The 110,358-nt window shown below is 37.3% G+C and overlaps 6 protein-coding genes across 7 annotated transcripts; 5 read left to right on the top strand and 1 right to left on the bottom strand.

Annotated features, from left to right (window-relative positions):
• The first annotated feature begins 5,087 nt into the window (after positions 1–5,087).
• tcf7l1a (transcription factor 7 like 1a) lies at positions 5,088–34,834 on the top strand. The gene is made up of 12 exons (XM_084104802.1): positions 5,088–5,797; positions 5,914–5,986; positions 6,078–6,202; positions 23,715–23,798; positions 29,583–29,718; positions 29,989–30,091; positions 30,265–30,348; positions 31,925–32,068; positions 32,159–32,318; positions 32,741–32,848; positions 32,980–33,031; positions 33,888–34,834. The coding sequence occupies exons 1-12, from the start codon at positions 5,612–5,614 to the stop codon at positions 34,337–34,339; spliced, it is 1,707 nt and encodes a 568-aa protein (XP_083960928.1). The 5' UTR covers positions 5,088–5,611; the 3' UTR covers positions 34,340–34,834.
• A 13,929-nt stretch (positions 34,835–48,763) lies between these two features.
• On the bottom strand, positions 48,764–56,914 carry LOC311076929 (uncharacterized protein; the record flags this gene model as incomplete). The annotated part of the gene is made up of 8 exons (XM_084105436.1): positions 48,764–49,074; positions 49,173–49,305; positions 50,854–51,017; positions 51,588–51,821; positions 55,030–55,335; positions 55,434–55,566; positions 56,119–56,282; positions 56,695–56,914. 8 exons carry the CDS (start codon positions 56,912–56,914, stop codon positions 48,764–48,766), a joined length of 1,665 nt encoding a protein of 554 aa, XP_083961562.1.
• A 4,482-nt stretch (positions 56,915–61,396) lies between these two features.
• dusp11 (dual specificity phosphatase 11 (RNA/RNP complex 1-interacting)) lies at positions 61,397–69,976 on the top strand. 2 transcript variants are annotated; one of them, XR_014604698.1, is made up of 12 exons: positions 61,398–61,472; positions 62,020–62,087; positions 62,878–62,953; positions 63,041–63,172; positions 63,344–63,467; positions 64,108–64,168; positions 64,289–64,335; positions 64,403–64,478; positions 64,581–64,742; positions 65,096–65,251; positions 67,225–67,374; positions 69,047–69,976. XR_014604698.1 is itself a non-coding variant. In XM_084105182.1 (11 exons), exons 2-11 carry the CDS (start codon positions 62,053–62,055, stop codon positions 69,318–69,320), a joined length of 1,137 nt encoding a protein of 378 aa, XP_083961308.1. In that variant the 5' UTR covers positions 61,397–61,472; positions 62,020–62,052; the 3' UTR covers positions 69,321–69,976. The 2 variants fall into 2 exon arrangements, 1 of the variants encoding a protein (XP_083961308.1); XM_084105182.1 differs by lacking the exon at positions 65,096–65,251 and having other exon boundaries at positions 61,397–61,472.
• A 631-nt stretch (positions 69,977–70,607) lies between these two features.
• stambpa (STAM binding protein a) lies at positions 70,608–80,121 on the top strand. The gene is made up of 10 exons (XM_084105051.1): positions 70,608–70,761; positions 71,306–71,520; positions 72,359–72,434; positions 72,518–72,613; positions 73,761–74,124; positions 74,238–74,362; positions 75,500–75,637; positions 75,728–75,840; positions 75,932–76,031; positions 77,894–80,121. Exons 2-10 carry the CDS (start codon positions 71,318–71,320, stop codon positions 77,948–77,950), a joined length of 1,272 nt encoding a protein of 423 aa, XP_083961177.1. The 5' UTR covers positions 70,608–70,761; positions 71,306–71,317; the 3' UTR covers positions 77,951–80,121.
• A 275-nt stretch (positions 80,122–80,396) lies between these two features.
• On the top strand, positions 80,397–90,854 carry ess2 (ess-2 splicing factor homolog). Its single transcript, XM_084104897.1, has 10 exons — positions 80,397–80,799; positions 81,092–81,260; positions 81,352–81,441; positions 86,368–86,519; positions 86,614–86,731; positions 87,252–87,382; positions 87,489–87,591; positions 87,769–87,878; positions 88,062–88,177; positions 90,181–90,854. Exons 1-10 carry the CDS (start codon positions 80,674–80,676, stop codon positions 90,461–90,463), a joined length of 1,398 nt encoding a protein of 465 aa, XP_083961023.1. The 5' UTR covers positions 80,397–80,673; the 3' UTR covers positions 90,464–90,854.
• A 1,260-nt stretch (positions 90,855–92,114) lies between these two features.
• Positions 92,115–106,334, top strand: dgcr2 (DiGeorge syndrome critical region gene 2). The gene is made up of 11 exons (XM_084103737.1): positions 92,115–92,503; positions 95,460–95,492; positions 95,740–95,862; positions 100,045–100,131; positions 101,427–101,637; positions 101,723–101,799; positions 102,411–102,593; positions 102,706–102,909; positions 103,885–104,037; positions 104,115–104,351; positions 105,322–106,334. Exons 1-11 carry the CDS (start codon positions 92,428–92,430, stop codon positions 105,558–105,560), a joined length of 1,623 nt encoding a protein of 540 aa, XP_083959863.1. The 5' UTR covers positions 92,115–92,427; the 3' UTR covers positions 105,561–106,334.
• Positions 106,335–110,358: the final 4,024 nt, after the last annotated feature.

Raw genomic sequence — 110,358 nt, 5'->3', positions numbered from 1 at the left:
GATCTGTACTTTCAATAGTAGGGATCAATGGCCAGTAACAGCAGAAAAGCTAAGTAGAATACAAAACAGCAATGCACAACAAAAGTGTGACTTCAGTGTGATCCACAGACAACGATTCACATTAATCAAACAGTGAATCTGAGAGCTTTTCAGACTTACCTGATACAAAAAGGCGAAAAGTAGCATATAAATAAAGGTAAGAATTTCTGATTGCATGAATGTCACACTAGGATCAGTGTTTGCCTTCTTTATCTTAATCTTGATTAATTAGATTATGCTTTAGGGTCACATTTCAAGGTTTAATGCACTTAATAATATTATGTTCATGAAAACAGATTTTTTACATTTTCTGTAGAAAATGTGGATGTTATTTGCCCCATGCAAGATTAGAATAGCAAAACCCCTCAAACACTCCTTTTTAATTATATATTAAAATATTTTGAATATAATTTACATTTAAATTATTATTTTTTAAATCAGTATATATAATATGATTTATTCTTTTTGATATTTTTATAGCTACTATATATATATACATATATATTTTAATTAAATTAATTTATTATTTTTGCTAAAATTATACAGTATTTAAATAAGTATATAAATGTTATCACATATATTTAAATATAATGTTAAAATTGTATTATGTATGATAGTATTTATTATTTGTAATATTTTTATAATATATATATTATTACAAATAATCAAAAACAGTATTAAACAATATATATGGCAAATAAGTATATAGATGGGTGAAGTTAATTATATATTTAAATATAATATAGTTTTTAAAATGTATAATATTTTTTATATTTTAAATATACATATATATTTTAAATATATAAATATATATTTCAAATATATTCTAAATATTTATAGTATTTTTGCTTTTAGTATTTAAAAAAAATATGTTTTGGACAATATATATATATATATATATACACCCACATCTATAATAGCATATGTATAAATATATAAATGAATAAATATAAGAAAAAAAATATGTCAATATGTTATAAAATCTGTATTAGCAATGTATTTTTGGGTTATTTTTATATATGAAAATGATGTGGAGGATTACATGATTTTTTTAATACTTGGAATTTTGAGGTATGTTCAAATCATTAACTCTTAGCTTGAGCAATAGCACATGTCTTAGCATAATCATACAACTGTATATCATGTGACAGTTCATCTGAAACTGTAAAAGTTGATTATGTATTGTCATAAGGCCGGGTCACAGATGAAAGCAGAAGAAGCCAGTGGTGAACCCTGGATTGACCTCTCACATTTGCAGAATGAGGGAAAGCTTTGTTTCAGGTTGTCTTAAAATAGGAACTAGTTCCTCATTTTTCTCTTGGATTATTCAAAATATAACAGTCAACAATTTGCTGGTGGGAAACAAATTTTGTTGGCCCTACGAAACCGAGAACCATCTCACGTTTTTGGTTATTTTCATACAGCTCTGATTCGGCTCATCACTTCTCATTTGGCTTTGATTACACAACAAAAGGAAAGAAATACACATTCAGGCAGAAGGTGTTAAAACATGAAAGCACCCGAATTTTGTGGCACAAAAAAGTAGGGTAGGATGAGAGAGAGAAGAAATGGCAGGTAATGCAATATTCATGCGCACGAGGCAGATTTCCCTTTAGTTCTCATGATTAGAGGGGGAGAATCTGAGCCCAGCCCATCATCTTAGTTCTCAGGGAAGAGGATGGATGCATTAATGGCAAGTTGTTGTTGTGTTTTTGTACTTTGAGGGAAGAGAGAAGATGTGGCTTAATCAAGGAGATGCACTTCTCCTTTCCCTGCTCTTTGATGTTGTGAAAAGACGTCCACGGTTAACCCTGAGTGTGCAGCCGCTGTGTCCTTCTCTTTCAAACCTGAGATGATGAAAGTGGTGGCGCTGTATCGGGGGAGTCCAGCTTCTCTTGAAAAAGAGATGTGACCCTGATTGAAATGAGGAACATATTTGATCTTGAAATGAAGTGCTTCCTTGCTTTGCACTAATGCACTCATCTTTGATCATCAAAAGTAATTGATATAACCACATTGCCTTTAAAGCTTATTGAACGACAACCAAGCATATTGTCCGGAGAATATTGGTGTCATTGGCGGAAGGATGCACATTTTGTAGGCCATTTTCAGATGAGCTCAGTAAAATGAAATGAATGTAAATGCTATGTAAAAATTAAATTCTATGTATTGAATAAAATAAAGATTATTGGAGTATGTTTTAAAAGAAAATGTTATTTCAGACTTTACAAATTTTATTTGCCATTTCATTGTAGCTAATTATTTATGAAATTTACTAGCCTTTTCTGAGTGAAAATAGTTTCAAAATAAATCATAAACCAATTTTTTTTCAGCGTGTGTATATAAAATAATGGTAACAATCAAACAGTCCTATTGTTTAACATTAATTAACGTACTAAGAATGAACAATACTTGCAGCACTTATTGATTCATTTCTACATTTACTAAGTTGTATCTTTAATAGTTGTATCTGTTAATGTTAGTTGTTAGTTAATGCATTGAACTAACATAAACAAACAATGAACAGTTGTATTTGTATTAACCAAGGGTACGTTAACACGAGAACAATGAATTGAAAATGAATTGCATAATTGAAAATCCGCGTAAAGACGACAAATTGATCCCAATTCACATGGATCTACGAAAATGATAAGAAACGCTGTATTCTGCCGCCAGGCCAGTAGTTGGCGATATCACTTTGTAAAGAAACACTACGCACCTATAGACTGAACACGTACTACACATGCGCATGACGTCAACGTTTTTACAAATTTGAAAAAAGTTTTCAAAAGTTTGCATTTTCAGGCCCCCAAAACGCTGTTGTTATGTAAATGAACGGTCAAAACCATAATGTTTTCCCCATTTTTAGTTGAAAAGAGTGTGTAATCAGCCTTTCATTTACACGGCAATGGCATTTTGGGGGAGTGAAAACTGTTTTCGAAGTGTATGTTTTTGAAAACGATACATTATTGTTTCCATGTAAACTACAAAAACGCAACTTTGTGAAAACGGTGATGTCATGCATGTATTACGTGTTCAGTCTAGACACATAGTGTTTCTTTACAAGGAGACATCGCCAACTACTGGCCTGGCAGCAGAATACAGCATTTTAAATCCCGTGTGAACTGGGATCGCTTTGACTACGTTGACGTCTGCATGCCAAAAATGAAAAAAATTTCTGTTTTAGTACATCGTTGTCATGTAAACGTGCCCGAAATTGCTCATAGTTATAGTTCATGTTAACTAATGCATTAACTAATGTTAACAAATGAGACCTTATGGTAAAGTGTTACCAAACTAATAATTTATGTCTTGTTTTTTCAGGAGCTGGTATATTAAATTCAGTTTAATATTGCCAGTCATTCAACTGTTTAACACGCACATGTTCACTGTGCTCGTTTTTATTAACCCCTTTCATTTTATTTATTTGGTTTCAAATCTATTCATATTTTTTGGGCTTGATGCAGAAATGGGGCTGAAGGTGTGTTATTTATCCTTGGTCAACAGAGAGAAAATCTGAGCGTGAAAATTCCCATGTCACCGATAACCACAAAGTCAACATGTCAATAATTCATTGCTCATATGATTTAATATATCAGCATTTGAATTATTTATTTTCTCTCTCTCTCTCTCTACCTGACAATCTACATCCGAGTCTCTCAGTACTTTCATATTCATTTCAATCGGATTGCCGCTGAATGATTTATGGGTGGCTGACTTGGCCATGCACTACATGTAAAAGGCCATCCGTGTTGATGGAAAAAACAAACATGGACACAGTCTGGAGTATTTGAGCTGCTCTCACCGGCGGCCCCTGAAGAGGAGCTTGGGAGCCAATGAACACTAGATGTGCAGGAGGATATAGAAAACCACACAGGGGAGTCAAAATTTCATACATGGCTAAATAGAGTTAAATCAGAGACAAACATGCATAGATTGTGGATTGCATGCATGCATGGACAGATAAAGCAAGGTTTAGCTCACAATATAGTCTTAAGCCACCTGTGGGAGACAAAACCCCCGCAAGTTGATCGAAGAACGGACCGCCCGAAGGGTGGGGGTGGGGGCGCTTCCTCTATATATTAACAACTTGCACAGTCTGTTCAAAACTGGATACGACTAAAAGAGAATGTTAAATAAAGACAGAATATGGACTTCTGCAAACCAAATAAATTTGACAGCCACTGAAGTATGTGCAGGTAAACAAAGCAGCTTGACCAGTTGCAAATCAGATCAAGCATTGTAAAACTGTTTGTTTCTATATAAAGTTTTGTTGTGTATTTTGATCAACCACCTCCTCCCCTATTTATCTGCCAACATGGAAAACGTCCCGTATAGCCTAAACCCGCACAAAACAAGACGTGGGCTGAGGTGGCCTTGGAGTTCCTGCAACATCTGAACAGACTGCATCGAAGATCATCTCCCGATTAGAAATGTTTTAAAATAATATACATTTAAACAGTTAAAATATGATTATGATTAATGCGTCTCTCAATTGATATATATTGAATATTACAGACAGATAGATAGACGGGTGGAGGAAAGGATAGATAGATAGATAGATAGATAGATAGATAGATAGATAGATAGATAGATAGATAGATAGATAGATAGATAGATAGATAGATAAACAGACAGATAGACAGACAGACAGACAGACAGACAGACGACAGATAGACAGACGACAGATAGACAGATAGATAGATAGATAGATAGATAGACAGACAGACGACAGATAGATAGACAGATAGACAGATAGACAGATAGATAGATAGATAGATTAAGCTTATTTTTTCAATTAATATATTTAATATTATTATTTATGATCATTATTACATAGAGGTATTATTATTAATAGTAGTAGTAGTAGTAGTTGTTGTATGTGGTTGCTGTAGTTGTAATGAATCTTATTATTTGTTTCAGTCCAGTGGGTCTTTCTTTCAGAAGTGTTGACTGTCTCTTTAAGGGGATCGTCTCTGGTTACACCTCAGACTCCTCCTCCTTCAGTCAAGTGAGGGTGTTTCTTCCTTCTGCCCCGCTCCGCTTCTATCATCCAGGGATACAAATGTTTCTTGATCCACATTCGAGTCTGTCATCGGAGCTGAATTATAAATATTAAACACACAGTCGGGGAGTTCGTGCGCCTTCAATCAAACCATGGGATTGACACACTGACACACGGAGAGATTTGGAAGAGAAACTCTGAAGCAACTGGACTGGCTGAAACTTTGAATCCACACCTTTGTTTCGCGAAACTTTTTTTTTTTTTTTTTTTTTTGGGTGCATGACTTTTCGTCCTGTGCAGGAGTATCGGAAGATTCCAGCAGCCGCGCGAATGGATATTAAATGATGGACTGTTTTGGGGGGTTATTTCAGTGTGGTTTAGTAGGAAGAAAACCCCAATCCCCAACCCACAGGCTTTTGATCTGATCATGGGAAAACTGGGAATGTCTTGTTTTTTCTAGCCTCGGCACATTCGCGCTTCTAAGATTTGGGGTTAGTTCGGATTACAGGTCTTACCAAGAGAAGAAAATTTCGTTTTAATCAGACTTTTGGGTTTTTAAGTGCCAACATGCCTCAACTAAACGGAGGAGGAGGTGATGACCTGGGAGCAAATGATGAACTTATTTCCTTCAAAGATGAGGGTGAGCAAGAGGAGAAAATATCCGAGAATGTGTCGTCGGAGAGAGATCTGGACGATGTGAAATCTTCTCTAGTGAACGAGTCCGAGAACAACAGCAGCTCATCAGACTCCGAAGTAAGCAAAACAGTTCTGTTACTTATCATTTCAGTGCACTCGGCATCTAATGCATGCGTTTAAGTGTTCATTGGTAGTGCTAAAACTAAACCGATGCTTTATTTCCCAAATGCAAGCAAACAGACAGGCGTCCTCGACCCAGACCAGAACTAGAAAGTTATGAGAAACAGAGAGAACACTTTGCGGAAGGTAAAAACATTTCGAGACGTATTCCATGTGTTTTCTGTGAGTGTTTTATGCACCGTAATGACAATTTATTCGTTTGCTTTCGCCCCTAAAGCTTTGAGACGACAACAAGATGGAGGATTTTTCAAGGGACCCCATTATGGTTATCCATTTCTTATGATCCCAGATATTACGAATCCATACCTCTCCAACGGATCGCTATCTCCCAGCACACGAACGGTAACGTGCCATTTCGCTTTAAACGCAACTATCACCTTCATGACGTCACGCTGCACTCTGTATTATTTTCTGTTGTGCAAAAGTCGCCTTTCAGTGCGCCATATTCGCTTTCAGAAACCCCAGCATTTCCTTTGTTTGCGTTTAGAATCCCCTTTAATACTTCACAACTGGTAAATACCCAAGCAAGCTTCATGTTTCAAAAGTTTACCGTAGTTTCCCCCCTGTTACCACTTGTTGAGTCTGGAGCATGCATGTATTAGGAGGCCATTCTGGTGCATTGCACAATAAGTCATTTACTTGGGCTCACCCGAGCACAAAAGAAGTCTTTATTTGCCGCCTCCAATGGCACGAAAATGGACTTTTCGCAGTGAAATGTCTGCACAATTAATTTTGCATTATCATAACAGGGGACAAACTGGAGGCAAGCCCAGGCAGATAGGATTCATCCAGCTTTTGGTGTCAGGAATGTGTCTTTACTCCCTTTGTTGTTGTGTGATGGGAAGTTGCTTGGTTAGAGAGTTAAATTTATGACTGGGCGCATAGATTTTGATTGCATGTTTTTGTGGCTTATGTCATAAAGACCTTTGACTTCATTTGAGCCATATCAAGATTTTCTAGATAACTGCCATATAAGTTCTTCCCCATCAGTGAAACTGTCTTTCAATTACAGGGCAGTTAGGCAACTATTGTTATCATTAGTTACCGCTTGACGGCCCTGTCGGAGGTCTCTACTGGATGCCCATTATCTTAATGACATCTTCACCTAGGGGGGTGGTTTGGCTACCTGAACAGCAAGCCCCCACCGAGGTGTTTGAATCGCAGGCAAATTGCTGCATATGTTTGCCTTCCTCCATTTAGCTTCATTGAAGGATATCTGGAGTGTTTTTTTGCGCAGTGTTTGCCTGTTGCTCACTAAAGCAGCCATGCCAATGTATAAGTGATTAGGCGTGCGAACGTAGGCTAACATGCCATTGTGGAAAAATTTCATCGAGCCTCTGGCGATAAACATTTGTTCATTGTGTTCATTGTGCTGCTTACTCGTGAGAATGCTTGAATTTGTTGATCATGCACTTGGATATTAGATGTTGCATTAGGTTTGCTTGTTTGCAGCACAATGGTTTTTTCAACTCGTCAAATAGCATTATAGCCTGAGAATGGTTGCTGTCGCATGAGTGGTTTGACTAAGGAAAACAGGTTAGCTTTAACAGCTGTAACAAAGAGCGACTGTGATTCTAGTTGATAAGATGGATAATAACATCTGACTTCTGGCCTGCTCGTGTGTATTTGTGTGTGTGTGTGTGTGTGTGTGAGCCTGAAGGCAACTGAGTCAACCATGTCTTCCTCAGTGTACAATAGCAAGGTTGTGTATAGTTTTGGAGTACAAAAGTTAGTGAAGCGCCACTCAGTCTATGAGGGAAAAAAAACATGTAATGTTACTGAACCGAAGCTGAAAATTGTTTACAGTAACTGTTGGCACTGGGTTTCGAACGTAAACACAACCTGCTATGTGAAGATTTTTCGAGGAACTTTATTTTCTCTCAGCAGTTTTGTTTTGTTTTAGCTTGTACGATGGAAAAACAGTAAGGGTTTCTTGTAGAGGAGTTAGCTTCTCTCTTCCAGTTATAAAGGACCTTCATATACTTGTTCTTAACTGAGTTAGTAGGCTTTAACAAGGTTTGCTTTGACCCCAGGTTGAAGTTTCTTAATGATTTATCTTCCACAATGTCCTCTTTTCATAAATGCTAATTCAGCACTTTTGTAGTTTTCAACATCCCCATCAGTTTAACAGCATTGCTCTTTGTTTGCTAATTATCACTTCCTTATTTAATAATGTTTCTTAATTGATTCAATTATATTCTAGTGAGTGCAAATGGCAGGGTAAAAGTCCAATGCTTTTGTGTGCAGATTAGTCAGTAAATTGTTGTTAGCGTTGTGAAGCTAATCTTGTTAGATTTTCTTATTTGGTTCTGTTGTGACTACTGTTTTGTTTAATTTGGTGTGCTAAAGTTTGTTAGATGCTAACATATTTTATGCTATCTTAAATACTCCTAGGCTGTGTGAAATCGCCCACTATATCCTCGTTCACTATCCCCTACATTATTCCACTAATATAGTTCACTTGAAGGAGTGAATGAAAACAAGTGATTGAATTCGGACACTGTGCGCCCTGGAAGGGCTGCCGCTTTTGCCTAGTTTGTGCTTGCGGTTTAATAATTTGAAACCTAGCAAACTTGCAGCTCCAGTGGTAATGTAAAGGATTATCTTGAACTCTGTCATGGATGGAATATAAACCTTAATTCAACAGTTTAATAATCAATCAAAAAGCAATGGATGGATGATTTAGCTGCGGGCTTCCGGCGAGAATTCGTTGGGTGTAACGGTCACACTGCATTATGGGTATTCTCTAGCCATTGAGTGTGGTTGAGTGTACATCGGTTGTGCACTTGTTATTGCATTGCATTATGGGATTGGATGAGTGCACTTGATTGGTTTCGGACACCACTACAAATCGCTGTCCCCTATCTAAGGGTATAGCAAGCAAATGAACAATTTTAAAGCAAATGCATTGTTTTGGAAGCACTTCCCACTTGTGTATCCACTTCTGTAGAGTGTCGAGCCACACTATCCCACAATATTAATTAAACTAAAGTGCACTTATTGCACAAAGTAGTACTAGCGAGTAAGTGGCAAGCCCTTGATCGCATAACTGCGCTGTCAGAGCACGTCAGCCCTTCATGACTGGCGTTCTCTTCCCGTCCATCTTTCTTCCACTCTTTAAACTCTCTACTCTACAATGGTATTTTAAGACCTAGAAGACAATATAAAGTAAACAGAGGAATTGTCCTGCGTACAAGAGGGCCTCATTTTACATAAACAAACAGTGCTCAGGAGAGCGGCCCTGTCAACAGCCCAAGCCTTTTCCACACACTCAGCACTCAGAGACGGGGTGGGGGTAGATGGCGAGAGAGAAACCAGGCACCCCCCTCCAGCCCGTCCCACCTCCTCGTCTTCAGCTACAGAGGGGACATTGTCCAGGCCTTTAAGTTAAGACAGCATTCCTGTAGTGCAAGACGGTTCAGGAAAGCTGAAAACCGGTGTACGAATGTTTGCACAAATGACCAAATAAACAAAGATTTATAATTTTATCCCGAGTTAATGTGTTATAGGGTAGGATGTTTTTTTTTTTCCTCCTGTAAGGATAAACTAAACAAATCCAAATTAATTTAGAAATATTTCAGTCTCTCTTTTGCTGTTTAGAAGAAGTGTGCACTATGAATGCCGTGTCTTGTTAGGAGGCCAGGAATTACGTGAGACATAAACCAATTCTGCTTTTCCCCCTTTTAATGTTACTGCTTCTTCAAGAGGCGACCGTTTAAAAACGTTCCTGCCGTTGGACGCGTTCCACCGAAGACCCTCTCTGGTAACTTGATTATTGACTGAGATTAAAACCAGACAGTTCCTTAAAAAAAGAAATGTCAAGCCAAACATTATTTTCCTCCTCTGGTTCTCCACACAAGCTTGGCGTCGCTCTAGACGTCTGATTTTTTTTTAGAACCAGGCAAAATAAAGACCTAATATACAAACGTTCCTCCTTAAAGGAGAGTGGTTTATGGATCTGTATGTGAGGGCAAACCACAGGGGCTGAAGAAATGCAACAGGAAGTAGATAAAGGAATGCAGGGAGCTGTTCCCAAGGCCAGAGTCGTAACGCAGATCTCTTTCCTGTTGATCATATCACGTCCTGCGCTGGTCGAATGGAATCATTCAGAATTTGCTGTATTTTTGTGATTGCTTTATCTCTTTGGCCAATTATCTTCGTATGGCCCAGTGTTTACGATATAGTGTAGATAGCAAAAGCACCGTCGTTACACTGCAGTTTTAATCTGTTTGTGTTTTAGTTGTAATGAAGCAGAACTGTAGCTCCATCTAAAGCATCTGCAATTTATTTTATTATTATTTTAACTCTCTGCCAATAATTTCCTGTTTCACGTACAGTCCTGGAAAAAGCTAATTTTATGAATAAATGATATACTTTTTATAATATATTGTGTATATATTTGTGTTTTTTTAAATAAAAATATAGTTAATTGTTGAATAATTTAAACTGTTCATACCAATTTTTCGCTATTTCTTTTTATGCCGACTGCCGAGAAAACTGTACGTACGCCATTTGTAAGTTAGTGAAAAGTGTAAACACTGTGGCGCTATCAAAACATCGACTATTTGTTAAACATTTCTACCTGTCCGGCATAGCAACATAGTTTCAGCCAATGGTGTGAGTTTGGGGCGGGGCTATTTGTTTGAATGACCAATGGCAGAATGGGGGTAGAGTCATTTATTTGCTACAGAAATCACCTTTTAGAAACTTCTTTTTATTTGTCTCAAGAAAAGAAAGTATTATTGTATAACTAGTATAGTATTAGTATTAGTGTATAATAGTAGGCTTTATTTATTCATACTTTGAAAGACTTGGCATTATACAGTCTTTTTTTAATACAATCTGTTTGTAACTTTCACCTCGATATTCAGGTGTGTGTTTACATTCTTCATTGTAAAGTAATCTGCCATCACATTGATTTGTCCTTGTGGGACTTTAACTATTCAGGAAACTGTGGGCCGTGAATCAGAATGATTACCAGTGTCCGAAGACATATCAGGAATCTAAAATGAATGCAGTTAGTGTGATCTTTTAGGGACGTCCTCCACTGGGAGGAATATAACAGTATTTTTTTTTTTCGAGGCAGAATGGATTGGAGTTTCTCTGTTGGTTTAGTGAGTGTGTGTGAGCTGCTGATGTCATTCTCCATTGATAAGATTGCGCTGGCAGTGGTCAGCGCTCATCAAAACTCACTTCATGTTCGGTTGCATGTCCTGTTGCACAGTGAATTTCACAGACCCCCCACCTCCCTTTCAGTCGCAAAAAACAGCGAGCTCTCACTCAGAGCTGCGTACTGACTTCATGCATCACTCCATGCTAATAAAACTTGATTGTGCCGGGGATAAAGTTTAAGGGGGTGGGGGGGCTTCAGGCTTCATCAGTCTGGTATTTTTAACAGCTGTTTTCAGTTATTACCTCGCAGTCAGAGCTTCCTGGGGCCTCGGGAGGGGGAGGGAGGGAGCGGGGTGCAGGGGGGTAGTTAGGGGTAAAGCATTATGGGAAAAAAACGAAGCAAGCTGTGGGGATGAGGGTGCCAGGTGGGTGAGAAAGTGGGCATGCAGCCAGGAAGCTTGTATGTGTATGTGTGTGTGCGTCCTGTTGGCTTGGTTGAAGCACGTGAACGCTGCGATAACTTATCTCATCGCAGCCCTCTTCGGTCTCACATGGCCTTGTTGTGCCCGCTGCTTCATGCCAGGCTGAAAAGGCCTAGGGGAGATCTGATATCAGCAGCCTCCGGATTTTCTCGTAGGGTGAGGTGTACTAAGCTAGAATGTAAGCTAATTCCTTGTGTGATCAGTTGCTTGTGATATGGTTATTGTGCTGTGCTTTTAATTACTGCTGTCTTTCCACCCCTAATGTTACCTTTAGTACAAGGAATGCTTGTTGTCTGACATACAAAACCTGATAAATAAGTGATTGGCTGATATGGATTTTTTTAAGGGCCGATTCCATCATTGTTGTCATTATATTTATATATAATCTTCAACAAATCTCAAAATTAATATGCATTTTACATAATAATTAATATCCATTGTACCATGATTCCTAAACTCGATATAATTTAAGTAGTGATTTTAGTTTTAGTAACACCAGAAACATTTTTTGAATTTCTGTCTTGTATTATGTTGAGATGTCTTATATAGTTTTGAAAGTTGTAAGTCTTGTATCATTTACCTCATTGCTGACATGGCATTAAAAAGCCAATAAACATACAAACAATCAATTTAATTTATTTAGACGAAATAGAATACGATTTTAATATCTGCCATCTAACATTAAATCTGTTCATTATATAAAGCGATCGAGTTTCATCAGAATATTTGGAGTAAGCCGCTCAATTCATATGGATTAGTTTTACGATTTCTTCATGAACTTTTTGAAGCATCAAAGTGTCAGTTGCGTAGCTGTCAACGGAGGAACAGAAAGCTCTCGGATATAATCAAAAATATCTCCATTTGTGTTCCGATGGTGAACGTAAGTCTTACGGGTTTGGAACCACATGAGGGTGAGTAATTAATGACAGAAGTTCTTCTTTAAGCCCACAAATAATTGTCCAAACATTGAAGGGAGTTGCTAGCATTAGCAATGAGTGTATGTATTATTGTAATGGTGTCAGCCGCAAGCTTCGCCCATATTGAGCGCCTTTCCTTGTCTTAAGGAGTCATCGGTGGAGAAGCTCTTTGTGGGCAGGGGCTTGGGGGTGGGCAGGCAGCCCTGATTCTCGTGTGAAATGAGGGATGTTCTATAGTGACTCTTGGCCGAGGCGCAGGGAGTGTATGGGAGCTTTTATGAATAGGGGCCTTTCAGTCGTTCAGTATGGCACTGAAAGGCTGAACAAAAGCCTAGAGGGTGGCGACTGAGAGCTACACGGTAGATCCACAAAACACTTCACTTTGCTGCGGCGTAGTCGTAATCCCTAAGACATCAGCCATTCCAACTGCATGCATTCAAGAAATGTCACGTAAACAAAGTGGACGGCTGACAAATCTTCGAGAAGTTTAACACCATAATTGGCGTTCAATTGACTAGGCTTATGGTTGTCAAAATGCTGGATTGGTTGTAGGTCTGGGAATCTTATTCAAACACTATGGCTGCTGATATTTTGTGGGAAGTTGTTTGGGAAGCTGTACACTAGATTGAATTGGGTCGTTTTTCCATGCGTTTGACAGTGAGATGCATCTTCACATTGTTTCAGTTAGGGGTGAGAGGTCAAGGTTCACAGCCTGTTGACGTGACTCACAGTTGAGTGGGCACCAAAGTTCCCAGATTCCAGCAGGGGGGTCGTCGTTGCGCTCCAGGGCTGGGAGCTTTCTCCCGCCTCTTTCCCTTCTAAACTCTCCATTCGGATTTGCTCGGAGCTGTCAGACAACGTGTAGCGTAAAAAACAGCGGAGGCCTCACACACACACCCTGCCGCTCACTTCCTCTCAAAAACGATGGTCCGTGGCGTGATGATTAATTAGAAAAGAAGAACAAAACAAAACCTTTGCTTCAGTTCTTTTGGCTCCAGACATTCATTGGCCCGCCACAGTCTGGATCATTCAGATTGGTGGAGTGGAAGTGACATAACTGCTGGCACAAAAGGGCAGCCGTGTGATTGGAGGAGAATGCGCATTGTGTACCGTTGGGGGGTCCGCCACAGACGCAGCGCTTCTACTGCTCTCACCCTGACCACAAGGTTGAGAGCGGCTCCATTGTCACATGACATGTTCACACTGGACCACAAGCTTTTGTGTGTGTGTGTGTGTTTTTTGTTCGTACGTGAGAGTGTATGTCTTATCCAGCTGGGCCTTGTCGGTCAGGGCATGGGCCGCCCCTCCCCGCGCACAGCTGCAGTTTGGGCCCAGAGGCGCAGTTGAGGGCTTGTGAAAACCCCCTGAGCCTTCCTCATTTCTCCAGATGAGTACCTCATTGTAATCGACTGAACAGGAGTGCACTGATTTTTTTTTAATGTTCTGAACTTTTTACTTTTGTGTTACTTATAAACTTGTCTAACAGTTACATCCTTTACCATTGTTGATGTTGTAATCAATCAAAACTCGTGCACCATTTTAGGTTTCTTAGAAACTTGCTGAAGTGGTCACCTTTCCAAACATCCCTTAAAAGGATAGTTCACTCAAAAGTGAAAATTCTGTCATTAATTATTCTCCCTCATGTCGTTCCAAACCCATACGACTTTTGTTAATCTTCGGCACACAAATGAAGATCTTTTTGATGAAATCTAAGAGCTTTTTATCCCTCCATAGACAGCTACACAACTGAGACTAAATTCAATCTGTTCATCATCATATAACGTGATCGAGTCTCTTCAGAAAATTTGGACTGCACCACTCAATTCATATGGATTAGTTTTACAGTCTCTTTATCAACTTTTTGAAGCGTCAAAGTGTCAGTTGCGCAACTGTCAATGGAGGGATAGAAAGCTGATTTGATTTCATCAAAAAGATCTTCATTTGTGTTCCAAAGATGAACGAAAGTCTTGCGGGTTTGGACGACATGAGGGTGAGTAATTAATGACAGAATTTTCATTTTTGGGTGAACTATCCCTTTAACTTTGCTGACATTAGTTCTTAATTTCAGTTTTTCTTATAAACTTAAAGAAGGTGATAACCATTTCAGTAGTTGCATGTCCTAATGAGATTTGTTTGACAACATTGTTAAAAAAGTTAAGGGATGTAACCATTTAAAAGTTTAGGGGGTGAGTTCTTATAGATTGTCGAAAGTAGTTATCTTTCCAACAGTTACGTCCTCTACCTTTGTTGACGTCGTCGTCAACCAATACTTCACTTATAAACTTGTTTCTTATAAACTTGCTGAAATTGGTGACGCAGCAATTGTAATGGTTACCAGGTGCTCCCAGTTTGGGTCTGGTAAAATGTTGGAAAATGTAGGGGTTGTAACTGTTTCCAGCAGTTAGTACGTTTTCTAACTTTGTTGACTATATTGTCAACCAAAACTCATTAGGAGACGTAACAGTTGGAACGTTAATCACTTTTGACAAGTTTATATGAAACCCAAAATGGAGAATGTTTTTGTTGACGGCAATGTCACCAAAGTTAGGTGATGTAACTGCTTGAAAGTTTATAGAATGAAACTGAAGAAAATGTTTCCAACAACTTTTTCCAACCCTTCACTTTTCCAGCAGTTATGTCTCCTAAACTTTGTTAATGCGGCAACCAACCATACCGTGTACACCATTTTAGTTTTCTTATAGATTTGTTGAAAGTGGTAACTTTTCTAACAGTTATGTCCTCTACCTTACCTTAGTCGATGTGAAATTAGTGACGTGGTCAACGTTGACAAGATCAACCATTTTTAAAGAAACTGACAGGGATGGATTAACGCAATGGCCTACCTGGCACGTGCCCAGGGCGCTAGACCAGACGGGGGGCCTGTTGGGGCACCCAAAGGAACGTGAAATCAACCGAGGGGAACCCTCTACATCAACCGGGGTGGGGACCCCCTGGAGCGCGATTTCGACCAAGGGGGGCCTTGCCTAGGACATTGCCTCGTCATAATCCGTCCCTTGAAACAGAATCATGGATAAAGAGTTTTGTTTGATGTAAAATGTTGGAGAAGCTGGAGGACGTAGCTCTGTTGACATTGTCGACATTGTCATCAACCACAACTCTTCCTCCAGTTGGTGACATTAAGTATGACGTTCATGATCAATATTCATGTTGTTTTTTTTTATTGTGCGACCCAGGCGCCAGTTGTTTAGGTTTTATACTGTTTGCCTGCGATTGTAAACAATTCCTAGCATCGCATCTCGCCCTCTCTGAAACACTCCCACACTTTGTCATGGCCAATGTCGATGGTGCGTTCTCCTAGCCGCCCGGCTCCTAGACCCAACCTCGTGAAAAACCACACAAACACGCTGTGTGTACTTTAGAGCAAGTTACAGCTGCGAGCAGTGAAGTCTGGATTGTGTTAGCCCATGCACTGTGATTTATAAATTGTTTCTCAGGCCATAAATTTCCACTATAATTGCACTCCAAGCCCCCTTCCACTCTCCTCACTCTTTCTCTCCCCCCTTCTTTCCCTCTCCATCTTTCACTTCTTCGCCTCCTGCCCTTCCAGACGCACACACACACACGCTCCGGAGGTACGTGGTCCGGCACTAATTGTTTGCAGGAGGGAACTGGTTTGACAAGGCAGAAAGTTTTTGAAATTAGGCTGGGCGGTCACCATTGTGAGTCAGGGCTGTACGTCGCAGGTATGTTGTGTCATGCCTCCATATCGCCCCCCTTGGACTATTATTGCACAATAGCAGTTGTAAACGGTCTAAAGATAACGCTTCAGTCATTTAGTGCAATTTCACAAAAATCTGCATGATTTCCTCTCCTGCATTTAATTGCAGGGGGATTTTTTTTTTTCTTCTCCCGAATGTGAAATTCGCTCCCTCGGGCCTCTCTGTGGTAGATTCAAGTTTTATCCTTCGCAGCCAACAGGTTATAAAAAATATCCCTGTTTATTTGTTGTGCCTCGAGTTAGGTCTCCATATGGAGGAAAGCTTATCAACAAATCCGCTTTAAACGAGCAAAACTGCAGTGGCTGCTGTGTGAAAGTTTTCCAGTTCTGTTGCAATCGGGTGACATGATTATATATATTTTTTTTACTCTTTTGACGCTGGTTGGACTGGTTGTGTTTTAGCAGGAGGGGTATATTGGGGTGAAGTTTGAGTTAGTGTGTGCGTGTGTGTGCTGGGGGGAGGTAGTCTACCAAGAGGACACAATAAGCCCTTTGTCTTCATTATGCACTTAGCATTTGAGAAAGACAAGAAGGTTTCTCTATTTTACTTTATCTTCAACTGTCTTTAATGCATGTGCATCTCGATTTTTGTAGAAATGTGTCATTTAGTCTTATTCAAATACTTAAAGTCTGCATTGTTTCAGTCAAATTATATTATTATTGCAAAATATAGTTATTATGATAAGTTGGATGCCTACAAAGTTGTAGATTACTATAGCGAGCACTTTTGGGTTATAAAATGTCTTTGTTATCCCTCTTGGCTGCTTGTGGGTTAACAAGCCCAGGCTGTTCATCGTAAACCTGGGTATAGTAGTTTGGACTGCAGTGTTGTAACCAGATACCGAAATACTGGAAACCGCATAACTGTCTTGTAATTGACTTTAAGAAGGGTGGCTGCATTTTGCCTTTGCAGAAACAGAACTCTCAACAGACAGCTTATTACTTTCTCGTGGTCGTAATTATGTGTTAGGTTTTATTTGACCTACTGTTTTGTCTTGCGCCACAATAACGCTCTTATTCCTTATGTTGTCAAGGTTTGTTTGTGCTTATCTGGTGAAATAGTAAAAGTGTATTTCACATTTTAATTATAAAAAATTAAATCGCACTAATATGTTTTCGTTTGAAAACGCATCTTTTTCTCTCCGTTTCGGCCTTCCGTCCGCACTGAGACGGCATTTTTGATTTTGCGAAAACTAAGCTTTTTGAAAACGCTTTCCCAAGTGGATGAATTTGAAAACGCAGTGTAGTGTGGACTGTGAAACAAAACGGAGGTGTTTGAAAACGATGATGCATGTTTTGTCATGTGACGCATATTAAACTGATAGATATGTATGCTTATACCGCTGTTGTGCCTGTTATGTAAGTCTGGTCGATTTTTACGATTAATTCGAATTTAATATTTTGCCACGATTTTATTATTTTTAAATCACGAAATCGTGGTTTTGAATAAAATGTTAGCAAACGTAACAATTAGACATGTTGACAATTCAGCAGTGATAACAGTTAAGACAAGATAAGTTTGTACAATATTTCATGCATATTCTGTTTTACATTTACACCATGTTGATCACTTAATGCGTGGTGCACTTGGGATATCACTTTTTTTTACCAGATGGTTAATAAAGAGTATGTTACTTGAATCATATTGTAGTTAAGTTTTTAAGTTGACTAGTTAAACAATAAAAAAAATTGAATCTTGAAAAAATCGAGATGTTATTTTTTTTTGCCGTATCTCCCAGCCATACTGTTATGTGCTATTCACTTTCACTCTGTTGCTAAAGATGTTACTTTGTACACTCTTCATATCGCAGTCCTGCAGAGATGACAGAAAATTTACTGGCATTTGCTATCCTGCGGCAAAACATGAGAGCGGTTGCATTTTAGACCAAACATATAATGGTGAGTGAGAGTGACCTGGACGCATCAGTGAATGCTGAGATATCTTGCTAAATAAAATGATTCTGCCAGAAGAATAGCTTGAGAACTTGATTATGTCTGTTCCGTCTATAATCTCAGTGAGCTTTTATGAGGTTTAACCATGCGCAGTAAGGTGAATTTAGCGTTTTCCGATGTTTCAGCGTGTTATAAAACGAAAATGCCGTTTTCAAAATGATCCGGATTAATCTAGACATAGCCTAAAGTGTTTTTTTGTGATCAGAAACTGAAGGTGTCTCCCAAAGGTAGTTCCTTTTTTTTTCTTCTGCAACCGGACGGTTGATGAATGCAAACTTGGTCTCTGTTGCAGTCCCTAAATGGGCCACATTGCCATGGAAACCCCTGGTCTCCGGATGGCTGACCTCTGAACCAGTTCTTTAAGTAGGCAGTGAATGGAGGGAGTAGTGTTATCAGTGAGGTCACAATAGTATCCATGGGAACTCGGAGAGCAACTGTCAGTCATGAGTCTTTCCTGTTGAGGCTGAAGCCCAGTTCTGTGTGGAAGCCACTGGCTTGATGAAAAGAAGCACTTTAACGCATCTAATGTAGGCAGGTCAGTCAGCGCCACTGAACTACTGGAACAAACCACAAACATGTGCTCTGTTGCATTAGGATTATTTGCGCTGTGATTGGTTTTTTGGATTTGTAAGTGAAGGTTTTTTATTTTTTTAAGTAGTAGTATGGATGCACTGAATTTCCACCTGAGTTGCCAATAGCAGAAAATGTTGTGTTTTGAATGATATTATTAATGGTGTAGAAAAATAGTATACTATTTAAACACAATTTAGGAGTTGATATTTAATTAAATATAGATGAATATTGTATTGACAGTTTTAAAAAATCACAATTTACAAGAGTATGTAAAATATTTTAGTACTTTTGAAATCTAACTATACTGTCCAAATGAGACTAATAAATAATTATTTTATATAAATATATATAATTTATTCTCCTTTCTTCAGTTATGCATCTCTTATTTAAATAAAAATAAAAAGTACATTATCTGCTTCAAAAATTGGCCTAATTAAACCGATTTTGATGATTAATAATAATAATCTTGGCCTATACCAAATTATATTGTGCATCCCTAATAAATAAAAATGACTTATTTGCCCTAAAATGACATTGCAGATTATTTTGATCAAAGTAATATTTTATTTCAACGAAATTGTATTATTTGGGCTATTTTATGCTGTGGGCATTTATATGCACACAGGTTTGGATCCAGCATCTGCTGATCCCTTGTACATGAAAGTTCCCAGAACTTTGTTGAATTACTTCCTAATGTGATCGGTGGATGAATAGGTGATTTGTTGGTTAAATTACTCCAGTCCATCCGATTAATGTTTCTGTAATAAGATAAGTCTGCTTTAATGAGCTTCTCCTCCTCCTCTGAGTTCAATCTCTGAACTCAGACTTCATAATTACATAATTTTGCTTATTAATGTTGTTTTTGTTGTTCAAAATTGTTTTTCTCCTTCCCATCAACAGAAAGGCTCAGATCTCTAATTCATATTTGGAGGCGGTCAAGAATTCCTCTCCTTTCCCTGCAAATTAATTTCCAATTAGCACAGATAGGGGTGTCGTTTGCCTATGAATTGTTTACTTAATTATCGGAAACTCTTGCAGCTCTTAAACAAACAATAGGCCTGAATGCCAACCTGCGGTGAGGGAGGGCTGGAAACCGCCGCCTCTATTGTCTTTCCCTCTGGCAGCAGTGAAAAGAGCAGCAAGAGGTGTCGCTCGCATAAATAAATGAGTCAGGTGATGTCAGACCCCTCTGGCCGCATCAGGGCACTGCCCTATAGGCATACATGCATGTAATCCAGAGCCTTTTGTCTGGCTTAACTGTTCTGATGCTGAGATGTAATGGATTCCTTTGTGCTCCACCAGCGTCCTGCTCCATTCTAGTGGAGGGTGTGTGTGGAATGGGTGAAAACATCGGGGAGAAATGTAGGCCATGCTTTGAATGATTGACATGACCTACTTGGCTCCGCCCCCCCCCCCCCCCCTCCCCTCCCCCCTCCCCTCCCCTCCCCTCCCAAGAACGTTGTGCTATTCTGTGGAAGCTGTTGCGGTTTGAGGTACAGCGTTTAAAATCCCCGGTATCCTAAACAAAGCCTGCGGTTGCAGCAACACATGTTGAGGCTTCCAGATATCCCTTTAAAGAGGTGTCTTCTTCTCGGGTTTGACAAAAGGCTTCATTTCATCCAGCATATGACTGTCAAGAGTATATTTGTGAAGTTTCAAGTTGTCATAATCCTGTTAAAGATCCACGTCATCTTCGCTCAGCGGTGCAGAAAGTATTTAAGCAGCATTTCAATCTTTCTCTGTGACCTCTTGACATCAAGTAGAGAGCTACAAACCCACTCCAGGTGTATTTATGAAATTAAACCACATGAACCTGGTTAGAAGTATGTCTTCGGACTTAGCCTGCCTAGGGCAATGAGTGACATTGATTTTTTTTTTTTTTTATATATATATAATTCAGTATCTTTTTTCAGAATTAAGTATATTTTTAATATTCAGTATGCATATTCAAGATTTATTTTTTATGTTTTATTTATTTATTTATTTTAAATATCAGCCAGACAGATTATTCTGTGGATATTTGGCCATTTTGAGAGCAACAGTTTTTTTTAATGCATTTATAAATATAAAATAAATTTAAATATAGATAGAATTTTAAAAATATAAAAAATAATCTAATTTGCTGTAAATTAAATTGTATCATGCATGTCAGCCACCTTGTTCTGGTAATGGTGGTATCAGCCTGTATTGAAACCTTTACTGGTTGACCACATATTTTTGACCACAGTTTGCAAGTATAGAATGTATTTTACAAAAGTAAGTTAAAAAAAAGAACACATTGCTTTTCATATAGTGATCAGGTTTTCTTACATGGTATTTGTTTGTGTTGTTTTTCTTAGTGAGGCTTTGATTGATTATGTTGCTCAGCAGGTTGTTGCTGCATTTGACATGCATTTTGAGAGGTTCATGTCTGCGCACCATTTCTTTTCTCTTCTCAACAAGAAGTCAATGTTGCATATTGCTAAGCATCTGCTCCTGGAATTATGGCTTTCAAATACAAATCCCCAGACCCCATGATTGTTTACTTTGGCCGATCTCCCTTTGTGTCTCCAGAAAAGCAGGGCACAGGTCCCTGCAGCCCAGTAGGCTGTGTGTTTGTGTGGGAAGGCAAAACTGAGATTGTATTTCAAGATAGTATGTTAAGTTTTCAGTCAAGTGATGGCGGTTATGATGGGGAAGGTAGATTGTATTATTTCAGTCATCCGTCCACTTTAACTGCAGCTGCAAATACCAGAAACATGGTAAGGCCTCCGACAAGAACTAGATGTTTCTCAAAGTGGTTCCTCTCAAGAACCATTCACAGATGCCTGCTGAAAGCAGGCCACAGACTTAAAGGGATAGCTCACCTTAAAATGTAAATTCTGTCATCATTTACTCACCCTAATTTCAAAACTGCATTACTTTTTTTCTGTGGAACTTGAAAAAGATGTTGTTTGGACCCCAAAATTCTTCAAAATATCATCTTTTATGTTCCACAGAAGACAGGTTATACAGGTTGGGAACAAAACATGAGGGTGAGTTCATTTTTGGGTCAACTGTCCCTTTAAGGACATTAATTTTGACTGTCTGGCCAAATTAGAAGTTGAACTTACAGCTGTCATTTTTTAATTATACTACAGACAAGGGAAGGTGAAAGTGAAACAAACAGCTTTAATAAACAAGCCACAAGGTCTCGATTCACCCTGCAAGCTGTAAGGAAACTGTACCAGTCCCTGCTCATGAACTACTTTTGTTTTCCGCACCAACTAACTAACCCTGCAACTCCGTCCACCGGACCATAATGTCTTTTCCATTTTTAGCCCACAGTCTTCACCAAACTTCCTCACAACAATTCCACTTGTGATGAATGAAGTTTAAAGGGAGAAACAAAGACTTATTAACCCCTGATGTACCACGATGGTTGGTTGTAGGACATGTTTGGGTTGTTTACTGTGAGATCTTATTGTTTTAACGATGGAATCTGCTGGAGTTTTGGTGTTGCAATGTTGGATAATTTCCAATGTATGCCTATATGAGAGATTACACTGTTTTGGGATTGCCATTTAGTGTTGACTATGGTTTACTGCGTATATCATTGACTATTTTACATTGACTTGAAACTTTTGTGAAGCAGTTGCTGCCAAGCGTTTTAGATTTTTTTAATGATTAATCAACTTATAGTTTGCATTCATTTAAGTAAAAAAAAATCCAAATTTACTGGATTATTCAAATGTTAGCATTACTGCATGGTTATTTTAAAATATAATCTATTTTATTCATTGCATTTCAGGCAAAAATAACTTTGACTGTGATACAAGATTTTGATCTTATAGCCCACCCCTAGTATATATGCTTAGATGTCGATGTATAAGGATTTGTCTACATTTATGGTGTCCCTTAAGTAGAACTATAAATTGGAAAGAGTTTTTGAGGTATATATGTTCACTATAACCCCAGATGCTTTTAGTCCCTAGACTCAAGAGCTTAGATACAGGAATGATGACTCCACAGGAACATCTGATATGGTTTGACTTCTACACAAACCAGATGACCGAGCCAGGCGGGGAAGCTCCGTGAAGGGTTGAAAAACTCGGTTTTATAAATTGCTCCTGAAAATCATAAGCGCTGGATGCGAGGGGCCCCAGAAAAGCTGAAAGGCATCAAACTTTGACACACGCACTGAGCAACAAGGGCTTTCACAATAAATGTCTCCCTCTGTATAGGAAGTCCAGTCATTCATCACTGTGTGTCTCCTCCCTGCTCCTTCTCTCATTCCATACCTCACTCACCCTAGCAGCATCGCTTTTGCATTCTTCATACGCTCTCATTGATTTATAGAGGGGTAAAATTAGAGAAAGGCAGATCTCCGATTCTGCTCTATGCATTCTGTAAGGCCCCTTCCTATTCTCCCAGTGCGTTATGGGACTTCCTCCCAGCTGTTCCTCATACTAACATACACCCATATTATCCATCCAGCTGGGCATTAACTATGCTGGGACCTGCAGTCCAAATCATGTTTAACTTTCCCCTCCCCTGGGCCGGACTGCTCTTGTCTCGGCCCTCCAGACTGTTCCAGCTAATGCTCCCAGGTGCTAAACAGCACTCGAAGTTCATCTCTACAGCTTTCAAATGAATTAAGACAAAGAACAGCTGGACTGCTAGAACCCGTTGATGACTCAGTGGTCCATTCAGTTGATTTCTTCCATTGAATCTCCTTACCAGACTAATTCCATTTTAAAGGAATATTCCAGGTTAAAAACAGATCTGTGTTTGTGTATAGAAATACGAGTCTATATGCTACACTTAATAGTCAATTGTACCTTCGTGCATAAATTGAAGGTGTCAGATTGAATTATTTCCTGTGGTAAATATATACCCTGGTTTATTCCTTAACGCAGTACAAAAACTTGACTTTTTCAACCCACCCGTTGAAGGTGGAAACTCCAAAAACTGGTTTTGGCGACTTTTTTAAATCAAGACAGGCATTCACTATATCCATTTGGAGTAATTGGAGTATTTTTGGTTATGCAGTGACATGTAGACCACCTTTCAAATGTGTTAATGATTGTGTGTGATTTTCTCTTCTGTTTACTCTGCAGTATCTACAAATGAAATGGCCTCTTCTTGACATTCCTGGGGCTGCAGCCCTCAAAGACTCCAGATCACCCACACCAGGGCACTTAGTAAGTCCACCAGCAACTTCATATTCTGTATAGTTCACAATGCAATCAAAAAAGGTCTTAAGATAAGTTGGGTGTAGAGTAACCTTTTTGAAAATAGTCCATTCTTATCTTGTGCTCTTGCCTGATATATGTACTTTGGAAACAAATGCTTTGAAAGGCAACATTTTAAATCTAAAACCATTAAAAGAACACTAAAATTTTGTAATATACTGATATTTAATTCACTAGGTTTGTTTAACTAGGTTTCAGAGCAAAGGTACATTGGTAACTTCTTTCACAGTGAACAACCGGAAATATGTTTGCCCACACAAGCACGACTAGCTTTTAGCCGAAGCCTGGCTAAGGCCAAGGGCTTAAGCTTGTCGTACTAAGTGTCAACAAGCAAAAGACTTATTTTCCTGCCATTCCACCCCCTCCGGCCACTCATGCGACCCAACTTTTGACCTGCTTTGCCCTTTCCAGACACCACGGCGGAGAACCTCAGGAATGCTCGCTCCAAATGGCAGCTAATCCATTCCGGAGACACGTTTTTTTTTTTCACCCTCCAAACATGGAGGTAGTCAGCTCAGAACGAATGAGGTTTTGCCACGGTGACAAAGTGATCACTGACTGTGGTCCTAACTGGAAGATTAGAGCGTTTGCCCAAGAGATTCCCAAACAGACCTTTGGGTCAGTTCTGTCTAAATGAGAATCCAATTTAAAGTTCTCAGGCCAAAGATTATGATGACCTGATAATAGGACCGGTACACTGGGCCTGTTGTGTCTGCCGTCTTGTCTTTATTTACTTAGCATGTGTTTCATAAACCTATTATCATGCTTGGGGACTCCAGACAGACTGCAAATATGCAGCGGGGGAATTTCAATCCAATTATACGGAGATGAGTTGACCATTGAAGCCTGTTGATGCTGACTTTGCTTTAACACTCAGTATTGTGTTGTCCTAACAGAACGAAGAAACACTGAATGCTACTGTTCTCCCGCCAGGAAAACAGACTTTGCTTCCTCATTAGATGTTGGCATTTGGGATTAATTTCTGGCATGTAGATCTTGGGGAATCTCTTGTGATTGGAGGATTAATTGGAGTCAGTAAATAATTAGGTTACATGCGGGAGGGTTTATTGTGTTTCTAACGAATGGCATGGGCTGCTGAATTCACACCAGGCTGCAGAGAGTGTGTGAGTGACCTGTGGAAACTGTGGCTGCACAGATTGGGTCCAGAAGGCACACATGCTAATAGGGTGAGCCAGAGTTGTCCAAAAGGCTCAATTATTCAGGAACCGGGTTTGTTTAGCATTCCATTGGCATCCCTCTGAGCGTGTGTGAGTTTGATATTGCAGCACCAAGCCCACCTCTTCACATTGCCTGCCATACAATGCATCTGGACCCAGGCTACATGAATAATACATCAAACCAGAACAGAGGGACAGGTGATGTGTGAGGCATTGTGGGAACTTCAGCTTTGTGAACTCATCTGTAAACTGTGTGCGAGATTTTTTTTGTTGTTGTTGTTGGTCAAATTCACACTAAAAATCCTGTGGCATTACCATAGTTCTTGTATCAAATAGTAATACAGTAGTAGTTTGAAGTATACCATGGTACAATTTGATTTGCATATTCATATATACCATAGTATTCTAAAGTCCAAAAAACATGATATTAGCATGATGTTTTCACACGGTGTCTGTTATGGTAATACAATGGTACTTTTCTTTAGAAAACCCCCAGACTCCTAAAGTGTCTCTTTGAGTAGTTTAACTAAATGAGTTTTAGCATTTCTGGTTTCTCAAACCTTAGACACAGTAAAAACAATGTGTTGTAAGCTCAGTTTTGTATCTGATCTTTTCCGAATTCATGAAAATCTTCTTAAGAAATAAGTTCTTATTTCGTAAATCTTCTGAAGAAAGAAGAAAATTCGAAAAAGTATGTAAAATTGTGCAATTCTTTAAAAATTCTTTAGAAGTTCTCAAATATTTTCTTAAGAAAAAAATGACAGGCGTTGGTGTTATTTGGTTGAGAGGTGGGTATTGCTTAAGACTCGCTGAATGAAAACACTCAAAGCCTGTCTTTTTGCTTTTTGCCTGCAGATTATACCAGAGTTATCATAAGCGTGCAGAGTATTTTAGTTGCGACTGGCTTGATGGGAGTTATTGCTCAGCATTGTTTTTAATGTGCTGTGCCAACTTGCCAAGTTAAAATATTCTAGTGATCACTGTTTTCATGATCGATCTGTTTCACTTAAGAGTAAGTCTTATTCTTAAGAATGTTTTGTGAATCCGGCCCCTGGTTCTTAAAACCCAGGTTCAGTCACTGTGTTTAGCAAACACTTATATTAGCAACAGTCGACACAGCAATCGCACTTGTCTAGCCCCCACCTTAGCCGTTGTCTGTCTCAAAGGCATTTGGCCTAGTCAAGAAATTGTGGTTTAAATACTTTATTATAAACGAATAAAGTTTATTAGTCATGAGTCCACCAGCCATTTTCAAATCGTTTTCAAAAATCGGATTACAAATGGAAATTCCATTCAAATTGCCTGCTAATGACATTGACAATTGATGTCTTAGTGAAGGCATGATGTTTTTGCTGATGGGAAGTGTTACGTGTTCATGCAAAAACCAGATGGATGCGTCATATGATCATATTTTAGTTTCTCTTTTAAAGCTTTTGTGTCCTCCATTTAAAATGCCTGGTAAAGTATGAGTATGTGAAACACGATGCAGATCGCTAAAATACAGAAAATAGTTCTTAATGGAGATGCTAAAATGTAATTCAAAGCCATGTTGTACCCCTTAGACGCTAGATGGTGATTATTATAAATTGTGCCCCATTGTTAGGGATCACACCGTTTGGCTTATACTGCTAGTTTTGGCTTGTCCTCTCCTCTGCACTATTTTATTATCCTTCATTTGAATCTGCGTTTAGCCTCTCATTCTTCCAGCGCTAAAGCGGTTCATTGTGTCTTGATCCCTCTTGCTCAAACGCCTGTTTGCTCAGTAACTCAAGTCAGAGATGGAGGAGGTGAAGCCAAAAGAAAAAAAAACAGGCCACATTTGCTTCTTATGCCACAATGTGCTTGTTTTAGCAGAGCTCCAGTTTTAACAGCTCCATGTGGTGGCACCAGAAGTCGTCTTTGGGCGGGTTCCTTCGGTAGCAGGCGGAGAAAAGCAACAGATTAATCAGCAGGTGTAGAGCGCTGACCCTGCACTGTTGCAATTTTTGACATTTTCAAATGGCTGCAACACCTTGTGGAGAGTCACTCCAAATAACTCTTAAGATAACATTGTACATCTTTGAACTGTGTCGCTAACATTGTTTTTACTTTAGTTCTAAGCGTCTCATAAAATAATGGCCGTTAAATGAAAGACTGACCTAGCACAATTGGTAAATATGTGCTTGAGAACTCTAGAGTCAATGTAATTTAACTGTGTGATACAAAAGGTGGAACGATGTTTACACAATGACGCACTTTTTCTGTTTGGAGAGGTGTTTTGTCAGCTGTTTTTCACTGTTTTGCTGGTCAGGCGTCTTCTCCTCCTACAGACCAACTTACTAAAGTGGATTTAGGAAGATTTATCAGGCTTTGCCCTTGATGAACTGCAGGACTTGTTTGGACAAAAGGTTTAAAAAAAAGCCAGGTACCTGTTGACAGATCACATTTGAAGAAGATCCCAATTCTGCCATCTAAAGGTTGATTCCGGCATATTGCAACCAGAATGGTTTGCTGAGAAAGTGCTATTGTTGCTGTATCATTGTCCTTATGTTACCAAACCCAGTGACTCAGCTTGCATATGTTTTCAATGCTCACCATACTGTGGTCACACTGTGTTTTCCCCCAGTTCCTCATTTAAGACTTAAATTGGGTTAATCTGGTGGATAATTCCATTCCGCTAGCTGGAAAGCACCCACTTAAACAACAAATAGGAGTACTCTGACCAGGTGTTGATATGGATCCTTGGGATGCTTGGAGTCGGCCAGTCCCATCCAGTCCATTTTTAAGGGAGGCGAGGGGCCCAGTCTGGCGGCATTCTATGCTTGGGATGGTGGTGTTGGAGGCAAAACGGCTGGCGTGTTGACACAGCAGGGATTCTTGGCAGAAGGATAGTGAGAAAGAGAGACCATTAGCTTCACCAGCTAATATCATAGTGCAGTGGACAAACACCATCTTAAAGGATAAGTGGAAGTTGTCCTATTCCTTTCTTTCTCAGTCAACCTACTGACAGATCTTTAAAACAATCCTTTGATGGACCTTGCAGGGTTTCCAGAAGTCAGGCTCAGCTTGTCTCTGCAAATGCAATGCTAAATTATGTACAAACACAGAGACAGACAGTCAGACAGAAAGATGGAACGAGAAAGGCAAGGAATAGAGAGGCAACCCAGAGATCTGGATGTGTTTGGACTGTGGGAAATGAGAGCTAGTCTTGTCTCAATGCAAGCCTTGTTCATGTTCACAGAGTGCTGGTTGGAGCAGAGGTCAAACCCACTGCCTACATAGAGGTGGGGGGAAGGTTAGCATGGAGGAAACAAGACGGCATTCTCCACTCTCGCTCCCTTGTGACGTCCTGAGCCAACAAGTACCCCATTCAGTCTACAGCTCACCACCTTGCATTGGCTTATGTACACATCACAGCAGTGCTGCTTCTGATATTATTATAGTGCTATACTGCTATATTTATGTAGTTGGGGTGTTGGTAGTAAATTATATGCTAATATAAGTTCCTAAGTATTGTGGAGGGGGTGGGTAATACCTTTAATTGACTTGTGTACTTAAAATTGGTGAGTTGAAGTCAGACTAACTTTAACTACTTTTTTCAGCAAGATTCTCTTCAAACTGTTGGTATGCCATGACAGTAATTTACCTGAAAGAGAAAACTGACTAGACAGTTTATGCTAATGCAGCAAGCATTAGCATAGCGCACCCTTGGCTGGAATTCTTAGAATGTGAAACATGAAATTGAGCTTGCTTAGCTTAGCATTTGTGTTCATGTGCTTGCATAGAGTATATTTTCCAGGGCTTAACATATGGGTATGTGTAATAAAAAGCTGAAATAGCCGTTATGATTGGTTTTGGCTAGAATATAGGGAACTTTTTAGGCAACACTCCTCAGAAAGTCATTAGGTTTTAACTCAAAGGTTACATATCTATTTAGCAATCACATTATCCTGGCGCAGGGGTAGCCAACCCTACTCCTGGAGGGCTACCTTCCTGCAGACTTCACTTGTATTCTTGCTCCAACATACCTGCCTCTTATTTCCAAGTAATCCTGAAGACCCTGATTAGCTGGTTATGGTGTATTTGATTTGGTTTTGCTACCCCTGGCCTAGCAGATGTAGTCCTGATTTGCCACCTTGCCAAGAGAAGCATTGAAGGATTTGTTACAACAGGTGCCTCTTGATCCCTAAGAGTGTAGTGACTGCCACTTCCCTTCAAATGCCAGGCCTGTCCTAGCGTCAATTATGGCGAGTGGCAGCTGGAATCATCTCTCTTGTCGCTAGTGTGCTAAACGAGAGAAACGCTGCCTGCTAGGGGTGTAAGGTGCTATTTCTCCCACCCTCCATACAGCCGGTCAAATGCCCAACTGGTGTTTATTTTCCTTTGGGAGAAGTAGGGAAAAGTAAACCCTGCTGCCGAGACCCATTGTTCTTTAAAACACTCTGGCGCCGCTCACGAGTAATGAGGTCTAATGTCTATTTTCTTCTTTTCGCTTGCCTTTTTGGTTGTTTAAACATGCACGCTCATCTCATTCCCCCCTCCCTCACTTCTTTTGTGTTCTCATTTTGTTTTTCAGTCCAATAAGGTGCCAGTGGTACAACACCCTCATCACGTTCATCCCCTCACACCGCTGATCACCTACAGCAATGAACACTTTTCCCCGGGGACACCTCCCTCTCACCTCTCTCCGGAGATTCTCGACCCAAAGACAGGTAAGCGCCACCAACTGGTTCAGCAATCTGAGATGCATTCATCAAAGCTTTGAGTACAGTCTAGAAATGTAGAGTACTTTGTTGTTTTGATGGGGTTTATTGGATGTTTGATGGGGTTTATTGGGTTTATTGAACCTCTAAAGACAGTCACTACATTTACAATTCATTTAGGTGCCAAAAGCAGCGCAGAAGTTACACACTTCACCCTTAAATTGACTTATGTTTATATTTGTCGTCTTCAGTTTTCGTAATCAACCATTATTTCTTCAGGCATACCAAGGACCCCTCACCCTTCAGAGCTGTCCCCATATTACCCTCTCTCTCCTGGGGCAGTTGGACAGATCCCTCACCCTCTAGGATGGTTGGTTCCTCAGTAAGTCTGAATTCTGTGGCCTTAAAATACATAACATCAACCTTATTTTACCCATGCAGATGGCATAATCAAGTTTGTAGATATTTTTTTGTAAGTTCTCCTTGGAAAAGAGCATCTGTTTGCCCTTGATTTTGCCGTAGCAAGTTGTTTGAGTGCTGCTCTTCTATCTTCAGGCAAGGCCAGCATATGTATTCCATCCCTCCTGGGGGCTTCAGACACCCCTACCCTGCACTCGCCATGAACGCCTCCATGTCTAGGTATGTAACAGAGGGCAGAACCCTCCTTCTGCACCATGTTGATTTAAAGTTAAACTCGCATCTATTGTTAGACATGAGAAGCAGACAGCACGATTCCTCCCTGGAGCCTCAGAGAAGAGTTAGTACAGGAAACTGGTGAAAGGGTTTTAGCATGGCATTTATAAATCTAAGTTATTGGCATTTGTATAGGGTAATTTTAAAAATACCATGCTATTACCATGGTGCTTATCTGATAAACATAGAACTTTTTGGATCTGCTGAAGAATACTTGTAATATTATGCAAATGTCACATGGAAAAACTTCCAACTTCCAAAACTCCCCCCCCCCCCCACCATTTTACTGTAGATATGCTAACCATTATATAAAAAGTAGCACATCATAAAACTCATGCTGAATAGAAACTTCTCTAATGCATGATTTTATCATATTCTTTCCATTCAGATAATGCTTAAAATTAAATAAGATTGCTGGATGAGTTCAGTTGTCGCACGTCAGCCTGAAATTTCCATGGCTTTTAATCTCCCACTATTGCTTTCATGGTTGTCTCATGACTGTGCACCTTTTGTCGTTCTGTAGCAAGAGAGAGATCTTTTTCTGCTTGCGTTCATTTTGTGGCACGGTGAAGTGCTGAAGTCCAATGGAAATATGTGTTTAACAAGAGTGTGCAAATCACAGATTTGAACATTTTTTTTTTTCTCAACTGTGAAAATGACAATGCTGCTATTGTATTAGCTGTTATGAATTTGGAAACCCAGAGTGCACAGTTTTCCAGATGCAGCTGCAAGGATAGTTGCTCCCGGTGTTATCTATCTATCTATTGTTCTGTCTGTCTTTCTGATAGAGAGACATCTGTAAATCTGTCTATTTGTCTGTCTGTCATTTTGTCCATCCCTCTATCCATCCATTCGTCTGGCCGTCTGTCTGTCATTTTTTCCATCCATCTATCGTTCTGTCTTTCTGACAGACAGACATCTGTTGATCTGTCTATCTCTCTGTCTGTCTGTCTTTCTGTCTGTTCTTTTTGTCCATCTATCTATCCATTTATCATTCTGTCTTTCTGACAGACATCTATCTATCAATCTATTTGTCTGTCGGTCATTTTGTCTATCCATCCATCTTTTTTATCTTATCATTGTCTGCTGTTTTATCCATCCATCGCTCCGTCTGTCCGTCCCTCTATCTATCTGTCTGTCTATCCGTCTATCTATCCGTCTGTCATTTGTTCCATCCATCTATTGTTATGTCTGTCTGTCTGTCTTCTTTCTTTTTGTCATCTGTTGGTCTGTCTGTCATTTTATCTATCCATTTATTCATCCATCCATCTGTTTATAGTATCTATTTATCTGTTATTTTTTCCATCCATCGTTCTGTCTGTCTTTCTGTCAGACAGACTTCTGTCTATCTCTCTGTCATTTTGTCTATCCATCATCTATCTATCTGTCTGTCTGTCTTTCTGTCTGTTGTCTTGTCATCCATCTATTCATCTGTTTTCCATCTTATCGTTCTGTCTGCAGTTGCTGACTGTGAATATCTCTCTCTCTCTCTCTCTCTCTCTCTCTCTCTCTCTCTCTCTAGTCTGGTATCCAGTCGTTTCTCTCCTCACATGGTGCCTCATCCTTCTCATGGCCTGCACCAGACGGGCATCCCTCACCCCGCCATTGTGTCGCCTGCCATCAAACAGGAGCCCAGCGGCGACAACGCCAGCAACTCGACACACGGGTGAGTCTCTCTCCTCCATTACTCTCTCCCAGACATTCCTCTGCTCTTCTGAGACTGACATCATCTTTACATTCATCTCTGTCCGTACAGAAAGTCCTCGATGCATGTGAAGAAAGAGGAAGAGAAGAAGCCTCACATCAAGAAGCCCCTAAATGCCTTCATGCTCTACATGAAGGAAATGAGGGCCAAAGTAGTGGCCGAATGCACCCTGAAAGAGAGCGCAGCCATCAACCAGATCCTGGGCAGGAGGGTGAGTGCTTACAACTCCCATTATGAGAGGAGCTGAGATGCATTAGTGTGCTTCTCTTCATCTTGTCTTAAAGGAACGGATCATCTAAAAATGAAAATTGGTGTCATTTACTCACACTCATGTCATTCCAAACCTGAAAGAAGCACAAAAGGAGATATTCTGAAGATTCTGCTGGTCGCTCTATTCCGTGCAATTACAACGAATGTGCATTAAAGCTTTCAAATGTAAAAAAAGGACACAAATACATCATAAAAGTGGTTCGCGTGACTTGCGTGCTTCTAAAATTTGTTCTTTTGTGCACAAGAAATAAACTCATATGGGTTTGGAATGACATGAGTGAAATTGTAAATATCTTTGTGAACTGTCCTTTTAAGGAATGAAGAAAGGAGGGAAATTTGACCACATGTTCTTTTATTCCGCAGTGGCACTCTCTTTCACGTGAGGAACAGGCCAAATATTACGAACTCGCCAGGAAAGAACGGCAGCTGCACTCTCAGCTTTATCCGGGCTGGTCTGCGCGAGACAACTATGTAAGTAAGCCCAGAATGCAGAGTTTAGCGCAAATCATCTGGGGTTCGGATTCCTCCATTGTTTTTGGCAGCCAGGGGAGTTTTTCTTAATCAAACACATCTAATTTGCTCCAAATCATGTCTCTCCACAGGGAAAGAGGAAGAAACGGAAGAGAGACAATAAACCTGATTCCCCACAAGAGTGTAAGTGTCACTGGCCATCTGTATTTCTTTCTCACTTTCTTTCGCTGAACTAGAACAGATTTTTTCCCCAGCATCGCTGTTGGTCCGATCACTCCGCTCATAGATCATGTTCAGTTCAATTCTGACTAGATGATGAACGGTTTGGGTTTTTGTTTTTCTTTGTATATTGGATTTTTTTTTTTAAGTAAAAATTCATTTATTCATGCTCACATTGTTTCTTCTAAACAAAACAAGATGTTTTGTTTTTGTGTGTTAATTTATGAGCATTTGGCAGTAATGTTTAGTTTTTGTATTTATATGAAAATATCCTTTAAATTTAGTCGCTATTTCTACATCATAATCATTCATTTGTAATTTTTTAAATAAACAATTTAAATTAAGTCAATTAAAAAAAATGTATGCAAAATAAAATAATTCAATTAAATATTCAAACATTTTATATGTTAGTGAATATATTAGTATTTTGAGCTAGCTTTTATTTTTATATTTTCTGTTCTGTTCCATTTTTAAGTTTTAGTAATTTGTGCTACTGTCATTTTTATTAGTTTTAGTTTTTTATATATATTTATATTTACCTTTAATTTCTATTTGTTTTAGTTTTAGTAATTTTATAAATTAAAAAATTACCTTGACAACTAACTGAAATAAATTAAGTTTTTCATGTAATATTTATATTTTATTTTTATTTCAGCTTTATTTCAATCAACGAAAATGGAACAGTTTTAGTTGGCAATAACAACACCAATTATTAAAAAAAAAATGTTTTACTGAAACTAGTTTAATTTTGCATCCAAATCACATTTTGGTTGACACAATTTGGGTGTATTTTTAACCCTTTCCCTCCCTCTATCTGCAGGTAACTTCTCACCCCAGCCCAAGAAGCAGTGTATCCCGTACCTGCCGTCCGAGAAAATGTGCGACAGCCCGACCTCCTCGCACGGTAGCATGCTGGACTCGCCCGCCACGCCATCGGCCGCCCTGGCATCGCCAGCGGCCCCCGCGGCCACTCACTCGGAGCAGGCGCAGCCCCTGTCCCTCACCACCAAACCGGAGGGGAGATCCCACCATTCACACTTCCCCCTGCCAGGGAAAGCCTCGGGCTCCACCTCCTCCTCGTCCTCCTCCTCTCATCCGAACATCTCTCTCCACAGCCAGTCGGCGAGCCTCCTTTCCCGTCCCATCCCGTTCGCCACCCTGCCTCCCTCCCTACTCTCCCCATCCTCACCCTACCACCAGGCAGCCATACATTCCCATCATGCCTTGCTGCAGACACAACCTCTCTCCCTGGTCACCAAATCAGTGGACTGAAAAAATGATGATAAAAAAAAAAACTTTTTACACCTGTATATTGCTTTGTTTTTACATTTTTATAGATATTAGACCAAGTTTTTAAGATAGAATGAAAAGGAATGATTATTGGTCAATATTTGACCACCCCTCTATTTTGCTTTTCTCTTTTAAACAAAAATGTATTTTTTTGTAAATTGCCTTTTTTCAGTGTGATTCTCCAATGTTGCTACTTGTATAAAAGACAAATGTATAAAGGTTCCTCTTTTTTTAAAGCCGTACTTGACAAAATACAATTTGTAGTTTTAGTTCAATTCAATCTAATGGTAGTTAGGAGTTTGATTTTTTTTTTTTTTTTTTTTTCTTCTTCTCCATTACTGCTTTCTTTTCTTCTCTCTTGTTTTTTATTTTTATTTTTCGACTTCTTTCTTTTGGTACCACCTCATCCTGTTCCTAACCCTGTTTGTGTGACTCTCCTAAGACTCCATAGCTAATAAACCTCAAGTTATTTCTAAAGGCTGCATTGTGTTTTTTGGTGGGTGAGGACGCTGCATGTGATGACTGGCTGAATAATGCGATGGAGATCTTCTGAATAGAGCCAGTATCACACACGCTGACAGTGTTCATTTATCTAATTAGGGCTCGTGAAGTGGTGTGTGTGAAATGCTGGCACTCATGATGTGCACAAACTAAATTATATAATTCACTGTTGCGTAAAAGTCAGCCTCTTAAAGACAGATGTAGACTCTTTTGTTAAACACTATGACATTATCCTGGTAAAAGCTCTCTGGGAGAATTGTTTTTCAAAAAATACACATTGAGGTCAATCCGAGGTCTTATACTATATCATATTTGATATGCAGATTTCTAAGGCCTCTAAACCATAATGAAAACTGCTAAAGACTTGCACAAAGTCTGCATTTTTAGTATAATTGTAAATATGCAAAAATGCTTTTTTCTGATTTTTATAAAGAAAATGTAAGAATAACTTGTCGGTTATATGTCAAGATGAACACTTATACTGGACTGAAGTAACTTAGGTTTACTTGACACATTTTTAGAGGGAAAAAAACATGGTGAAATGTGACTATCAAATATGGCACGTCAGGCTTTTGAGGAATGTTTATTTGTCCCATCTCTTAATCATTATATTGTGTTGCATTTTATGTTTCTAAGACTTGTTGACCGGAGAGTTGAACCCGATTTCACCAAGTACAACATGTTCCTGGATCCTGGAACAACATTCCAATCAACCAATCAGATTTGAGGGACAAGTTTACAGTTTATGCCAAGTTCAGGCTTAAAACCAGGGTTAAGTGCTTCAACATCAGCGCTATTCACCTATCATTTCCCTCTGATTTTAGGGATTCGTTATGGGTATGGTTATGACTAAATTTTCGGACAGGAATGTTGTTCCAGGATCAACAAAATAATGTTGATCCAGGAACATGTCTTAGGCAAAATCACGGTGCTGCTGGGAGATTATTGTGTAGTATGCTACTCATAACTGTGGGATATTATGATTATGACTGTTCTCACGTAAGTCTCAGAATAGTTTGTGTGTGGCTTAGAAACTTTTCTTTCTGAAATGCATACTGTGGTTTATATACTATGTGTTTATCTGAACAAACATTATTTGATTTCATTGTGGTTTGCTTTATTGACAGACTTGTGAGGTAGAAAAGTAACCAAAGCCATAAAGTGAGCTTTGTGTGATGATGAGGACGCGGGAACATATTGTTTTCAGGCGGCTGTGAATAATTAAGATTGCAAACTCGGTCACAAAAATGGTAGGCTAAAAGCTGTGTCCAGAACTGAAATATTTCCACACGTTTACAGCACTATTATACATGTTTTGACACCCTGCCACTGTTTTTTAACGAAGAGGCTTGGAAAGTTGGTCCTCTGAGATCTCATTAGCTATTTCAATTAGCAAACGGCATGGAAGGCAGGTTACGGGATTCGGTGGCCCCTGGGATGCCGATGGCTGCCAGGAAGGAGCAATTAGGTTTCACGGAGGAGACGGAGTGACCCGACTTCACACACATATGTGTTCGACAGACAGCAAATGTGAAGAAACGGAGATCCGTGTGTGTTGGCCGTGCAGATGCTAACGTCGCTTTCCACCATCCTGATATCTGGAGACAGTTTGCAGAATCTTCTCAATTCCTCTATCTATCTTAAAGTGTGTCCAGCAAGTGAACTTCTCAATGTAGTGAAACATTCTTCAGTGAAATTATAGGTATTAAAATGTGGCTTGCAAGTTAACACTTGAGTTCTTTGGTGAAATCATCCTCGCTTGACAAGTAGACCTTTTGGCGTCCTGTATTGATATGACCTTGATGTCTCTAGTGCCAAAAAATTTACACTTTAAATGTGGCACATAAGCGCTTCTAAAGTGCCAGTAAGTGACTGTTTAATGCTACTCAGAGGTGGCATGAATGCCTATGCACAGCAAGTTTAATACTTTTATTGGGTTCTGTGGTCAGAGAAGGCCTGGCTTTTATGCTGTAGAACATCTATATAGGCCTACCAAATTTTGAGCAGGTACAGAGAGAGCAGCCTTAACTCCAAAGATGCCTTTGCATTGCTCTTTTTGGTTTGCTCTCAAGGAAACTGTTGAAGCAGTCGCACTCATAGACTGTCAAAAAAGGTCGCACCCATAATTACGAGATGACCAGGACAGTTCATTTGTGGTGCTATGGTCAGTAAAATTCCAGACTAAAGGGACAGTCGACCACGAAACACTTAAGGTGCTAAGAATGGCTAGAAGCAGTATTCAGTCACTTGTGAAGTGTTCTATGTAATGAAATTGTCTCCCTGATTTTGTTTCGTGGGTATATTTATGTGATAAATCTTTTAAAACTTTGACACGGTCATCAGATGGTAAAAACATGGCATTTTGATATATAGCCTACCATGGTACCTAATGATGTTTATGTGTTTACTTCCAGTGGCAGTACCACAGTACTTTTTGATATTTTTAACAAAAAAAGTGATTTTTTTTACATTTTATTTTATGAATGTAAGCAAAGTCTGCAATCATTATGTAACGTAGCCTAATATGTCATATGAGAAAATGTTATATTTTTCATTGTCATTCATTTTCATTGATTTGACTGATAACAAATCAGTCAATCAATCAATCAATCAATCAATCAATCAATCCGTCTTTTTGGGGATCCAACAAGAAAGTTCTAACTAGTTAATTTTGAACAATGTGGTTTCTTAACATGAAGCAGAAAATTAATAGCATATTGGTGCACCTCGTCTAGTAGAAAATAAATCAATAACAAATATTTATTTATTTATTCCTACCAGAAAACCAGTTACATTTTCAACAATGTGGTCTTGTAACATGACAAATTAATATTTGTGTGCTACGACACCGCCCTCTAGTTGCAGACTATTGGTGTCCGTCAGTAGAGTTAACGCATTCCGCCACCAGATGGAGATGTTGTCTTAAAATAACCGGGGCTAGTTGTCACCACACAAACTCCCCACGGTCAGGGCCAGATTTTTGCATAATGCATTCTAGGCACGTGCCCTTGCTCGCGCGTCCGGATTTTATGAGGTAAAACAGATGTTGTGTAATATTAGTTCCTGTGAAAAACTGTTCCAGTGGGTGGACTATATGAATGAATGAATGAATGAATGAATGAATGATATAGCGCTTTCATATGTACTAGGCTACTGTACACGGACTCCTATCACAATAAAAGACAAACAAATATATTCTTTAAACTGATGCAAGTTAAGCTCCATCCACACACAAAATAGAATCAGCATTTTTAAGCCATTACATCAACACCTCTCATAATGGGAGTGGGGGAACGAATTCCGACAGCTGTTTTTTTTTTTTGCCGTCGGATTCTGTTCCCCCTATGTTTCTTACACAATGAGGGTCTAATAATTATCAAATTGCATTACATCACAATCCTCAATAGCCTAGTGGTCAGTGCTCAAACATTTTTTTTTCTTTTAGCTTATTGCGACACGAGTTCGAGTCCAGGGTCGTCGAACTTTCTTGATACTATACTTTCCTATCATAATAAAAGGCAAAAAAATTAGGTCTGTCAAAAGATTAATTGCGATTAATCGCATCCAAAATAAAAGTTTGTGTTTAAATAATATATGTGAGTGTACTGTGTATAATTAAATTTGTATCTAGAAATACACACACATGCATGTATATATTTAAGAAAAATGTGTTATTTATATATAAAAAAAATTATATTTATATATAATATAAATTATATATAAATATATACAGTATATGTATGCAAATATTTCTTAAATATATACATGCATGTGTGTGTATTTATATATACAAAATAATTATACACAGTACACACACATATATTATTTAACCATTTCACGCATAGTGGTCACTACAGTGGACAGCTATTAAAAAAGCATTTTCTTGAATTTGCACGGGTTTTTATGGCAAAGTTGCACATCAGCCTCTTCATTGGACCCTGGTGCATCATCCTATAAATTGCAACCAAGTGGCAAGCCTTTGTGTTTCGATTTTTCCCCCTCCAAACCAAGATGGCCAAGGGTCAGTCAGACATGCCAAGTTGCTCCGGAATATCCACCCATTCCTTCTATCCTAGGAGACTCTTGTAGGTAAAAAAAATATTGCAGCATCAAGCAATATCTAATGAGTCATATCACAGTAAAATTTTCCAAGTTTTGATTTTAGATTGAGAGAAAACTCTGATTAATCACATGTCCACTGTAGTGGACGTCATGCATCAATTGCTATATTTCAGCTACAATTCATAATTATAATGTGAATATTGTTTTTGAAATGTAAAACTTAAAAACTTAAAAACTTAATCTGCAGTGACTTTTTTTACTGTAAATAAATGTACTTGTATTATTAGAATGTAATTTTCATTGACATCGAAAAAAGTCATGTGATTACATAATGTATGACACTTGTAATGCATTACTTTACTTGTTAGATCAAAAAGTAATCTGATTTCGTAATGCATGTTATTGTAATGCGTTTCTTTACTCATAACATCAAAAAGTAATCTGATTACGTAATGCATGTTACTTGTAATGCGTTTCCTTACTCATAACATCAAAAAGTAATCTGATTATGTAATGTGCGTTATTGTAATGCGTTTCTTTACTCATAACATCACAAAGTAATCTGATTACGTAATGCATGTTACTTGTAATGCGTTTCTTTACTCGTTACATCAAAAAGTAATCTGATTAGGTAATGCACATTACTTCTAGTTAATTACTTGTTAGATCAAAAAGTAATCTGATTAGGTAATGCATGTTACTTGTAACACATTACTTTACTTGTAACATCAAAAAAGTAATCTGAATGCGTTATGCATGTTACTTGTAATGCATTACCCCCAACACTGATCATTTCAGATGAGATTGAAAAAAAGTATCGCTAGGTTTTCTCAGAGGAGGGCTATGATAGAAATGTGCATGTCCATCTTGAACATAATCAGAATTATCAGCTAATAAGGGTAAATCTCCATACTCTGGTGCACTGGAGGGAGCATCTGAGTGGTTTCCACAGTTGTACCTTGACAGACTGTAGAAAATTCTGATGGAATCACGTCCCCATGTTCTGATACGCGAAGTGCAACTTGTATGAAGTTGTATGAAGCCTTTGCAATATTTTGCATTTATATTTTTTGTATATATTTTATAGTTTTCACATGATTTGATATAATTGTATTGATTAGTTTGTTAAATTCACATACTTTATGTGTTTGATTATTGTCTTATATTTAATATATTATATCTTAAGTTTAAACCAACCGCATGCTGTCCACTCAAGTGGACATCTGAAGATCTCTTTGAAAAATTTGTAAAAAAAATAAAATAAAAATCAATTCTTGTTTTTCATGCCCTAAGAGCAATAAAAACACATAGGAAAAAAATCCTGACTGAGGTTATCATAATTCATGCATGAAAGGGTTAAACACAAACTTTTATTTTGGATGTGATTAATCGCGATTAATCTTTTGACAGCCCTAAAAAAAATATATTCTTTAAAATGATGCAAGTTAAGCTCCATCCACACACAGAATAGAATCAGCATTTTTTAAGCCATTACATCAACACCTCTCATAATGGGAGTGGGGGAACGGATTCCGACAGCTGTTTTTTTTGCCGTCGGATTCTGTTCCCCCTATGTTTCTTACACAATGAGGTTCTAATATTTATCAAATTGCAGCACACTTCTAGCCTCAATAGCCTAGTGGTCAATATCCTGACAAGATTTTTTTTTTAGCTTTGCTTTTTTTTTGCTTTGCTTTTTTAGCTTTGGCCCGAGTTCAAGTCCTGGGTTGTCGAACTTTCTTGATACTACACTAACACGGTGTACAGTAGTACATATGAAAGTGCTATATATGTACGGTACACCCAAAGCGCTTTACAATTGTATCGGTCCTCAACCACCACCAGTTTACATGACTACACTTTGTGGGCGTGGCCTTGTGGCCAACGCGCAAAATGAATGGAACTGAACATTTTAGTGCACTCTTTTCAAATTGCAACTCGTTTAATGGATTTTTTTTTCCGAAATGGTAATGAAGATTCATTGTTAAGCATTAACTGAAACAGTTCACATTTTCAAACAATGAACAGTTTGTTGGCATGCGGTCACTACAGTGGCCTACAGCAGTGTTTACAACAATGCCTGAAATAAACCTCTACAAATGTATCTGTGCCATAATAAAATGTAGCTATATAAGCTAGGCTGGTGTGAGTATTTGTGTAATTCTTAATTTATTTGGTAGCCAAGGCTATAGCTATATAGCCAGTGTTTACCAGCCTGTAAGTCTCAATTTCCCTTTATCAACACCAAAAGTGTTCCTGTTTTCTCATATTATACTGGATATTATGCAAAACTATAATTAAAGTAACACAAGTAAATGCACATTTACTTGTATCTGTCACTTTTTTTTAAAGCTTTAACAAAGCAACCTCAAAATCTTTCCACATAGGCTACATCTATTTGGGAATCACTAGTCTCCTAGTACTAATAGATTATAATAGATTAAAGGTATAATCCATCCAAAACTGAAAATTCTGTCATCATTTGCTCACCCGTTCAAAACCAGTATGACTTCTTTTCCTCTGTGAAGAAAATATTCTGAAGAACATTGGGAACACATTTTTCAAAATATGTCCCACGAAAGATTGAGTCATACAACTTTGAAATAAGATGAGGGCATCAGAATTTTTATTTTTGAACGAACTATCCCTTTAAAATTGACTCTCAAAGAGTTCATAACATTTCTCTTAATTGTATTTAGGTAACAGTCAAATGTTTAGAGAATCTAAGATAAATAACTACTAATAATATATATATATATATATATATATATATATATATATACAGTGAACTATTTTCAGATGGATCCTGACATTAGCATTCTTGATCAACAGGCGTGTGCACTGATGAAATCCTGCATGCCTGGATCTGCTGTCTTTTTATATTTATTCATGTGCAATATCCTGTACACACCTTAAACTACAGTAAATATAGCAGAGGCAAAGTACATGTGACCACGATTACTTAATCTGAGTCACAGACATCTAAACATTTGTTTCAGTTTTATTTTGAACACAGACAGCTTATCAAAATGATCACATTCACATTCGTTTTCAGCAATTCTATAAAATGGCTGTTGAATCAGACTTTATGTAAACTTATGTTTTTAAAACCAAACAAAATTGCTTGATATTATTATTATTATTTAGGTAAATTATGTCTAGAATGTATTTGCACTTCCATATTTTGCCATATTTAACAAATAGATGAATTTTATTATCATTATCATACAGATTTTTTATACATTAACACTAGCAAAACTTTGTCAATAATAAACTTAAATTACACTTTAATTACTCTTTGCTTGGGGTCAGTACATTAAGGACATTTATAATGCTACAAAATATTTCTGTTTCAAAGCTGTTCTTTCAACCTTTCAAGAATCCTAAAAAAATGCATCACCGTTTCCACAAAAATATTAAGCAGGACACATTAATAATAAGAAGAAATCTTTATTGAGCAAATCAGCATATTCGAATGATTTCTGAAAGATCATGTGACACTGAAGACAATGATGCTGAAAATTCAGCTTCTCATCACAGGAATCAATTATATTTGAAAACATTTTTAAAAATTAAAAATAAATTTTAGATTGTAATAATATTTCACAAGATTACTGTAGGCTATTTTTGATCGAATAATTGCAGCCTTGGTGAGCATGAGATACTTCTTTCAAAAACTTTTAAAAATCTTACCGACCCCAAACTTTCAAACGTTAGTGTATATACATAATACATAGAATATATATATATGGAGGTAAACCTCATGACCCAAATGGAGCACTAAGAAAGCAGGTCACATCTGGGAACTTTCCCGACCCGCTCACTTCCTTCTGGAGATGAAACTTTACGTGACATGACGTCGCTGGCTTCATTCAGACTCCAGTCAGATACTTTGAGAGATGTTATATAAAGGATTATCTGAGAAAGTAGTTTCCCCATCAGATTTTTTACAGTCAGTCTCTGTTATATGATCTATCCCTTTAAAATTGACCCAGTGACTTCAGCTCTTACATCCAGTCTGAAACAGACAGTAACTTTACATGATGATGAATATGTGCATCACAAAAGCAAAATTAAGCCAATTATGACATTAGTGGTGATGACATGCGTATAAGTTTTTCCTATCTTAATTTAAATGTAGTAACTGCTGGCCTATGTCCAAGAAGACTGGGCAATCAGAACAATGCTTTAAGGTTTATGCACGGTATTATATAATCAAGTACAAATGGCAATGTTTTTTTACAAGATCAATAAATCATTTTCCTTAGTAGAGTTTATGTATAGTTAACAGAAACATGACTATCAAGAAGTTAAAGATGACTTACAACAGGCAAGCTTATAAACATTTTATTAGGGCACAAATGATTAATAATAAACCGTAGCCGAGCATATGTTATTCGCTCATTGTTTGCTCTGCAGTGTCCTTCCCTATTTATCTGAACGCCTGTAATCAATCAGGCAAAACAGCTCAGACGATTTATCTTATAACACAAACTATTCATTGTTTTGAATATATAAACTGTTTCAGTTAATGTTTAACATTGAAACTTAATTACCTTTTCAAAATAATCCGTTAAGTGATTTGAGGAGAGTGCACTAATATTTTCAGTTCCATTCATTTTTCGCGTTGTTTCAAGGCCACTCCCACAATATGGGAATCTCATGAATATTCATGTATAGGCCTACACTATGGAGCTATTCTTGTGCCAATAAAAATGAACGTAGCTTTTCAAGAAACTAATGAAAATATAAATTGAAACTAAATAAATTATCTCTAAAACTGAAAAAGAATAAATCGCAGGCAAATTTTTTGACTTCGTTTTTAATACACTGCATGTTTTGCTAACTATTTCTCATATTTCAATCGCTGATCTGAACTTACAAATGCGCTTCCAGAGTTTTCATTTACGCTTCTGAAGTTTTCGTTTACGTTCCCAGAGTTTTCGTTCGCCGTTCTGACACATTTCTCTCGTGGGGGCGGGGCTAGTAGCAGTGTGTTCTCATTGGTTACTGAGCTTTTGATTGATCGCTTCGTGACCTGGAAGTGAAGACGTCAGTGTTTATGTGTGGATGTGAGCGTCTGTAATCGCAGCTTTCTATTTCATTTTAGTGATATTAAGTTTATATCTGTATTTATTTGCTGCTACACTATATTGTTGAGATGATCTCTTATAGAAGGAATAGTACAGACGAATGATATTTATCATTAGTCATCGTCGCTATATCAGGAGGATACTGGATAACGTTAGCCTACTCGTGGTAAGTCTGATTTTTGTTTTGTTTTTAATACTATACTAATACTATTTATAATACAGTACTGGCTTTTTTCAGGTGGAGAGGCATTTTAGAGCTCAGTGAGAGCCCATAACATTATACAGCTGTGTTGTCTTGATTTAACTGTTAGCCCAATCATTACATGACTTGTTTATCTACATTCGGTTACAGTCTTCGATTAGATCATATTTCCCCACAGCCACCCCAAACAACATTGAGCTAGAGTACTGTACAGTAGCCTATCTGTACTGTATCAGTCAATGACTGATGCCATAGGACGAGAGCGCTGTCAATCACTGCCTGATTCAACTTTGGCAATGTAAAGCCTTTTTTACCATGCCAATAAAGCTATTTAAACCTGAATTTCTCAATTGCTGATTAATTTGCGATGCAAAGTTTTTGAAAGAGGACAGACAAGACTTGACCACAGAACTCTGTTCGTAATATGTAAACACTCAATTATTTTGAAGTATCGCCCTGGTTGCAATATTTATTCTGATTACTTTTGTGTGATAAAGATGACTGATAAAGCTATTATATGTATCTAGTATGAGTAGCAAATTGCTTTTTCTGTGTCCATATTTGACTAATAATAATGAAAAAAGTGCACTTCAAATGAACATTTCTTTGACAAATGTTAAATCTTTAATAGTATTTAATAATAAATATATGTCCAAATTAAAAACTTAATATATGCAAGTAATTATGACTGAAAACATCCAGCAACTAGGGAATACGCATCCATATGTTTATATATAGGGCAATACAGCCATCTACTGGTTACACAACAGTATTACAGATGATAAATGCTGCTTGACTCCGAGGTAAATATTTAGTACTGTAAAATCCCTTAAATATAAATATAATAAATATTTTAAGTCTGCAACGTGTTACTGTATGGGGAATTCAAAGCAGTTTGTATTGTTAGATTATTTCCTCTCTCATTTTCCAGGGAGTGGAGCAACATTTCCATAAACAAAATTCTGATGCTGACACAGAGGATGGAGTGATAGTACCAGAGATCCACTGTCCCTTTCAGACAATAATCTTACTCTGCTCAGACACATCGCCTTTGAATGACTGGGATCTTGATCTTCAGACACCTGATTTATTTTAATATAAACTAGCAAATATTTCAATTTCCTCTAGATTAAAACAAACACAGTACACAAGAGGTTTCACTTTATTCTTATTAATCTATGATGATCTTGGATTAGCATACCAATAGCATATGAATGTTGAGGGGATAGTTCACCCAAAAATACAATTCTCTCTTATTTTACTCACCCTCAAGCTGTCCCAGATGCATTTTACTTTCTTTCTACTAATAAACACAAATTAAGATTGTAAGGAAAGTAATCCATCTCTGCGAGTCCTAAAGACGCTTTAAACCACACACAGTGAGTGTGACGGTAATCCATGCGACCTCAGTGGATGAGTCAATGCCTTCTGAAGTAAAACAATAGGCTAGATAAAAGAAATACTAATAATGTGACTGTTTTAACTAGTAAAAATCTTACGTACATGGGTTACAATCCACTTGTATTATGGACTCACAGAGATGGATTATTTCCTTAAATATCTTTGTCTATGTTTATGTCAAGAAGAAAGTCATAGGAACTACAACAGGAACTGCTCAAAGAATCATTGCAACATTTAAAATGTATATGAATTTTTTAAAATGTATTCTGTATTTGTAATTGTGCATTTTGTATAGTAATGTATATCATGAGAATACTGTGCATTACATGTATATTATGCAGTTAATGTTTTGTGGATTCTGGTCTTTCCTGTCACAACATAATTGCATCCAAGACCTTCACTCTGATACTTGTGTATATGCTTTAGTGACAATAAAGAATGTAAATTTATTTGAATTCATATTTTCAATTACATTAATTTAACTGGTTGTATAAGTCACGATTGAAACGGTTGATGATTGTTAAAATATATTTACAATTTTAAATGTTAGCAGATAGTGTTAATTAAATAAAATAACTAAATACAATTATCAATTTAAAAAAAATGGCAACAAGAACATTCTTTGTGTGACATATGTAATGCAATGCCCTTTGAGGTCTGTATCTGACAGCAGGCCACGACTGTAATTTTCATTTTGTTTAAATTCCTCTTATTTAAGTGATCATTAATTTTGATGGTGTAAACGTAGGCTATATCATGCTAACAATGAGTAGTGTGATGGCCATGGTTGCCAACCTTGATTACTTGGTTGAAGTTTGACTTTCTTGACGGCTGAATATATCACACACGTTTGCTAGTATTCTCTTTAAATTGTAACAGCTGAACCTAATCAGAGCCTAACATGCAAAATAATCATCAGGAATAAACAAATATTCTCCGAAAACATTGGACACTACAATATTTTAAGTATTATATACAGTACTTTAATGTGCAATTACACCTGAATAGACTGAATAGATCTCTTGTGCTCCTAAAAAGCTTATGCCAACTAAGTAGTAGCAGCAGGTAAATACAGATAAAATTAAAAAACATAACTTAATAATCACTAAAATGAAATAGAAAGCTGCGATTACAGACGCTCACATCCACACATAAACACACCACTGACGTCTTCACTTCCAGGTCACGAAGCTATCAATCAAAAGCTCAGTAACCAATGAGAACACACTGCTACTAGCCCCGCCCCCACGAGAGAAATGTGTCAGAACGGCGAACGAAAACTCTGGGAACGTAAACGAAAACTTCAGAAGCGTAAATGAAAACTCTGGAAGCGCATTTGTAAGTTCAAATCAGCGATTGAAATATGAGAAATAGTTAGCAAAACATGCAGTGTATTAAAAACGAAGTCAAAAAATTTGCCTGCGATTTATTCTTTTTCAGTTTTAGAGATAATTTATTTAGTTTCAATTTAAATTTTCATTAGTTTCTTGAAAAGCTACGTTCATTTTTATTGGCACAAGAATATCTCCATACTACTCCACCCACTGGAAGAATTTTTCACAGGAATTGAATATTACGCAACAACGTCCCTGGTTACGGTAAGTTTGTTTTGTGAATTTCGGTTTCTGTATGGAAACCTGTATGGAAGCTGTTGAACATTTCCATCGTTGTTGGCTTGTTGCCCAAAAAAAAAAGAAAAAAAAAAGGATACGGTTACGATTACTTTTTGTGAGCGTGTTGTAACCGTAAATTGTCACAATAGGCACTTACAGCAGTCAGTTCAGGTTTATATTGTATACATTTAAAATAAAACATTAAGCCAGAATATATATTGACTTTTGTTGCAATAATCATAATAAAAAATAAAAAATAAAGTTATCTCCTGAAGCATAAAACCTGATCATCTGTGTTCATTCAAATGAGCATTAAAAAACCCTCAACGCTGCAGCTTTTGAGTGAACTATTTTCAGATGGATCCTGACATTAGCATTCTTGATCAACAGGCATGTGCACTGATGGAATCCTGCATGCCTGGATCTGCTGTCTTTTTATATTTATTCATGTGCAATATCCTGTATACACACCTTAAACTACAGTAAATATAGCAGAGCCAAAGTACATGTGACCACGATTACTTAATCTGAGTCACAGACATCTAAACATTTGTTTCAGTTTTATTTTGAACACAGACAGCATATGATCAAAATGATCACATTCACATTTGTTTTCAGCAATTCTATAAAATGGCTGTTGAATCAGACTTTATGTAAACTTATGTTTTTAAAACCAAACAAAATTGCTTGATATTATTATTATTTAGTTCAATTATGTCTAAGTATTTGCATTTCCATATTTTGCCATATTTTGCCATATTTAACAAATGGATGAATTTTATTATCATACAGATTTTTATACACTAACACTAGCAACACTTTGTGAATAATAAACTTAAATTACACTTTAATTACTGCTTGTGGTCAGAACATTGAGGACATTTATAATGCTACAAAAGATTTCTGTTTCAAAGCTGTTCTTTTAACCTTTCTTGAATCCTGAAAAAATGCATCACCGTTTCCACAAAAAATATTAAGCAGGACACATTAATAATAAGAAGAAATCTTTATTGAGCAAATCAGCATATTAGATTCATTTCTGAAAGATCATGTGACACTGAAGACAATGATGCTGAAAATTCAGCTTCTCATCACAGGAATCAATTATAATTATTTGAAAACATTTAAAAAAAGAAAAAAGTACTTTTAGATTGTAATAATATTTCACGAGATTACTGTATTTTTGATCGAATAATTGCAGCCTTGGTGAGCATGAGATACTTCTTTAAAAAACTTTTACAAATCTTACCGACCCCAAACTTTCAAACGTTAGTGTATATACATAATACACAGAAGATATATATATGGAGGTAAACCTCATGACCCAAATGGAGCACTAAGAAAGCAGGTCACATCTGGGAACTTTCCCGACCCGCTCACTTCCTTCTGGAGATGAAACTTTACGTGACATGACGTCGCTGGCTTCATTATCAGACTCCTTTCAGATACTTTGAGAGATGTTATATAAAGGATTATCTGAGATAAAGTAGTTTCCCCATCAGATTTTTTACAGTCAGTCTCTGTTAAATGATCTTCAGCTGATGGAGCTCTTCCGTAACCCTCTGGGTTCATCGATGAGTTCTGTGGCAGCAAAGGTCAAGCTCAAATCTTCTGCTGCCGTCCTGCTGAACGGGAACACTTCTCTGGTAAAGCGCGTCGCGAAGCACGGCATCTGCTTTTTACCGCCCAACTTTTGCCCTCTCGCTTGGAAGTTGTAGGCCACCTGGTAGTTCAGTCGAGTCAGAAGTTTTGTGATCTCCAGATCTGGACCTCCTTCGTTTTCCAGCAAATCACAGAGAGTCTGAATCAACACTGCGCCTGTAGGATGCATGAACGCAGCGTAACCTTTAAAACAAAAGAGACACATGAACGTGAGTGAGGAAGTGAAGCGTTTGGGACTTTATGATCTATGCAAACAATGTTTTGGAGTTAATAAACCATACCTGGTGGTGTGGCGTACATAACTGCGGTGTCCATAGGAATGGAAAAAAGCTCAGACATGCCGTCCTCTTCCTCTGAGGATGAAGAGTCTGTCTCCACCTCCACACCTCCATCCAACCCATGACCTCGACAAGCCTGCAGCAGAAAGACATGAGAATCGCAAACATTCAATTAAAATCTTTAACAAGTCACAAGCTTTAGGAGAATATCCAACTCAAAATCAATATTTCATGACTACATTTTTTTTGTGCCAATATCTGTAAGATTTCAACTGCTGTGGGAGAAAACTCCCAAGAATTGCTCTATATTTTCGTACTTCCAATTAATTTCCTATGGTCCATTTGGGCATGAACAGTAAAAGTGGGACTTTTTTAAAGACTTTTTAGCCTTTCCGAATCATGATTCGCAATATAGGATTAATTCACCCGAAAATAAAACTTATCCCATAATGTACTCACATTTAAACCATCCTAGGATTTTCTTTTTTAAGCCGAACACAATTTGAGTTATATTAAATAACATCCTGGCTCTTCCCAGCTTTATAATGGCATTAAATAAATAGTGTTTTGAAGCGCCAAAAAGCGTCGGGTCAGAGGTCACTGTTCCAACTCTCTTGTGAACGTGCATACAACCGTTGCCAGAAGCCAGTGATTATAGATTATAAAGTTTTTAAATATGGATATTTTTCTTACAAAAACCCATTGCTTCGCTTCAGAAGGCATTTATTAACCCACTGGAGTCGCATGGATAAATTGTTTTGATGGATGCTATATCGGCTACCATATCGGTATCAGCCGATATATGTTCATTTTTAATGTTATAGTTATCAGGCCTTTAAGAAAATTTGGGCAATATATTAAAGCCGATAAATTTCCTTCAGCAGAGACACTTCAGATGCACACTGTTCACCATTATGGTTCTGAACTGCTAGAAATATGATTGGAAACACTTCAAAAAGGAAAATACAGTTAAGTGCAACATGCAACGCAAGTCTGTCTCATATAGGCTACATAAAATTATGAGAACATTATAATTGAATGCTTGGGACGCTTTTCACGGTGAGACTTTTGCTTTTGTAATCAGGCTCTCAAACATTATGTAAGAATTTGGATTTAGATTTATTGACCAATATATTGGCTTTCAAATATAAAGAATTATCGGTTATCGGTATCGGACAAAATATAATATCGGATCATCCCTAATGGATGCGCTTTTTGGAGCTTCAAAAATGAGCTTGAGGGTGAGTAAATTATGGGATCATTTTCATTTTTGGGTGAACTATTCATTTAAGAATTCATTCCCTTGTTTTAGTTAAATCATGGGGACGCAATTAAGAATTTGTTCCCTCGTTTTAGTAAATCGTGGCCTAAAACAAGGGAACAAATTATTACAATGTGACCATGATTTAGTAAAACGAGGGAATGAATTCTTAATCCATGGCCACAATCTATATATATATATGTATGTTTGTCCCGTATGTCACGTGTAGGGCTCTCTATAAAGATTTTTTTTTACAATTTTTCAAAATGCTAAAAACAAAAAGTATAGATTTCAAAAGAATTCAAGTGAAAGAATTCAAAACTGCAATGTAATGTCAACAGCCAACGATACTTATAACACAGATGCAGAGAACATGAAAGGTCACAAGAGTTTGCCTGTGAGGACGTTTTTCAGGAATTGTACCTGGATCAGGAAGAGTTTGCTCTTGTCCGCCATTGACGGGCCTCCGAAGTAGCTGTAGATCTCGGACAGTTTCACGGCATGTCCGTCAGCACCAAACACAACACCCTCCTCACCATGAGTGGATATGATGCCCATAAAACAGTCTTTGACCGGCTTCTCGCTCTCTGAGGATGGAGGACAGCGTTAAAAAACCAGTGATGTGTAACCAAATAAAACGAACAGATTCTGCATGTGTTCTTTTTTTAGCTTGTTTATTCCTATTGAAAAATTATTAGATATCTTCAGGCTAAACTCATATGCTGTCATTGTTTACGAGGCTAAGGACTGATTAACAATGACTCAATCTCCTCCGTTCATATCATATCATATATGTTCAGATTCCAGTCTGCGTGACTTTTAGTCATTGACTAGTAGTTGTATTGCTCATATGATTCATTCATTCATTTTTAAACGATAGCAACTTCAAATTGTCATTCAACCCCCCCAAAACAATCCTTTTTCTATTAAAATCAAATTGTATTTCAACAAAAATGTACAAGTTTAAACCGAGTTTGTGCCAATCTGTGTTTGCTGATTGAGGGCAACAGCCTATTATTAACAAACATGGACTTTGGCACCAATAAATGACCTTATGTAATGTGTTTTTAGATGGGTTCTTAAGAAACACAAAAGCAAGCACAGCAGATTTGAAACATGAATTCTGCTTGGAGGAAAAAACTAAACAATATCATTACCTGCTTTAAATGCTTCATAGATCTCTTCTGCTTGAATGTCTATTTTGATTTCCACAGAGAAGCCGAGTTTGGATAGGATTTTGTGAAGCCTTTGAGTGTCTTTCTTCACGCCGCCTCTCCTGCTCAGATCTTCACCTGGATTGAAGTTCTCCACAGACACTATTAACGCCCTGTTCTTCATCCTCTTGTTTGTTGTAAAAGGATATCTACAAAGAGACATGATTCTGTCAAACGCTGAGGTGTAATGCAGTCAAAAACTGTGTGAGAATAAGGAGAGTCTGTCTCGACATCATAAAACAGGTGAGTCCTGCTATTTGCAGTCTATCAGGCCATATATGGAGCGTTTCCTTCAGGCTATAACAGTGTCATGAGTCTGATCTACGCAACACTGGCACTTCCAGACAAATCAGAAGCTTTAGCTCATAAAAAGATGATTTACTACCTTTACAGATGCTTTTATTAATCTTCCAATTTACCTGCAATGGTTTGTTGATAACTCAAATTGAAATAATATTCCTAATGTATAGTATATAATTACATAAAATGTTTTTACTTGTTTTACACATTAAGTTGAACCATATAGAATAGTAAAACAAAGTAAACAGAAAAGCATATCACCCTGTTTTCTGCTAATTTCCACTGTGTCCGTTACCCTTTCTTATATTTTTATTAGCTATGTTCATGTTCATACCTGCTGAAATACAAAACTCCAGTGGAAAGTACATCAATAGTAATGATGCTGCCTGTCTACTGTGTTCATATCCACCCGTTCTCAGCGCAAATAAAGATGTGCTGCCATCCCAAAGGCTTAAATGTAAATCGTTGTTTAAGACTTCTGCAGAAGTAGCACATAACTTGTCACGTAGTGAGATATATCTGCAGCGCCACATACGTTTCAGGACACGCAACCCAGGCCACGCGTGAAGGCGAACCATATATGGTATGAACGAAAAAAAAAAAATACTATGGAAGTCAGAGGGGACCAGAAACGGTTTGATAACCAACATTCTTCAAAAAAATCTTCTTTTGTAACCAACAGAACAAAGACACATACAGGTTTAGTCAGAACTTGAGGGTTAGAAAATTATGACACAATTTTCGAGGGAACTATCCCTTTAACACGAACTAACAATGAGCGAAACCTCTATAGCATTTATTAATCTAGTTCATTGTTAGTTCATGTTAGTTAATGCATTAACACATTTTAAAGTGTAAGACATTTCAACAACGAATAATAGAACTAAAAGTAATTGTAACATATAATAATACAAATAAAAAGGAAATGTATACACTTAACACTTTTGTTAAGAATAGTTTACTTTTCAGTCCCATTATTTAATTCTTAAAAAAGATTCCATGTCTTCCCTAAATGGAAACAAAACGTAAAAGGATCTTTGGAATCTTCCAATTGTTCCTGAGATTTTGGAGGGCCATTTCCTCGTCCTCCTCTTCCATTTTGAGGAAAAGAAGCTCCTGAAAATGTCTGTTGGAATGTATCCATTTCACAGCCAATTTCGTGTATCTGATTATTGGGAATTCCTTCTTTAGAAAATGTCAAAGAATAATTACATTGTAATGTTTAATTTAATATTAATATATATTTAATTATAATATAACTTATATGATGAAAACCTTGCTGCTGCTGTTGGATGTGGCTTGTTCTTCACGTCTCCTTTGTTAAAGCTTGTTGGTGGTGTGTTTTGGAGGTTTTCTGTCATTTTTTGGTTGTTTTAGTATTGGGATAGGGTGTGTAAGCTGGAGGAACATGAAGAGATACCTTTCACAGAGAAAACTCCTAAATTAGAGAATTAGTGGCCACCATCTCCTTATATTTGGAAAGTCATGCTTTAAGACAGAAATATAGAGAAAACTTTAAATATCAACTGCAACAACAGCATGAAATCCATGCAATTATAAGGTTTCATTTGTTAACATTAGTTAATGTGTTAACTAATATGAAATAACCATGAGCAATACATTTGTTACTGTATTTGTTCACATAAAATGTGAAATACATGCACATAATCTGTATTTAGAAAAATAAACACCTAACTTAATATATAAATAAATTGTTAACCACGTAATGAAAGATACAGTCCTCTCCGCGATATTCACACCAGAGACACACACACATTCTCTCCGCGACATTCACACCAGAGATCATTCTCCGTCCCTTCGCTTCCGGCCTGAGACGTGTGGCCTGGCTTGTGTGTCCTGAAACGTTGTGGGGCTGCTGCTGGGAAGTCACAAGACAATGACAACATGGCAAATGTAGTACATCCGGATTACATTCATGCTACACACATCCATACATACTTTTGTTAGAACTCGCAAAGTAAGTACTTAGTCAAAAAGTGTACACACTCAACAGAGTATGCGATTTCGGACGCAGCCTTGGCCTTTGTATTTATGCTTCAAAACCCATAAAAGTCATTACTTTATGAAGATTTGAGGATGAATTCATTTAATTCTTATTTCTAAATTATTATAATAATAAATAATTATGTATAGACCTAATTTATAGCTGTTTTTTTTAACTATCAGCAATAAGTGATATGACACAATGAACTGTGTGAGCCTGTTGGTGTCTATCAGTACCTGCTTTTCCTCTATGGCTGTAAAACTGTAAGTACGCTTCTGTGGATAAGTACAGATTGCTTCTTATCTTTGATGTCTGTTTCTCTTGATAAAGCACTTTTGGAACAGTGTGTTCTGATCCTTCAAGTCGAGAATTCCCACAACACACGATGATGCACCTCTGCAGTCTCAGATGCTCATAGATAAATAGCATAGATAACACACTCGCATTCCATATGTTCATTTAATGTTTAACATGACAGAGAAATAATAGTCATCACTCAGTATGTTTAAATGGAACATGGCATTAGTGTTTGTGACTAACAGGCCGTGTTGAAATCCTGCGTTTCTGGATTGGCTGTCAACTCCCCTCACATGACTTGAAAGTACAGAGCGTGCAATAAACAGTTCACATCTTGAAGTACAGTTAATAATATAGCAGCGATAAAGAATGACTATGACATAACTGGGCGTAACATTTGTTTCAAACACGGTCAGTGTTTCCCAGAATCAGTATTTCATTCAAATGTTGTTGAACCAGAGATCATTGTAGGTTTTATTTGCATATCACATATAATAGATTAATATTTAATAACACAAAATAAATAACAGAATATTCACATTATTGTTTTAATAAAACAATCTAATTTAATAAACATAAATAAAAGTAGTAGCAAAAGTAGTAGTCCAAGACTTCAGAGGAACACATAGATCACGTCCTGCACGTTTCCCATCAGCTGACTTCCTGCTGCCGATGCAACTTTATGCAAAGTTATGTTATCTCATGCAATGAGATAATATAGATAACAAGAAGCCGTTTTTCCACATATTTTTTACAGTCAGTCTCTGTTAAATGATCTTCAGCTGATGGAGCTCTTCCGTAACCTTCTGGGTTCATCGATGAGTTCTGTGGCAGCAAAGGTCAAGCTCAAATCTTCTGCTGCCGTCCTGCTGAACGGGAACACTTCTCTGGTAAAGCGCGTCGCGAAGCACGGCATCTGCTTTTTACTGCCCAACTTTTGCCCTCTCGCTTGGAAGTTGTAGGCCACCTGGTAGTTCAGTCGAGTCAGAAGTTTTGTGATCTCCAGATCTGGACCTCCTTCCTTTTCCAGCAAATTACAGAGAGTCTGAATCAACACTGCGCCTGTAGGATGCATGAACGCAGCGTAACCTTTAAAACAAAAGAGACACATGAACGTGAGTGAGGAAGTGAAGCGTTTGGGACTTTATGATCTATGCAAACAATGTTTTGGAGTTAATAAACCATACCTGGTGGTGTGGCGTACATAACTGCGGTGTCCATAGGAATGGAAAAAAGCTCAGACATGCCGTCCTCTTCCTCTGAGGATGAAGAGTCTGTCTCCACCTCCACACCTCCATCCAACCCATGACCTCGACAAGCCTGCAGCAGAAAGATTTCAGAATTATATTATTACATATATAATTACATTCAACTATAAAGGCACAAGCCTTAGAATATCCAACTCAAAATCAATATTTCATGTCTACATATTTTTATTTGGTGTAGCCATGCCATAAGCAAATAAGATTTCAACAGCTGTGGGAGAAAACCCCCAACATTGCTCTTTATTTTCGTATTTCCCATTCATTTCCTATAGTGGTCATTTTTGACCGTGAACAGTCAAAAGTGTGATTTTTTTTTTTTAAAGACCATTTAACCTTTTTTAATCATGTCCATGTTTTTGCATCTGTGTGTGTGTTCACATAGCAAGTGTCACAAAAGACACCAAGTTTAGTACAATTCAGATGAGGCAAAAAAGTTAAACAATTCAAAATGCAAACATGTTCTGTTTAAAATGCCAGTATAGATGGTTAAAGGATTTATAAAATGGAATGCAATATCAACACGTCCCTCTTGAGGCACAGACTCTTATGCAGAGAACATGAAAGGTCACAAGAGTTTGCCTGTGAGGACGTTTTTCAGGAATTGTACCTGGATCAGGAAGAGTTTGCTCTTGTCCGCCATTGACGGGCCTCCAAAGTAGCTGAATATCTCAGACAGTTTCACGGCACATCCGTCAGCACCAAACACAACACCCTCCTCACCATGAGTGGATATGATGCCCATAAAACAGTCTTTGACCGGCTTCTCGCTCTCTGAGGATGGAGGATAGCGTTAAAAAACCAGTGATGTGTAACCAAATAAAACAAACAGATATCATATCATATATGTTCAGATTCCAGTCTGCGTGACTTTTAGTCATTGACTAGTAGTTGTATTGCTCATATGATTGATTCATTCATTTTTAAACGATAGCAACTTCAAATTGTCATTCAACAGGACATTCAAGAGGACAGAGTTAATGAGTATCTGGAATGGATAGTTAGTTTATCTATTAAAAGTCTGATTATCTGCAGTCAAATTCGTAATGGCATACAAACCCATTGACTCGTCCACACAATATATATGGAACAATTTCACTTCTTTATATAAATAAAAGAATCAAAATGTGGTGTAAGAAGTCATTTTAGAAAGTAAACATCAATACATTATGCTGGCTCACATTACCTGCTTTAAATGCTTCATAGATCTCTTCTGCTTGAATGTCTATTTTGATTTCCACAGAGAAGCCGAGTTTGGATAGGATTTTATGAAGCCTTCGGGTGTCTTTCTTCACGCCGCTCCTCCTGCTCAGATCTTCACCTGGATAGAAGTTCTCCACAGACACTATTAACGCCCTGTTCCTCACAGTCTTGCTAGCTGTGAAAGGATATCTAAAAAAAGACATGATTCTCTCTTCTGTCAAACGCTGAATTACAATGCAATCAAAGTGTTTCAGAGTAAGTTGCCTTAGTTCTCAGAAGATCTGCCTTTATAGTAGGCTATGAGCCCTGCCCCTTTTCAAAAGTCACTTTGAGGAATGTTTCTGGGCAAAACCTTTGTGTCATCACTTCTGATTACACAACTTCATATCTTGCTGTCTGCAAACTTTAAAGGGAATAAAACTTGTAGGTGTTTTTATGCATTTACACTGCATAAATGCAAAGATTTGTGAGGAAGCAGGAAGCAACATTTCAACTGAAGTCAGGGATAGAAAATAAGGGGAGATCCAATTAATATTTGTATATAGTTTATTATTATAATTACTGAAGGTTAATCTCTGTTTATAGGCACATACACAGTAAAAAACAAACAAAAAAAAAACACGGATTACTGAAGAAAAATGCTATTTCAGTCTTTCGACTTCAAATTGGCTTGTTTAATTCAATGTGTTGCTTGCTTTTTTGTTGCAATTATTTGGGAACCTTACTAGCAATTAGATTTCTGAGTGAACATAGTTTCAAAGTGAATCCTACACCAAATTTTATTCAGTGTAACGTGGAAACAAACAAGCTACTGAGTTCATTTATTGACATAAGCATGTTGTCATACTATATGGTAAACTGTCACAATGGGAATCTTGATTATTGACAGAAGCATGTTGTCATTTAACATGGTCAACTCAACTGTCACAAGGGAACCTGCATTAAATAGCCAATGATGTTATTTTCCAACTAATTTTCTAATTTAAATACTGTTATAAAAGAACACTTTTTCCCCCCTTTTTTTGCCAACATAGAGAATGTACAACACATAAAACACGTGACAACTTCTCTCAAGTAAAATGTGACTGAAAAACTTTCAAACTCTAATTGGAGAGAATTCACACACACACACATTCTAATTTAAAGCAACCAACATTCAACATTGTGAAAACATGCATTTGTGTCCAAATCAATTCTGACTGAAAATTTTGCAACAAAGATTTTTTTTATCCAAAGAATATGTATGGATATGAATATAATTCCAAATGTTGTAAGCACATTTTTAAAATATTAAATTCAGTTTAATTGAAAGACAGCATCAGGAGTTCACAACCGGTGACGTTTTGCTCCAGGGCATTCCCGTCTCCAGAGGAACATTCTATTTTCACACAGATTCCCCTCGTCTCACATACTTCCTGCAAAGGTAATTCTCTGTAAATCTGTCTGTCTACTCTTTCCTGATTTCTTCAGCATTCTCACAGTATTTTAAAGTTACTCAAAATAATGATCAGAACAATTTTTTTGTAATCACCAATTATTGTAAAAGTTAACATTCAGAATAATAAAGCATTGTTTTTGCTAACAGATGTTATAGGCTAATGAATAAAGTGAATTGTTCAAAACAATCAAATTGATTGAAACCAAAGTCAAATTGGACTTTGGATTCAAAACCTCATTGCCCTTCCTTGTGTGACAACTATCCACAGTCTCCACTATGAATATGCATAGCCTAGAATAGGCCTATAATTTAGATGAGAAATAAATTATTTAAAAAAAAAAAAATATATATATATATATATATATATATATTATTATTTTTTTTTATTTTTTTTTTCTGCAGGCACATTGTGACTGCAGATAGTCACGCATGCATTCACAGGTGTAATGCATGTCTAGACTAGAGAAACATTCCTTTTGATTACGTTTTTAATTGCGGCTTTTCCTCGTCTGCCAAAATTCCCTAAAAAGTCACTGTGTAAGATGTCTGTCTAAGTAGGCTATAGTAGCTACACCCAAGTTAGCTCTCTAAAACATGTGAAAGTAAATTTAACAATGACTAAAAATAGAGATTAAATGTATAAACTTCCATAAATATAGGTAACAATTAATTATTCATTTATTCCACAAATGAAAGTATCCAACAGGCTAATTGTGTGGCCACCGAGATAAAGTGAGCAGTTGAATAACTGATAACTGAATCTCATAGGCCCTATACACTCAAAAAAATAATTTTTGCCTTTTGTTAAATTTAATGAATTAAAATAAGCTAAAGTAACACGATTGTTTAATATTTTGTCACAACTTAATTTAATTGTGTTCAATCAACCTAATATATTTAAAACTGAAGTTTACTTAATAAATTTGTGTGAAAACATTAATCATTTTTGTTGACAACTAACTGGGCAGTAGATCTGTAGTTCCCAGCATGCTTTGCAAGGGACTGCATTAGGAGGGTAAATTTAGTGATTAAAGTGTTATTCTATGTGTTTTCTGTAAATGGAAAGATGTTGTTTGTTAATGTTAGTGTTTAATATTCACTAATGTTAGAAACTTAGAGAACTTTCTGTAATGTTTTTGAATTTTTGTGGTTACCATTATGCAGAAGAGTGGCAACTGTGTTTAGTTTAGGGCTGTGGGCACTAAGTATATACACTATACATGCATTAAACCTCATTCGCAGACCTGCATAAGTAATATTCAATATTACTCTGTAAAAAGTATTAAATTGAACACTAGTAGCTTCTATCATTGGAAATAACTGTAGAGTCAGTCAAATTAGCTAAAATTATAATGTTGGCGATTTTAGGCAGGGCAAAAATTAAATGTAGTCAACCTGACAAAACTTTATCTAGCAGGAATGACTAAATGAATTGAAGTTTATACAACAAGATTACAACAAATCATTTCAAACAAATTAGATTTTGTTGGAAAAATGTAATTCATTTTCGTGGAAAAGTTTTCCTCAAGTTCGAAACATTTGTTTTTTTTTACGGATAAGCCACACAACGATAGCCTATTTAGTATTATCATAACTGTACTAGCATCCATACTTCTGTTAGCGCTGCAGTTTAGTTGTCTGTCACTTTCAATATTCAAGTTTTTGATTGCCAATTTAATTATTTTTTATTGTTCATCAGTTAGGAAAAACGTTCTGAAAGTGATTTCAACTTTATAAATCCTGTGTCGCACTGATTAAATTAGAACATTAAGGCCCAGTTTCACAGACAAGGCTTAAGCCAGGCTCAGGCTTTAGTTCAATTAGGACATTTAAGAAGCTTTTATAAATGTGCCTTAAAAAACATTACTGGACATATTTTAAGATATGTCAGAGCAAGTTTCTTTCAGTTAAGACAGCTTTGCACTTTTTGCATGATGCAATCCATAAAATAAAATGTTTTGATAGACTTCTGTAGTCTGTACTGAATCCATTGTGCGGCCAGCCACCTTCTTGCTAGCTAAGACAGCTCAAACATGCATTTTAGTCTAGGCTTAAGCCTTGTCTGTGAAACCGGCCATTATTAAAACTTAGGTGTGAACACTCTTAACACTTTTTTATACCATGGTCTGGGTGAATACTCGATTCTGATTGGCTGCATGGTGTCCATTAAAAAGTAATAGAGGACACCTAGTAAATAAACCGTAAAGGCTGATTTATACTTCTGCGTCGGACCTACGCCGGAGCCTCTACGCTGTAGGCAACGTGTTGGTTTTAATTTATACTTCTGCGTCGTTGTCCGCGTTGACGCGCACCTAGGGAGCATGTGAAACCCCGAGGGAGGGGTTCTGGCAGACCAATCACAGCGCTTGCGTCCGCGTAGAATTGACGCGTTGTTACATTTTTGGAGAGGTGCACGTCAGGGAACGCCGTAGGGTACGCGCGCTACACACAGCCTACGACGTAGCTACGGCGGTAGTTCGACGCAGAAGTATAAATAGGCCTTACGTTCGACGCAGAAGTATAAATTGGGCTTAAAGGCTGATTTATACTTCTGCGTCGGACCTACGCCGGAGCCTCTACGCTGTAGGCAACGCGTTGGTTTTCATTTATACTTCTGCGTCGTTGTCCGCGTTGACGCGCGCAGAGGGAGCGTGTGAAACCCGAGGGAGCGGTCCTAGCAGACCAATCACAGCGCTTGCGTCCGCGTAGAGTTGACGCGTTGTTACATTTTTGGAGAGGTGCACGTCAGGGTACGCCGAAGGGTACGCGCGCTACACACAGCCTACGACGTAGCTACGGCGTGAGTTCGACGCAGAAGTATAAATTGGGCTTAAGGCGTAACCTTTTACAGTCTATGGGCGTAACCAGGGAAACCAAGTTATTGTTTGTAAAAACTTTAGATTTCGATTGTAAAACTAATTAAAATATAAACTAATGTTTTAAAAATGTGTTATTTGGCAAGTGACCATGGTATAAGCGGGTTAATGCCCTTCTAGGTGTCCATTGTCAAGTATTAATGGACTTCGGCGGAGGCAACTGACAATGGACACCTCGTCGGGCATTAACCCTTACATAAACGATTCCCAAAGACAACGGTAATTTTATATAGTTAAGGGTTGTTGTTATACAAAAAAAATTCGACTTGAAGTGTTTTAGTTGTGACTCTGTCGGCTCCGGGACGGCTCGCATTCAGTTGTGGTTGAGATGCAGTTTAACCTCCCGGCCTTAGAGCGGCAGCAGCGCCTGCAGTCACGAGCAGAAGAATGACGTCAGAGGGGTTGGCCACGCGAGTCGGTAACGTGGAAGAAGAATATATCACTGAGGTAAACGGGCTATTTTTCAGTAAACATATTTTATTCTTTATTGTATTTAAGTATAAAAGCTGTCATGACGCTTTACCGAGCTCGAACACAACACTTACTTGGTAGTTTAAAAAAAGACAGTTGAGGCCTGAATATTAAATTAAGTTTGTTTTAGTAATAGCTTAAAGTGAAACCAGGTCTGATATTGATAATTTTGACTGACGCAATTACCCCCGGTTTCACAGACAAGGCTTAAGCTAGTCCCAGACTAAAATGCATATTTGAGCTATTTTAACTGAAAGCAACTTGCACGGGCATCATTTAAAATGTGTCAGTGCCATTGTTTCTTTTTTCGAAGGCATGTTTATAAAAGCTACTTAAATGCTCTAATTGAACTATGGCCTAGGCTAGCTTAATCTAAGCCCTGTCTGTGAAACCAGGCTTTGGTCTAACTAATTCATAAATATTTCAGAATTTAGTGTTTAGTAAAGGTATATGAGTTTGAGTTCTGCTTGCTGTAATAAAATTCACGTATAGATGTAATCAAACATATCTGTGTTTTGAAAAGTGTATGGCATTGTAAAGCAGCTGCTGTGAAGACATGCATTCAAAGGGGAAAAATGGCATTCCTGATAGGTGAGTTTTTATTGACTTATTTCATGAGGTTGCTTAAAGTGATAGTTCACCCAAAAATGAAACTTCTGTCATTAATTACTCACCCTCATGTCGTTTCAAATTCGTAAGACTTTCGTTCATCTTCAGAACACAAATGAAGATCTTTTTAATGAATCTGAGAGCTTTTTTCTGTCCCTCCATTGACAGCTACGCAATTGACACTTTGAATCTTCGAAAAGTTCATAAAGATATCGTAAAACTAATAGTAATCCATATGAATCGAGCGGCTTAGTCCAAATTTTCTGAAGAGACTCGATCACTTTATATGATGAACAAATTGAATTTAGGCTTTTATTCACATATAAACATTCATCAACACACATCAGTCGTGGTAAACAGAAGCTCAAGCATGTTCACTTGACGTGTGAGAACCAATGAGGATCATTCTGATGTTACGCAGCATGTTGGAGCCTAAATTCAATCTGTTTATCATATAAAGCGATCGAGTCTCTTCAGAAAATTTGGACTAAACCGCTCGATTCATATGGATTAGTTTTATGATCTCTTTATGAACTTTTTCAAGCGTCAAAGTGGTAGTTGCGTAGCTGTCAATGGAGGGACAGAAAGCTCTCAGATTTCATCAAAAAGATCTTCATTTGTGTTCTGAAGATGAACAAAAGTCTTATGGGTTTGGAATGACATGAGGGAGAGTAATTAATGACAGAATTTTCATTTTTGGATTAACTAACTCCTTTAACTAAAGGAAACCTTTAAGATTTTTTTTTTTTTACTAAAGCTATATTCTCTTTAGATGGACAGACTATACTGCAGTGGGTAAACGTATCCCTGGAACACGCTTCATCGCCTTCAAAGTACCTTTAAAACAGGTCTGAAGACACGAACAAATCCTTTACCTTGAAATGATCATGTGAACTTGGATTTAATTCCAGTGCTGCCTGTTCTTTTTGTTGTAGTCTTTTAGGTGTCGTTTAACACAATCAGAAGCATTTGAACCATTTGATCTTGTCCATATGTTGGAGAAGGAAGGACAAGAACTGGGTCTCATCATCGATCTGACCTTCACAACGCGTTACTACACAGTACAGGTAGGAATTAAAGTCAGTGTTTCTGATGATAAATAAATAGCTAATCATATTTTTCCACATGAACGTAAACATCTCCCTGCTGAAGAATTTAGCATGACGAGATCGGAGCAAAAATATGTTTTTTCATGGCGGTTGTTGTACTAATTGTCTGTAAATGTGCAATTGTTTCAGGATTTGCCAAACACGCTGTACCACCTGAAGATCTTCACAGCAGGGCATGAAGTGCCAAACAATGCCACGATTCTCAGCTTCAAGAAGGCCGTCAGACATTTTCTCCATGACAATGAAAACAACGGTATGTTACAGTTAAAGACCCCCGTGATGAAAATCAAGTTTTTAATGTTTATATGTCTATGTGGTGTTTTTAATATGCTTAAAGACAAACCATGTGCAAATTCATAAGTCAACACCATTGCTGAGACGGTTGAAATCACTGGTGTTTCTGATGTCACAAACTACCTTGTAACCAATCAGATCAACATGTGATCGTCGACGAGTGGATCTCTGTGGATATCTAATTTGCATATTCATAGAACCGTGTATCTGTATACTAAATGAGGCAAGGGTGTAGAGTTACATTCAAGCTATTTTAAGGCATGAAGAATTTATTTATAAAGGAAAAAACATTAAATATGTAATTTTGGTGATTTGGTAAAATTATTGACTACATGGGGACTTTAATTAAATCAATATGAAATTAAAAAAATACTTTTTTTTTTAATTCACTACCGTTCAAAAGTTTAAGTTTGGTACTATTTTTTGCTTTTTTGCTGTTGCTTAATATTTTTATTGAAACCATGAAACCTTTTTTTAAGAATTCTTTGATGAATAGTTAAAAAAAACAGCATTTATTTGAAATCGAAATTGTTTGTAACATCATATATTGTCTTTACCGTCACTGGAGAATGATTAACAATATATATTTTTTTTTACAGAGAAGCTGATTGGTGTTCATTGCACACATGGTTTGAATCGCACTGGCTATCTTATTTGTCGGTAAGTAGCTTCATTTTATGAATGTTTGCAAACATGCCAGCCGTATTCGTGATCATTCAACTTTGTCTGTAGATGAGCTATTGCATCCATCCGTTGTCACTGTTAAATATTATATCATAGATACCTAATTGATGTTGATGGGATGAAGCCCCAAAAAGCAATTAATTGTAAGTATACTCACTTGTGTATTTGCATGCTTTTTTGGTATTATCTAAATGGTGTGATTACTTCCAGTGTTCAATGCATCAAGAGGACACTCAATTGAGAGGCAGAACTATCTAGATGACCTGAGGAATGGGCCCAAGAGAAGGTGAGCTCTTCTACTCAGTTGTACATACAGTACACATATAACTTAATATATTATAAAGTTTACTGTTGCGTGTAATTTTACCTTTACTTTTAACTCATGCAGTAATGTGGGAATGGAGAAACCAGACCAAGAACCTTGCCAGGGACTAGCAAACGAGACACGACATGAGGCTCCTCATCATCGGAGGGAACAGCATAACCATGATCCTCCTGTCAATGGACGAGGATCTCACCAAGGGCGCAGGAATCCCCAGCATCAATTTTTGTAAGCTTCTCCTGTGCTTTTTTTAAGACTTTGAAGAAGGAGTGTGAATTGTGTGATCATCTAAAGCCTTGTTCAGACTGTCAGTTGTGCACAGGTGACGTGAGCAAGATGGCGCCAGTGTGTTTGTCGGCTTGCCGTCAGCTCCGTCAACTTCTACTATGTTTGTTTGTGTTGTCACTTACGCTATGTCGGTACTGTTCTGTTGCTGCTACAAGGTCCTATGATCGGAATACTTTGTTGAATCTCAGAAACGCACTGGTGACCCCTGTTCTTTACGACGGATGTCGCCCTTCATTTATTTACCCCATCGCTGAGTGCGTCATTCGGCTACCTTGCTGTATCTCTAACCGTAGGAAGTGTCGGAGGCGCCGAGGCAAACGCGGAGGCGTCCGGGTGAAGATCAGGAGAGGAGCGAGTGCTTCTCCCGCACAATTAGGTCCCTGCCAGCTCTTTGCAGACATTCTAGGTCGGAAAGATCTCTACCTGGCTTGACGTTCGTGGGATCTGAGGTACTCTTGTCACGTATACACTACCCTGCATCGACCCCAAATGCCCGTTAGCCCTGCTCAACCGAGATTGCGTAGTCTGAATCCGTAGCGGTGGGGTAAACTCGCTGAACATCCGCCCTTTGGAATACTCTCTTTGCACCCAGTCTGCGGTTTACTCAAAAGCAAAAGTGGCCCTGGTCAATAGCAGGTCAGTGTCTAACAAGACTTTCGTTCTGAATGACTTTTTTTCTCGTCACAATCTGGATTTTCTGTTTTCAACCGAGCACTTCATCTGGCACTGTCCCTACATGTTTTAAGCAGTTGCGTTTGTCCAACCCCTGCTCAAAAAACATGATCTCGATGTTAAATGCCTAAATAACTACTGTCCCATTTCTAAGCTTCCTTTTATTTCTAAAGTTCTGGAAAAAGCTGTTCTGTCACAGCTGCTCCCCTTTTTACCACCCACAATATACTAGAACCTTTTCAGTCAGGTTTTAGATCACTTCATAGTACTGAAACAGCTCTGCTCAACGTAACCAATGATCTTGTTCTTACACTAGATTCAGGTGATAATGCCATCCTGATATTATTGGATCTTAGTGCCGCCTTCGACACCGTTGATCACAACATCCTCCTTGCTCGCCTTGCTCAGCAGTTGGGCATTAGGGAGACCGCATTACTTTGGTTCCGTTCCTATCTCAATGATAGGACTTTCTCAGTATCTACTGGCAAGTTCTCCTCATCTTCTGCTTCTGTTTCATATGGGGTCCATCTTGGGTCCTATGCTTTTTAGCCTGTGTATGCTCCCACTGGGTGACATCATAAGGAAGCACAACATCTCTTTTCATCTCGGATGACTCACACTTGCCTCTAAAATCTAGGGATTCCATACAATCTCTTCTGGCCTGTCTCGAACACATCAAAACTTGGATGGTTAACAACTTTCTCCAGTTAAACAGTGACAAGACAGAAGTCATTATTTTTGGTTCTCCCAAGGCAAGATGCAATGTGGTACAAAATTTAGGTCACTTCACCCCATTTATCAAACCTTATGCCAGAATTATTTGGGTGTCATTCTTGACTCAGAACTCTGCCTTGACAAACAGATCTGTTGTCAAAAATAGTTTCTACCAGCTCAGAATGATTTCCCGCCTGAAGTCATTCCTATCTTTTAACGATCTTGAGAAAGTTATCCATGCCTTTATTACATCACGGCTGGTTTATTGTAATTCCCTCTACTTTGGCCTCCCACAATCATCACTTAGACGTTTTGCAGTTAGTACAAAACGCATAATTATGATTATTGATTCTATGTGTTTTTATTTTTTACTTGTCTTTTTAGTTATTCATTGTACAGCACTTTGGTCAGTTTTGTGCTGTGTGTAAATGTGCTTTATAAATTAAAATTACTTACTTGCTTACATATCCCATAGGATTACAAATGTGAATGGCAAAAATTCTCTGAATTCACTCTGGTGATGTCCGATCTCCTCAGTTTCATACAGTAGAAATAATTTTGGGCTGACATGAATGGCAACAGAACAGATATACAGCAGGGTCACCAAATCTGCTATTTAAAAGTTCACCGAAATCTGTTTCCCCCCCTCTGTATCACCCAGAATGACTGTAATGTTCTCCAAATTCATTATTGTTTGTTTATATCATTGCAAAATGTAAACTTTAAACTTTATCCGCATACATACAGAACTCTCACATATATTCTATACATCATAGCTCAATTGCTTGATTCATTGCAAAATGTAAAACTAAATTATCGCACAGCTTTAATCTTCTAAATGCGACTATAAGACATTAAGATATTACAATATTATAAACATTAACATCATGATTTTAAGTAAGGGCTGCTTTATAACAACATCTATTAAAAAAAAAAAACTATACAAATAAATTTGACTTTATTTGACGCCATTAGATCTCTTGTTCGGTGAAGTTTACTGTTGTATTTAATTACATTTTTTTTTTCTCGCATGCAGTAATGTGGCGGTGGAGGAACCAAACCAAGAACCCTTCTGGGGACTAGCAAACGAGGCTCCTCATCATCGGAGGGAACAGCATAACCATGATCCTCCTTACAATGGACGAGGATCTGACCAAGGGCACAGGAATCCCCAGCATCAATTTTTGTAAGCTTCTCCTGTGCTTTTTTTAAGACTTTGAAGAAGGATTGTAATTTGTGTGAACATCTAAAGCCTTGTTCAGACTGTCAGTTGTGCACACCCCATTGGAATCTGGGTGTGAACAGCAAAATAAAACAGATTTTTAAAAATCTGTTTTGATAGATAGGGAAGGGGGATGGGGTTTGCTAGTACTTATCTGTATTTAAATGTCAGAAACATAAACATTATATGGTTGAAAACACTGAACGGTTAGCGCCAGACAAAGAGCAAACGCAAATTTGAATTTAGCAGTTGATCACGTGACACACTGAACGCACCGGTGTGATAGTACGCTTCAATGGGTTAATTATCAATTGTATAAATATATATATTTTTTGTCTTTTGGAAGCTGCATTCAAATCCTTTCGGCTCAAAAATCTGAATGGGCCTGGCGCCTCTGTAGTCCAGTACCGCAGCTACACACTATCAGATTGCAAACCCTGTCATGTTGTTGACGTCATTGCCATAGAAAACATTGAAACCAATGCAGGTATTTCGCCATGAGACACACAAATCAGATTGGAAGAGTTGTGTACAGTCAATCATTTAGATCAGATTCCAATCGGATACAAAAATGAGCAGCACTGTGACTTGACATCACTAATGATATCTTTAGAATCAGATTTGCACTGAACTGGTTTTGCGGAAAAAAATTGAACAAGACTAAATCATCATCAACATTAGCTGCGTTTCCACTGTCGGGCCAAAAGCGGGCGTGCTAGTGCGTGCCAGGACCAGTCGTGTTATCACAGTCACTTCAAGGGCTTGATCAGGCCTCGTCGGGGCTTTCTAGGGGCCAACGGCCAGGGTTTTTTGGCCCACCGAATACCTTGGTCCAAAGCGAGCCAACTCGGGCTTGAGGAGTGGTCATGAACAACGGGGCGGAGTTTATCTGAGTCTGGAGACGGCAGCGCTGGATGATTCCATCAAAACTCACTTTCATGTTTGAATACCTTCTGTTTGTGGTCCGATATGAACTCTAATCACTGTATAAGGCAGAAATATTTATACCTGATGCAAAACACTATGTGCGCTAACCATAACCATAGTACACATGGTAGCTAAATATGACCGCTTGAAGAAATCAGATAAATCATATAGGCTATTACAATCATGTTTTTATTTTATCAGTCAGTACGTCTTGTGTCTTTATACCGGACTGTCTGATATCCATATTTAGCTCCGCATAAAATAAAGCAACTGCGGTTTTTGAGAGCTTCCTCTGTTTCTCTGACTGAATATATAACCGTATTGGGAGAGAGTGCTAAAGTTCCTCAGGTCGTATATTTAGTGGCACATTTGTAGAAATTATCATTCTTTCTAAATGTGATGTAAACATTCTGTCCTGTGACTACAAATAAACAGATGCGACTAGTACAAGTGTCCTCTTTCTTTTGTGAAATAACGGTAAACCACTTTATTTCTGTGTGACTAATGTGCAATCTTGACACAAGTTAATTCATTATGATCAATGTAGCACTTTTTTTTATAGTAAACCTGTGGTAAAACATTGATGCTTGGGTTTTAAATCTTTAAGTAAGGTGAAATGATGGTTTGTGTGTCGTTGTTTCGGAGAGGCGTGTTACGAGCGGGTTTTAGTGAACGCTGTTCCTTAATCATTCTCATAATTTCTCCTTAGCCCGTTTCAACAGAGGAACAACATGACGTCGTTCAGAGCACCTGAGCCACAGTCCTTCCGCCCGCCTCTGTTTCCTCATCCACCCCCGGGCGTGAGACCAACGAGACCCGGTTTTCCCAACCAGAGTGTCAGAGGATTCTACTTCAGTCCTTCAGCCCCATATCAGTCTCCACATCGTGAGCCACGCCACAACCCACATGCCCCTCCAGACAGATCGACAAGACCTCCAGGGCCTCACCGGAAACCTCGACACAGAGACAGGACTCCTCGCTGAAAATGGAGGAGACTTCATCTGGTCAACCCAATCTGCTGGACTGTGCTGTCAATGTTAAATCATTTTCTCTGTAAAGGAACTGTGCTTGTTCTTTAAAGAGTAAATGGATGTGGTTTCTCAATGAGCTTGACTTTTTTTTTTTATTAGACTCCGCTAGCTAACAATACTATACGTTTTTAGATTAATTTATCTGTTTTTAGGTCAAAATCTAAATCATACACACAATAAATGACTGCCACATATCTTTAATGCATTTAAACAAAGCCCCGTTGTCACTTGTATTTATATTCTCAGAAGTAAACCTTTGTTTTTAGTGTTAAATGGGCTGTTTTATTCTTTTTTAATTGTGTTTTTATTTTGTGACCTGACAGTTTGTGTACTTGGACTTTGACTCAGTTGGCTACAATTGGACATCAGCACCATTTCTTAAGAGTTGAGTGAAATATAATATTAAACATCATTGCAAGTGCAATTACACTTGTTTTATAATCTCCTTATATTTTACATATTTTATAAAGTAATTTTTTTTTATCCGTTAAAATATTCTAGCTGATGTACAGTCCATTATTTAGGCTACAGCTCTACTGGTCAGATAATCTTATTATTCTGTGAGAACCCTGGTTGAGGTCAAATTAATAAAAGACTTATTTGTTCAATCACTTGTAATTATGAGTTTTTTTCATGGGTTTTAGAAAACAAGATATTAAGTAGCAGATATATGGTCATCACCACTGAAAGGGAAATTTAATATAACTAGAATATATATATATATTCAATACAATAACTTGTTTTTATGGTATATTACAAAAGTTCAATTTAAAACTGATTAATAAAACGATTTATTGACATTGAAAAGTTCTAAATAATTGGTATATTGGTCAAAACAATCTAAAAAGCCTATAATAATTTTTTTTTCTTATTTTTGCTGCATTCTATCATGCATAAATATGAAATAAAAGTTGATAGTGTAATTGGAATTGAAACAGTACCTTTATTATTATTTAACGGTCTGAAGCGTTTTGCTTATGAATACACACAAGGGGAATAACAATAGGACATTTTATGCATTGTTTGATTTCGAAAATAAAGCAATGTCTATCAGTGTAGAAAAACAAAAGTAGCAGTAAAATTAATATATTATACGGTAATAACGGTACATAAGTTAGAGCTTTTTTTTAGCTCATTATAGAAAAAGTACAAGCATCAGTGACAAAAGCCAGGAGGTCTAAAAATATGGTGGAAGTCTTTCGCGATTGGTCAGTCTGAGGCATTGCGTCACCATCAGCTGACTGAAGTGGGCGGGGTCTTTCCATACGATACAGGAAGTGTTATGATTATACACATAAACCTTTGTATTCCACGATGTCTAAATATGACGAATATATTTAAGAGAATTACACAAAAGCATCGTTGAAAGCGTAAAGGACTGCGGTGAAATCAGGTAGGAAAGCTATTTTACATTCATGCAAGACTAATCTTACTGTCATTGTTTTTAGCTGGTTGGCCTGTCAATAATGGTGCCACCAGACTCATTTAAGTCAAAGTTAAAGTTTAAAGTGTCGTAGCTTATTTACATATAATGCGTATTAATGTACAACTGTATATATATATAATTACATATAGAGGCCCTTAAAAAGTATTTAGACAATTTACTAACATTTAAAATGTATATCAATGAATTAAAAAACAAAATATCAAACCAAGTGGCATTTATTTTATGTTAAACAACAACACCTTTACCAGTTCTGAGAAAAGACCCTGAAGCATTTATTAGCATTTTACAGTAACACTTGATTTCATATGTAATGCAATGGCTTTCAGACATTTTAAAGTGTCCAAATCATTTTTGAAACCCCTGGCTTGCAATATAAACTACTGTTTTATCAATCATTAACCTTACAATAGAAATAACTCCACCCAGAGTAAGGAGCTTTATCATCAGTCAGACCCAGTGCAGTGAGACTGAGTGTCTTATTGTTCTGCAGGCAGGAGACAGCATGTCTGAGAACAGTGACTCCAGTCTGACGTCTGAGGAGAGGGTCCGCGCTCTCACTAAACTGGGCAGCTCTGTGGACGTCAGCGAGGATGTGCCGCCCCGCAGATACTTCCGCTCAGGGATGGAAATCATCCGAATGGCCTGCATCTATGCAGAGGAGGGGAATGTCGAGCATGCATTTATTCTTTACAATAAGTACATCACGTAAGTACAGCCAGAACAGGCGGAAAGTGCCAATTGCCTGGCAGTTTGGTTATTGATTCCACATATCAGATTCATTATACTGTTCTCCTGATGATTTCCATTAGCACAGTACAAAATAAGCCCAAAAACTCTGTCAAGTTCTTTTTAAATGCTCAATCATCATGATAAAATATTGATCTTTAACCTCAGGAGGTCAAACTACATTTATTTCTGTTTATTTTATATTTTGAGATTGCAGTTTTTTGCAAACATATTACTCAAATCTAGAATGTCTAAATACAGTTTTAAACCCTGACTTGAGTGGTTTTGTTATTTACTAGACATACATTTCTTCATATGCTACAAATAAACATTCAATAAACATCACAATTAAATGGATTAAAAATAACGTTAATATAAATGATAAATATTATATATTATTTGAAAAATATTTCGAAAATATAAAAGAATTTTCGTGCGTTTTACTTCTCCTTAGGATGTTTATTGAAAAACATGCAAGACATCGAGAATATAAAAAAGTCAACATTCTTGAGAAGAGAGAAACTAAATTTAGGCCGTCTAAATACAGTTTAAACCCCTGATTTGAGTGATTTGTTATTTACTAGAAATATATTTCTTCGTATACTAGGAATAAATTGATAAACATAAAAATTAAATAGATTAAAAACAATATTAAACAATAAAAATTTATTAATAAATAAATTTAATTAATAAAAATAATTAAACAAAAACAGTACATATTATAATATATTATATATAAATAATAAATATCTATAAAGAATAAATAATGACGATAAAAATGAATTAAATAATGTTCATGCATTTTACTTCCTTTTAGGTTGTTTATTGAAAAACTTCCTAGACATCGGGATTATAAAACAGCCAACATTCCTGAGAAGAAGGAAACGATGAGGGTAAGATTTTAAAAATTTTTTTATAAATCGTCATGTGAGAGAATTTCCCTAGCTAACTAACATCCCTATTTTTCCTTCCACAGAAATTAAAGGAAATCGCCTTCCCGAAAGCTGAGGAACTGAAAAAGTTGCTTCTCAAGCAGTACGATAAAGAACATGCCGAATATCTTGTCCAAAAGGTGGGTTCATTACAGTTACAGTAACATTTACGGGCAGGTTTTTCTTAAAGGGGTCATGTAATGCCATTTTTGTACAAGCTAATATGATTCTTTAGGGTCTAAATTAAAAGTCTGTAATATACTTTCTCATTAAAAATTCTCATTAGTATTGTAAGAAAACACTAATTTTACCTGGTCAAAAACAGCTCTGTTTTCAGCACGCCGTTTAAGTGCATGCGTCTTTAAATGATAATGAGCTTTGCTCACCCCGCCCCTCTGTTCTGTGCCTACACCGTTTGTTATAATAACACAATAACCATAACGCGTTGTTCATTATAAACGTGGGATTAAGAATTATATTGAGAACGTCGTACATAGGAAACATGCCGTAATGTACCCTGAGTGTAAATAGCCGCATTCATCGTGAAGCGCGCAGCAAGCGATTTGCAAAGATTAATATAAATATTAATATAAAGGTTAATAAAACGTTACTCTCACTTCTTCTTCTGGAGGTGCAGCAGGAACACGAATAGTTGGTACCGATCCTTTTTTCAGGAGCAGCTTCTTAGCAAATCCAGCTTTACTGACCCTCGTTTGTAAAGCAGTCTGGTGTGTGAAATGATTCGCACAAACATGAAAGCATTGACGTTGATCGTGGGGAATATTCCCTTCGAAAACAAAACTCAGCCACTGCGTCTTCAGCGGTTCGGATTTAGGAACATCAAAATGACTGCTGTGTTCCTTATTACATCCAAGAACAGAACAACACAATCGCTTAGACGCCATTCTGCTCATAGACAGTGCTCCAGCGTATCAACAATGACCGCGCCGCTCCGCGCGGACTATGATTGACAGCTCGCTCACGAGTGAGGGCGGGTCTGTGTCGAAACGCTGCTGTCAATCAACAATCGTGGGAGGGGCGTCCGACCATGTGACGTCACACGGTCGAACGGCTTGATTTGAGACGGGGGAAAACATATAAGAAGATTTAAAAAAAAACACTGGATGGATTTTTATCATTTTATGATGGTTGTGTACAGGCACTGCCAACACACATTTCAGTACAATCAACTTGTAAAAGTGCATGTACCATTATATGACCCCTTTAAATTACACCTGCAAACTAATTCAGATGTGTTTTTATTGACGAGTGTGTGAACCCTGTCAGAGAGCAGAGGATGAGGCCCAGGCTCGAGAAGTGTCCAGGCAGCAGGAGCTGGAGGCCGAGCGCCAGAGACAGGCCGAGCTGCAGGAGCGTCAGCGCGAGAGGCAGCAGCTCAGCGCCTTTGAGGAGATGATCCGCAGGCAGGAGCTTGAGAAGGAGCGCCAGCGCATAGTGCAGGAGTTCAGCGTCCCGGTGTCACCCATCTCTCCCCGAGATCTCCTGGTGCCTGACGTACCGGGACCTCCACAGGCCTCGTTTTCACCACTGACGCCCCCCGGAGGAACCCCAAACCACGTCTTTCCGAGCTCAGGCCTCCCAGCGTTTGACCGCTCGTTGAAGCCTAGCGTTCCAGTCAGTGCAGGACACAGTGAGAGCTCTCAGTTCGCACTTCCTTATTCATCACTTGACATATGTGGTGGTACTATTACTCTGGTGTCCTGTCATTAGGTTGAGATTATATATGTGTGTGTGTTTTCTTAGGTGTGTTGGTAAACGGTTTGCGGCAGCTCTCTGTCCCCGCCGAGCTGTGCCAAAGGTTTTTAAAGCTAGCAGACGCCAACACAGCACGAGCGGTGGAGACCTGTGGGATTCTCTGTGGCAAGCTGGTACGTGCAAAACATTTTCAGACACAAAGTAATATAGTTCTAGTTAGGTCAATCTCACAAAAGAATGTCTGGCTTATATTTCACCCCAAATTTGAAGGGAAAAATATATATATATTTTAAATAAAGAAAATAAAGCCTTTTTTTTATGACATTATGATTTTTTTTATACATATATTTTCATTACAATAAGAAGATTTTATCCCAAGTTCTAGTGGATTGTTTACGTTGTAATCTGGATATTCTTTAATTGTAACATTTTACAATAAGGTTTCATTTGTTAACATTAGTTAGCTAAGAATGAACAATACTTCTACATCATTTATTAATCTTAGTTAATGATATTCTCAACATTTACTACTACATTTTTAAGATTCAATGTTGTACCTGTTAACATTAGTTAATGCACTGTGAACTAAGATGAGCATGGACATTTTTATTAACTAACATTAACAAAGGTTAATAAATGCTGTAAAAATAAATTGCTCATTTTTAGTTTGTTAGTTCATGCATTAACTAATGTTGAAAATGAGACCTTATTGTAAAGTTTTAGCTTTTTAATAAAGTAAAACATTACTGTAATACAATCATTTTTAATTAACAGCGTAATTTAGAGATAATACTGCCATGATGTTTTAATAATTTACCATTTAAATAATATACTATATGTAATAATTTTTATTGAAAAACATTTTTATTGTAACATAAATTTAAAATTATTATTATTATTATTACTATTAAATTGTAGTCATACAATGGTTGTATTTGTCTTTAATTTATTAGTTAATTTAAATAAGAAATAATAATTTTCTCGAAACTGTGATATTTTTTTTCCAGGGTTCTTTGTTGAATAGAAAGTTTGAGAGAATTTTCAGCATTTATTTAAAATTTAAATCTTTTGTAACATTATAAATGTCTTTACCGTCACTTCTGATCAATTTAATGCATTCTTGCGTAATAAAAGTATTAATTTCTTTCAAAAAACAAACAAAAAATCTTTCTGACGGCAAACTTTTAAACGGTAGTGTACATAAAACTCACATAATACCTCTTGAATATAATTTAATTTGGGCAAACTGCAATCTTAATAAATCTGTTGTATTATGAGTAAAGCACAAAACAGTGTGCTTGTGTTCGCAGATGAAGAACGCCTTCACAGTGACACACGTGATCGTGCCCAAGCAGAGCGGAGGACCAGATTACTGTGACACGGAGAACGAGGAGGAGCTTTTCCTGATCCAGGATCAGAACGATCTCATTACACTGGGCTGGATTCATGTATGGAGTTTTCCTTAATGAAAGCATGACTTATAATATGACAATTATGTAGCTTGTCAATAATCAATCTCTCTTTTTCTTTTCTGTAAGACCCATCCGACCCAGACGGCCTTTTTATCCAGTGTGGACATGCACACACATTGCTCTTATCAGATGATGCTTCCAGAGTCTATAGCCATTGTGTGCTCACCTAAATTTAACGAGTATGTTTTCAGCTATACGTTGTGCTAGTTATTTTGGGTGATAGTTAGCAGGTAAAATGGAGCAATAACAGTCTGATAACGTGTGCTCCAGGACGGGCTACTTTCGGCTGACAGACAACGGGATGGATGAGATCTCTTCCTGCAAACAAAGAGGATTCCACCCGCATCCAAAGGAGCCGCCCCTGTTCTCCGTGAGTAATGCCTTATTAGTGAGTTAAACCAGGGGTTTTCAAACTGGGCTCCAGGGAGTGCTAGGGGGAAAGTGAAAAAGTATAAAGAAAAACAGTGTTTTTAAAAAATATATATTTTTAAGTTTTCAAATTTTTAAAAAATAACTAAATAATAAAAATAACTAAATAAAATAATCAAAAATAAAACACTGATTAAAACAAATAAATTGAATTTAATAAATAAAACATCTAAGTAAATAATACAGTACAGCAGTAATATAGTAAAAAAAAAAGAAATAATGTAACAATACAAACTAAATATTTTTCTTATACTATTTTAAGTATATGAAAACCTTTCTGTTAATAGAAATAAAGCATTTTTTTGACTGTACAAAAGCATACAAATTATATGTTTGCAGATATTTAGAAAACATGCTAAGTTCACCTACTCGTTTCTCTGAAAAACAAGGCTGCTGCTAGTTTTTTTATTTTATTTTTTTATTGTGCATTCTGTGTCAGAACGTCTGTTTTTGTTTAACACACAGTATTTCAACACCCCGGGTTGCCAGTTGGTGGAAATTACAGCGTATAGAACCCAGCAAACAAACTAGGTCAGAGGTCACAGATTCCACCTGACCTAAAATGCCTCGGCATCCATCTAAAAATCTCTATGAACGGGAGAATATTAAAACGTGGTTAAATCAACTTGCTTAAGGCTCGTCACCTTCATTTGTCAATTGTGCTCATTCCTGTTGCATTTTGTCAAACTGGCATCCCGCATGAGCGTGGAGTCTGAGGAGGAGGGCCGGGAAAGACAACTCTCCAATATTTTGAATTTGGACTGCAGACAGTACCTATTTCAACCACTGTATTACATACTGCACCTTTAACTGGAAAAAAACAAACTAAAACTAAAACTGAAATAAAAATAAATTAAACCTAAATAGCAGTATTTTTTTTAAATATAAACCTAATAAATTGACAAAAACGAAATTACTAAAAATTCAACTACAATTAACAAGAAAACTAAAAATATAAAGATAAAAGCTAATTCAAAATATTAATAAAGCCATAATAAAAAACTAAAAGAACACTACACTAGGGTAGTATGTGATTTCTGATGCAGCCCGCTGTGTCAAGTTCCCGCCCATTTTCAATCGCAAGCACAGCTGTCAGTCATGACGTAACAACCCATTTTTCAAGCATCAAATAACTAACTAAAAATAAACTTACTGGAAAGACGAACACCTAAACATACATCAGTGTGATAATGGGATTTTTTTAGTTTGGCTCGGACCTATACTGCAGCCAGCCACCAGGGGGCGATGTTTTCTGCTGCGTCCGAAATCGCACACTCTATAGTAGGCGAAAAACAGTATGTAACACAAAAGTATGTCCGAATTCACAGTACTCATTAAAGAGTAGACAAAAAGTACCCGGATGACCTACTTATTCCGGCGAGATTCTAAAGTGTGCAAACGATGGACACTTTACTATCCCATGAGGCCACGGGAGAGGATTTGTGAATGGCAGGGAAGCAACGCAACTGATGCTGGCAGCTCACATGACAGCGACAACATGGCAGATGTAGTATGTCCGGATTACATACTACACACACACACACTCATACTTTATAGAACATGTTTTTTATCAGTCTTTAAGTAATTACTAAAATAAATACCTACTCAAGAGAGGATGCGATTTCAGACGCAGCCCTAAAGATTGCAATCTTTAGATCCATCTAAAAGATTGAAAACCCCTGATTTTAAGAAACCTCTTAACATTGAACTTCACTACTTAATTCAATTTGAATGATCTAACTGTGTCCTCCGCCATATTGTATGTGCACCATATAGAAGGTTTTGTGTCTGTTTTGTGTTCAGGCTAGTCAACACGTCATCATCACAGACGGAAGTGTGGCCATGCTGGATCTGCGGTGATGTCATTGCTGCTGCTTTGAAACATGTGCCTTTGCTCTTGACCTCACAGTGACCGATAAGCTTGCCAAGGAGCTTCTAACGGGTCAAAAAAAGTCCAGCACCGATCATTGCTACACTTGGCCTCTATTATCGTGTCTTAGCAGTCTGTATTTATTGGATTAATTCCCGAAAAATAATATCCAAATGTGACCAATAAAAGCTTAAAGTTGAAGTGCGTAATTTTTAAAACCAGCAGCATCAAGCGTGTTTGCGTAAATAAAGATAAGATCTCATGAAAGCATAACAGAAAAATAGAAATGCATGGCTTCTGTGAGCTTCCATTTATTTAAAAACGGTTAATTCTGTTTGATGTTGTAAAAATTACACACTTCACCTAAAAACAAGTTTTAGTATTCACTTCACAACAAATAGTTTTACAGTACAAATATCTAAACATTCTTAAATCAAGACACATTTACTTGTGTAACCCCCATTGACAGATATTCTTGTTTTAAGCATACACTCGCTTAATTTTGATAAGGTTTTCAGAAAACAAGACATAATATTGAAGTAATTTTCGTTCTCAAATAAAAGTATCTTGATTTATGAATTACTGTTTATATTAATGTAAAGGAAAACCAGACAAAATACCAAGGAATTAGTTTTTTTCTCACTTATGCCGTCCACTCAATAGTGTACTACTGTTATATTTGATTTAAATATGCAGTTGTTTTAGTTCTGCCTCTGTTCATACTGGACATGATTCAGAGCTTTATGTTGGTCATATGCCATTGCAACCAGTTTCAGACAGACCGGCTTCTGTATTTACCTTAACACATGGCAATGAATCATTCAGACTGTTAAAGATCCAAAAATGGAAATTGTGTCATCATTTACTCACCCTCATGTTGTTGCAAGCCTGTATGAGTTTCTTTCTTCTGTTGAACACAAAGGAGGATATTTTGATGAATGTTTGTAACCAAACAGTTGACGTTAGCCATTAACTTCCATAGTATGGAAGTCAATGGGGTCCAATGGGGTTTGGTTACAAACATTCTTCAAAATATCTTCCTTTATGTTCAGCAGAACAAAGAACTTGAGGGTGAGTTTTCATTTCTGAGTGAAATATCCCTTTAACACGATGGAAGATGTAAATAGGGAACAAAAACATTAATTATCATGTTCTTTCAGCCAGACTATTCTCTCTTGCTTTCCATAACATGCTGTTGGACGTTTTAAATTTTGTATGTCATTTTCAAAAGGTTCATTTGAAGGTTCTGAAGCTTTGCATCTTTTACTAGTTAAATGCAAACATATCTTCATGTGAAATATTATCTATTAAGGCAAGAGACACTACAAGGAAAACCATTGTCAGTAGAATTGGTCAGTTTTGAGATTTTGGGCTATTTTGCTTCTTTCAGACCAGTGTAAAGATTGCATTTAAAATACACATTTAGGTGTTTCCTTTATAACACTTGCCCCTGGTTTCACAGACAAAGATTAAGCTAGTCTGAGACTGAAATGCATGTTTGAGCTGGTTTAAATTAAAGCAACTTGCAATTGATATATCTTAAAATATGTAAGTGCCATTGTTTTGTCTCAAGATGCACACCAAGGCACATTTATAAAAACTACTTAAATGTCCTAATTGAACTAAGGCCTAATCCTTGCTTAATTTAAGCCCTGTCTGTGAAACCAGGCCTTAATATGTCAACAAAATGAAACATGGATTGGGTTTATCCAACGTTCAGATTTCTGTTCTGGAAATGTATGCAAATATGTGTATATTTAATTATATAATGGCTCATTTTCATATTTAAACATAACATTTCAGAAATACAAAACGGTTGTTTTAATGTACTGTGATTAATCCACTGTGGTGATATCTATTAGTGAAAATATTTACCCTTTCACATCACCTGTGGTGTTTTTTGCCTTAAGTTGTATTAAAGGCTTTGAAAACTAGCATTCTTTTTATTTCACTTATGGACTGAAAATAAATAATATGTTTATTGCTTAACAACGTTCACTGTGGGGGTGTACTATTGATGTTTACATGTATGGTAAGATACTTAAAGCGATAGTTCACCTAAAAATGAAAATGTTGTCATCATTTACTCACCCTCAAGTTGCTCCAAACCTGTATGAGTTTCTTTCTTCTGTTGAACTCAAAAGAATAAAAGAATGTTGGTAATAAAACAGTTGACGGCAGTCAATGACTTCCACAGTAGAAAAAACAAAAATACTTTGGAAAGCATTGGCTTCCATCAACTATCTGGTTAAGATAAAATATGTTCTTTTGTGTTCAGCGGAAGAAAGAAACTCATACAGGTTTGGAACAACTTGAGGGTGAGTAAATGATGACAGAATATTAATTTTTGGGTGAACTAATCCCTTACATCCAAGTTCATGCAAATGCGGTCGCTAGTCAAATAGGTGGCGATGGAGAGTCTCTGGTTCTTTGTTCAGTGGAAATAATGCGAAGGCGAAGAAGATACTGTTCCTGCGTGCGATGTGACGACGTTCACTTGTTATTAAATGAATTTTCGTTATTATTCTTGATTAAGTGATTGTAAACACCAACATTTACCGCGAGCTATTGATATAATAGGCAAAGACATCCCAATGGTATTCAATTAGAGAAAAAAACGAATACTTAGCGCAGAGGCTAACGTAAACAACGTCTTGCGTAATTGTGCTTTAGCTCACTGTAAAATAAGAGTTTCATCTATTAAAATAGAAATATGGAAGAGTCCAAAGAGAAAGCGTTGAGTCTGATGTCTGGTATTACCACAGTCGCTGTCAGGAAACCTGTAGAAGAGACTGAGAGGCCGAAGAGAAAGATTCTCGATGAAGATCAATATATAGAGGTAAGACAATGTTATATACTGTTATTATATCCAACGGATGCCCTGAAATAATTCATAGTATTATACTTAATCGTTTAATAATTCATTAAATTATACAGTTTTAATGTCAGTGTGGAGTTTGGTTTTGAACTGGTAACCATCAACACCATAAACATAGTTTACACAAAGTACCAAGCCCCCAGCAACAGCAGCTTGAGTTCCATGTGTCACCTGTAAACACACTTATATCTGCATAGATTCTTCTGTCTTGATTTGCTAATGACACATATATCTGTCACAATTTCTTCTGAAGAGTTTGGAGAAGATCATCCAGAGGGACTTTTTCCCAGATGTCTCCAAACTTCAAGCGCAGAAGGATTATCTGGAGGCGGAGGAGAACGGAGATCTGGAGCGGATGAGAGAGATAGCCATCAAATACGGGGCTGCGATGGCTAAATACACCCCACGCACCTATGTGCCCCGTGAGAGACATGGCTGATTATTAATGATAATCACTACTGTGTTTTGCACATCATCAATTACCTGCTGACTCATCATTTTATTCCTATTTAGATGTGACGCCGTCAATATTTGAGACCCCAGATGGCCGAAGTGCATCTCCCTCGTCTTCACATGGCAAACACAGATCAGCAAAAGAGGATGGTAAGTGAACACAGAACAAGATATTTTGAAGAATGTTGGTAACCAAACAGTTGACAGGTATGAAAGCGAGGCTGTGAGGGATAGACTTGACGTGTTTTCAGTGGCATCCGCTATAAAAAAAAAAGCTATATAAAGCTCCTAGATCACTTATAATTTTCCACAGCTCATGTTGTCTGGAGTTTTTTTGTCTACTGAAATTTCTTGGAAATATATTTTTGCAGTGTTTTGTCAGCAGAACATTCAAAAAACACAATAAATAACAGCACAACCCAATACCACATCCCTCACAGCCTGTAAATGATGACAGAATTAAACAAAATTTGGATGAACTATCCCTTTAAGTACATTAAAACAATTGTTATGTATATATGCAAATGTGGCATTATCAAATATTCACACATACATTTTCACCATGTTTTTAGTGTATATATATATATATATATATTAGGGCTGGGTAAAAAATATCGATTTCTCGATTTTAATCGATTCTCATTTTTACGAAACGATATCGATTCTTAAATCCCAAGAATCGATTAGTCATCCTGTTTTCAGTTGATGAATGAATGGAACATTGTTGCGCGCATCCCATCCAATAAAACACAATAATCTTTGTGCTTTGGCATTTTGTTAAATATATGCACCATATTACATATTCATTATAATTTTTTATGTTCTTCCATATTTAATGCATGTTTGAATAAATCTGGAAAGTTTTTTATGACAGCCACCATTTCAATTTTTATATAATTTCATATAACTTTATTATTAAAAAAATAAATAAAAGTGTATTTTAAGTGTTTGTATACAAATCAAATCAAGTATATTTGTATAGCGCTTTTCACAATACAGATTGTATCAAAGCAGCTTCACAGTATTAAATTAAAATAAAATAATACAACAAGGTTTTTTTTTAGTGGAATTTATTGATTGATAAAATAAAATAAAATAAAATATCCCCAAAATATCCCCAACTGAGCAAGCCAAAGGCACCGAAAAAACTCCATCAAGTGACCTAATGGAGAAAAAAAAAACCTTGGGAGAACCCAGGCTGAGTCTGGGCCAGTTCTCCTCTGGCATTTATGAACTAGAGGCCAGATTGTAGTTTGAACTGTAAGATTAAAAATATTATATGAATGCCTGGCCGAAAAGATGCGTCTTTAATCTAGTTTTAAACTGGGAGAGCGAGTCTGAGCAACGAACAGTATCAGGAAGACTATTCCAGAGTTTCGGAGCCAAATGTGAAAATGCTCTCCCTCCTTTGGTTGATCTGGATATACTAGGTATGACCAAAAGCCTCGAATTTATTGATCTTAAAGAGCGCGATGGATTATAGGGCGATAGAAGATCCGTTAAATAGACAAATTAACAAATCAGTTCATTTTTACCTTCAATATTATAGTAGGCTAATGAAGCCTATAGGCTACAACTGACATGTATTGTACCTGATATCCAAAATAATCTATATTGAATCGAATCGAATCGAATTGTAAGCTTGTGAATCGAAATCGAATCGAATTGTGAAATTTGTGTCAATACCCAGCCCTAATATATATATATATATATATATATATATATATATATATATATATATATATATACAAACTAAGCAAATTATATATGAATAAACCCTTCTGTAAAAACCTTCAGAATATAGACAGGAATAAACTGTAAACTTTGGTGTATGTAAGTGCTACTGAAGTGATTTCTGGCTCAGTGCATAAGAAAAAAAAATAATAATTTTGAGAAAACGGCATATATATATATACAGTGAGGAAAATAAGTATTTGAACACCCTGCTATTTTGCAAGTTCTCCCACTTGGAAATCATGGAGGGGTCTGAAATTGTCATCGTAGGTGCATGTCCACTGTGAGAGACATAATCTAAAAAAAAAAATCCAGAAATCACAATATATGATTTTTTAACTATTTATTTGTATGATACAGCTGCAAATAAGTATTTGAACACCTGTCTATCAGCTAGAATTCTGACCCTCAAAGACCTGTTAGTCTGCCTTTAAAATGTCCACCTCCACTCCATTTATTATCCTAAATTAGATGCACCTGTTTGAGGTCGTTAGCTGCATAAAGACACCTGTCCACCCCATACAATCAGTAAGAATCCAACTACTAACATGGCCAAGACCAAAGAGCTGTCCAAAGACACTAGAGACAAAATTGTACACCTCCACAAGGCTGGAAAGGGCTACGGGGAAATTGCCAAGCAGCTTGGTGAAAAAAGGTCCACTGTTGGAGCAATCATTAGAAAATGGAAGAAGCTAAACATGACTGTCAATCTCCCTCGGACTGGGGCTCCATGCAAGATCTCACCTCGTGGGGTCTCAATGATCCTAAGAAAGGTGAGAAATCAGCCCAGAACTACACGGGAGGAGCTGGTCAATGACCTGAAAAGAGCTGGGACCACCGTTTCCAAGGTTACTGTTGGTAATACACTAAGACGTCATGGTTTGAAATCATGCATGGCACGGAAGGTTCCCCTGCTTAAACCAGCACATGTCAAGGCCCGTCTTAAGTTTGCCAATGACCATTTGGATGATCCAGAGGAGTCATGGGAGAAAGTCATGTGGTCAGATGAGATCAAAATAGAACTTTTTGGACATAATTCCACTAAACGTGTTTGGAGGAAGAAGAATGATGAGTACCATCCCAAGAACACCATCCCTACTGTGAAGCATGGGGGTGGTAGCATCATGCTTTGGGGGTGTTTTTCTGCACATGGGACAGGGTGACTGCACTGTATTAAGGAGAGGATGACCGGGGCTAGGGTTGTGCCGATAGACGATAGTATCGTGTATCGACGATAGACAGAGATATCGCCGATGGCAGATGCCTTTGACGATATCAATACGATAATTGGCTCGTTTTTCCATTAATGTATTAAATCATTATTATTATTATGAAGCTAGTATAGTTATTAAATTAATTAGGAACTACAATTATATGCCTTGCCTAAATTCATAACGACATCACCACATAACCACACTTGCGCCATATCACGCGCGTATGAGGACTCCTCAAAGAAAATGTTTTTAAAACAGACAAAACAAAAACTACATCCCAAAACGAAATTTCATTGCAAGGTGATCCATTCACAAATTGTCAAGAGTGCTTTAACAGATGCATAATTTTTATACAGAGCCTAGATGAAGACGCGGCATCGTTGTTCGTCAGTATTTTGTTTCCATAGCACATTAACAAAATATTTAATGACACGAATAACACTAAAAACAATACAATTACAAAATATTAATTATAATAATTATATTAATAAAATGATATAGGCCGCCTAGGCCTAATAAAGTCTTTAGTTCACGAAGCATCTGTGAAACTCTGCCATCTGTGAAAATCACAAGCAACTTCAAACTTGTTTAACAAGAAATATTCTTCTAATTTTTTCGCTGTCAATAATGTAAGTCCACAAGAGAAATATTCAGCCAGTAATTAAGATAGTTGCTGTAGCCTACCGTTATCCACCGTCGACTCTGAGAGAACGTGCTGTTAATGCAGCGAAAGCTCAGTCCGTTTCTGCTTTCGTTTTCAGGGATTGAGCGCGTTTACATGCACGTTATTAACTCGATTATGCTGAATAAACTGACAATGCATGTGGTCATGTAAACGGATTAACCCGTTTTCCTTTATCAGAGTCAAGTCATAAGTTTAAGTCGGCGTATAACCGATCGACTTTTAGATTTTTGCCTCTGATTTCTCCTGGCATTTAAAACACCTGCGTTATTGAAGTGCGGTGCGCATGTGAAGTGCATCCAGACAGAGAGAGCACTGGTAGGAGGACATATATCGCAGACTCCGACTCTTTCTTGAATCAAGAAATTAAAACGTGTTCACATCTCGTCAAACAGTCAAAATGCTGCAGATCTGTAACGGCATGAGAGGATAATGTGTGTCCGTAAATTTCCCGCTGACATGTTGAAATACTCCGAGTCAGATACAAGAATGATTAGGATCTTTTTTTTACCTCACTATACCAGGAAATAACCTGATTTAGCCTATTAATAAACACTCCACCTTTGCTAGCAAAATAGAAAAAAGATTCTCATTTAAAACGAAGTAATAAAACAAGCAAATTGATGAGTAAATAAGCAAGTTAATAATCAAATAAGTAAGCCCCGCCCCCTCACGATAATATCGTGTATCGCCGATCTCACAGGCTGACGATAGGACGATATGAAAATGGAGCATATCGCGCAACCCTAACCGGGGCCATGTATTGCGAGATTTTGGGGGACAACCTCCTTCCCTCAGTTAGAGCATTGAAGATGGGTCGAGGCTGGGTCTTCCAACATGACAATGACCCGAAGCACACAGCCAGGATAACCAAGGAGTGGCTCTGTAAGAAGCATATCAAGGTTCTGGCGTGGCCTAGCCAGTCTCCAGACCTAAACCCAATAGAGAATCTTTGGAGGGAGCTCAAACTCCGTGTTTCTCAGCGACAGCCCAGAAACCTGACTGATCTAGAGAAGATCTGTGTGGAGGAGTGGGCCAAAATCCCTCCTGCAGTGTGTGCAAACCTGGTGAAAAACTACAGGAAACGTTTGACCTCTGTAATTGCAAACAAAGGCTACTGTACCAAATATTAACATTGATTTTCTCAGGTGTTCAAATACTTATTTGCAGCTGTATCATACAAATAAATAGTTAAAAAATCATACATTGTGATTTCTGGATTTTTTTTTTTTGATTATGTCTCTCACAGTGGACATGCACCTACGATGACAATTTCAGACCCCTCCATGATTTCTAAGTGGGAGAACTTGCAAAATAGCAGGGTGTTCAAATACTTATTTTCCTCACTGTATGTGTAATAATGAGATTTCAAAAAGGCTTCTTTTTGATCATTTTAAAGCTATATGAGATATGCTACAGGCGTTCTGTGTTATTTTTCTGGAACAGATGGTGAAAAGGTCCTTCCGTCCCTGGACCATTTTCTTGCTAAAAACACGAGTGAGGACAACGCGTCCTTTGAGCAGATAATGGAGCTTGCGGAGGACAAGAACAAGCTGAGGCATTCGTGGCTCTATGAGGCGGAGAATGAATTCAAAGAGGTACAACAACTACTGCATAATGCATATCATTGAGTTTTGTGTCGTTGAGTCTTGTTTTGAGTTCTGATGATGCTTATTGTCCTGTCGTTTGAAGAGGCATGAGCAGAACCTCGCTCTACCATCCTCGGAGCAGCAGGCGCTGGAGTGCACCAAGGCAGGACTGGAAACATGGCAGTACAAGGCCAAAAATGCACTCATGTACTATCCTGACGGTAAAGGAGCCCCATAAGTTTATCATTGCATTTTCTTAACTATTAATACCATGATAATGAGTAGGCCTGGGTAGTATTTTGAATTAAAAAAAAATGTTTTAATCATTTAATTATTATCGATGTTAAAAACAAGATTTTTTTTTTTACAGGATTCTTTGATAATAATAATTCATTACATTTATGTAGCGCTTTTCTCTGCACTCAAATTTCTTTTTGAAGTTCAAAAGAACAGCATTTTATTTGAAATAGAAATATTTTGTAACATTATAAATCCCTTTACTGAGACTCCTGATCAATATAATGTGTCGTGTCCTAGTTGAATAAAAGTATTGATTTCATAAAAATATATATATATGAATATATATATGATTTTATATACCGGTACATATTGTATAAACATTTGTACTTAACTTAAAATTGTGTATATATATACACACATATATATATTACATTTTTTTAAATTAAGCTAATAGGCAAGGAGCCATACAGTAAAATGCCTGTTTCTTTTGTTCCCCAAAAGGTGAAAGAGACGACACGCTGTTCAAGAAGCCACGGGAGGTCCTGTACCAGAACACACGGTTTGATATCGACCCCTTCAGTAAAGCCCTGAACAAATCCCAAATCCAGCAAGCTGCTGCACTCAATGCACAGGTAACACTGATTTCTGCATCTCATTGGTCAGCTTCAGATCATAAAACACTTTAATGAAAAATGACTAAACTTAATTGCGTATTTCTCTTCTTTGCCTTCTGTCTAGTTTAAACAAGGCAAGGTTGGTCCGGACGGCAAAGATCTCCTGGCTCATGAATCCCCCAAAGTAAATGGTTACGGATTTGAGGGAGAAGCCTCCCCTGCTCCTGGTGAGTTAAGAGAGAGGACACTATTTTTATTTATTAGTTGATTGCTTGATATCAGCTCATTAATAATTTATTTTTATAGTTTTATAAAGAAATTTGTAGCTTATGCACTAGGGTTGTCAAACACTCATATACAAGTACACGTGTCATGTTTTTCTGAATGGCTTGTTTGTTCTTAAGGTGTTGCAGAGTCTCCGCTGATGACGTGGGGTGAGATCGAAAGCACCCCGTTTCGTCTGGACGGCTCAGAAACGCCCCTTGTGGAGAGAAGTCACGGCCCATCGTTCAAGGTTCAGTTCATTTCTAGCTAGCAAACAGAAATGTCTGTTTTCATGCACTTGTGTATATAAACACAATATTTTAGTTTTATTGATCCTCAATTTAAAAAAAAACAAAACAATAAAAACATTAAATTTACTGTCCAACATTTCAGTAAAAATGCTGAATGCTTTATTTGTATGGATGTTTTCCAGATTCCAGAGCCTGGGAGAAGAGAGCGTTTGGGACTGAAAATGGCCAATGAGGCTGCGGCCAAAAACAGAGCTAAGAAACAGGAGGCGCTGCGCAAAGTCACTGAAAACCTTGCCAGGTAAAGAAAAAGTTTTGAGGCGTACAGTCTGAGACTGTAAAAACTGCTTATATTTTACCTTTGTTTCTAGTTTAATCAGCATTTTTTTTTTATTACAAATTATCAGTATAACAATTTGAGTGAAAAGTTGAATTGAAAAATGAACAAGAATTTTCACATGTATTTGTTCACCCCCCAGTTGCTTTAATGACAACAGCACTCAGCCGCAAAATATATTCATCTTATCAAACTTATTTAAAAAAAAAAACTTTTCAAATGGATTTTAATTCCCTAGAATTGCATTGTGGTTTTCTTTTCAAAAAAAAAAAAAAAAAACACACACACAAAAAAAAAAACACTGTAATTAAGCTCTAAAATAGTGTTTAGACAAAGACATTTTTCCTAATGCTTTTTCCAAATTTTCCTCCATTGTGATTTTTCGGATATTACCTTTCATGTAGTATGTAATATAGCTGTTTGTGAATGTAAACTGTCTGCAAAGTTTCAAAGGTCAAAGTGCACAAGTTATTGAGTTATTGTCTCCCAAAAGAAAGAACCGATTTAAAACTTGCCGTATTTTCCGGACTATAAGTCGCTCCGGAGTATAAGTCGCATCAGTCAAAAAATGCGTCATGAAGAGGAAAAAAACATATATAAGTCGCACTGGACTATAAGTCGCATTTATTTAGAAATTTATTTCACAAAATCCAAGACCAAGAACAGACATTTAATCTGGAAAGGCAAGTTATTCAACTACACAGTAGCACACAGAACAACAGGCTGAGTAGGTGTCCGGTGTGTTAACACAACACACTAACAGTTATTCAGCTACACAATAACATAAAGAACATATACCTGGGAGGCTGAATAGGCTAAATTAACATAAGCCAGTGAGTCCAACAAGCAAGTTACCAGTAAACAAGTTCACCAAGCTCCCGTGATCTCATTCCACATCACTGAATCCATTGAATTTTCTTCATCCTTGGTTGTCGCTTCTGAACAACTCCGCCATAGAGCGCCCTCTCGTGGCTGTAGACGGTAATGTTTTCATCTCAGTCTGAATTAATTTTGATATATAAGTCGCACCTGACTATAAGTCGCAGGACCAGCCAAACTATGAAAAAAAGTGCGACTTATAGTCCGGAAAATACGGTACTTGAAAAGAGTCATCAGAATTGCCGGTTTTAAAGGGGTGGTATAATGCCCCTTAATTATAAATGGTATAATGTATAAAAGTGTGTATGTGAAGTTTTAGCTCAAATATCCCACAGATCATTTTTTACAGCATGCTAAAAATGTCCCTTTTTGAGGGTGAGCAAAAACGCGTCGTTTTGTGTGTCCCTTTAAATACAAATGAGCTGCTGCTCCCGGCACAGAGGGCGGAGCTTCAGCTGCTTGTGTGTTAGCAAATCCTATTACCTCTTCTCAACATGGACTCACCCCCTTTGTTGTGTGTTCCTGGAAGCAGGGTCTATGTAAATGTTAGGATTAGTAATGTCACTAACCCGATAGGAAGCTTGTGTAGTTCCTACCAGCCGTTTGTTGTAGTCCTTAAAAAATTATTTCTTTAAAAGCAAATATCTCCCTTTGCTTTGAACTTTGAGCATCGTAACTTTGCAGATGTTGTTTATGCTCAAACAGCAACATTACACACTAACTAAAGTTAAAGTAAAATCATAATCAACCACCCCTTTAAGGTCCTTGCACACGGAGTCTGAAATTTTCACACGTTAAAAAATAAATACGACCCCACGATGTTGCATCATCACGTTTACACACTGCCTCCGAAACTTTTGTCCGTCATAAAAAAATTCAAAGCAAGCATTTTGAGAGGGGTTTTGCCAATTCAGAGCCACCGAATGACGAATACGAAAAAACGCATACGAAAATTTGGAACTCAGTGTGCAAGGACCTTAACTTCCTACATAGGTTTGTAACATGATTGCATAATATGGTCTTCATTGGCTGCCCATAAACAATGTCTAAATTTTTTCTGATCATTTATACGTATTGCTCTTTTCCAGCCTCACTCCGAAGGGACTGAGCCCCGCAGCGCTGTCTCCCGCCCTCCAGCGTCTAGTAAACAAATCGTCCAGTAAATACACAGATAAAGCCCTGAGGGCCAGCTACACCCCATCACCTGCGCACAGAGGTGTCGGCTCGAAGACTCCTCTCGGAGGCCTGACCTCTTCCTCCGTCACACCAACACCCGGAAAAGCCATAACACCGGCCGCCCAGGACCCGGCCTCCATCACAGACAACCTCCTACAGCTGCCGAAGCGGAGGAAAGCCTCAGATTACTTCTGAAACTAAACACTTCACAAAGACATGGGCAGGGTTTCATATTTATTCTTTTTTTTTTAATTACTTCTTTCTTTTAAAGAAACTGTGAATCTGAATTAATCATCAGTGTTTCAGATATCTTATTTTTTAGACTGCCTGCAACTTAAAACATGTACAGTTTTTACGGGGTTTTTTTGCTTTATATTTTTAATTTAGCTAGCATGTATGTCGTTTTTCAGCATCATCCACATCAAGTGATTCTTGCGTGAATCAGACTTTCATTTGATCCACAAGTGCTCCAGAACTTTACTGCTCTTGATTTTGTTTTCAGTGCTCCTGAATTTTGTGCATCTTTTATGATGTTGAAGACTTGCACAATCTCAGAGGCACAATAAAGAGGAGTTCTACAGTTTAATGTGTCTTTTCAACGTCATTATTTTACATGATCCATTTGTTGAACCCATCTTTGGGTGTGAGACTGGACTCGTACACTATATATCGAGACAGACTCCCTTACTGAAGTTACTCTCTGTGATTGCAGTGTTTGACAGAAGAAAGGAAATCATGTGTTTTTGTAACACATCCTTTCACAGCACGTAAAGGTGGCAAAGCACCATTTTAATAGCTGAAGCTTCTGGGAACTGCCAGTGTTGCGTAGATCATACTGACACGTTTAAAGCCGGGAGGAAACACTTCATTTATTACATGACACGCTGCAAATGAGCCTCATTAAGGCAGGACTCACCTGTTATATGATGTCTAGACAGACTCTCCTTATTCTCACACAGCTTTTGACCGCATTACACCTCAGTGTTTGACAGGAGAAAGAATCATGTCTTTTTGTAGATATCTTTTCACAGTTAACAAGAGGATGAAGAACAGGGCGTTAATAGTGTCTGTGGCGAACTTCTATCTAAGAGGAACGGCGTGAAGAAAGACTCTCGAAGGCTCCACAAAATCCTCACCAAACTCAGCTTCTCTGTGTACATCCAAATAGACAATGAAGCAAAAGAGATCAATAAAGCATTTAAAGCAAGTAATGTGATATTATGTGTTGTTCAGTAATTCATACATTGCATTCTGACATCTCAAGCTAAGTTAATACAATTGGTCCCAAAGTAAATAACTCTTGAGTGAATAGATTTTTCAATATTTTTTTAAGTCTCTTATACTCACCAAGACTGGCATTTATTTAATCAAAAATACAGCACAAACAAAGTAATATTGTGAAATATTACAATTTTAATGAACTGTTTTCTATTTGAATATAATGTAATTTTTCCCCGTGATGCAAAGCAAAATTTTTAGCTTTTAATGCCAGTCTTCAGTGTCACATGATCCTGCTGAATTGCTGTTCAATAAAAATATTATTATTATCAGTGTCGTTTAATATTTGAGTGGAAATTAACCGTAATAAATTTTTTCAGGATTCTCTGATGAGTGAAAAGTTCAAAATAACATTTATATGAAATATATAAATAAATGAAATAAATATTTTGTAACATTAGGCTACTATCACTTCTAATCAATTGAATGCATTCTTGAATAAAACTCCAAAATTTCTTAACGGTATATATATATATTTAAAGGTAAAGAATTCCATGAAAAATCGGTGTGAAACCTAAAGGAAGGCCATGCATGTGTTAAAAGAGGAGTTGATTAAGCGCCTCCTCCTCCCGGCTGTGGGCTGGTGAACATGGTTGGGATTGTTTTGATGGGACGGTGGCGGAGCCATCTTGTTTTATATCCGTCCTAAGCCCGTTTACCGAGCCAGAGGAAACAGCCATGGAATATGATACTATATCCCGACCATAGCCAATTGAAATAAACACATTCGAGTATCGAAACTGATTTCTAATCGACGGAATATACGCAGCGAGCAGAATCAGTTGTTCGATCATTTATTTATCAACATCGGGGACTGGTGCTTTAAGTGCATTTTCTCTCGCACATTTTCTCTGGTGTAAGATACTATGAATGGAGGATAAATGTTGCCGAAGGCTGACAGCGGTGGTTTTGTGCTTCTCCTCTTCATTCTGACAATAACAGATCCGCCACGGACAGGTAAAGGTGTTGCTTTATTCAATGCATTTGCTGAAATGGTGTTTGCTGCAGTCTGGGCTGGTAAAGACTTATATTCGCCAGTCTCGCGCAGGCCGTCAGGGCCTTTAACTAACTACTACGTTATAATGTATTCTTATGAGTTATATTTTTAAGCTATACGGCTTTTTATTACATAACTGTTTTAACAGTATTCCTTAAAACTACGGAAGTATCTATTTATGTTACTAGCTTTAAGCCTATTTATTACACACCATGTGGCAAGCTGTATTGACATGTATTTCTTAACTGCATAGTATCTGTTTGTTACTAGTGTTACTACCCAATCCATTAGTGACTAACGTACTGTGATCGTTTTAGTTTCACTTAATGACTGTTTATTAGATTCATTATTAGATTTACACACTATTAATGAAAAGGCCAGTATAATTGTCACGAGTGCCTGCTTTATTAATTAATTATTTACATATTCTCTTGCATCTATTCACTATCACAACAGTGACATGTAACTATTCCATTGTTACTGGTAATAAAATGGCAAAATGTTGCCATTTGCTAATTGTTTACTTCTGACTAATATGTTTATTGTTGGTACCTATTCCAGTTTTACTAGTGCGCTTTACTAGTCTATTCCAGTAGTGTGCAAAAGCCAGTTTCTGGAAGTGAAAATCCCATTTATTTTCTCCATAGGGGAGTTGATTTTTATCAATAACACTTTATTATACAATAAGTGTTTTACGGTGAGCTGCAAGGCTAATAATCAATGGAATATGCTTTTTTTAAATACATGCCTGCAATATTTCAGCATTAAAGAGAGATTTCACCCAAAAATGAACATTCTGTCATCATTTACTCACCCTCAAGTTGTTCCAAACCTGTATGAATTTATTTCTTCTGTTGAACACAAAAGAAGATATTTTGAAGGATTTTGGTAACCAGACAGTTGACGCTAGCCCTCAATAGTATATTTTTACCAACACTCTTCAAAATATCTTTATTGTGTTCAACAGAAGAAAGAAACTCATACAGGTTTGAAACAACTTCAGAGTGAGTAAATGATGACAAAAATGTAATTTCTGGGTGAACTGTCCCTTTAAAATATAGGCATGTTTAATAGTGGAAACATCTTGATGGCGTGTCTGGTTGGATGTTCCTCTGTTAGATGAAAGGTTTATTAATCCTATTGAAATAAGGTGATGCATGGAAACCCAGTGGATCAAATAAATAGGACAGTATTTAGGTTAATGGCCTGTTATGTGCTTTTCTGCATTTAATTTCCATGGGGAAGCCTTGGTTATGTGTTCAGTCTGCACTTGTTTCGAGGCAGGTTATGGTGGTCTTCGTGCTGAATCGCACAGCTGGTGTTTGATCGCAGTGTGTACTCTTCTTAAAGTCCAAAATATTACACTTGATCACCATGATGTTAACATTAAAGGAGTCAGAAGTTAACGCTTGCACGTCTTTACTACTGACACGGAAGACGTTTTATTGCAAAACAAACTCGCATGTTCAAAATACTCAAAGTAGGACAGTGAACCATGTATGTTACCTTGTACAAATACATATTTGATGATACTGAAAACTTCTTATCTATTTGTCAACTAAATGGATTATTCGTAATATTTAGGTGGTCAGTGGAACTTTTACCTGTCGAACAGCTGTTCAACTGACCCCAAGGTTCTTCCTGTCTACAGCAGTTAATGTGCTGAAATCTGGCCCTGGTAATCCATAGGAAAGAGCACAATGGTCTTCTGAAGTCCTCTCAATGTCAGTGTGTTTGTTTAGGGATAACTTTAGACTCAAGGGTTGGACAGGTGATTGATTGAAGGTCTGAATGTCTGGACCTCCCAAGAAGCTCTTTGTAAAAATTGTATAATTAGTTTGTCTGTTGTCTCTGAAGAGATTGTTTTAGCAGACTGCAGGATCTGGTTAATTGCGGGTTTGATAACATCAGATAACAGAAATAATTTAATTAAATTACCTCAAATTAGACAGTTGTCTTCTATGTATAAAATATTTTTTTTATTACATGTCAAAATAAATAATGAAATATTGAAATATATAATGTATAACTTTTATGTATGTGTGTGAGTATTTATTATTTTATAAATATGTAAAATAATATATTTATTATTTAGATATTTATAATATATTATATGGATAATTATTATTATTATTATAAATATACATTGTTATATAAATGTGTGTATTTGTCGTACGTCATACACACAATATGTTATCATTATTTTTAAATATACAATTAGTTAATTTTAGCCATGTATAAATGTGCATTCATCATTATTATACATATGTAATAGAATATATATTTATTTATTTTTTTAATATTTATTATTATTATTATTATTATTGTACTAAAAAATAATAAGAATTTGTACTTTTTATTTTATTTTAATAGACCAAAAATAGGCTTTGCTTCTTTTTTTTAAAAGCAGAATATAGGTAAATATTTTTGGGGGCCTTTGCAAGCTCACAACAATAAATGCATAAGAGATTTCTGGTCACTTACATTGACTTTTGTTTGCAAAGACAGATGTTTCTGTACTATCTATTAGTGGTTCAACGGATCACAAAACTCACAGTTTGGATCATATTAAGCTTATTAACTTTGCTTTCCATTTATCACTTAAAGCACACTTTAAGTAGGCCTACACCAATACACCACTGCAAAAACTAACAGTCTAATTAATAAAGTTCAAACATTATTAAAGGCAAGTGATCAGTCAGTAAAAAATAAGAATGTGTGAATCAGATGTGTGGCGAACCGTGGGGGCTGGTCCGTACGGATCAACAACGGTCCGTTTAACCCCTGCTATCTATTGTTAGTTATACCCTGATAACCAAGAGCCAGACTGTCTCTCGAGCCTGTAAGAGATAAGGAGATGTTATATTGCTGAAATCAGCCGCTTTAAATGAGTAAATCTGCCTGTCCCCCCTGCAGGTCCACGGATCGCTCGGGCCAGACTGCTGTCAGGTAAGCTGCAATCTGTCTCCAGGGTTTTCTACTGTTTTACTTTGACCCTGTTTGAGTCTCATCTGGCTTAGCCTGATATTGACACTATCTTTGATGGTCTCGTCATCTAAATTTGGCTTTGCAAACAGCACTCAAGGGACTTTTAGTGTTGTATAATAAAGCACTATACATAATGGAGGCTCGTCTGCAGGTTTTGTCTTTGTAAAGGAGTTTGTTTGAGTGTGTTGTCTGACCCGCTGTATTTCAGAGCTGCGCTGCGGTCCTGGCCAGTTTGCCTGCCAGAGTGGAAAACTGCAGTGCATCCCCCTGTCCTGGCAGTGCGATGGTTGGACGGCCTGTGAGGACAAAAGCGATGAGATAGATTGCCCTAGTAAGTACACACTAACACACACTCACATTCTTGTCCAATCCGTTTTAAAAACACGGTCATGCTTATGTGCACAATAGGAACGGATTCGCTTCCGACGTATTCTGTCACTTTGCCAGCTCTTGGCAAGCCGGATTTTTTGTTTGTTTTGCCTGCGGGAGGTGTGCTGTCATTTCTGTGTCTTAATCCCGGAGTGAGACACGGTGCTCAGAGTCTGATTCCTGGACGGGATAACGGGAATTACAGAGCGGATTTACTGAGCACGTGATCTGTGTCTCATAGCTCCTTCAAGAACTGCTGATCAGAATCATGCAGGGCACAGGAATACAAGAGAACACTCATCGCATCCAAAATAAAAGTTTGTGTTTACATAATAAATGTGTGTACTGTGTATAGTTATTTTGTATATATAAATACACACACATGCATGTATATATTTAAGAAATATTTGCATGTATATACTGTATATATACAGTGAGGAAAATAAGTATTTGAACACCCTGCTATTTTGCAAGTTCTCCCACTTGGAAATCATGGAGGGGTCTGAAATTGTCATCGTAGGTGCATGTCCACTGTGAGAGACATAATCTAAAAAAACAAATCCAGAAATCACGATATATGATTTTTTAACTATTTATTTGTATGATACAGCTGCAAATAAGTATTTGAACACCTGTCTATCAGCTAGAATTCTGACCCTCAAAGACCTGTTAGTCTGCCTTTAAAATGTCCACCTCCACTCCATTTATTATCCTAAATTAGATGCACCTGTTTGAGGTCGTTAGCTGCATAAAGACACCTGTCCACCCCATACAATCAGTAAGAATCCAACTACTAACATGGCCAAGACCAAAGAGCTGTCCAAAGACACTAGAGACAAAATTGTACACCTCCACAAGGCTGGAATAAATAGTTAAAAAATCATACATTGTGATTTCTGGATTTTTTTTTTTAGATTATGTCTCTCACAGTGGACATGCACCTACGATGACAATTTCAGACCCCTCCATGATTTCTAAGTGGGAGAACTTGCAAAATAGCAGGGTGTTCAAATACTTATTTTCCTCACTGTATGTGTATATATCATTTATATTATATATAAAATAAATAAGTATTGTATGTATAAATAACACATTTTTCTTTATATATGTATATGTATGTATGTACATGCATGTATGTGTATTTATATATACAAAATAATTATACACAGTACAAAAACATATATTATGTAAACACAAACTTTTATTTTGGATGCGATTAATCATTTCACAGCCCTAAACGTAACTGAAGATGAGTTGCTTTGTATTGGTGGTATTGGTGGTATTGTGGTATTGTCTTAGACTGGGATATTTTGGGGTATTTTGAGGTGGTGACATGATTGTTTATTGATTTAATCTTGTCGGATTGATTTGTGTTCTTCATATCTCTTCCTTGATTTATTATGTGCTTTGAAGTCTCGTAAACTTCTCAGTGACACTTTTCAGTAAAGAGATAAGATAACTATCGGTAACTCCTTTTTGGCCAGGCACCATTTCACATCTGTGGTGATCAGTAGTGATATGTTTAATATTTGTGCATGGGGATTCAACATTTTATTTGGTCTTTTATTTGGTCATTGAGCCATGTCATGCATTGAGACGTTTCATTGGTGTCTCTGATGTAAACTTCAGTTTTACCTTATTTTGAGTCATATCTGTGAAACAGTTTAAACTGTAAGATATATACAGTGCAATGCATAAGTGAATACACCCATGCTAAAGTTGACTAAAAAGAGGAATAAAAAATCATATTTTGGAAATTGAACTTAATGCCTTAATTTAAAAAATTAGGAAAAATCCAACCTTTAAGGACACCAATTTTCTTTGTGAATGAATAATGTATCGTAAATAAATAAATGTTCTTCCTTAAAATACATGGTGCATAAGTGAGTACACCCCTATGTTAAATTCCCATAGAGGCAGGCAGATTTTTATTTTTAAGTATTTTTAAAAAAAAAAATTTAGGATACTATGCATCCTGATAAAGTTCCCTTGGCCTTTGGAATTAAAATAGCCCCACATCATCACATAGCCTTCACCATACCTAGAGATTGGCATGGGGTACTTTCCATAAGATCATCTCTCAATGCAAATCAAACTAGCTTTTAGGCTAACTGAAATAAAACCATGCCAATCTCTAGGTATGGTGAAGGCTATGTGATGATGTGGGGCTATTTTAATTCCAAAGGCCAAGGGAACTTTATCAGGATGCATAGTATCCTAAAAAAAAATAATAAAAAAAAACTTAAAAATAAAAATCTGCCTGCCTCTATGGGAATTTAACATAGGGGTGTACTCACTTATGCACCATGTATTTTAAGGAAGAACATTTATTTATTTACGATACATTATTCATTCACAAAGAAAATTGGTGTCCTTAAAGGTTGGATTTTTCCTAATTTTTTAAATTAAGGCATTAAGTTCAATTTCCAAAATATGATTTTTTATTCCTCTTTTTAGTCAACTTTAGCATGGGTGTATTAACTTATGCATTGCACTGTATATACATATATATATATATATATATATGAAGACTTCAGATGCAAAAGCCTCTAAGTGCCATCTGAAATTTCCATCTAGAATGATCATTTTAATCAAGCTTGTATGTTTATGTTCAGTTATTTCACTTTAATGACAATGAAAATGACCTATTAATTGTCATTAAAGTGAAATTACTGAACTTAATACCGAGCTTGATAAAAATACTCATTTTAGAAGAAAATTTCAGATGATTATTATAATTATTAGTAATTTCATTATTATATTTAACTATTAAAACACATATAATTGTATATAAACATATATATTTATATTATTATACCATAAATTGATCTCATTATTATTTAAAACAAGGTTGTTGTTTTTTTTTACTGTATATTTATTTTTGTTATGGAGCAACTTTTTTCAACAGTGACTATATGGTGAAGATGACAGTTCCTCTGATTGAAAAAAAAATATCACCTTTAAGCCATTTGACCGAATTCATAAGTTTCGAGAATGAATATCATCAAAAGTCAAAGAGAATTGGACCTAGAACTGTACGGTGAGCTCTCGTCTAACCCCTGGCTTGTACACTGACGTTGTAATCATTAGTGGACAGGAAACACTGCAGGTTTACAGACTCATCTAGTGCTTGTAATTACTCGACCCTTTTCTGACACTGCTGTAAGCGAGCCGATGTTCGCAGGAGTTGTTGGCTCGAGGCCTGACTGATCTACAACCTTACTTTAATTCCTGTTCGGTTGTCGGATTTGTTCTGCTGCTTTTTTCTTTGAAAGCAAGCAGGAAGTAGTTTAACTGGCATTCTGTATGTATTAATGTCTCTGGGATTCTTAGAAACTGTTTTTAGTTTAGCAGACCTGCTGTCACTCCGTTTCCCTTCCATTTGCTGCGGATTAGGGATTTAACGTCATGATTTCCTTGGAAGCACAATGTTTGACTTATACATAGATTTTACATTGGACATTTAAGTGCGGATAAACCACCAAAACTGAATTATAATATAATTATACAATTAGTTTTTTATTTATTAAATTTTCTTATTTATATAATATGAACTTCATGGGCTCAAACAACATGACATGGACGATTTTTTCTTTTTTTCCCCATTTTGTAAACTCATAAGGTTTACCCAAGAGCCTCTCATTTAGCATTTATAGTTTTGGTCATAGTATTTGAGAATAAGGGCGATGATAAGGCCATTCAGACCGGTTTTGTGAACATATTACATAAGTTTAGTTCTCTTTCTGTTAGGAAACACGATCCTGAGCTCACTTCCTCAGAAACAACTCAATAATATAAATCAACTTATGAGTCTGGGAAACAGGAGGAAGAATTCATCCCACAACTCTCCACAAATTCAGCTTATATCTCTGCTCCTTCCCTTTACCGTTGGTCAGAGTACCAAAACATCCAAATATACACATAAATACATAATAGACCTCAATAATAAATAAATCTACACCCTCAGACGTAACAACTGGATTGATTTATTTATTGAAAAGATCCAATGACCTACCCTGTAGCATCTTGTTGAACGTTATTGTTCCAGATGTAAATTAATAAACGATCATTTTCACAGATGATTTATGCCATTTTTAGTTCATCATTAAGCATTCTGATGATATTCCTTGTCACACTCTTACAGCAATAAAGGAGGAACGGTATCGTTACAGCAACGGTTTTGAGCCGGTGGAGGACGTCATGGGTGTCGCTCAGCCAGTGCGCTTCAACAGTAAGATCCTTCCTGATCCCTTTAAAACACTCGTCAATTCACTTTTGAAGCGCTCTTTATATGCTGGGAAGGCATTACTAAGTCAAACATTTCCATTCAATCACATAAAACACTACAACATTAAAATCGACAGGAAGACTGAAGTAATGATGATTCAAATTCAGCTTTGATCGGGAATTTATTATATATATTCAAATAGATAAGTTATTTTAAATTGTAATAATATTTAACAATTTTACTTATGTTTTTTCGATCAAATAATTGCACATTTCTCTCAAAATAAATGTAAAATCTTAGCAACCCCAACATTTTTTAACAGTAGCGTGTGGGTACATAGACCTATTTAAATATGCAAATGCTTAAGAGTCTATGACTGGATTATTATTGCAGTTGTTATGTTTCTAGCATGTTATATGTGTAGCAACCGTTCTTCTAACCCTCATTGATGGAGTGTGTAGCTTTTCATTTCTTAAACAAACATGTATGAGACACATCATGGCCATATTGCAGGATGACAATGTCAAGATTCATCAGGCTCAGATTGTGAAAGAATGGTTGTGAGGATCATGAAGAATCATTTTCATATATGTGACCCTGTATCACAAAACCAGTCACATGTCGCACGGGTATATTTGCGGCAATAGCCAACAATACATTGTATGGGGCAAAATTATTGATTTTTCTTTTATGCCAAAAATCATTAGGATATTAAGTTCATGTTCCATGAAGATATTAAGTAAATTTCCTACCGTAAATATCTAAAACATTTATTTTTGTGAGTGAATGCAGCACAATCGCGAACATAAATGGACAAATTTAAAGGCGATTTTCTCAATGTTTTGATTTTTTTGCACCCTCATATTCCAGATTTTAATAGTTGTATCGCGGCCAAATATTGTCCTATCCTAACAAACCATAGCATCAATGGAAAGATTATGTATTCAGTTTTCAGATATGTATAAATCTCAATTTTAAAACATTGACCCATGTGACTGGTTTTGTGGTCCAGGGTCACATATGAATTGGCCCATATGAATATGAATGCACCTCTTGATGGAAATAACATCACGACATTTACTTCCATCAAGAGGCGCATCAATATTAGGTGCATTTGCCTATTTAAATCCAAAAATTGGATTGGCCGGGCAGTGTATACATATATAATAGAACACAACAGTGGGCTTATGGGGGAAGAAATCCCTTTCAGAATCTATCAAGTCATATCTCTGAGAGGAAGGATTCAATGAGCTGTTCATATTATGATGATCTGAATATAATTCTTCCTCTAAACACAGAGAAGTGTCCGAGTGGCTGGCACCATTACGAAAAAACAGCTAGCTGTTATAAAGTCTACCTGAGGAGTGAGAACTACTGGCAGGCGGTGGAAACGTGTCAGAAAGTCAACGGCTCCCTCGCAACGTTCGGCACCAACGAAGAGCTGCAGTTCATCCTCAAGATAGAGGTGGACTTCGACGAGAAGGTGTGCGAGCGAAAGGACCAGTGCAAGTGAGTGCGAACAAGCTGTTTTCTGAGGAAGAGGTGAGGTGTTTAACAGAGTTCTCAACGCTGTGGATGTGTTTTGTCGTCGCAGGTTCTGGGTGGGATATCAGTATGTGATTACTAACCAGAATCATTCACTGGAGGGCCGTTGGGAAGTGGCATATAAAGGTTGGTTTTTATCTCACATTTTTTGAAGAATAATTCACCAGAAAAGAAGAAAACTCGCCCTTGTTTATTTTTATTTTCGCCATTTACTACTTAATTTTATGTTCTTTTTTCATTTGTATTAGTTTTTCTTTTTATATAAGTAGTTAGTTGCAAGGAAACATTTCTAATGTCTGATCAAGTTTTGTCATTTTTAAGGTTTTTCATCAAATATTTATATTTTATATAAATATTATTACATTATTTGAATTTTTTTTATAGTTTTCGGTCTAATATAAGTTAACAATACCAACACTGGTTTTGAATGACGTGAGGGTGAGTAAATAATGACAGATATTTTTTATCCTGCCGAATCTCATAGCACCAATGCTGCAATTTTCTGTCATAATCATTTGTTAACAAACAAGTATTCATTACTTCAATGAGCTCATTGTTACTGCCTTAAATTATTACATTGTTTAAATGCATTTTTTGCATGAATTATTGAATTAATACATTATTAGCTAACTGGGATTTGTAATGTTGACTGCTTTGAAACGATACGTATTGTGAAAAGCGCTATACAAACACATTTGAATTGAATTGAATTGAATCTGTGTGTCTGTTCCTCACAGGGTCCATGCAAGTGTTTCTGCCTCCGGAGGGTCTGGCTAACTTCGGCGAGGCGAACCCTACGCAGGATAACGTGTTTTGCGCCCAGCTGCAGCGCTTTCAGATCAAGAGCATGAACGAGCGGGGCTTGCACAGCTGGCACGCGGAAAACTGCTACAAAAAATTCCCCTTCCTCTGCAAGAGAAGTACGTCCAGCGCCGTATAGACAGATGAGCCCTGTTTGATGCCAAATGAAGGCATTCTGGTGTTTTTCCCCCATGCTAGTACTAATATATAATACAACGGTTTCTTCAACAGGACAAACTTGCGTGGATATCAAAGACAATGTGGTGAATGAGGGCTATTACTTCACGCCTAAAGGGGACGACCCGTGTCTGAGCTGCACGTGTCACGATGGCGAGCCGGAGATGTGTGTGGCCGCCCTGTGTGAGCGCCCGCAGGGCTGCCAGCATTTCCGCAAGGACCCGAAAGAGTGTTGCAAGTTCACCTGCTTGGATCCCGGTACTTTCACAGTCTCATCCAATCACATTGTGAACAGTATGTCAGTTGTATGTGCTTTAATTTAAAGATTATTGGGCAGACGTGTATTAAAATGAAGATAGATCTGTAAATGTGCACCATATGTGAATTCTCAGACATTTTTGTGACGTGAAGTTCCCTAGTCTGACCACTAGGTAGAGCTACTCTGCCTTCTGATAGTATAAACGCATGGTATGTTTTGAATGGCAAACTACCATTATTTCATTAGACAGCTAAAATTAAGACATTTTTATAAAACTTTTAGGACATAATGTGTTTATTTCTTAGATTATTTGTGCAATGGCACTTGCTGACTTAAACGGGCAACATAGTACTGTCTTGTAATAGAAATGTAGCATACATTAAATTGTGGGTTGGTTGTTGCAATATACATATGTACTGTATATATCAGTTTAATATTTTTTTGTATATATATATATATATATATATATATATATATATATATATATATATATATATATAGTGCATTATCCATTGAACTGAACTGAACTGATCAGTGAAATTGTCAATTTATTTGTCAATTCTTACTCTATGTACAGAACATAAAGAGGATTGAAATTCCGTTTCCCTCAGACCCATGGTGTTAAAATCCCCAACACAACACTAGACAATTATTAAAAATTATATATAAAATCACAATACAAACATTCGGCACATGATCATTTCAATAAGTTATAAGTATAGTAGCAGCAATTTTTTAAAGTGTCTAGTGCATTGTGTTCGTATGTATGTTTCATCAAAATGTTTCTGATCAAATATCAGCAGATTTATATCTATCACTATGGCATCTTGCTTTTAAAATGAATTCTAGGCAGTATATACTGTTCAGTATGCAGTATACTAGTAGTCTGTTTCACACATATCTTCTCAGAAATAGTCTCAGGTTGTGTCCTTGTAGGAGAGAATCTCAGTTGTGTTGTTTCTGTGTGTTTGCAGACGGCAGCAGTCTGTTTGACTCTATGGCCAGTGGCATGAGGCTCATTGTGAGCTGCATCTCGTCCTTCCTCATCCTCTCTCTGCTGCTCTTCATGGTGCACAGACTCAGGCAGCGGCGGCGAGAACGCATCGAAACCCTCATTGGAGGAAACCGTAAGGCCCTGTTTGATCAGCTGATCGTATGCACATCTTAAAGCGCTGTTTTTCTGAATCATCGTCGTTTTTCACAGTGCATCATTTTAATCTGGGTCGGAGAGTCCCTGGCTTTGACTACGGGCCGGATGTCTTCGGAACGGGCCTGACGCCTTTGCACCTCTCCGATGATGGTGAAGGTGGAGCGTTCCACTTCCAGGAGCCCCCGCCCCCTTATGCTGCCTACAAATACCCAGATATCCACCACCCCGATGACCCTCCTCCTCCATATGAGGCCTCCATCAACCCAGATAGCATCCTCTACATGGACCTCGGTATGTCTTTACATCAGTGACACTGCATTTTTCATTCTTTATATAGTACTATTCATTTATCATTCATTTAAAGACTTCATGGATCACACTGTGAGCTCTCATCCAAAACCTAGTGAGTTTCTTAGCTAGACAACTTTTTTTTAGGTGTCATATTATTATTGTACATTCTAAGATACCTAATTTTGTCCAAACTCTAAGGCAGCATCACATGCATTGTGCAGTGTATCTTTAAATATAGCTTTATTTCAATAGTTTAAGTTCACACTTGTAGTTTGGTCTGGACCCCAAAAAAAAAAAAAAACATTTAGTCCTGGTCCGCTTAACATTCACATTGGCATTTTTAACACCAAACCTAAAGATACCAAACCTAAAGGCATTGGGATATGTTCACAACGTGATTGGATGGCTTTTATGACACATATTTCGCGACGGAACTTACTGTACATCTAAAACAATGCTTTGTTCTGGGCTAAATGCGCTCAATGTATGTGCGTAGCCTACATATGATGGTATTTTGGCCAGCTGAGAACTCGTGAAGAGCTTATAAAATGTGTAAAGGAGTTAAAACAGCGGCAGGAATCCCTCCGTCACACACAAACGGAGATCAGCTGTGCAAGAAGCGGTTCTGACAACCTGTGATGAGCAACATCACCTTTTTAGGGTCACATCTTGTGACATCATGTCCCGTTTCAATTCCGTGTTGCGTTCATATTTCATTCAAGCCGCTCCAGAGTTCGTTTGGAAGCGGATCGAGACCCATCTTTTCAGCGATCTCGCGTTCACCAGGGTTCGGACGGCAGCATTCACGCTTATTCAGATGAATCGCACTAACAGAGCAATCGCACCAGGATTCGCTTTAATCGAATCAAACATGCCAAGTGTGAACACACCATTAGTTAACAATAGCAACACTAGACAGCAATGCAGCTCCATAGGATGAGCTTGCGTTCACTTCCTGTTCTCTCCGCAGGGCGGACCGTGGTTCCGCTCGCGACTGGGCACATGAGCGGCGCAGCCAACTCTCTCCAGAGGGATTTCCCTGAGCCGGCGCTCCCCGCCCCCCCGCCGCCCCTGGAGGAGCGCGAGGACTCCATCGACAGCAGCACCTTACTGGTCTCTCCAGACACCCCCAGCGAATCAGAGGCCAGCATCACGCAGAGCTCCAGCGCAGACTGCAGCAGCGGGCCCTCGCTGAGCACCATGGTGTAGGTCATAGGGTACGTGTCCAGACTGATCGCTCTACTAAATCAAGGAGGCTGTAGGACTGTTCAGAGCAGAGACTTCAGACGTGAAAGAAAAGACGCTTGTTTCGGGTTTTTATTCTCCGTTTTTTCAGCTTGAGTCACATGTAAATACTTCCATCGGCCATCGATTGAGTGGCTTGATGTTGGGGAGGGCCGATAGAGCGCCTCTCTCTGAGGTTTACACTGGCATGTGTCGGTCACCACACTCTGAGTGAATGAACCGGTTGATGAAAAGACATTTTAGGCCTTAGTGGTTGTAATTCAGTCAACCTGACGTTCTCTCACTGGAATCATGTCCTGCACACTGACTCTTTCCTGGCACAAAGAAGCTATTTTTTTTTTCTTGATTCATTACTGCTCTGTCCAAACTGACCCTAAAGAAACCTTTCTTGTGTGGTCGTCCGTCGGCGTTCCTAATCCACGGGAAGGATCCGTTTGGTTGTGAGCAATACCATGTTCTTATCTGGATTTCTGTGATGTCTGTTTTTTACGTTTCTGTTTGTCGGATCAGTAGCACAAACTCAAAATTATGAAATAAAAGTTTGATTCTTTTAGATCAAGGTACGAGTTTGTTTCAGCCACTTTTAAGGATCCTCAAAAGCTGTCAAAAATGACCAGTTTTTACCCAAAACCGAAAAGAAAATAAGAAAATATATTTTGCATAGAAGCTTATTGAACCATTTATTTTTCAGTGGCCAACAATTTTTTAAGAAATCTTATTTCGATTACTGTAATGCTGAAAAAAAAATTGCGTATATTAAATACATTTTATATATATATATATATATATATATATATATATATATATATATATATATATATATATATATATATGTAGTACTCTACAGTTTTAAGTATTGGTCATGGTGGTATTTGTGGTAATTTCTATAATTATTTTAGCTAAATTCGATTTTATTTCTACGAGACGCTCGTAGAAATAGTTTTTTTTTTTTTTTTTGCATTACAGTAGTGAAGAATTTGTATTATTTCCGTTGTTGTAATGAGTATTTGAGGGAATTTTTTTTAACAACTTTAGATCCAAAAAGTTTGGCGCTAATTTACATTTTGAATTTAGAATGTAACAGTTAAAAAAAAAAAAGCTGAACATTTACCTAGGTAATAAATATTCTCACTCATTTTTGCCTCTCAAGCTGATCTCGAAGTGTGCTGAAACAAATCATGGTTTTTGAAATAGATATTTCTTAGTGAGATCCTGAGTTTGGATTTACACGTTTAGACTTGCCTACGATGAATTTGAGTTTTGTTTTCATGATCGGTCTGTGTGTGTGTGTGTGTGTGTGTGTGTGTGTGTGTGTGTGTTCATTTTCAGCATCTGTAAGCTAAGTGCTCTCCTCTCAATGTTGTTTCAATGTAAATCACAAAGAAGTAAACCGTTTGTTACTTAACACAAAGTAAATGTGAGCGTGTATTTGCACACATGAGCGCATAAATGTACATGTATGTAACAGCAAAACTTCTTTTTTTTCTTTTTGTTTCAGTCATTTAACAATTAACAGACTACTTAATTGCCATTTGGACATTTCCAGTGAATGAAATATGTATTTAATGAAGTGCATAAGTTATGAACATGAAGGATAGACTTAGATTTTGTCTGCATTGTTGCTGACTGAAATGAACACTGCTTTCACAAAGTTGTTATTCTGATTCCTGGATTTTGTAAATGGGAACATACCTTTTTTTTTTTTTTTTTTTTTTGGACTGGAAATGCAACAAAAAGCCCAAACTAAATGGCAATCAGGCATTTCACACAAAGATGTTTTTGCACATCAAAAGCACACGGCCCTGCTGTGTTGGGCTGAATGAAATACAAAGACAAATTAATGTGGCACACAGATCCCTTTTTCTTCAAGATCCATCACCAGCACCAAAATAACTGAGTATGTGACATCATGAAGACGTTTCTTTCATCCAGGTAAATGTTCTTTCACTGTATAGTCTTTGTTTTGCATTTAATTTCAGGGTTTCATCAGCACAGACAATCCTGTGAACATTAGTTTGCTTTTTATTTTGTGTGTGCTTGTTAAATGTATGTATAAGTGTGTGGATTGGTCGTGTGTAATGTAGAAGTTGGCATGAATGTTTTACAGACCTACGGTTGCATGTTTAACTCTTTTGCGCATGCAGAGAGGACGTCTCTTCTGCTGTTGTACTCTTCATTTCTGCTATGCTTACAGACGCCCGTCTGCAAACTGAGGTTCGAGACACATCTGATTACTCTTTTCCCACATACCGTTTGCAAACTTTTTTTAAATTAAAAAGTAGAATTTCTTTTAGATAGACTTTGTGGTGCAACAATGGAAAAAAGCATCAGGAAATATTTTATGTAGAATGCAACAGTTGGTAAACTTGTCGATTCTTGAATTTTTTTTTCTTTTTTATGTCATGTACTGTTTTTTTTTTCTTCTTTTTTTTTTTTTCTTTTTTTTTGTCAGAGGGCTTTTTTTCTCTGAAGTAGATGTACATCTAATCAAATGCCAAATAAATTGTACCATGAAAGATAGCTGTGTTTGGGTTCCTTTTGTTAAATTATGACAATTTTCTTTCTGCATAATTGGGAGTTTAAAGGGGCTTTATGTACGAACTTTCAAGTATTAAAGGTAGGTTATGCAATTTGTTTTATAAACCCTTTAGGTTAAACTGGTTGAAACTCTTCACATTCTGATAGCAATCAATAATAGAAGTGATCTAAATATTAAAACATGTACATGTATATCTTCTGTGGAAGTCAGGACCAAAAAATGTACGTCCAATCATTGCATTCGGTCCTCAGACTCAGACAGGATTATGCATTTCTACTTCAATACTATCAATGCTGAAATGAACCTGCATCAGTCAGGTGGTACAACTAGAGCTCTGTAAGTTCATTACGTTCATTATTATTTTAATGTTATGTGCTTTGAGACATGAGGTAGTTGAATTAGTTGAACGGAGGATGGGATCTCATGCTTTCAAAGCTAGCTTGCTATTGCTAGCCTCTCCACAATTGCCTACCATACCTTTAATCACTTTTTATTGCCAATGTGTGAACGGCTTGTAACGAAACTTTAAAGGGGTGGTATAATGCCCTTTTCACAAGATGTAAAATAAGTCTCTGTTGTCCTCAGAGTGTGTATGTGAAGTTTTAGCTCAAAATACCCCACAGATATTTTTATATAGCATGTTAAAATTGTCACTTTTGGGTGAGCAAAAACGCACCGTTTTCTGTCTGTTCCTTTAAATGCAAATGAGCTGCTGCTCCCGGTACAGAGGGCGGAGCTTCAAGAGCTCGTGTCCTTTTACCTCACACCAACATGCACTGAAAATTTCAAAAACTTTTAGCCTTTTATATTCAAACCGGAGTCAGACAATGATGGAGAGACTCAAGAAGAACTGACAACATGTAGAAGCAACAGGACATTTCTGTATGGTTAGTTGATGAATTTATGTAGCTTATGTGGAGTTATTTTATAGTCATTGATTGGCATATTCTGTTTTGATAATCTATAAATCGTGTTCCGGGGGCGGGGTTTATGTAAATTCTGGGGTTGGTGATGTCACTAACCTCGGAGGAATGTCGTAGTCCCAAGCCGTTTGTTGTTGAAAAGGAATTTCTTTAAAACCAAATATGTCCCTTTGCTTTGAACTTTGAGCATTGTAACTTTGCAGATGTTTGTTTATGCTCAAACAGCAACATTACACACAAAGTTAGAAAAGTGATTATGTGAAGGATTCGGGACGTTTTTGCCGGGAAATTCCAAAGAATGTGACATTGATGCACGCTCACTAGAGCCTCTCTTCCGTTCAATGAAATGTGAAATAAATAGACTGATACAATGTTCAGGATAATGCTGAAAGAACTATTCTGTATTGTAATGTCAATGTGTCATGCAGAGAAAAGGGATTCATTGAAATTATCTTTACTTTTCTTAACTTCTGTTTTCTCACCACTGTCATTATTCTGTTTATTTTGTAATTGAGAGGAAAGTGCGCAGCACATACTGACATATTCATCGTAACATTGCTGGCGGATGTTCATTAACAGTAGCCTAACGTTAGTCTATATCACTGCAACGGCTTTTTACTTCTGAGCTAAGAACGAAAAACCACTTTGACGTGAGTATCGGGGTCCTTCAATCATGTTTCGCTCTCTTTATACGTTGTGAGAGCACAGTTTCTGAATTCTATATAATAGCCCCTTTAAGATCTCATAACATTTAGTCCTAACTTAGTCCTCTGAACATTTTAAAGCCTTCTCTGAGATTTCCCTGTCCGTCCTGGAAATCGATCGCTCTTAAATGTCATGTGAGTCAACGGGGGGATCCCAAATGTAAGGAAATACTCAGTTCCCTGATGTAAGCTGGTCCACAAGCTTCCTGGGAATTCTCCTCCTCCAGAGATTAGACATCAGTGACATAGTTGTGAAATTCCCAAATAAAGGATTTACTGTGATGTCTCATAAGAACTATATTGTTTTATATACAGTGGCCCCCAAACGTATTTAGACTCTTTAAGATGTCTAAATGTCATTACATTTGATAAAAAAAAAAAAATCTATTTGCTAAATTAAGTCATTCTAATACATTTTAATACAACTTAGAATACATATTAAAATGTCTTGTATATTATATTATATTTTAAGTTATAACTGAAATATTATACCTGCAAAACTGATTTTCTTGCAGCCATTACTCCAGTCTTCAGTATCAATTGTCATTGTGATGTTTCAAACAGTTGTGCAGCTTAATATTTTTATGGAAACCAAT

The sequence above is a fragment of the Abramis brama genome (assembly GCF_963993115.1).
Source record: "Abramis brama genome assembly, chromosome: 25".
Classification (NCBI taxonomy): Eukaryota; Metazoa; Chordata; class Actinopteri; order Cypriniformes; family Leuciscidae; genus Abramis; species Abramis brama.
The sequence above is the reverse complement of the archived record's forward strand: the minus strand, read 5'-3'. Positions and strand labels throughout refer to the sequence as shown.

Coding starts and splice junctions, on each gene's coding strand:
- dgcr2 (XM_084103737.1), top strand. CDS start 92,428: ATGTTGCCGAAGGCTGACAGCGGTGGTTTTGTGCTTCTCCTCTTCATT. Junction 95,863..100,044: donor CGATGAGATAGATTGCCCTA/GTAAGTACACAC, acceptor ACACTCTTACAG/CAATAAAGGAGGAACGGTAT. Junction 104,352..105,321: donor CATCCTCTACATGGACCTCG/GTATGTCTTTAC, acceptor TTCTCTCCGCAG/GGCGGACCGTGGTTCCGCTC.
- dusp11 (XM_084105182.1), top strand. CDS start 62,053: ATGCATTCAAAGGGGAAAAATGGCATTCCTGATAG. Junction 62,088..62,877: donor AAAAATGGCATTCCTGATAG/GTGAGTTTTTAT, acceptor TATTCTCTTTAG/ATGGACAGACTATACTGCAG. Junction 64,336..64,402: donor GCCCCAAAAAGCAATTAATT/GTAAGTATACTC, acceptor GATTACTTCCAG/TGTTCAATGCATCAAGAGGA.
- ess2 (XM_084104897.1), top strand. CDS start 80,674: ATGGAAGAGTCCAAAGAGAAAGCGTTGAGTCTGATGTCTGGTATTACC. Junction 86,732..87,251: donor ACTCATGTACTATCCTGACG/GTAAAGGAGCCC, acceptor GTTCCCCAAAAG/GTGAAAGAGACGACACGCTG. Junction 87,879..88,061: donor GTCACGGCCCATCGTTCAAG/GTTCAGTTCATT, acceptor GATGTTTTCCAG/ATTCCAGAGCCTGGGAGAAG.
- tcf7l1a (XM_084104802.1), top strand. CDS start 5,612: ATGCCTCAACTAAACGGAGGAGGAGGTGATGACCTGGGAGCAAATGAT. Junction 5,798..5,913: donor GCAGCTCATCAGACTCCGAA/GTAAGCAAAACA, acceptor CCCAAATGCAAG/CAAACAGACAGGCGTCCTCG. Junction 32,849..32,979: donor GGTCTGCGCGAGACAACTAT/GTAAGTAAGCCC, acceptor GTCTCTCCACAG/GGAAAGAGGAAGAAACGGAA.
- stambpa (XM_084105051.1), top strand. CDS start 71,318: ATGTCTGAGAACAGTGACTCCAGTCTGACGTCTGAGGAGAGGGTCCGC. Junction 72,435..72,517: donor AGAAGAAGGAAACGATGAGG/GTAAGATTTTAA, acceptor TTCCTTCCACAG/AAATTAAAGGAAATCGCCTT. Junction 72,614..73,760: donor CCGAATATCTTGTCCAAAAG/GTGGGTTCATTA, acceptor GAACCCTGTCAG/AGAGCAGAGGATGAGGCCCA.